General features: G+C 39.8%; 10 protein-coding genes across 12 annotated transcripts; 5 read left to right on the top strand and 5 right to left on the bottom strand.

Annotated features, from left to right (window-relative positions):
• Positions 1-6,457: 6,457 nt before the first annotated feature.
• On the top strand, positions 6,458-18,228 carry LOC308140054 (protein FAM222A-like; the record flags this gene model as incomplete). Its single annotated transcript, XM_080509713.1, has 2 exons — positions 6,458-6,587; positions 16,766-18,228. 2 exons carry the CDS (start codon positions 6,458-6,460, stop codon positions 18,226-18,228), a joined length of 1,593 nt encoding a protein of 530 aa, XP_080365839.1.
• A 2,691-nt stretch (positions 18,229-20,919) lies between these two features.
• Positions 20,920-23,303, bottom strand: LOC308140400 (glycolipid transfer protein-like). Its single transcript, XM_080510168.1, has 5 exons — positions 23,175-23,303; positions 22,668-22,726; positions 22,407-22,540; positions 22,165-22,315; positions 20,920-21,510 (listed from the first exon to the last, which is right to left on the bottom strand). The coding sequence occupies exons 1-5, from the start codon at positions 23,275-23,277 to the stop codon at positions 21,328-21,330; spliced, it is 630 nt and encodes a 209-aa protein (XP_080366294.1). The 5' UTR covers positions 23,278-23,303; the 3' UTR covers positions 20,920-21,327.
• A 262-nt stretch (positions 23,304-23,565) lies between these two features.
• On the bottom strand, positions 23,566-41,594 carry git2b (G protein-coupled receptor kinase interacting ArfGAP 2b). Of its 3 annotated transcripts, none has more exons than XM_080509663.1 (20): positions 41,426-41,594; positions 40,936-41,069; positions 39,793-39,905; positions 38,464-38,569; positions 37,625-37,711; positions 37,402-37,532; positions 36,337-36,431; positions 36,191-36,236; positions 35,903-35,951; positions 35,738-35,810; positions 35,545-35,642; positions 35,324-35,435; positions 34,620-34,771; positions 34,359-34,511; positions 31,472-31,681; positions 31,232-31,321; positions 30,543-30,625; positions 29,579-29,734; positions 26,738-26,801; positions 23,566-26,452 (listed from the first exon to the last, which is right to left on the bottom strand). In XM_080509663.1, exons 1-20 carry the CDS (start codon positions 41,475-41,477, stop codon positions 26,243-26,245), a joined length of 2,214 nt encoding a protein of 737 aa, XP_080365789.1. In that variant the 5' UTR covers positions 41,478-41,594; the 3' UTR covers positions 23,566-26,242. The 3 variants fall into 3 exon arrangements, with proteins under 3 accessions (XP_080365789.1, XP_080365788.1, XP_080365790.1); XM_080509662.1 differs by having other exon boundaries at positions 35,903-35,954; XM_080509664.1 differs by lacking the exon at positions 31,232-31,321 and having other exon boundaries at positions 35,903-35,954.
• Positions 41,595-44,029: 2,435 nt separating this feature from the next.
• On the top strand, positions 44,030-58,376 carry sgsm1b (small G protein signaling modulator 1b; the record flags this gene model as incomplete). Its single annotated transcript, XM_080510553.1, has 24 exons — positions 44,030-44,092; positions 47,983-48,058; positions 49,451-49,613; positions 49,773-49,925; positions 50,398-50,465; positions 50,548-50,690; positions 50,762-50,893; positions 51,071-51,195; positions 51,274-51,341; positions 51,450-51,613; positions 52,052-52,181; positions 52,537-52,663; positions 52,746-52,810; positions 52,925-53,070; positions 53,524-53,652; positions 53,747-53,920; positions 54,077-54,145; positions 54,905-56,179; positions 56,260-56,384; positions 56,482-56,564; positions 56,656-56,765; positions 57,770-57,866; positions 57,971-58,138; positions 58,288-58,376. 24 exons carry the CDS (start codon positions 44,030-44,032, stop codon positions 58,374-58,376), a joined length of 3,942 nt encoding a protein of 1,313 aa, XP_080366679.1.
• Positions 58,377-61,765: 3,389 nt separating this feature from the next.
• Positions 61,766-66,638, bottom strand: srsf9 (serine and arginine rich splicing factor 9). The gene is made up of 5 exons (XM_080509679.1): positions 66,521-66,638; positions 64,925-65,315; positions 64,564-64,745; positions 62,686-62,858; positions 61,766-62,597 (listed from the first exon to the last, which is right to left on the bottom strand). The coding sequence occupies exons 2-5, from the start codon at positions 65,080-65,082 to the stop codon at positions 62,376-62,378; spliced, it is 735 nt and encodes a 244-aa protein (XP_080365805.1). The 5' UTR covers positions 65,083-65,315; positions 66,521-66,638; the 3' UTR covers positions 61,766-62,375.
• A 1,073-nt stretch (positions 66,639-67,711) lies between these two features.
• On the top strand, positions 67,712-76,408 carry prodha (proline dehydrogenase (oxidase) 1a). The gene is made up of 14 exons (XM_080509589.1): positions 67,712-68,127; positions 68,229-68,437; positions 69,943-69,977; positions 70,580-70,729; positions 70,848-70,912; positions 71,250-71,366; positions 71,495-71,574; positions 71,679-71,760; positions 72,086-72,178; positions 72,493-72,639; positions 72,808-72,983; positions 73,069-73,167; positions 73,535-73,623; positions 74,625-76,408. Exons 1-14 carry the CDS (start codon positions 67,789-67,791, stop codon positions 74,813-74,815), a joined length of 1,872 nt encoding a protein of 623 aa, XP_080365715.1. The 5' UTR covers positions 67,712-67,788; the 3' UTR covers positions 74,816-76,408.
• Positions 76,409-79,489: 3,081 nt separating this feature from the next.
• Positions 79,490-81,639, top strand: gal3st1b (galactose-3-O-sulfotransferase 1b; the record flags this gene model as incomplete). The annotated part of the gene is made up of 2 exons (XM_080510329.1): positions 79,490-79,611; positions 80,487-81,639. The coding sequence occupies 2 exons, from the start codon at positions 79,490-79,492 to the stop codon at positions 81,637-81,639; spliced, it is 1,275 nt and encodes a 424-aa protein (XP_080366455.1).
• Positions 81,640-83,551: 1,912 nt separating this feature from the next.
• On the bottom strand, positions 83,552-84,231 carry uqcr10 (ubiquinol-cytochrome c reductase, complex III subunit X). The gene is made up of 2 exons (XM_080510488.1): positions 84,067-84,231; positions 83,552-83,881 (listed from the first exon to the last, which is right to left on the bottom strand). Exons 1-2 carry the CDS (start codon positions 84,205-84,207, stop codon positions 83,831-83,833), a joined length of 192 nt encoding a protein of 63 aa, XP_080366614.1. The 5' UTR covers positions 84,208-84,231; the 3' UTR covers positions 83,552-83,830.
• Positions 84,232-84,286: 55 nt separating this feature from the next.
• Positions 84,287-88,154, top strand: zmat5 (zinc finger, matrin-type 5). The gene is made up of 6 exons (XM_080510652.1): positions 84,287-84,332; positions 85,843-86,015; positions 86,262-86,324; positions 86,416-86,496; positions 86,923-87,031; positions 87,138-88,154. Exons 2-6 carry the CDS (start codon positions 85,889-85,891, stop codon positions 87,283-87,285), a joined length of 528 nt encoding a protein of 175 aa, XP_080366778.1. The 5' UTR covers positions 84,287-84,332; positions 85,843-85,888; the 3' UTR covers positions 87,286-88,154.
• Positions 88,155-91,818: 3,664 nt separating this feature from the next.
• On the bottom strand, positions 91,819-108,696 carry cabp7b (calcium binding protein 7b; the record flags this gene model as incomplete). Its single annotated transcript, XM_080510452.1, has 5 exons — positions 91,819-91,946; positions 92,061-92,208; positions 92,555-92,667; positions 92,896-93,039; positions 108,588-108,696. 5 exons carry the CDS (start codon positions 108,694-108,696, stop codon positions 91,819-91,821), a joined length of 642 nt encoding a protein of 213 aa, XP_080366578.1.
• Between the last annotated feature and the right edge of the window lie 35,483 nt (positions 108,697-144,179).

Below are 144,179 nucleotides of genomic sequence, written 5' to 3' on the forward strand. Positions count from 1 at the left end.
GTGAGACAAGGGTTAAGGGTGAAAGGTTAAGGACCGGGCCCCCGAGGTTATTACGAAGGGGGCATGCCTGCTAAGGTCATTGTTATTATTTTGTCTGCAAGCTGCTGCTCAGTAATTACTTCAAATTAATGATTAATTTATTGCTTAATTACCATCTATGCGTCACCATTCGCTCTGAAAAGAAAATTTGAGATGATGACATCATGAGTTGGTCCACAGATCAAAGAAATGACTTTTTTTTTTCCTCATAATTTTTTTTTTTTTAATGTTTTCATGGTAGAGAGCTTCTCATTAAGTTGTCTCCCACATAAGAGCCATAGGCGGCATTTTTTATCTTTGGTTTTTAATGAGTCGTATGTTTGCTTCAACAATTTAATGGTATGAAGGAATCAGTGACCCTTAACAATGTAGCAAACTAAGCAGCCAGAGGACAAGGGTCCGCAAGGAGTTTATGTTTGTCTGACATGAACTCAACTTTATCGTCATTGTGGGATTTAATGAAAAACCAGACTCCCCCCCCCCCCCCCCCCCCCAGGCCTGAGTCGGCTGACAGATGTCATAGTTTGCGCCTTTATGAAAAACAAGTTATCTTTCTTCATAAACCTCCAGCTCACTCTTCCACGATCTGTTTATCTTTGAAGTCAAGGTTTTCCAAAAGGCTGGCCGGCATACCCGTGTGTCTCAGTGTGCATACGAGGATAAGGATAAGATAAGGCTCTGTTTACCCTCTAATGCTACCTTGGCATTGACCAGACTTTACCCCATGTGGTGTGTTTCTTTTACCTTGGCACCATCCATGTCCAAGGGTAGATTTGGGTCAGTCCAAGGCTTTCTATGCCCAACCAAGGCTGCTCTCAAAGATAACACTTAATTGTGCAGTTTTGGTGCCATGTCCAAATTTATAAACATGCTTAAAAAGTCAGAAATATACAGTTTTGCTTGGAGACTGCTTCCTTCCACATAGCCCTGTTATTCAAATAGCGGAATACGAGTAAGAGTGAGTACACAGAAGGGCGAGATGTTTTAATTCAGACATAGATTTTGGGCTATAATATATATATACACACTTCATACTGATTTTCCTCTGAGCTGCCTTATTACCTGGGAGGTAAATAATTCATTGGTTGTCAAAACTGTAGCCCACATAAAGAAATATTTCATGCTGGCAGTGATTGTACAAATTATTGGTGTAAGTTGATTTTATACTATATATATATATATATATATATATATATATATATATATATATATGGTTGCAAACAACACTAAATCTTATGTTGGGATTTGAAGTTCGTACATGTCACCACTGCTTGTTAGTCACTTTAAATTCCAAATAATACTAACTGAATCCAGTTCAAATGGAAATCAGAAAGGAAGTTCTTGCCATTGGAAGTGGAAGGCAACTCCATGCAGATTAAACTAAATCAAGATAGTACATTAGAGGACAATTTGGTTAATTGATTAGAGATGTGTAATTGCTTATTTCATAGTTTTGACAAGCTTTTAATGAATGTTGATGTTTTGTTTTAGTGGAAGACAAATGTATACTGCGGCAGAGCAGTGGAGTATATCAACATGTTTGATTTATATCTATTCATTAGCTTTTGCCCTGTTATGAGATTTCAGGGTTGAGCTAGTTGAAAGACTATTAAAGATTGTCATTTTTTTTTTCCAGTGGACTATTTCCTATTTGCATTTTTCAGAGTGATGTGCTTCATTGTACCATAACAGTGTCTCTGATAAAAATTTTGCATTAGAGAAACTGTATTGTTAATGTTTTTCCCTCAGTCACCAAGCCATTAATGCCGCCTGATTTACATCCAGCCGAACGCTCCGGACATATGTCTGAATGTTGCCCAGCGATGAATTACATAAATTTTTGTGTTTGCGTAAAAAATTTATAGGAAATGCTTTCTAACACGGTTGTAATACCTTTTATAGGAGTTAATCTCAATGGTAATGAGGCTCATTGTTATCAGCCTCAGGCCTGGAGTGTTCTTGCAACGTAGGGCAGAGTGACTTGGGGCTGTTTGGTTATCCTGTATGTGAACCTCAGTGTCCCGTTTTTACTTCTTCTACAGAAAATGAGAAAAGAGAAATCTAGGTCTCGCTTTATATGCCATTCTGATACCAATTATGTAAACTATTATAGAATTTAACCAGGCCAGCTCTTATCGGCTAATCCAGAAGTAATAGATTCTATTAAAAATGTATAAGGGGATTGGGGGGTGGGGGGTCCGTGTGTGTGTGTGTGTGTGTGTGTGTGTGTGTGTGTGTGTGTGTGTGTGTGTGTGTGTGTGTGTGTGTGTGTGTGTGTGTGTGTGTGTGTGTGTGTGTGCGCGTGTGTGCGTGCGTGCGTGCGCAGATGGGTGTATAGAGATGAATAGAGATGAATTCAGCAGCTGCAGCACCACTGGTGTCTAATTCAGTCTATATTGAAAGCTGTTTGTCTGGTCTCCATTACTTATACAGGTTCCTGCAGTGAGACCGTATAAAAGCCATACATAATATACAATTAATTATACAGTAAGTGGATTGTTATTCATTGACCACATCATTTTCATTCAGAGAGAGAGACCCAGCGTTTTCTTTTCCGTAATACCCCATTGCTCTTTGTTAATCATTTATTTATTCCTAAATTAACCTTCTTTTTCAGCTTTTGTGTTCTTTCCCTTCCTCTCATCTGCAGTTTCTCTGTGGAGAGAAGAGAAAACATTAGCATAGCACTCATGGTAATCCACTCCAAGAGTGAAAAGGGTGCCTGTCTTAAACCTTTTTCATTATCATCTAATTATTAACTGAGCATCCTGAGAACTGTGAGCAGGAGATGAGATAGTTGGGGGGGGGAGAAGGAGTGGGTGTGTGAATGTGGCAGGGTGAGGTTGTGTGTGTGTGTGTGATACTGTGTACAGGCAGTTTGCATCTTTTATCTATGCATTTTATATTTGTCGAGATTCTTTCTGCAATTTGCTCCTATCTTAGCTCTGACCCTTGATTCTGTGCGAAGTCATAAAAGACTCCAGAAGGTCAGACAGCTGCTCTCGTCTGAGTGCCTGTATAATTTAGGGCTGTTTCCCGCTTTGATGAATATTCTTGTGCTCCTGCTTCATAGAGCCAAACAGGTAAAAGCCAGTCATTAATCATTTTAGGGTTGTTTTTTTTCCCCAACATGGTAATATGTTTTGTTGGTAATTATACATATGTAGCTTTTTCATCTAAGTAAATGTGATTATGATAGAGATAATTGTCTTAATGAACAGCGTTCTTGTCTGTGTGCATCAGCAGGTTTTTTTTAAATGTTTTTTTGAATTACAGCTGTAATCTGCTTGTTTAACTAACCATCTTAAATTCTCCCTCGCCTCCCTTTTGGCTCTTTACCTGACCAAAATACCTCTGCCCGATCCCAGCACAGGCGTGTCATTAGAAAATAAACCAATTCACATTCTGTCAATGACAGGGGGAGGGGAAAAAAAAAAAAAAAAGCTTGATAAAATAACATTGTGTGCCAAAAACATCCTTATCGCGGCACCATGAGGGACAGTTAGTGGACTGCAAACGCACGAGGTCTTTATCTCCGTGGCAGGCTCCCAGTGGACCACGTCACGCTGCTTATCAGCTCCATAGATGCTGTCTGAGGGCGGTGGGAATTAAACATTCTGGCAGCTTAAACTTCGTGCCCTCTTTCCGGTTATGCGTGTTCGAGAAGTCCTTGAATGCATGAACGGGTAAGACACTAGAGAATGCCAGACTACGGACTGGATTGTAACCTCCACCATAATGTGTCCCACAAAGGCCCATTAGCTACAGATTGGAGAGTTGATGAAAACTGGCTTTGATGGCGAGTAATCCTGATCATTACGTTAATGACAAAGTCCCCAACCTCATTTGCGAAGGTTGATTTGACGTATGGTAATAATTGCCACTTTGAGAATCGTTTTTCTTTTCTTTTTTTTTTTTTACAAATACTTAATTTTTCGTATAGCTTCCGATGCTCACATTTCTGGAATATCTTGATATGATATAAGAAAGTGAAACCAAAAAAAATAAAAGCCTCTCACTGAGGAAAACAGATGGCTGTAGAACTGAAATTGCTTGAGAGTGTAGCCTTCATAATATTATGCATTCTGGGATCACTTTGATCTCATATCTCTCTTCCCTTTTTAGGTTAACTGTACTGAAGAGTGAGACGGCAATTTAAGCTTAAGTTTTCATAAAATCTCTTTAAATTTTGAATGTAGATAGCAGCATGAAAGAAGGCATCATTACTTGCTCTTCATGCATCATTTCTGGCTCCTTTTCCTGCTTTCAGTAAAACTTTTTTTTTTTTTTTTTCGTTAAGCCAGTGCCGGCCTCTCTTTGAATTATAATGCCCTCCTTGATGTATTTTCTTCCAGTTGCAAATTATGGCAGTAATGGAAGGTATTCCAATTCATGTCTCATTTTCTTCTCGTGAAGGCATTTCCCTGGAGATGCCTTTTCTCTCTTGTGTTCCTTCTGCCTTTTCAGTATCTCCCTCTTGACAAATGTGTGGTAATGGCAGGGTTGTTGTGAAATTGCTCTTATTTTCAAAATGGAATCCGACCATACTGAGCCTTTTAGCTCTTCAGATGTGTGTGTTCAGATGAGACAGGTTGCACTGAGCAGTTTGAAGTAAGCTTGTCACCATGGGACAGATGTTGAGCAGAGGAGGGGAGTGGGTAAGGTAAAGGAAGAGTGAAGAAGGAGGAGGGGATTTTTTTCTTCGTCCTGCACCTGACTAAAATAAAAGCCATTCTGTCCTGTCTTTCTTTTTGAGCCCAAGGTAATCATGTTTCTGCAGCCCATCACTGCAGTTTCTGTTCTGTAGTTCACTCGCTTCGGCTGCCCCCCGGACCTTGAAGAAGAAATGAAAACAAAAATCCAGAAGGACTTTAAAACGGAGCCAGAAAAAGGCGGTCTGACAGCTGTATGCTGCAGGCTTATATAAGCTTCATTGGTGACTGTTGAGTTATCCGTGAAATACTGTGTTTCCATATTTTGGGATTGATCAACTATTAATATGACACACAATAGTGATTATTTTTGCATTGGCAGCAACTTCTACAAGACACCTGATCCGCACACATCAGTGAGTGTTTCACGGTAGCCTGAGGTTGTTTTTTGGGGGGGTTGTTTTTTTTTTTTCCAGTTTTGCAGTGCTTGCACTCAGACCTGCTGACTCTTCCAGGTAATCAGAAAGAATGTCAATTGTGATTATCACTGAAATATTCCCCCCCCCACCCCTTGCCTGGTTTTCTACTCAGAATGATTGCTTCAATCAGCACAGCTGTGGAGAGTTGCAGGCTTGTTCAGACACCGGCTCTCATTTCCTCTGACATTACTTTTCTCCGCAAACAGTGCAGCCTATTTTAGGGAGCGAGCTGCTTTTGGCTCTCCCCACTGATCAATACAGCCATAAATTTATAGAACAAGAAACCAAGGTCTCAGGGCTGCATAGAAATGGAAACGCACTGCCCGCGGCAAAAGGGGGGGGGGGGGGGGGGGTTGTAAATTATCTGTGTGATCATAACCGACAGTACAAGGCTGATGACAGGAAAGAGCTATCACAACAATTGAGCAGAAGAATCAGATGGAGTCATCATTAAGTGATATTACTTTCTTAAATGTACAATCTCTGCAGTTCAAAGAGACACTCTTGAATTTTAATGTGGTAAAAAGGCCCAAGTGGTTTTTTTTTTGTCTTAGTTTCACTCATGGAAACTACTGAAGTAAGGTGGAAGAGAACAACCCTGGTCCGAAGTGAACTCACTCAACAATTATAGAACAGATTGCTGTGGAACTTTGTGTAAACATCCATGATCGCTAGAGGATGACACCTTCTGCTTTTGTTTACCTCGAGTACCACCAGGAGGCTATCATGTGCCTCTTATATTCTTCATGACTATTCGGTAAATTGCCATTAAATTTGGGAATGACAGCAATGGAGCCCAAAGGGGGAATCCTAATGACTTTGATAATCCCCCGATTTCTCCTTGGATGCCTCAAGCAGGTCACAGCTTTAAATGAGCCATTATGCATGTATTGAATGAATTGTACTCCACATTAGTGTTTCCAGATAATTAATTTTTATCGACTTCGATGATCCTTTGACTTTTCCCCTGGTGTGACCAAAAGGATGAAATCTGTGGTGAAATCAGAGAAGCTTAAACAACCGCCAGATGGATCGCCAGCGAATCTTGGCTGAAACGTTCATGCTGAAAGTTTTATTTGTCATGTGATGACGAGTTACCTGCAAAGTAAACGACATTCCTGTCGAGATCAGCTGTGCTCTGTCTCCATCTGAGTTTGTGCCGGGCTTAAGTCTTGTTTAAATGGTATTTGATGTGGCATTAAAAGTGTTGACTGTAGAGTAAAAAGTTTCTATTTCTCTTGGTTCCAGCAGGTTTACCCAGGCTGTGCGCAGCCCTCGTGAACTATCATGCTGGCCTGCATCCAGAGACGACAGAACCTGTCATCGCAGCGTTTGGCCTGCACACACAAAAGCGTCGATGTTCCACCTCCTCCGTTGCTACTGCCACTACCGCCGCTGCAGACATGCCCGCGCAAAGGTGAGGATGTCACACACCTCACCGACAACCACACAATATAGTTTTTCTGTTGATTTTAAAAGTTCCTTCCACACAAATATCAGCAGGGAAAAGTCATGTTTTTGTGTTTGCCTCTATCGCCTCAAAGTGTAAAAACCATGTGCATTGTACTTTGGTGCTCTGAGATTTCAGCTAATGTCAACCTTTTTGAATTCAAATCATTGACCTCTTGAAGATGATGCCTGTTAATTGGAGCCAGTAATCAGTGCACTCCTGCAGTGCAAATGCATGCAGGTCAAAGTGGACTCCGAAATCACAGAGTTAATCAGCTCTCCCATACAGAGTTACGAACAACGCTCGCATTTGTGCCAGAAAGTGCTCCATGTCAGCGTTGTTTGACCTTCAACTTGACTGATTATGCTGCATTTGTAGAAAGGTTGAGTGGGTATCCTAGGGAATGGGATTTGTGATTAGATTTGTTTCAATTAACTGATTAAATACGGTGTATCTGCAGATCCAGGACTTTGTTTGATGCGGCTTTTTTTTTTTTGTATGTGGCTCGATCAGGTCTGTGTTATTTGTGCAGTGGTTCAAATTACACAGTCCAAGTCTTCCTGGACAGTCTAGCATCCCCACCTAATGAGATCACAGTGCCCACAAATGAATTTGCTCTTCTGGGGCTTTCTTTTCCTAATAGCTTCTGGGTTAAAGCTGCTCTAAGATAGAGATCTGCTTAAAATATAATTGTTTAATTCAGTCTGTAGTGTTACTCTGTTATAAATATTGGCCATGAAACATTACTGAGTTTGTTGATTTTTAGATGTATTTATTTATTTATATTTTTTGTGCATATTATGTTATATGTGCATTATACAGAATCATTGTGTACATTCAGATACTTTTTGTCATGAAAAGTCAGAATAATCTTTATTTTTGAGGGTTTGTTATATCTCAAGAAAAAAAAAACTACCAAATTTGCCAAATTATGTTTCAGAATAATGAAAGAATAGTTCTTTCTGCTATGAAATGGCCATTATCAATCTTTTGTTTTCATTGTGGGTACAAATCCCGGTGTCTGGGTCTTCCTTGAGATGTGGCAAAATTCACTAGTGCAAATAGTGACACATCCAAAACTAAATTAGAAAATTATAAGAAATACTTTGGAAACTCTTGGAAGTGCAGTTTTTTTTTTGAAAGGCTCCTTTGCTTATATGTTGGTGAGAATGTAATGTCTTCACAATCAGAGGTCAAACGGGGTTAAACTTTCTTTGAGACAATCTGATATGAAACCACAGCTCTCATCAGTGAAGTGGGTGAGGTAGTTCGCCATTGACCGGGAGAATAAACTAGATCCAGTCAAACAGTCTCACAAGAAAATGCTGAAAAATGGTTTTAGTGAAGCAATGTCAGAATTCTTTTTTTTTCTCACAATCATTTCTCCAAACTTCTACAGGGACTTTCGTCTTCCACTTTGCATATTTTCCTAATTATACGCTTTGTAAGAATTGGAAATATAGCAGGTACATCATTATTTTCAAGTTTATTGACCTTGTGAACAGACTTCAGTGACAACTGCACATTAATGTGGGTGTTTTCATTTCCTCAGGATAATTAGACTGCTTTCATGCCGAAATTGAGTGGAACTCGGTGGAAGTCTGCTGTAAACTGTGTCGTTTAAAGAATTATGAAAAAAAGAAGTGCTAATTGAACAGGTGCAGCCAGACTAACAGAGTAGTCAGAGATATGTCACCAACATGCTTCATGTAGGAACCCACACGATATGGCACATCCTAATCAGCTCCGATAAGTGAAAACACAGCGGTGGGAAAAACAGATTGCTTAGTTAATTATTATGTCGCTTTTATTTACCTGAAGCCAAGCAGTTGTGCATCAGACCGGAGTCAAATGTGAAAATGTGAGAACTTGTTCTCTTTTTAGCTCCGTCTCCTCAACTCTTGATATCCGCGGGTGAAAAACCTCTTTGTCCTTTTTGTTATTAAATATTAATTGGGAATCAGTGGAGCACTTGTCTGCTAAATGTTGGAACAGAAGGGCCTAGTTTGCCTCAGGCAGAACCAGGGATGCATTTAACATCCTGTTTACCTGCAGGGCTTCGTAAACCCCCACCCCCACACCCCCACCCACCCATGAGTTTTATGTAGTGCGACTGTGCAGCATAGTGCAGCACCCTTCAGCTCTGAGCCTGACATTTCAAGCTCAGCCGCAGGGAATAAACTGCTGATGGGAGCTCAGTCTGTGTGGTCCGGGCTTCTTCATTAAATGAGTCGTGGCTGGATCAAGTTAAATGGGGACGGTCTTTAGCCACTGCTGCGCTTTTGAAATCCATTTCCATTTTCAGCTATCGATAAATGGAAGGCACACAGGCCATGAGAGCTCTCAGCCACACAAACCCATGTGAAAGATTTCCGAGAAACGAGTGTTTGGAATTATGTGATGAGAGTGAATGAGAGCTGTGCTCCTCTCTGCTATCTCGGCTTGAAAGCCCGGACTGGAAGTGTTTTTTTTTTTTTCTTTTTTTCCCACGCTGCTGGCCTGTGCTTGGGCTGGCTTTGAGAGAGGGAAACTTTGCCCAAGCTGGGCCAAGCGGCACAGAAACAAATGTGGAATGACATTGGTGCAAGGAAGTGTTCGGTAGAGCCTGCTCGAGCACACATAGCTAAGTGTTCAACCCTGAGGTTACTCTGTTTTGTGAGAGCCCTTCATGTAGAGATTACCGACTAGGAAGGAGAGAGGCATGTGAAAAAATGGGGTGAATGAGCATCTGTGTTTTCATATTTGTCTGTTTACAGAAGAAGGTGGTGAACAGAGAAGTTAGTGTGAGATGAGAAGTAGGAGCACTTACTGTGGTGTTGGCATGCCCTGTGTGTTACTGCCGTGCTAAAATCTGAATATATAGGATATAGGATGCTTGTAATTTTAGGGACCTCTAAAACCCTAAGGTACTACTTAAAATTTCAAACTATATTCAAACTTCTAGCTCTGCATTTGTCGAGGTGCCTCTAAGGATGCAGGTTTGAACCTCACTGTGTCAAACTGTCCATATGTTCACATAGATTTTTGTAAGTACCCCAAATTCTTCCAATGGATGGCTTGAGCTGCCATCTCCATTTGGGGAATGTGATTACCGGTACAAAGTCCTTTGGGAGCAGCTAAAGCAGCTGAAAAACACTACACAAGTCAAATCCATGACTTTAACAAATGTACTTTTTACTTGTAATGACTGCAATCGAGACAAGGTAACAATAGTTGTATTTGAGTATAAACTTCTGTACGCTTTACTTCTTTATATAAACACAATAAACACTGGTTTGCCTGACAAATCCTGTTGGTCTATTGGGTTCTGATAACTTGTATAGTTTATGATGCATACACTTTTTGTTTAGCAGGGTCATTTCAACATGTGAGCATATTTATAGATTTTTTTTCCAACATAAATTGCTTCCAGTAAGTGTAAACTCCATAATTCGCTTATTTATTTGTTGTTGTTTTAGGGGTTTATTATAAGAGTCAGAAATGCAACATAAATCTACACATAATAGTTTTCATAAATACATTAAGACTGTGGAAGTACTTTAGTCCATATTTAGTGCAAGACACATTTTACGTACCGGTAATGTAATTTTTCTATGGGGACAATTTATTGTATCCTAGTGGTTAGTTTAATTTCTTGGGGTGTAATCTTGTATCATCTCATACCATGTCATGCTGCACTGTCACATATAATGTCTTCCAGGGCTATAGAAACTATAGGTTGGTATATGCCGGGTGAAAAAAATGCTAATTTGAAATACTTCAACTTATATCTGTGTTACTCTAATAAACCATCAAACAACACTGTTGTTAAGAAGCCTTCAGTAATACCAATCCAAACAGTGGGCAATTTCTTTCCTTATCTTTTTTCTGTAGGTAAATCCTGTGGAATCAGATATTTATACTCAGTTCTTTTTAAAAAGAAAACTGTCAAAGTTTTATGTTCAAACCTAAAAGTCAGTCAGATTAAATTATGAGTTGAAACTACAAATGCAGCTTGTAGCTTCAGAACTTTAGGGCATCTTAAATAACCTCCATCCTTCTGACATCTATTTAACAGCTTCATCAACTTGTCTCTCTTGCTAATTTTGAATCTATTTATCTTTTCTCATGACCATAAATCAATCACTGCAGCTTTAAACTATGCTGAGTGTTTGAGTCTGTTCCAAGTGTTTGTACAGGCTGATGATTTAATACATATTGAAAAAAACAATAAACTGAATCAATTTGTGAATTTCAGTTTACCGTAGTTCTCCCTCGTGGTCTGTACTGAGAGGCAGCTGGTAGTTAACTGTTAACTATGTCTAACCGGCAGATAGTCGATCGCCGAAGCTCATCTCAAAACAGATGAATGAAGGCAGGGCCAATTAATTACATGGTACAATTAATGACTGGGCTTATCGGGCCAACTGGGTGCATAGAGGAGGTTGTCATGGTAACAGAGAAATTGGTTTTAAATGGGGAATGTGCTGAGCTTAGTCCCTGGTTATTAAGGTAGGCCAGAGTGTTTTAAATATCAGGATTATTGGTGTGGTAAACAAGTATTTATGCCTGCTGAGAAGAGATGTACTGTAATTAACTGCCAGTTCTCAGTGCCATGTTCCCGCTGAGGATTTGACACTCGTAAACATGTTATCTCACAAAAGTGCTCAAGATAACACTTTCGCCCAACATCAAAGACCTGTGGGATTTTTTTTTTTTTTTTTGCCTAGAAGTCCTGCCAACATATGTATGCATATTAACGGGGAATACATTGTGAAATTTGAGCTTTATCTCATATGGGAATCGTATCTCGCAGTCAATGTAATTGTTCCCTTATGTTCCCCCTCTGGGTATGAAATGGCTGGAAGCCGTGGTTTTGGAAACGCAATGAGCTTGTCCTGTTTCAGCCCTGCCTCTGGGGCTTGTTTTGCCCATAAATTAGTGATTAACTCAAACTGCTCCAAAACAATGAGGTCTCTGCTCTAATCTTGGGGGGGGGGGGGGGGGGGGGGGGGCTTCAAGTGTGACCACGGGAAAAAGATTAGCCTGTTTAAAGTGGCAGAAAGCACTGAGTGGGATTGGATGTGGGTGGAATAAGGGTTGTAAAAGAGCATGCACATTTATATATGCTCCATAGTGTGATTTAAAATAAACAACAATATTTCATTGCTTCAGATAATTTTCATGCTAATATTTATAAAAACACAAACAAGCGTCGACACAGCAGCACGCACACGTGAATTAGGTCTCGTGGTGATTGAGAGTTTATGATTGGGCCCCCGCCTCCTAACTCTTTCTTCCCATGCATGTCCCTTGCATGAAAGGAGGAAATCAGGATTAGGTGTTTCCTGTGAAAGTGTGCCAGTTTCATTTGGTGCCTTAACAGTGGAGCAGCATGTTTAATGTGTAGAGCCCCTATGAAGAGAGAAAACATTCTGAAGTCGGGTTTTGCATGAGCAGCAAATCTGGCAGACCCCTATGGTGCATCAGACTTCACTGTCATTTTGCCTCTTTATTTTTTTGAGAAAAATAAAAATACAAACTAGCCTTTCAGCCTTTCGCATTTCCCTTCAATCTGTAATGTGTGAATGTAAGTAGGGGAAATGCTAAAAGGTCAAAGAATGTTTGAGCGCTGCGTGACGGCTTTGGCCGAGGCTGCATGTGAAAAGAGGCTGATGTTATTTTCTGAGCTTTCTATTTTTTATTTTTTTTTGTCTGCCTCTGCTCTCTATCCGGGCTGAGGGGAGAAGCAAAGTGCATTCTGCAGGTTCAGGGTGATTAAGTGCTTAAGGTCAGGCTGCTAATTATCTCCCTGCCATTCCTTACCTCACAACACAGCTGCCATTTCCCTGTTGTCATGTGAACAGCCTCATATTTGTTTTCATTTCCTATCTTTAGTTCTGGATCCTGTTGTGTGATGACCGTCCCACTCAGCACAGAAACATGGAAAACCCAGTCGCCAGAGAATGCAGCTTTGTCAGTCCATTGAGATTAGTTGTATCAATTTGCAAAGGATTACCTGTTAATGTCCGTCTTACAATTTGAATTCAAGTTTCAACAAACAACCCATCATTTTACAGCCTCTTTTGCTTTGTAATTCTTCACGGTCAAGCACCACCTGTGATCCCTCATCGCGTGTTGCAAATGTAAATGAGGTGTGACCACTTCAAGCAACGACCTCAGACTGTTCAACATCAGTTGTTAGATCTTTAAAGAGATTCTGTTTTAAATCTCATGACCACTTTGAATTCAGGTCTCTGCTCACCAAGGAATCCAAAACCCCAAATTGGAGCCGCAGAGATAAGCAGTAATGGGATGCTTTTGAATTTCTTTTACTTTGCTGTATTTCACAACAAGTTAAGAAACTGCTTTGACATATAAATTGTCAACGGGCTGAAAATTAAAGGAGACTTATTTTGCTCTACGTGAGCAGCCGAACATGACTCACAGTTGAGATAAGTCCTTCCTTCTGTCTGAAACAAGCTGTTGAGCTTGTTTAAAATGACTTCCTTCTGGTTACCCAACTTCCAGGAAACTTCTCTTTTAGCAGGTCCTGACACGCATGACGAAGAGCTTGTAATTTGACACCAGCATCGCATTTGCTTTGTCTGGATACGGACTACAACTCAAAGAAATCTGGTCTGAAGTCCTCTAAAAGGGGTGTCTTCTTCTCAAAGCAGTTATGTAAACATGTTTTTAACTAGAATATAAACAATTTGGGGATGTTTATATGAACACCCAACACTTTTGTGATGTATGTCACAGATAATAACGCACCAAGCACGAGAGCTCGGCTTTTTGCCTCCATTAATTCAGTGTACTACATCATTCGTCTGATCTGTTTAAGGCAGCAAAAATGGATTCAAATATTATTTTAGTACGTAGCACTTTTCCAATTCAGGCACTTCTAAAAGTGACTAATTTACTAGCCGGTATGTTTTGTTCTGCAGTTCAAATGCTTAAAATTTAGGAGCCAAATAGCTCTGAGTATTGTGGTCAGGTTAAGGGGGATGTTGGCTTCGTTCTGTTTTCAGTATAAAAGGTAAACTAACCTGGAACTGACTAATGCAAAGTAGGTTTACGCTCGGTGGGAAACACCATAGCTCCAGATTGTAATCAATAAATGTCACATTTTGTGGCACTATTAGTCTTTGCTGAGCTTGTAGAGTTGGGAAGTGGGATAATGTGTATTATGAAGAATGACTTCAAGATATGCTTTATTTACTGCAACCACATGCTTTTTGAAAGCCACTGCTGGTTGGTAAACATGACATGTGGTGCTCAATTTACCACCGTGTGATGCTCGCTTTACTGCTATTTCAGACAGCTGACTGGTAATAAACTCCCTCAAGAGTGAAACAATTACCTGTTGTGGTAATTTTAAACTATTTTATTGCTGACCATGCTGTTTTTGGTGCCAATTTAAACTTCATGTTTTCCAGCAGTTTCTGTCAGAATTATCCAGCCTTATCCATTTTTTATGCATATGTCACCCAGCAGTGGCCCTCGGATGATAAATATATGAATACAGAGTTCCTGTTTGCTAATGAGGTTTCCTTTTGTGCCACATTAAGACAGCCGCAGTGGGAAGTGCAGCTGTGTTGTGTCTCCGTAGCTCTGACAGGGCTGTAATCTCTGGACTAACAATATCAGACACCCTGTGAAGACATGTTAGCATTCAAAGTGTTTGAAGTGTTTGTGGAACAGCAAGCCAATCGCAGCATGCAGGGATCAGCGATGACATTTTACTCACCAAGAAACGGCTAAAATCCCCGAATTTGATTTGTTTTTTTTCCCCCATATCATCTCGTCTTTGTCATTTAACTGCAGAAACGGGGGAAGAAAGCTGTTGCGGTATCAATCCTGTTGTGTGGTAGTGTAAGGAGTTATTAGATTTTTTTAAATGTGTCATTGCTCTTAATCATCTAAGCTCCTTTCAGGTGGATATGATCCTCCTCTTCTTATCTTTTTCCAGGCATGAATATTCCATTTGAAGCCAAAAGCCAGAAATTGTTATTGCAGCTGGTGTTCCCTGTTACATCTTTCTTCATGAGCGGTATTATGGGAAACTGGAGAAGAGAGAGCTCACATTTTGATGTTGTATACAGTGCAAACACCTCTCCAACATCCCAGATGTCATTGTTTTCTATAGCAGCACTACACTGTGATACATAATAAGCAGTGTTTTGCTTTGTTGTATTTCTCTGCTGAATTCATTCATGCTCTTGGCACCATGGTGCTGTTCCTTCTGCTCCGCTGGGAGATTGCTGGATGGATTGAACACTCCACCTTACCTCTTTCCTCCATTTTAAACACCCAATTTATTTCTTTCATGAGATGGATCTTGTAGATTGACTCATTTTCACAGTCGGGAGGCTCACTGTAGGCCTGAAATGAAATGAACTCCCAAATCAATTTCAAATGGGAACAACGAGCGAGCTCTCCCCTGCATCGCTGGAATTGGTTTTGTTATTGAAAATGAAATGAAGTGTTTTGTTTTTATTTTTTTGCCCTTTATAGCAGATTACAGCCTTGTTCTTTTGCCTGCTGTGTTTTTCTCCAAATTACAGCGTGATCTAGGTTAATTTCAGCAGCTTTTCTTTTTATGTCAGATATTCCATAAAAGTGTCACTCTGAAAGGTGGCGGTAATTTCTACCAGGTGATTTATTGTTTTTAAATGGGACGCCTTTTCCACCTTTCCTTAGTCGCTGGGAGTTAAGCAGCCATGAAATTGCCTGAATAATAGTGTTTAAATCCAATCTTAGTTTGTCCCGTCAGCTTTCCCACACACAATTCAATCAGCGGCGCGATCAACGATTGCTCTTTTTCCATCTGCAACTTTTCCTTCACAGTTTAAGCTCCAGGCTTTTACAGTGCAATCGCTTCACGTTTATAAGAGCGTGAAGTGGAACAAAATTTCATAGGTAGAAGCTAATAAGTGAGTTCAATGTTTGAGACCTCACGGCAGAGTCCACGGAAGCCAGATATTGTCTGCATGTCACACATTTGTTTAAATAAAAAAAAATAAAAAAACAGAAACCAACAGCAAAACAACACATTTGAGAGAGAAAACCTTAAAAACAGTCCTAAAAAAATGATCAAAGAAACAGATGGCTTAGCTATCTGTATGCACAGTTCAATTCATCAAAATTGCAATGCAGGTGGTTTTCAGTCTGAATTGATTAAGGATCAAAGTCTATTTGAAAGCCACAAGAGTCCTGCATAGACTTTAATAATCTACCATACATCCAGTTGGTTATTAGTTGAGGTTCCGAGAATTTACACTGAGATGTTATTGTTCACAGTGTTTTCAGACACCAGTGACCACATCATGTTTACTATGTCGTCCTAAAGTTACAGCAGATCGAGGAGCGCTCGCTGCACGACAAAACAGCCTGCACTCCCTCTATCGTAAAGGAGCCTTAAGGGTCTCTGCTCAATCTTCATTTTTATTTTGTTGTGTGGTCTCACGAAGTGAAACACTTTGTTTCACTTGAAGGAACAAGGGAGTAGTGTAAAATAAATTACGGTATGAGATCGATGGATATTTGTTGACAAAATTGCAGATTTTCAACACGTTTATTTTCATTTAGTACATTAGTACAGGTTTTTTAACTACAATCTAATGCCATTTGATTTGAATGATTACTCTTCTTGTACATTTTGATGGGGTTTTTTTTTTCCAGTCTTGTCTTGTATTAACTGTTTTCTTGATAGTTTTTTTTTTTTTTTATCTCTGAATCACTTTGAAATAATAATCCAATGTATGTAATGCATGAAAACTGATACTTAAACATACATAGTTTGATTAATATATCAGAATCACCCTTCTATTTAAGTCTTTTGTTTTTATTGCAAAGTCTCTCATTGGACAAATTGCGGTTGAATTAGCTCTGTTCTCTTCTCCCATTAGCATTTTGATTTCCCAGACTAAACTGATTCTGGGTTAGACTAAGTCTGGATTAATTTCATTAGGCAGTAATCAAACAGTGCTGGAGGCTTCCTTCCTTAAAATTGGTTTATAGCACCGGTTGATGGCCGCCATTATTTTCTGAAACAGGTTAGAGAAGGTCGGGTTTGAACATCTATAGAAGACAAATGATACAGGATTTTCTTCTTAGTACTTGGTGTACTTACAATTATTTTGTGTCTCCTTTCTCTGCAGGTGAGCCGGGCGCAGTGATATCTCGGTACCCGTCTCCCGCAGAGTTGGACGCTTTTGCCCAGAAAACTGCAAACACCCCACTGTCAATCAAAATCTTTCCCACTGATGTCCGCGTGCCACAACACAAACAACTCAACAAAACCGTCAATGGCTTGGATACCACGGGTCAACGATACAGTCCCTACTCCCACCCATACTCGGGAGGCCACCAGGGTTTACTGGCCACGGTCAAAGCTTCTGTCGTGGTCAAAGGTGTGGTGAAAACCTCTGAAGGTAGAAGGACTAAAAATGGAAACACACAGACTTCTGTGGGCCCATATAATAATCCTCTGAATAATGGCTACACAGTCAGACATGGGCATAAGGCCTATCGTACAAGCTCGGGTAAGCCCCCCGATGTACCCATTGAGACACTTTGTTCTAGCGCTGGGGGAGCCTCCGGAGACCAGAGCCTGGCCCCCCAGTCTGAGCTGGCAGAAGTTCAAAGCCTGATGAGGCAGATGAGCAGAGTTCCCCACAGCCAGGCCCTGCAGCTGGGGGGAGAGGCCCGCGCCAGCCCCTCGCTGCAGGCTGTGGCCGCGGTGGCACATTCAGACTCAGACTTCATCTTGGGATTGCCGCCCCAGAGCAGTCTGGCCTTCGTGGGGGCAGTGCTACCTACACAGAGTGCAGACATAGCCAAAGCTGGGTACTTGGAGAAAGGGGACTACGCGGTGTGGCAGCAGAAAGCTCACATCCAGCAGCAGCAGCAGCAGCAGCAGCAGCAGCAGCAGCAGCAGCAGCAGCAGCAGTCCTATCAGCAGAGTGCAGTGAGGATGTACAGTGTGAGCAGCAGCGCTCAGGGGCACAGAGCAGCACAGACCGGAGTTGGCCATTCTCCTGAAACCTGCCTCCCTTTGGCATGCTCATCTCAGCTGTCATACAGGCCACATCCCGGCAGTGTGGGCACCAGACAGGAGCAGCGCAGCAGCTCCTCTCTTAACTGCACGGCACAAAGCGAGCTGTCCGTCGGCCAGTACTTTGCTCCTCTTTGGGATGGCCTGGTGGCTACCCCGAACAGCGACTGTTACACGTCTCAGGTGTTGGCAACGGGTACATGTGCAGCCAGGCCTAGAGACTTTGGACTCTCTCATCCCCATCTCCACCAACATCTCCACCACCACCAACTACAGCACCAACAACCACAGCACCATCAACCACAGCTCCACTCTCATCTTCCTCCTCCTCCCAATACTCAAGTCTACAGCACAGACCAAAACCTCTGTTGTGGGCTGTCTACTTCGGGCCTGTGCCACACTGCGGTGCTTAGCAGCAGCCTGCAGTCTCTGGAGTGCCTCATCAGTGAGATCCACCCTCCCTGCATCAAAGAGCGCATGCTGGGCCGCGGGTACGAAGCCATGGGGATGCCTCAGCTGCTGGAGCACCAGCAGCAAACCCACATCCAGCTCCCTGTCTACAGATAAGACGCGGCGCTGCCACACAATGGGACACAGAGGCGACAGAAAACCTTTTATAGACAATAGAAGTGTCGGCTTAAACATCTTTGACAGAGACATGCCTTTTTAGTTTGTGCATGTATTGTATTTGTAGGAGGCTTTGTGCTGTAAGCCTGAAAACAGTAAATGATAATCAAGACTTAAGATACAGGTTTATCCTCTGAACTTCTCCACGTTTTATTTTTATATCTCCAATGGCCATCACACATAACTGCTGGTGTACATTTCATACTGACGCTGAGCAACCAATCACAATGACCATTCAACAGAAGTGTATATTTTGCAGGTTATCCCTCTTTACGCCTTTACAAAAAAAAACAACTAAAGGAATCATTGGTGAAGACATTTACTTGAATCTTGAAAGGATTTCTGGCAACAGGTTTTGTGAATTATATATTGGGGTTTTTTTTGGTTTTGGTTTTTTTAGGAGGAAACATTCCTTTATAACTTTCCACACTTTTAGTTGTTGGCTACTTTGTTGTATTTTTTTTTTCTCCACACTCTTAATGGATATGTGTATATATGTATATATATATATATATATATATATACATACACACACACACACACACACACCTCAATCGATTTATTCTAGTCAATGCTCAGCTCAGTGTATTAGTTGCATATCCAAATCAACACTGTGGCATTCAGGCCAAAACAAGATGTGCTCTTCAGTTGTGTTTTAATATTTTTTTCAAGATAGTATGAGGTTATGTGAACATGTTCTTTTAATGAACATGAGGTTTCTCTCTGGAAGGTTGTGACACCGCTTCACAGCACCATGTGTATAGTGGAGTGCCATGTTGAAGAGCAGGTCACCGGAATCATTTCCAGTCTCTTTGTAGGGCTATATTATTATCACTGATGAGTTGAGACGTATGACTGAGTCGCTCTCGTGTGTATGCACTGGTTCTGTAATATTATTTATTTATGTTGGCCTGGTGAGTTATTGGAAAATGTCTCTATAATTATAAAGTGCAATTATTATATATGAACATGTGAGCGCTCTCCATGAATTATGTTGATGGAATAACATTTTGCAATGTATGACCCTAATCCCTCACCCCTTTTTTGCCTCTTCTTAATAAGGATTGTCAAGTAAATTAAATTTTCTAAACCCAGCCGATACTGTGTTATTATATATTAATAGTTAATATATGCCAGCCATGTGCCGTCTATTATGTTTATGGATGATAAACTAGTTGTGGAAAGCTGAGACATTTTTCTGCTGTTATTGCAAAGGGAATTAAGGCTTAACCACCAGGCAAGTCTGTCTCTCTTTCCACCCATTTTATTACGATACATCCTTTCATTAAAGAATTTCTGCTTTATTATTATATGATGTAAGTCAATCCTTAGCTGAAATACATCGACTGGTGTCTTTATAAATGATGCAAGCTATTTTTTGTTCATCTATGTGAATTATGCTCCAGATGAATGTCTGGTGCTTGAGGCACAAATCATTGGATACTTAAAAATACATACATGTAAATGAAAATATGCAGGCCACCTCCTGAAGGTATTACATTTTGAGATGAAAAATAAATGCATTCAAGAAGATAGATTCACTTTAATATTGTGCTCGCATTGTTTAGAAAGAGGTTGGCTGTCACCCAGCTATTGAATTGCTAATCTTAGATGATGAGGCTGCCTGCCCTTCGTATTTTGCTTCATTTGTTCTCCTAAATTGGATGCTATAGCAGTGATGCAGTTTAAATCACGGCGGACATCAAATGTGCACCTTCTGGGAGTAGACTATTATAAAACAAATAACCAAGATGGTGGGAATAATGGCATTGGATGAACCATTGGGAGTAAGACTGCGGTGTTCAATTGATGACCTCATTGCAACTAACAAATATGTCAGAGTTAAAGGTCAGTGGCTTTGTCATTGAGGCATTGTTCTAAATGATTTCTGCTCTTTAGCTTGCTGTGTCCCGGCTTTGCTTGGAGCTTTTCCATCCTATCAGCCCGTGCTGCTGATAAACCTACAGGATTATGGGCATGCTCCTCTTGCTCTTGCTCAGAGACGATTAGCTCAGGCTGGGCTCCTCTGGGAGAGGAACCAGAGCTACAGCAGCCTCTGGGACACACTTCAGATAAGTCAGGCTGGGCAGAGGAAACGGATGGTTTATTTGGAGGATTAGGCTACATGGAGAAGACAGATTTCCCTCTGATTCACTGCATTTTGGGGAGGGGGGGTGGGGTGGTGGACCATATTAATAATATTGTAAGCAATCTGTCTCAACAATACTGCTGCTGCAGGAAATTCAAACCCACTAAAATCTGTTGTGAACTAAAAGTCTTCAACAGAACTGAATTGTTAGAAATCTCAGCAATTAAATACCACATCTATTTTTTTATGCAGTCAGGTTGTTATCGGACGCAATAATTTCACAGATTCCATGCTGGAGCAGCCCTTTGGACAAGATTAGCAGACAAAAACTGGTAAATATCACCACCTAGTGGAAGACTTTTGAACAGGAGTGATTTTATCAAGCGAACTCTCATATTGCACAGACTAAGCTCCTTATTTGGAAAATTACAGGTTAAATGAATAAACTCACTGGCTTTTTCATTAAAATATTGTGCATTTATTCAACAAGAAGGCACTCTGTGGAATCCAGACAATACAATACACTTCAACTGTAATGAGTTGTTAAAAAAATAAAAAAATAAGCAAGTTGAGCCACTGATCCCAGGTTAACAGTGGAAATAACACCAGGTCTCTGGAGACAGGGTGTACAGATGTGGGAAAACAAACCAGAATGTTCAACAGGTAGAATTCCCCTGATATAATAAAGCAGCGCAGAATAACAATACCCTAACACAGAGTGAGAGAAGCACAGTACTGCTGTAGCAAAATCCTGAAATAGTTTGAAGATAAAAAGAACTGAACGCCTTCATTGTTCAGTATAGCTTAAATTGAGGCATCTGCATATTTTTCAGAATAGCGTAATAGCACATAAGGCATAATCAAGGTCATAAATATCACACTGAAATGAGAAACGGCTTGTGTGAGAGGAGGTGCTGGACAGTCCTCCATGCCACAAGTGTCTCAGGACATCAAGCGGTGTAGTCCAACTCCGCATTCAGATTCGTGTACATCTCATAGATGGCATCTACAGTCGGGGTGTAATTGACCAGGAAGTGACGGATGTTTGCCAGACAGTCTTCCTCCTTCACCTCCTCTCCTTTCGACAGAGCTTTGAAGAAGTTTGACCTGTAGGGAGCTGCAACTAACGCGGCCTGCGGCGGAACGGGAAACAAAAGATTGGAATTCAAACTATTAATGCTTGAGTGCATCTAAACATAAATGGAATACAATGGAAAGCAGCTGATTAAAAAACAAAAAAACAAACTTGAAGACAGTGAAGCTTCCTTGTAGCTCAGATTCCAAGCAGTCCCCTTATCCATTAACACAGGGACAGGCAAGTTATTTTACCATCACTGCAGAGACTTAAGTCAACTTGATAAGAAAATGATCTTGATAGAAAGCAGTTTGTGTCACTTTCCCAGTCTGGTAATCATGATTCAATCTTTCTACATTTCAACTTCAGTGATCACATTGATAAAAAAAATTATACTTTGTGATTCACCTTTTTTATCCCCCACTGTGAATGCAAAGTCACAATTTTTACTTTGCCAGTCAAGGTGTCAGGAACCATATCGCAACCGTAAATGTATTAATGTTGAATAGTATTAGAAATGAGAAAATGTAATAAAAATCAATAATAGCTTGCAAAAATGTCATGCATCATGCGCACTAATTCGTTCGATTTACAATTTCCCAGTGACACCCAAAGGGTCAAGCAAAAAAGAACGTGTAGCTCCTGGTGCCTTATGATACCACACATAACAACAGATGACAGCTTACTGATAATGTAGTTGTTTGTTTCTTACATTGAAAATCTTTTGCACGAGCCAGCCGTGGTATCTCTTCAGAGCATGCTCGTAGGCTTTGGTGACATTAACCTTCATGAGGTTGGGATTGTTCTCATCTTTTTCTCCATCTGCCAAACTCTGCAGCAGAACCTGTATGAAACGGAGGCCCCTGGTGGAGGAAGGAGGTATCGCGTGCTTCGTGTCACAGGTTCAAAGAACAGCAGGACAACAAGAAGGGAGTTCAGGAGGAATGTGCTCACCTCTTAAGCCACATCAGAGCCAATGTTGCACCGACTTTAGGCCATTCCGTGGCAGAGTCCTGCCTCTCTGCCTCCAGGATGTCCTGCAGGGTCACGTACTTTGCAGGATCCCTCATGTAGACTGCTTTAATTTTCTGAAAATGCACATTATAAGTTGAGTTTTCACCCCCCCATGTTGGGCCTTCAGCAGCAAGCCCTGGCTCATGTTTCGACTCCTGACAGACACAACCCTCACACAGAACAGACAGATCCGTATCTCACCGTTATGTTGCCATTAATGTCCGATTTGATGACCGAAAACACTTTTGATCCCAAGCAGTCTGGAAGAGAAGCAGACATCCGAGTAATACAATGTGAATGGCTCGGAGGGGAGAATAAACAGAATTCAGCATTTTATTTGTATTTTTTTTTACAAATAGAGGCGGGGGGGGGGGGGTAGTCTCTCGGTTAACTCACAATGAGATCAATGTGTGCTCTGTTAACAGAGTAAACAAAGAGTTTCTCTATCGGGGGGGTGAAAAAAACAAAAAAAAAACAGGCGCAGCTGATTCACGTCAACGCAACAGCTCCATGTCTGTGCGCTATGTGGACTAAATAACACAGTATGAGGAGGACTTCGGGATCCTCCTCATACAGGTGACAAGTCGTTGGTATCGACATGTGATGAGGAACAAGTCAGCAGACTGCGAGCCGCCGTGACAGCCGCACAGTGCGGTCACACCGTACGCGCGTCTCCCCCCCAGGTGGATCCGGGCGGCGGACACTCACCGAAGAAGGCAGGGAGGTGAGACACGGCGTCCAGGAAGAGCTTGGTGTCCACAGACTTATCCGGGGGCAGCTCTTTGAATTGGTTATCCAGTAAGAGAGCCATAGTGCCGCCTTCGTAGTGACGCCGTAATAACGCAGAAGGGCAGCGGTGGCGGCGCGCAACTCTGCGCAGGAAACAACCCGGAACTGAGTTCCTGTCAAGAGGGGAGGGGAGAGCACAGCACAGCAGCCCCGATCACCACTGCCACACTCCTCCAACAGGTGGGGAACGAACCGGCCGCAGACACCGATCACTGCCGCCATCCTCCCAACACACGGCCGCGATGGAAATCAGCCACACAAATAAAGACACCGACACACGCAGTTATGAATGATACTTTATTATACCCAAGGCAGGCATTGTTTTCAACCACAGAGGCTTGAAATTACAGGATGTCACGTCTGCAACCAGGGAGGGAAGGAGGAAACTGAATACATGCACTTTGTTTATTTTATCAATCACGTGAACTAATTACTTTGCCCACAGCTGCAATGATAATGACAGGGAATAAACTGTGCCAACACACTGGACGAGAAGACCATTTTAATCTGCCAGTGTTTGCCATCATAATTAAAGATGAGTGACACCTGGTAGTGAGTACTTTTTAAAGCTCGTTGCACTTCCTGATGTAACTGAGATTCAAACCTTGGTCTTTAACACTCAAGGCCAAGTATAGGGGTGGGGGGGTCAAAAGAGAAGAGCACTGATAAAACAAATGATCAATCAAATGACAAAGTATGAGGAAGATGTATTCATATGTGATCTGAATAAGCTTCTGGGAAGAGTGGTCCCAAACAGTAGGTTTGGGTGTCTGTTTAAAGGCCCTATGTAGATGTAATTTTTGCATTAGGTGGTTATGAGCATAAGGTAGCAAGTTTGTTTAGGGCTTTTATATTTGAAATGATCAAAAAACAGAAGCCTCCGTTGTCTTTACTACCCAATCTGGACTGACGAGATAAAGGATTAACAAACTTAAAACGGGTTTAGCTGGTTGACTTGTTAACTACAGCAACTCTACCATCAGTAAAAAAAACAAAAACAAAAACAAAACATACAAATCAAGTCAATAGCTTTACAATCATTTAATTTTATTCTATTAATTTTGTTAAAGATTTGAATTGAATACCTTAATTTCGAACTGCCTTAAATAAATGGATTAAAAGTAACATGACTTAAGATGTAATTCATTCTCTTAAAAGTTTTATTGGTTTTCTAGAATTAAGGAGATTGGAGAGTCTGTTAATCATTACAAAGATTTTTCCTGGTCAAACATTGGTCAAAGAACAAAATCTGACTTGTTAATAATTACTGAAACTTCACTTGGTTATATAACCTGATCAGGAACCAGTCACTCCGGTGAGGACAAATGTCAGTTTTTTTTCTTGGTATTCCCTTATTAAAAACACATTTTTATTTTTATTCACTGCAAGAATAGTACATTTCCCAATTCCTTGTGAGGATGTTAAAGGGTTACATGAACAAGTCATGCTTGGGACATTTTAAATCACTCACAGCTATTCAAGGTGAAGATACCTGCTTCATTTTGAAATGATCACTGAGCTGTCTGGACCAGGTTGAAGCTTTACACATGCTCATACTGAAACGGTCGCAGCAGCTTTGGCACAGTCATGCTGATACTATGCAACCAAGGTCAGCAACTTATTTCTTCCCAAGAGGTACGGTTTGAATACATTCAAGGTAAATCTTCAACTTGAGTGAAATTAAACTCACTGCAGTCGCGCAGCGTATCCCGGCTCTCGTTCCTCCCCTGGTTCAAACACATCTGGCTCACAACTCGAAACTCTTGAGTACGCAGGTATTTTATCGTTTGGCTGTAAACCACGGCGGGACGCATTTGACCACAGAAGCATCGAAAACACTGGAGTTACAGCACCACGCCGAAGAAACGGAGATCACAAGTAGCCTGGAGTCGACGGCCGGCTGAGACGTCCCAAACCTCAGAACAACACGAGAGCCTGAGAGGAGCATTGTGTTAAAAGGAAAGCTTATGAAAATAAACACTGATATTTTCTTAGAGGTATGACATACAGTTTATAAATAGAATAGCATTTGGATTATTCTGATAAAGAATTACATGGATACATACATCTTACATATTTGCATAACGCTATTAAATTGATTTCAAATGGATTTCACACAGGCCTTGATGGCCCTCACGGCTCACTCATACACACACGCATACAGGGACACACACACACACACACATTGTTAGTATGGCTGTAACATCGGAACTCCAAAACCACTGATATCTTACTTCTAAGCACATCTTCACCCAGCGGTGGGATTGGACCGTGCAGCTGCAGGATAGATTGAAAGCTCGTACTCTCTCAGTGCTGCCGGCCTGAACACGGTGCTCGAAACACTGAAGCCGTTTTTCATCGTCACAGTTTGCTCACGAAAACAAACATCTGAAAGCTAAGCAAGCGGCATCACGAGGATTCAAAAATAAAATACTGTCATTGCCTCTTGAAATAACATTTAATATTGCAAAAAGAAAAAAACAAGAGAGCCAGTGCCACTGGAGTAGATTTAGGGTTCTGTTTTGATCTTTAACGTCAAAGACTATTCTAGCGTTTTGGTCCTCACCTGACAGTACACTTCTGTCAAACAGAAATAAATCAGACATCATCGAAACAAAAGAAAAAACCTGATGTCCACTTTAATACGATGAGGAAAGCGTAACGTCAAAATGTTTGTTCTAATTTCTAATTGTTTTGATACATACATGCGACAATGCACTTTTGGAAACTGAGTGGAATCAGTGAGGTAAAGAACGGTAACAGGTTGTTTTTTTTTTGTTAGGTATTAGTATAATACAAAGACAATAAAATAAATAAGCTTTTGATTGATCCATAATTTTGCACTGTATATTTTTTGGGGGAGTATATTCAAATGCATACACAGATTAATATGGACAAACCAAAAACCTAAACACTGATTAAGGATAGAAATTTGCAATGGACTTGACGGATAGTTTGCCCGATGCGTGTGAAAAGTCTTTGGGTTTTTAGTTATTGTTTTCTTTGGTTGTCACAGTAACGAGTTGCTTGGCAGCTTTGGCAATGTCATAGGCGCACTGGATGACCTGCTGAGTGACCAGCTGGATGTCCGCCGGGCAGGGGTTGTGCTCTGCGGCCTTCTGGCACTCTCCGTGGAGCCGGCTGGCGCTCGAAGTCAGCAGACAGAGAGATCCTCTCACCGTCTCGGAGGACGGTCTCTGCGAGGATGGAAGATGGAGATTTGACGATAAGCGACGGCCGTGACAGCGTCCATAAATAAATGCTCATTGCGGTCAGTTAAGGCACAGGCGCTGGATGTGTGCGAGAGTGCACATAAAACAGAGTAATCACATCGACAGCGCACATAAAAAGAAGTAATGCAATCAGCAGGGCCTACCCATACAGACAAGTCATTTTAGATTCCCTTTGGCTGTTTTCAAAACAAACGAGAAATCTCTTTTGACCCAGGATGGACACGAAGCTGCAGCTGGGTTTCGCCTTACCTTTGGAAACAGGGCGGCCATCTCTGTCACGGCCACGCAGATCTTTTCAGAGCACGGTAGAAAGCTGCAAAAGATCAAGACAAAAGGATGAATGGGTGAAAAACCGCTCCCTTTGGCGTTTTATAAAAAGAAAACCGCTGGCACAAAGCGACCATTGTGACATCTGTTATCCTAACAGTCGTGCCCCTTCATAATTAGGAATGAATCCCAGGATGAAAGAGGTCCCGGTGCCAGGTTCTTACATTAGTGGTCCTCTTAATCTTTTGACGTAATGTATTGGTATCCTCCGCTTTCTGTGAGCTCTTCCACCGACACACAGACGTGATGCACAGCATAAAGAAAAATCACAGCACACAGCGAAAAACTGACTCCTCCACAGCTGCTGCTGCTTTATACAATACAACACACGGACAGAAGAGAAGCCGTCTGTGTGTAATTAAACTTGTTACCATCTTACTATGAAAAAAAGGAGGAAGTCGCCAGGGCATACAGTGATGTTTGACTGCTTTGTGGCAGGGCTGAATTGCAATGAGGGGTTTGTGAATAATAGGTAGGAACAAATGTGTTATTATAAGTATTACTACTTCTTTTATTAAAAGTTGGTGAGCAATACTTTGTGGAGGACAGGATTAAATGTGTACAAACGTGAAAGAGTAAAAGTAATGTTTTAACATTGCAGCACTGAACATAAGCTTACGTGAAAGGAAAACAAAAAACATGAATCTAAATAAAACTTTAAAAAAAAAAATTGCTTTGTTTAGCCCAGGGGTCGGCAACCTTCGACACTCAAAGACCATTGTGACCCGTTTCCCACTGAACACAAGACACTGGGAGCCGCACCGAAGCCCCTCCCATTGTGGCTTTCAATGTCATTCAGGATTATTTAGCATTAAGTGAATAATTGCCCCTCTCTGTGGCTGTAAGCGTCGTTCTTCCACACGTCTGCTGACTGGTAGTGGCGATCGGCACTCTCAACAAGCCGGCAGTATTAAAATATCTCATCCGCCGTAAACATTCTCGTTATTGGTCACATATGTCGCTTTGCACACGCTGGTTATATTGTTGATTGGGTTTATTGAAACATCGGCACTCCACAGCACGGCAGTCTTTTCAGAGGCTCCTCTCAGTAACAGGTGAGGAGGAGATTCAGCAGGAAATAAGACAGGGGAGTCCGGATTGAGAAAGTTTTCTGCTGTGTCATAAAGAAAGGAAGCTCGCGGCTTCAGACGACTGCGGAACCGAGGAAGCAGCTGCCGTGAGTTGCAGCTGCAACTTCCACATTCTTCGCACAACTATTGTTGCGTAATGACGTTACATCCCTGCCTCGTTCACATCCCTGCCTCGTGCCTACATTTTATTGCACTCTCTGTAGGGGGACTGCACAACACAGTTGGGTCTGGGTGCGCTTTGCCTTACCGGCCCGCCGCGCTCAGGGATTAGCTGCAGTGGGACCGAGGCTCAAGGAGCTGCAGCAGACGGACGAAAGAGCTGAAAGTGGCTCCAGAGCTGCGAGTTGGCGACCCCTGGTTTAGCTCTTTTTATCTTTTCCTATTCAAATATGAAAAATGATCATCACTAGTCTGAATTACATGCTGAACCAGGAGGAGTATCATTCCATGTAGTAAAAAAAATTCCAGTTCTCCCCCGTCTTATCAGTACAATCTAAACACTTAACACAGCAGTCATATGAATTCTGCTACCATGGTCAAGATTTCCATGATATTTTTAATGGAGCACTTTTCATTCGATGTGGCATTTTCATTTGCAAGTGTTTAGCCGTCAGCCTCTGTCACTAATCTACTAAATAGGGCTACTACAGATTCATAGCTGTGGTCCAACCTGCCCCAAGAACTCTGAACTAATCAGCTTGAGTAAAGTTGCATCATGTTGTTATATAACACAGCTGTTGCAGCTTTCAAAGAAAATGGTCTTTATGGCCATTGAACTGGGAAAAAAGGAAAAAAAAATGTATCTACAGAATTTGAACTAAATCTGAAAGCGCACTTATCTGGACCCTAAAGAGCACAGATAAGCCGATGATAGCTCAGAGGTGGTATTCTTGCTAACTTACTCTTAATAAATAAATGGCTTTTTGTTTGGTTGTTGTTTTTTTTTAAAGTATTTTCCCCTTAAACAAAATACTTATAATCTCACTCCATAAATTTAAAAAGAATGAAAGCAGCGAGCAGTGTGAGGTTCAAGTTACACTGCAGTTGCTTTTCAGCAAATCCTGGGCCATTTCAAACGCACAGTTTTGATGCTACTCCAGCTTGCATAGAGCGTCTTCCAACTGTATTCCAACAAACAGGTCTCAAATAACATGTTGACCGTATAAACATTGGAAATTATATACAGGGAACTCGGAACTCACTGTGGATTTGGTCGACCACAGGGGAAAGTGCAATCACATGGTGTTTGTTTCCTGTCAGCTGCACTTACCAGACACAAAGCCGACCCCCAGCAGACACTCTTTGGTAAATATGGGAACACAACCAGTTTAATAAGACCAAAGTCAGAAAAGCCTCGTCTGTGAAACCTGACTGCGTTCTACATCAGGTCGGGTACTGCCTCCCTCTTGCTTCTCAGGTGAAAATCACTCCCTGGTTATCGCTCTAGGAGGAAAGTCCACAGCATCCTGACAACGGCTATTGCGAGGCACTGACCTTGAAGCAGCAGGGCTTTTTTTGGGTTCTTTAAAAAGCTATAAACCCACAGCAACGGGTGAAATATGTGACGTACATTGACGTTTCATAGCAGAAGAAGGGGTTTTTAACAATTCAAGTACTTGTTTATTATAAATAACTTCACTTTTATATATTTAGCCTGCTAAGTATTCTCTACCTTTCTTGTTTGGTCTCCTGGGCAGCTCTCAGAAGCTCCTGGATGTTTTTAGTGATCTGCTCTGTCTTACAGATGACATCCTCTGTACACGGCAGGGTGGCATCCTCCTCGCCCTCCTCTTCTGGTTCCCCTGCGTCGGAGGCCGGGAGAGGGCTGCTACAAAAGCAAAGGGAAAATGATGACTGCAGGCTGTGTAATTCAAGAATTCAGCTCCCAACTACTGAAGCCACAGTCAATGGTCCAAAGCAAACCAGCTGTCGGGTGAAACAATATTTTTCCCTAGAATGAAATAAAAGTCCCATTCAGAGAATTAATGGAAAACCACCTGTGGCGAAGCCATTTAAAAAGTTAGCGGTGCAATGCCGAGGTGTGGACGACACTACACTAAAAGTATGATTTTCTTTTTTTCCCAAGCATCTAAAAGTTGTGTGGTTACACCTCCAGTTGAAGTCAAGCAGCGTTCTCCACCAAAATATGTCAAACTTACTGAGAAAATATTGAAGCTATAATCTTTAGGGGAGCCACAATGTCAAAATATTGTTGTTTTTTGCTTTATCATTTAAATTCACTGTGAAGGCAAAGGATGCACACGTGCATCCTATCCTCCTTTAAAGTAAGTTTAATTCAATATTGCATCTGCTGGAGTTCCCAAATACTGTTTAAACCAACTTCAGCCTGTGTAAACCAATAAAGGACTGCCAGAACTTGTAGGAGTGAAGCCACTTTTTTCCCTTCATAATCACGTAACAAAAAGCTCCCAGATAAGGAAAGAATGCAACTAAATTGCCAAAGCTTAACTTCAAATATCTTGAATGGCCAAACCTATATTTAAAACAATAAAGTAAGTGCAGAGTTTTTACATCATTGTGAGAAAATTTTACATTCCGTTTTTAATTCATTACTCTCAAATTGTGACGAAAACACACAGGGTTTTTTAGGGTTAGGGTGAGAAAACCGTTCTTACACTGCCTCCTCCAGTTCTGAGTGGTTGGGCGTAGTGTCGTAGTCGTTCTCCAGCATGGTGCTCTGTCCTTCCAGACTGCAGCCCTACAGGGACAACCAGGAATTTATCATCATTGAATTACAGTACATGCAACCAAAACGAGTTATACACAACAGAGCGCAACTATCGACAGCACATAAGAATTAGAATCATGCATTGCTTATAAAAAGCTGGGGTATGATGACACATTTTCATTTTGAGCAGATGAAGAGAAAAAGACTGGAAATACACAATCAGGCCATTGTGGCATTAAAATCATACCATAGTGGATGCGATTAGTAGATGCGATGAAATACTGCTGTGAGCTGAGAACTCTTATATCAGCGGCTATCAATAAAAGCACATTATAACGAACCATTTCATGTTTTCATTCAATGTATTTTGTGAATACAAGTCTGCCGTCAAAACACTTTCTCTGTTGTACAATTCACTATCACTTGCGCTGTTTCCTGGAAAAAAAGCTGGGCTTGTTCAGATAAGTGAACTGTAGCAGAGGCACTGCGGTGCAGGCATGCAGACAGGCAATATCCGACAAAAAGCAGTTTGAAGACGCAGGTCAGGAGAGAAAAGACTGTGGGGTCAAGCATGAGGACAGTTTCAACCATCCCCTTGGGACTGCCTCTGAGCCAAGAGGACTTTCAGTACTTAACCCTTCGAGATCTCTCGTCCCACGACCAGGACAGGGAAGAGGGGAAGGTAGGGAGGGAGGAAGCGGCCGTCCCCAAAGGACCCCTACCAATCTAGAAAGGGGTCAAACCAAGTTGAGCATACTCTATTGAGATGCAATGAATGATTGAATGAATGCATGATTGAAAACCAACACCAGCCCCAAGCCAGGCATCATCACTGTAGATAATCGGGAAGTGAAATATTGGCGCCGCGGTGCTTACATTGGTTGGGAAGGGTTGTAAAACCACGCCGTCGTCATGACGAACTGTTTCAGCTCGGTGGGGGTACTGCCTCGGGGTGGAGCCGGTCTCATACATGGACATGGCGCGGCCTCCACGGGGCTGGTGTCGACCGAACGGCCCCTGGGGTTGTTGCTGTCCGCTGGGGGTTTGCCATCGCAGGCTTGTGTTTTCAGTCTGCAGGGAGTTCAGCTGGAGAAACAAAAGATCTTTCAAGCTTACTCTAGCTGGGGGCGGATCTCCCTCACAAAACCTGCGCCAAACATCAATAATAGAGTGGAATACAGCGAGGCCTACAGGTGAAAGGCAATTCCTCCAGCTTGATTTCATCGGTTTTTGTTTTCTCTTCAAGGTCTTTCTCACAACAATGAAATGCTGACACTGTACATTGATAGCATCTTTTGAAGTAAAACCCAGTGAGAAACTGCAACAAAGGCAGTTGCCCTATTTACATAACAGCACTAAGAGCCTGAAATAGAGAGTGGAAAACATGATGTACCGTATTTTCTGCCCTATAAGGCGCACCGGGTTATAAGGCGCACCTACATTGATTGACATAATTTACAATTTCATTCATATATAAGGCGCACCGCCCTATAAGGCGCATGGAATATACCAGTGGTCAGCAACATTTATAGCTCAAAGCCATTAAGTTACATTTTCCATTGCTTCTAGCACCCAGAGAGGTGCACACACTTTATTTTGATAGTCCTACCTGCAGCCTATGCCAGTACCACACTACACACAAAACCTTCTTCACTACTGGTTGACAACTTACAACTACCGGTAATAATAATAATAATAATAAACTAAACTACATGAACTAAGCAACAAAAACACAACACAACACAATTATTACCGACACCACAAACCAAATATAACCCCCAATAATTGCATTTAAAACACCACAAACAGCTGCAATGAATTATGGGAGTTTCTATCGGCTGCACTGAGGAGCTCAGGTTGAATTTGTCGCTGCAAGGCATGATGTCCCATCATGCCTTGCAGCGACAAATTCATGTTTTGTGTTGTTGGAGGTTATTGTGGCTCGTTGTTGGGCTTGGTGTTGATTGTGTTTAGGCTGTGTTTTTGTTCCCCAGTTTAGGGAGTAATGATTTCATCTAGTTTATTTTGGTTTGTTAGAACGTTGGTGTGCAACCATGAGTGCTTAAGGTGTTGTGCGGAGTCTCGTCCGCACTGAAGATCCGGTTGCAAAGTTAGAGTTGTCAAAATAAAAGCTTCTAGTTGTTCAGCTGTCAAATAGCAACTTGGAGTAGAACAATCGTCCATATATAAGGCGCACCGGGCTATAAGGCGCACTGGCAGCTTTTAAGAAAATTTGAGGTATTTAGGTGCGCCTTATAGGGCGGAAAATACGGTAGTTCAGACTGTTCACAGAATAAAGTAGCATCCACATTTTCATGTGAACTATTGACGTAACATAAACAAATAACTTTGGCTATTTGATATGCAAAGTGCAACATGTAAGAAGAGAGGCATCATCAAAAATACATCTGGGATTCTGATGCGTTTTAGAGAAGAAGTATGAAGGGCGGGGGGGGACCAGATCTACCCAGCAATTACACAAGCTGTGCCGTCAGCAGTTCTGCTTTGGTGCTTTGATTATAAGAAAGTAGAACACATTAACAAATTATAGAGGCAAGGCACTAATCTGTGAACTGAGAGGCTGTTTAAAACTGCTGAAAAATGCCATTAGTAGATATTGTTGTTTATCAGGCTAATGTCCGAGATATCAGTGTTCACTTTGTCAATAATGTGAAAGTGGTGAACAGTGGGTCTCTAAATGTTTACAACAGAGTGAAAAAAGCCAAAGTTAGTGTGACCTTGTCACTGACTGATCAGCATTTGCATTTCAAGTTGGTGCAGAATGCAGTAAGGCAGAGAAGAAAATCGGTAAAACATGAAATGTGCCACCAGGAGGAGACAGTGCATTGTGTTATTGCAAAGCACAGAGAAAGGGCACTGAATGGTGAAGGCACTAAATAAACAAACACAAAGACATAACAATGCTGCTTGTTTTAACATACTAGTTTGTTGCAGGATGAAGTTTACACACTGGAATTAACTGAACTGATTGACAAATTAAATCGGCTCACAAATTGACAGGAAGTGGACATTTTTTTTTTTTTATTTACATCTGGTCTTTCTGAACAGTTGTCAACGCAATTCCAGAAAAAGAAATAGACTCTTTAGAGTTGCGTGTGGACAGAAATCCAATCAGCAAGTAAAACTGGAGAAGTTTTGCACGTCTCAATACTGCTATGGAGTGAAACAGTACACCGCTAATGAAATCAAAGCTAAAATAATTGCAGTATTGCCAATATCTTTTACACGCCTTCTAGATATGCAAAGAATCTAATTCAGGAACAATTTTGTTAAGAAAAACTCTTCGGGTAATTTTCATATCGAAGAGGTTCTGACTGATGACTGCTGGACTGTAATGAAAATCATGAAAGTCCTCTGTGATAACCATTCATGAAGTGGTGCTGGGTTCTCTTGAAATCTGTATGAATGCTCTCTCAGTTTTAAGTTACAAAGACCTTCAACAAAAATATCCTTCTTTGTTTTGCCGTTTCAGTGCACTGTGGAGCTGAGCAAGTCTGCTGCCTGTTCATAATCGCCAGAGAGACTTTAATCCATCCTGAAACACTTCATCCATTTACTGATACAACTATGGATGGGATTTTCATTGATTTGACATTTTAAGATAATGTGTTAGAGTTAAGGAAAAGGCTCCATGCACTACATTTAATCTGGCATGATGCTGGTCCCGGAGGAAGCAAATAGGTGATTGCAAACCGCAATAAAATCCACAAGATGTATGTATGCTGAACGAACTGGAACTAACCTTGGTGTGCATCATCCGCAGTTCTTCACTGAGGTGACAGTTCACTTTGAGAAGCTGTTGTATTTTGGCCTCGGATGCATTGAGAGCAGTCTTCACCTCCATAAACTCCTGCACAGTGATTGGTCCATCGGACAGGTCAGAAGACTCAGAGCTCTGCAATGAAGCGCATGCACTCAGTGAATCATTTGTTGTAACGACTTGCTGAATAAATCAGCATATTGCCGCCAAAGGTACGAGCAGACAGAGCCTAATTATACCTACCTTGGTCCTTCCATCATTGTAGCTGTCCCCGCATGTGGCCTCTTGTACCGGATCTTCATCTGAGGCCACGCTGTCGTAATCTGGCTGGTCATTGTCCTGGCTCTCACTGTTATGGCGGCTGTCTATTCCCTGGAGGATCAGCTCCACGTTCTCTGAAGGCAGAGCCCAACATCAAAAGATTACAGATCAAACATCAGTGCTGGCTACAAGACAGTGGTTTCAATCAAAAGCCTAAGGACCACCTTTTTTTTTTTTGTCCTCATTTGCTGAATCCCTAAAAATCTCCTCACAATTTTCCCAGAGTATGCATGGGGATGGAAACCAGCTGTGATGTGGTTTGCTGTAAATTTCAAGATGCAGGACTTTGTCATTATTAAGTCCTTATTCCCATATGGGCCACATTCTGATTGTAACCCACATAACTGTGGTTACATGCTCCACATGTGAATTGCTTAAACTGACTTCTGCATCTCATTTGTGAAAACCAGCGTATTGTTTTCCATTGCCTGAATATAGTGTTATACACACACACACACATATATATATATATATATATATATATATATACATACATATATATACATATATACACACGTGTGTGTATATCAAATATAAACTTTACTGCATAAAATACTATGAAAATGAAAACTAATGTATGTGAAAAAAGTAAAAAAAAGTTCATTGCAAAACTAAAATTCACATACCTTTAGGACTATCACATGAATTTCCCCACTGCCGTCGCTTAGCATCCGTTAAAATATCAATGACCAGAGTGGCAAATTCATGAGCGCTAAATCTTGCCAACTTTTGACGACCCTGAGGCAGTAAATACATAAAGAACATGTAGCAGAGGAAATAATGATTACATGAATCACATGGAACAATTGCATTTAACTTTAGGAACAAAATGGGTGAAATGACTTGCCTGGTTTCTGGTGGACGAGTATTCGGGATTCACAGGAAGAAAAGGCACTACTGTTGTGTCTGTTACAAGTGTGCTGTGGTTCTGAGTGGCTAACCACACTTTAAGAAAAAACAAAGTGAGATGCGTGTGAGACAGGAATTCAAACCAATCCATGACAGCATGTCTATATTCTCTTCAATGCTCAGACTTCCACCTGCATCCGTTTCTCTTCGATCCACTTCATCATAAACATCCATGGCAAGTTCTTCAAACTGGTGGTTACTTAGCTACAACAAAATCAAGCAGGGCAACATGTTCAGCCTTGAAAGGATGCATTCCAAAGCTCAACGTAAACACGTTACATGGAAAATTGTCTCACCGACTGCAGCTTCTTCTTTGCAGCTTTTGCAAACTCTGACAAATCCAGACTGCTTTAGACAAAATATACACATTTCGTATTTATTTCACATAAAATAAACTTTGCTCACAGAAAAACAATTACAAGAGTGGCACACATACTTACTTATTTCTATCCATTCAACGCAGCACAAAGAAATAGAATTAAAAATAGAATTGCAATAATGTTACACTGGAAGTAAAGCATAAGAGGAGAGCAAGAGCTAACTTTTGAAAAGTAAACAACTACAGCTTGAAGCCCAGCCATTACCTGTCTGCCATCTGTGGGATGATGAAGTGTTGACCATTTCTGTGATCTGGAATACAAAGAGGTGTCAATACCATCGCGGACGTTACATAAACATGAGCTTTCCGATTCATTGCTGTGGATGTGCTTGGTGTAGCCACTGTACTGACCTGGCCTTCGACCACAAAGGTAAAAAGTGAACCGATCAGTGAGTTCATACTGAATCTCCACGAGCCTCTCCGCCAGCTCCTGGTGTCCAGCTTGCCTGCAAAGATCACAAAGGATCAAGTCTTTGTCTCAACATGTTTCGTGGAAGTTCATATAAACACAAGCTGCTTCTTCAATGTAGAAGGTTGTGTTTTCACATTTATTGTACAAGCAGCTGCTCTGATGACTGATAACCCAATGGAATGTCTTTAGTACAATGACTGATCCCATCAGGAGGCAAGAAGGATTCATACACAGCACAATGTACGAATCACACAGTATTATATGAGTATTTAGAAAATGATGTGCTATGATAAATGTGCAAAAGGGCCACATTAATTTCAGAAATGTATTTTCAAGTTATATCCTGGGCTCCTTGCTCACACTTTACGAGCTGCACTCGGTCAGCAAACATCCTGCACAATGGAACTTTTCCTTCCTCTCCCCCAACAATCACTCCCTGACTGAATTAGTCGGACAAATGTGACTGGTGTGTGAAAATAATGCTCATTGTAATGCAAAACATCTCAACTATTCAAGCCATTTCAGCAGGAGAAAGAAGTTTTCTTACACTAATTTTCCACCAATGACTGGTTTCTTTCTTCCCTCCAAAGTAATAAAAGCAGCATGTTGCAATTAACTCAATGTGTATCATATTCTTCATTGAGTTAGTGCACATGGTTACCGCTTCATAGGATGTGTATCATTTCCTGTGACAGCGACACTAGCCAGCTGTTAAAGCGATGCATGAAGCCACACTAAAGTTACACTTGAGAAGTGCAACTCCGGTGAAAACCGTTGGTAAACAATCGCACTCTCCAATAGCAGTGAAAACCACAGAGCGCCCCAGAAACCATTAAGGTCAGTCCCACTTCGTGAACACATTTGACACAAAAACAGGATGTGGTGTCTTTTAAATTATGTTTGGATGGTGGGAAACTTTTCCACCACTAATAGAAAAGAAAAAAACAATAGCAAGAGAAACAAAAAGACACGTTATGAAAATGGAAATGAGCGCCATGTCTTACCTTGCATAGTCAATGGGCGTCTTCCCACTGGAGTCCAGAGCTCCAGGATCAGCTCCATAAACTGCCAGCAGCTCTGCTTGTAGCATCTGACCTGCTTTTGCTGCTATGTGAAGTGGCGTGTTCCCCTTTTCCTATTGTGTCGATGTAACAATCATGAAAAACATTAGCATTTCTTTTTGTCAATATAAATACGATTTCGTGTTTCTTATACTGCTAAACTTACTGAATGAAAGAAGTTGGCCTGCGCTCCTAAAGATAAAAGTCTCAGGCAGGTCTCCAGATTCCCGGTCCGAACACTGGAATGGAGTTGCTGAAAGAAAATCAATAAGTACTTTCTTTTAACGCCCGAGTGTGAAGTGAATTCACGCTATGTTGGCTGCACCCCACGAACAGAATACATAGTCAGGCTGGAATTGTCTGTTGAATCAAAGGTTGTACTGTTAGTAAGGCAATCAGAGTTGTTCACTTTTTTCTTAAAAAATTAATCAGATTCGGGATAGATGATCAGTCAGAGTTATTGTAAACAATAATTACGAAAATTCTTGGCAAGTGTGAAATTGGGACAGCTTTTGCTGGAGTTGGGATCAGGAAGGCCACACAGGGCTTTTTAGTCATACTCCTTGTGTGACCAACACAAGAAAATATGAGAGGCAATGCGTAACAGTATCAGAAACTACAACCACTCTATAAATACGCCATGTTTGAAACCGACAAAGTGAGCACCATGGATTTCCCCAAAAAAAAAAAAAGGAAAAAAAGCTTCCTTGCCGACAGGCCCCGACAGTGTGGAGTTAGCATTTTTCCTTCCACGGGTAAAAGACATGGTTGTTAGCTGGTGAAACTGAGTCTCTGGGATGGATGTGAATACTGTTAAGGGTGTATTCTGGAGGCTTAGAGATAAGCTCCAGTTCCTTATCACCCTGCTCTCAACAAAGTGGGTAACACTATCGATGATCAGATTGAAAGTTTCAGAATATAGATTATTTTCAAGCATAATGTTGGTACCGAAGACAGATCGTTTAATTGAATAACGTGAAAACTGAGAGCTGGTCCATGGCTCACCTTGCTGAGGTCTTTGGCGGTGACACTGTCGTCCTCTCGACAAGGCATTCGATGCACATACGCCAACATCTGATATTTCGCCTTGATGAACTCGGTCTTGTTGGGGCTAGAAACCAAAACATGCTCACACGTAAAACTCTCGATCATTATTACCATTTCAATGTGTTAATGTTTAGGAGACGGCATCATTTTCAGGACTAATAGTGAAATTCTGGCTCTTTATGTAGTTAAGTTCAGAAAATGATCTTTTGTGGAAGCTTGGGCAACAAATACTGCTAATGTAATAAATAACCTTGAATTTGTTTTGTAACATTGCTCGGTTTGAAAGTGACAACATTCCTACTTGATCATTTCTCTCAATCATTGGACACAATGTAGCCGAGAAAGAGAACTGATACATGTGCAACTATTTTTGTCAGATAATTGTGCTCATTAGCGTAGGAAGTGATTACATGACTGTTTTTGGGAAGCTGCATTTAAAAACGGGAAAAAAAAATTCTATTTATTCCAATTTGTATTTTTCGTAAGTTCCTGTAATTTGACCAACAGAATGTCAAAAAAATCCATCATGATTTTTAATGTCATTTAACTCAATTACTCACAAAAAAGGCAGCAAGATCCTTGAGTGAATTGATCTTTACTTAATAAACTGAGAATGTGAGAACACTGAATTACAAATGCCAAAACAACATGTTCTTTGTATAAACCAGAATATATCTCATTATTATTTACAGGTTGGTTTACAGATGTATTGCAATCTATCAAACTTTGCTTTTGCTATAAACAGAACAAAATTTCCCCAAGCACTTGGGTACTTCCTCATTTTGAGGGTGAAGCTGCAGTAACGGTAAACCAGCTGCACGTCCTTGTTGACCAACAGTTATCAGTCAGATCAGCAAACGAACAACGTAACGTCTGGGAGTATCGTTGAGGAGCAAATTTTACTTCCATCAATTTAAATGTATGCTTTGTTCCTCGGTTCCTTAAAAGGATCATGGTTCCTGCTTTGTAAACTCATTGTAAAATATCATTCTTCTTTCAATTTGGACTGTATAACAGACGTCTGCGTGTCTCGGCTGTGCGGTGATTGAAAGCATCTGCACAGAGCGTGAGGATCGGTCCCAGCACTGTTTATGTGTAGCTGACTGTTTATCTTCACTCCACCAACCAGACACCAGAGTGACCCAGTGTTTACGCCAGGCGATGTCTTTGGATGGCGACATCACATCTCTCCAGCCCGCTGATTTTGATTTTGTTCTACAAATGTTGTCAATACAGATTCACATGAAAAGTGCATTCTAAAATGAACCGAATGAAGAAAACACTTACTGAACTCTGTCCTGGGGGTTGGCTTTGCGCTTTCCACTGACTGACGAAGAAGGATCCAGGAGGCTATGCTCCCATATGGAATTGGCTCCATTGCCATACAGCGTTTGGACCATCTAAAACAACGAAGCACGAGTTCAGCAGAACATAAGACGCAGTGCTCAGTGATAAATAAAGGCGAGGTCCGTTAACCACAAAACTATGATTATTTAATGATTTATTCAAGAAAAATATGACTTCAAGTAACAATTTTCTAAAGATAGCATAAGGAAACCTTTATGTCATAAATCAGTATTGCTCCCCAAAGACAAAAAAATGGCTCAATCTCTGCTCTGCAACTTCTCAATTATTTTCTGAATTGTTGCTTTCTTGGGGATTGCTAAAGAAAAATTATCACTTGTGCTATTCCATATATTCGTTGGTTTTGCAGTATTCTTCGCATCAGTATTCTATTGAAAAGTTCACTTATGGTTAATTTTCCTCAAAGCAAATTTAATCTCAACAATTAACTTAACATATGTTTGGATTGGATTACTCAAAGAAAACCCATGAAGGAATAGGGAGAACATGCAAGTTTGAGTGGGGAACCTTCTGGCTTTTGAGGCCACAGTGCTAACCACTGCATGACAGTGTCGGCTACAAATTATTCCTCCATCCCTGCGACAACATCCAATTTATGGTCGCTGGATCCAATGCCAGCTTACAATGAGTACAAGGCGGAATACACATTGAACAGATCACCAGCCCATCACAATGCCATCGCAGAGGACCCGTCAAACAAACGCACCTCTCGTTTTCAATTTAAACAAACCAATTCACCTAAAATCGGCACAGTTGGGAACATGCAAACTCCATCTACTCCTACCTGTACGTCCACTTAATTCTACTTTGGGTATGGGGCCCGACACAGCAAGAGACGAGTCACAATCACACGCACAAGCAATGTTTTGGTGGACAGATATTGGAGTACCAAGGCATGCACAGGGAGAACATGGAAGCCCTGCAGTGCTAAAGCATGACAGCACTGCGAACTACAACCACACAAGTTCCTAAATCAAAAGTGAATGACACTGCAGATGCATGAGCGATGAAGTAGCAAGTGAGTCCACATGTTAACCGTACAGGTGGTGTTGGATGTTCCCTCACCTGCAGCTGAGACGGAGGCCACGGGCAGTGAGTCAGATGTCGGACCTGAGAGCTGTGTCGCCCCAGACCTCGGTGGATGCTGCAGCACTCATCGCAGATCAACACACCCCTGTTCACAGAGGCCCAGCGAGGCTCTGCAACACACACATACACACACAAACACAAACATATACACATAGTGGTGTGTTATTAGTAACCTAATGTAGTCGTAGTTAATTCAACCCAATGTCAAGTGGAACTAACGTCAACCATAAACAAACACTTTAAACAATGAGACCCAAGTTAATGTCATTACAAAGACACGACTTAATATTTTCTCTCGCTGGTAGAAAATGCACCGTGACAATTAGCCCTGTAGTGATTCTTGGGACTAATTTAACAACGTTTCCAGCGTTAACCACGTCCGCTGACTGTACGAAGCGTTAACTTGGTGAGAGCTAGCTGGCTAGCCGCGATGCTAACGTGAAGGCTAGCTGGTTTGGCATCGTACCCGGAGCGCTGCAATCCGCGCAGACCTCTCTGCTTCGCACTCGCTTTGACATCCCTCAGTGGAAAATCCTCACACTCCGACAAGAAGCGATGGTTCTGGGACGCCCTGCAGCACAGCTACTCGGAGATAAAGACGGGACAGCCCGCCCCGGGAGATTGTATTCTGTAGTCTTGAGCAGGCAAAGCAACAGTGACCGTCCGCCGCCCTCCCCTCCTACTGTTGAACAAAGCAGTGTCCCGTTCCAACACTCTCACTGCCTCCTTCTGTGTCTCCTTCACTGGCTCCTTCACTGCCCCCTTCTCTGTTTCCTTCACTGCCTCCCTCTCCACCCCCTTCTTATCTGCCTCCACAATTGTCTCCTTCTTTGTTTCTTTCTCAGTTCCTTTCTCAGTCTCCTTCTCTAACTTATTCTGTGTTTTCTTTTGTGTTTCCTTCTCTGCCTCCTTCTTCTCTGCATCCTTCACCGTCTCCTTCTCTCTCTGTCTTCCTTCTAACTCCTTGTGTTTCCTTCTCTGTTTCATTCACTGTTTTCTTCTCTGTCTCATTCTCTGTTTCTTTCTCTGTTTTGAGAAGTGTGAAGCAGAAATGTTTAACCTCAGTATGTACTCTTGTGCCCATTACCGCTTCAATGTATGTCATATAAGTTTAGGGCTAAAATAATATAGATGGAATTTCCCATATGTTTACTTGCCCAAATGATTACGCTTTTTAATAACCTTAACAGAAGCAGTGAGCTGCTGCTTTTCAGCACCTGGGAACTTTTGGGTGGCCAAGAGCCTTGCTCAGGGGCCCACAGTCAAGTCTGCTGTTAGTTTCAAACTTCCAAGCCTCTGAACACAAGCAAACTTCAGACAAACGGGAAATTTTGAAAACACTGTAGTTTACATGCTCGATGTGTGTTTTAGTTGTGCAACTACAGGCACATTTGCACAGAAATCAGTACAATGTAAATATTTAAGTGTCTTTTACCTGCTCTTCAGTGTGAAGACAGTATAGGGATGTGGTGAAAGTACACTATGAAGCACTGTTAAATTCTAACAGCATTATCTGACCCTTCATTGTTACTGACCTGATTTGTATGCTGAAAAACTGAAATCCTGGACCAAATGTTTCTTGTTATTCTTTTATTCTTCTTTTCTTTATGTGTTTTTGACACTGTAACAGTAGTTTTGTGTTGTTTATGCTGTTTACATAAAACTGACATTTTTTTCAAATAAAAAAAAAACCTTGAAAAGGGAGTAATTATCCATTCATCTGTCTATCTTTATACTGCTTTTACTAAGTTCAGTCGACAATGGGAGACAGCAGGATCCATCCTGGATGTGTAACCAGTCTATCACAGGACAAACACACAGAGACAGACAACCACACACACCTCCATTCACACATAAAAGCAATTTGGAGTCTCTAATTTGTTTCAAATGCTTCTTTTTGGAATGTGGGCACCTGGGAGAACATGCAAACTCCAATCAAAACATCAATTTTAATACTGTTTGTGAGATGACAAGGCAGGCATATCTGACAGCACTGTACAAGGCAATTCAAAGTGCTTCACAAATGCAAAGTAATCCATACAATTAAATTAAGATCATAGAAATAAAAGTAAATATTAAGAAAACAAAAGCACATTTAAAACACAAAAGGAAATAAAACAGGACAATAAATAGTTAATATTGTAAAGCTAATAATAATGATGATAATGAATAATAATAATAATGAAGCTACTAATGACAGTGTAGAATGAGAAGATCATGAGAATGCTGCAGTGAACAATAAGATTATCAGCTTTGACTTGAATAAGCCGACAGTTTGAGCAGACCTCAGTGTTCGGGAAAGTTGCTCTTTTTGCTTTGAATATTTGTATTTGTGCTCTGATCAAAGCTATTTTTTTCAGGAAAAATTATTTGAATGCCTTCTAATGAGTTCGTAAGTAAAAAGTAATTATCACTTTAGTTCTTGATAACAGTACTTTGCACTTAAACGTAAGTTACAGCTTTTGAACCAATGTGGCAGCAGTAGTGCTTTATCACCATTATTATTATTATTATTATTATTATTATTATTATTATTATTATTATTACTATTATCATCATCATTGTTATCATCATTCTTCTTCTTCTTCTTCTTCTTCTTCTTCTTCTTCTTCTTCTTATTATTATTATTATTATTATTATTGTCTCAAGGTGTGTTGATGGTGATGAGAGAGAGAGAGAGAGAGAGAGAGAGAGAGAGAGAGAGAGAGAGAGAGATCGTGTGGGTGGGTGGTGGCGCGCGCGCCTTAATGTATAGGCTACTGTGACTTTAAAGGGGTGGTGGTTGACGGCGAGGTAGCAGTGATAGTCTACGTTAAAATTCGTCGCTCAGCATCTGCGCGCATCGTGCATCCTTTCCGCTGCTTTTCTTCCCCAAGTGTGGTCTCAGCCGCGTCCAGAGCAGACCTCCGCCCGGAAAGCTGTGCGTGTCAGCCGCTACACCCCGCTCGCAGCGATGGGAGGTACAGCCGCCGCAGTTATTTTCCTGTCGTGAGCACATCATCATCATCATCATCAGCATCAGCATCATCATCATTCATTTCCCAGAGAGCATCTGATCAGCATATTCATCATGTTTTCTCCCGTGGCAGAAGCCGAGACGCGCCAGAAACTGCTGCGCAATGTGAAAAAGGAGGTGCGTTGTGTTTTTTATGTTTATTCCTGCTCATCCCAGTTTATGTTTACCGGCGGGCGCCAGCCAGTGCGCCCGCTTGCGCCTGCACGCGCGTGCGTGTGTGCGTGTATATATGCTTGTGTGTGACCCATCGCTCATCGGATCTGACGACGCCACAGGCCTGTTTATCATACATCTGACGGTTTATTCTGCATAATAACAGTGGATGGTTTCAGGCAGGCAGTGATGTTGTATAAGGCACCGGTGTGTTTTTTGAGTGCCAGACTGGCGTAAAACCACGATGACGGAGGTGGTGATGATAATGATGACGATTGTACGGATGATGATGATTTTTTTTCTAATCGACACACACACACACACACACACACACACACACACACACACACACACACACACACACACACACACACACACACACACACACACACACACACACACACACACACCCTCCCTCTTCTCTTAACATGTTACTCTTCACACATTACCTTGTTGGAATAACTAAGAGGTGTTAGCTTGTGTCTGGTTCAATTTATTAGTTGCTACAGCAATCATTACATAAAGTGCAATTCAATTACTACATGTGAGAACCAATCCGTGGCTTCATGACAAATACAGGAGGATAAGAAGGCTGGGTACTTCCAGACTGATTGTGTCCAAGCTCCCGCTCACCTGTGACTCATTGCCTCTCAGAAATCCATTGCTCTGGTACCAGACCCTGCAGCAAGGAGGGGCTTGTGTGTCATATAGATTTTTAAACCATGTATACAAACAACAAATTGATATGAATGGAAATGATCACAACTGTAGGGAAAATCAATATAATTCCAGTAAACATACATTTATGGCAGAAAAACCTATTTCCTTTGATATGATTATTACATCCCTACAGTATTCTGTTATTATATGAAGACACAGCAGATACTATTATTTAACATACATCTTATGAATTAGATTGCTAAACATTATATTGCTTATTAACATGCATAGATGCTTTGTAAAATATGACCTAGTATTAAACATTTCCACAAAATCTCAACTTGTTTGTGAGCAAATTCATATTTGGTTCCCATTTTGATTTAAATAATTGCTGGTAAGCTTGTGTAAAAGTACACATAAAGAAGAGAAATGTAAAAATTAGGCAACTGATCTTTTCCTGTCCCGAGAACACAATGTTGTCTGAGGCTGCAGAGGAGCTTTGTCATGGCTGAAAACAAATATCCCCCAAAGATGTCAACAGGCTTTACTCGGGTATGGCTCAGAGATTCTGAATTTGTAGGAGGGAGTTTGTGTTATGACCATGGGATTGAATTGGGATTGTTAGATAGTGGGGCTGCACATTACTGAAGCGTATAATTGGAAAAACAGAATACATTTGAAAATACAAAAGACTGAAAGGTGGGACTCTTTCTCATAACTATGCTCCAAAATATGTTTCTTATGATGTTGTATACATAAAAAATAAAAATAAAAACAAGCAACACAATCCTGATCTGAATATTTCAGTCGAGTAAAAATGAAAAAAAAAATTTAATATAACATCTATTCAAAGTGTAATAGTAAAAATCTTTTTGGTAACAGCTGTATCAGCTGTAGCTGTTATGAAGGGGGATATTTGTGGACCTTGGATGAAGAATTTCCTGCTGCTCATCATCAATGATGGTTTGTTTACTTCAAGCCACGTAGCTACAAGCTCTGCCTGTCACAGATGTCACATTCAATACATGCCTGTTCTTTGTGCTCAGGTTCATGTTTGTTGTGCATGAGCTGCAGTGACGGCTACACACATTGTCTCTGAGGTGTTACTGTTGAATTCATTGTGGTCGTGAGGTATCGAGCATGGTGTCAAAACTGATCATTCTTCTTGAAAGTGAACTCGCTGTTGTCATTTTAAAAACACACACTTATCTACTGAAGTGCAAAAGGAACCATAATGGTTTATTTTTTTTGCAGGATCATAGCAGTTTAAACAATTTGTCACATTTACACATGTTCATTCACAGATGGTGACAGTGGCTGGACTCAGTCCAGTGTTTTGCCCGGCGCATATACACAGGGAGAGATAGAAATTGAAAAACCAACATGAAGATGGAAAACAGCTTTCTCCACCACCTGAGTGAGACTTTAAAAAAAAAAAACCCACTGAAATAATGCTACCTGGAAGCAAGCCCCCACCTCTGCTTGATTGTACCTTTCCTGTACAAAGCCACAATTAAGTTTACATCTTCAGTTACTTTATAGTTTTGAGTAAAACATTTGCTTTCGTGGCAGGTCAATCAGGAAATCGCACAATATAGGGATGCACATGTTTTACAGAACGGGTACAAGTACGAATACTAACCTTCGGCTCCTTGACAATGTCAAGTAGTGATACGAGTACCTAATAATTTCCTTCTGCATTGCATCTTCAATGTCAATTTTCAGAACAATAATGAAATCTATCTAGTGATATAAATGCCATAAAGCTTAATTGATACTCCATATGCAAATGATATGCGAAGGCTCTGCGTTGCCGCAACAGGAACCTCCGACAGCCTTGAAGGCTCCAGTATACTGCTGTGGACCACATCTACTGTCGCCACACACTCTGGCTCACAGTTAATGAGTGTGTCCGTCATACTTTAATCATGTCAACATGTAGTATCGCTGGTGTATGACCCCCAAAACTCTTCAGCATGTAGCATGGCTCGGATTTACGTGCTAAGCAGTTCAACTAATGAGCGACATTAGGCTAACACTGCTGGTCCAAATGTCTCTGGTAATTAAGTTGCTGGTGTGGTATGAACTTTCTCTTGATATTTCAGCATAACAAAATTTTAAGTCTGCTATTCTAGTTAATATTAAAAAAATCTCCAAACCGCGGATGTGGCTCATGCTCTCTCGTCTACTTGTGGGTAACATTGTTGTATATCTGGATATGTAACAAGTACAAGTAATCCGTGCAGTATTGGACCTGATGCTGGTACCAGTAAAAGATCTAAGTCATCACTTTCAGAAATCTTTATCGTAATGGCTCACAGAGTTTCACACACTCAGTTTCTGTTGTTATAGCCGAAGTATGGGCCTTTTGAATCTTGTGCGTTAAACCACTGATGGTTAAATGACGTTAAACTCAAGGTTACACGTTGCCTCAGCTATTCAGTCAACGCAGCTACTATTTCTCCACTTGTGTATGGATATGAAGGTGTTATTTCTTTGGTAGTGAACATAGCGTTCTATGTGTTTCACTCAGTATTCAGGGTGACACATTCAAAAGTAAAGCGCTATTGTAATGGCAAAATATTTGGCAGTATTAGGCTAGTATATTATTGCATTTATGAAAATGCTAATGCACCTACAGTTCTCAAACTTTTGACTGGGGAAAAAAATTAACAGTAACTTGGACAACACTTGAATATGCTGTGAACTAAGCCTGAAGAAGTTGTTGAATGAAACTAAACTGGTGCCTCATCATCACCTTTTGTTTTGACTTCATCACCTTATGTAACTGTTTCAGATTGACCAAGTCGTATCTCTCCACTTGTGTATGGATATGAAGGTGTTATTTCTTTGGTAGTGAACATAGCGTTCTATGTGTTTCACTCAGTATTCAGGGTGACACATTCAAAAGTAAAGCGCTATTGTAATGGCAAAATATTTGGCAGTATTAGGCTAGTATATTATTGCATTTATGAAAATGCTAATGCACCTACAGTTCTCAAACTTTTGACTGGGGAAAAAAATTAACAGTAACTTGGACAACACTTGAATATGCTGTGAACTAAGCCTGAAGAAGTTGTTGAATGAAACTAAACTGGTGCCTCATCATCACCTTTTGTTTTGACTTCATCACCTTATGTAACTGTTTCAGATTGACCAAGTCGTATCTCACTCTGTACTTCTCTCTCTTGTAGGTTAAACAAATTATGGAGGAGGCTGTAACCAGGAAATTTGTTCATGCTGACAGCAGCCACATTATATCCTTCTGTGGTAAATATTTTTTTTCTGCAATCTGTTGGTGTTGTGTACACTGAACCAACGTTCTCGCGAGTTAGGACAATACAAAATTATCCTGCTGTTAATATGTCATTTTTTTTGTTAGCTGTTTAATGTTTACTTAAAAATATCCTCACTCTTGCTGGATCACATTTATCGCTGATAAAACTATTCCTCAACTCATTATTATCAAAATCACACCACTGATAGTCCAAATATACGTCAATCTGCTAATTTTTCTATCTTGCTTGATCCCCAAGTAATAATTGTGGCGTTCAGTCACAGCATGAAATGCCCCTTTCAATCTTATTTAGTCCAAAGGTGTTCACAGATGGCATAATAAGCTCTGTAACACAGCAATGCCAAATTTCCCTTTGTTTTGTGCAAAGAAGCTAAATTATATTCTTAAAATTTTCACAAATAAATGCAAAATCACATCAAGAACAACCTGAATTTCACTCTGGAAACATTAGTTATGAAGCTGCATTGTGGTATTAGTTCTGGACCCGCTGGTGGGCTGGTTTTAACCAACAAGCCATAAGCTGCACATCAACTTTATAAAAAGCAATGGGCCTGAATTGGTTTATTTCCTTTTGAGACAATAATTAGTAATACGGCTGCCTGAGTCATCAGACAAGCCCTTTACTCTGTGCTTTTTTTTTTTAACTGGTGTCCTCTCATTTTCATAACTGTTGTAGCTTTTGTCACAGGTTACAACAAGGATGTAATTTAATTAAGTTGAGGAGATTGAGAATTTTACAGATTAATAGTTTCAAGCAAGTTAGAAAAATATATCGTAATTAATGAATAAAGGGTCTTTATAATGTCTATTAAGTCATAAATAACAGTATTTATCATGGAAACATTTATAGATACAGTGTAGAAATTTGTGTGAGGCCCCGTCGCATTGTTCAAGCTCATCCTCACAGTGTCAAATGGTCCAATTTCACCTGTTCGAACAATAAAGATCCTCATGATGTATTATCATTAGTCATGCATGTCTGTATTTATTTCAGTGGATGGATGAATAAAAGCAGCATGTCTTAAAGTAGACCAACACTCCTCAAAGGTGTGGATATTAACCAGGATTGAGGCGTATGTGATTCACATCTCGCATATCCTAGCAACAGTAGACAGTGTTGATTTCACTCTATTTCTACTTATGCCACCTTTGCTTGTCTTTCACATGCTTTTTTTAAAATGCAAATGTTAGGCCTTGAATGCTTTCACAATGAAGAAATTACACTTTGTTCACATGATAAAAACTGAACATTAAGGCAAATGAAAACATTCTCCCTCAAGGACGGAAAATAATTATTAAACTGCAATGAAATCAAGAAAAGGAACCCAAACATTGAGTAATACTCTGTGTGTTTGTGTGTGTAGCCGTGGTGGAGGCGTGTGTGCTTCATGGACTTAAGCGCCGTATTGCAGGCCTGCTGTGCAGTAATAAGGTTGCTGCACTTTTCATGAAAGTGGCAAAGAGCTTTTCGCCTGCTGAGGAGCTTTGCCACAAGGTCCAGGAGCTGGAGCAGCTCATTGAAAACAGGTGATGTGTTCATTTATGCCCACCCGGCATTATAATTATTATGTAGATTGTGGATTGGACATATTTTCTTCTTTTGCTCGATTGCGTGCTAATAATAAAATCCTCACCTTTCCCCAACAAAGACATCACATCTGTCTCATGTCTGTCTCGGTTCTTTAGCAAGCAGAACAATTCCTCACTGAGTAATGACCGCAGTCGACAATCCAAGTTGGGCAACCTCCCCCCGCAGGCACTGAGACATCTGTGGATCCGAACTGCCCTGATGGAAAAGCTCCTGGACAAGATTGTTCTGTACTTGGTAGAAAACAGCAGGTATTGCAGTGTAACTTCTTGTGCACATTGTGTTTCAGCCTTGACGGCATCACCCTCTTCTGTTCAATAACAAGATTTTGCATGAACACCTTAAGACTTAAGACCCCTCATGATCGTTTACATTTTTTGCTGCCTGTGTGACAAAATCCCAAAATTGTTTCCTCACAGGGCACATTTAAATCTCATCTGAAGTCTGAATTACGAGCATCTTATATAATATACATAGCCGCAAGTCTAAATGATGTGTTTAGCATTTTCACTAAAGCCACAAACATTTCATTGTATTTGTTGTTGGATGTTTGTGCATCCTGACCTATATATATATATATATATATATATATATATATATATATATATATATATATATATATATATATATATATATATATATATATATATATATATATATATATATGAACTGTAGTATGCAAAGATGAAAATGATTCACTGTATGTTTTCCTGTTCGCTTCAGTGCGTTCTATGAGAAAGAAGCGATGATGATGGATCCTGTGGATGGGCCAATTCTGGCATCCCTGCTGGGTATTTGTTTCCTTCGGTGCTTTCATTAATTTCATATGCTGTCGGCATAGATATTCACTTTATTACCTTCGTCATTGTACAGTTGGCCCCTGTGCTTTGGAGTACACTAAAGTAAAGACAGCAGACCATTTCTGGACAGATCCGTCTGCTGATGAGCTTGTCCAACGGCATCGCATCCACAGTGGCCACTGTCGACAGGATTCACCCTCCAGAAGACCTGCACTGGTTAGATGGTTAAATAAAAATTGCTAATGCCTTCCAAAGCAGGTTTGCAGTTTGACACGTCTTATGTCCAGATCCAGAAGAGACAATCTAGTGGGAGCATGGATGACCGTCCTCTCATGTGGGCGAGAGAGTACGTTGAATCGCTCCACCAAAACTCCAGGGCCACGCTTCTGTTTGGAAAGAACAACGTCCTGGTGCAGCCGGTTTGTGTTCTTCTTTCTGTTTTTAATATCCAGTCTCAGGAGCGAGAATATAGAGGAAGACGTGTTCACTGTTTCAGGGAAACTAGATGAATCTGCTCATTGATTTTTATGTCACTGATCTGAAAAGCACCGCAATAAGACAGGCTGAGATTTGACAGTTTCCTCTCATGTCCGCAGAGAGATGACATGGAGGCTATACCAGGCTACCTGTCGCTGCATCAAACTGCCGATGTCATGACACTGAAATGGACCCCGAATCAGCTGATGAACGGCAACGTTGGAGAGCTAGACTCTGAAAAAAGGTAAATACTAATAAATCCAGATTTGAGTTCGATCTTGTTTTTACGCATAAAACAAATACGCAATCATCTTTCTTATAGTGTTTACTGGGACTATGCAATGACAATTCGTTTGGAAGAGATAGTGTATCTCCACTGCCATCAACAAGGTAAAGACAATACCCTGTGTTTGTCTTCCTCAGTGTTCCCTTGTAGAAGCTGTTCATTTTTCCCCCTAATGTGCGCATGTGTTTGTTGCTCTTGTTTTTCTTTTTTAGTTAACAGTGGTGGGACAGTAGTTCTGGTGAGTCAGGACGGGATCCAGAGACCTCCGCTGCATTTCCCCAAAGGAGGTCACTTGCTCCAGTTCCTCACCTGCCTGGAGACCGGCCTGCTACCTCACGGACAGCTGGATCCTCCACTTTGGAATCAGAGAGGAAAGGTCAGCCTGATCATGAGGAACTGAAGAACCTATTTTATCTTGGAGTTTGAAACAGTCGAAGGTTTTTTATTGACTTTATATTTTTTCTTTTTTGTTTATTTTTTTAATACTTGCTTTTTTTTTTTTGCATGAACACAGGAAAATGCAGAACGTACAGAAACAAAAACAGTAGAACAGTATCACAGTATATCTCAATTGCCAGGCATTGTTTTTCACTAAATCTCCATGTAATGAACATTCATATGGAGTTTGTCAAAGTTGTTTTATTTTTGAACAGCAATTTTCAGTTTCATTATTATACACAGGTAATGTATGTATATGGAGAAGCATGGGGAAGGGTGTTTTAATACAATTAATAATGTTGATAAATTAATATTTAATAAATATGAATAATAATATTATTAATATGCTTTTTCTGTTTTAATACGATTGACACAGGGAAAGGTTTTCCCCAAACTGCGAAAGCGAAGTCCACATGGTTCCTGTGATTCTGTATCGGATAAGGAGGATGATGAAGCTACTGATTATGTGTTCAGGATTCTCTTTCCTGGCAATCAGATGGAGTTCAGTAAGTGTCTTTAATCTTCCTATTCTGCCTCCCTGAGACAATCCAGTAAGGGCTCAACAGAGATGACATCTTCATTTGCTTTGCTAATTCACTTGACATTCATCATTCCTTTCACTGGGGATCCATTCTATGTACGCCTTGGAAATTAATTCATGAATAATGAGAATCTGATACCTTCACATTGTTTCTCATGCTTGTTCAGAGGTTGTGTATTCATTTCACTTTATAGTTCTGTCAACAATATGGAGCCTTTCTATGGAAGCAATTTGTCACATCTGGATCATTTCATCTGGGTTTATTCACTAATAATGCTGAGAGTATCAACAGTAATGATGAGTGCTGTTATGTTGTGCAGTGGCTCTTGAGCTGATGGATCAGGGTGTTAATCTGTGGCAACCAACGCCCAGAAAGTCCTCCTGCTCTTCCTGCTCACAGAATGGCTCTTCTGATGGCTCTCTGCCTAATGGCTGTAATCAGGAAAGGTACGTATTTCCAAGGAACATGCTCACTTCAATGTTCACATTATTCCACTTGACTAAATTTGCCATTATCCGTCTTCACCAGAGCTCCATTAAAGCTTCTCTGTGACACCATGAAATACCAAATAATCTCTCGTGCGTTCTATGGATGTGAGTAAATACAGCCTCATTTCTCACTGTCTAGAAATGGTTGTGGGGGATGCTTATCATTCATTCATCACAGAGGTAAACATGAGAAGCCATTTCCTTTTTTTTTTTTTTCAGGGCTCGCGTACTGCCGTCATCTGTCCACAGTCCGTACCCACCTTTCAGCGCTGATCAATACCACTATAGTTGACCCTGATGCCCCCTGTGGTGCTCGTGGCGGCCTCTCAGTGGAGGTTTGGGACCGTTTCCTCAAAGACAGCTCGGTAAGATTAATTCATATATAGAAATTGCTCGTAAATCTACCACTTTATCTAGAATTATATGAACTTAATTTATATATTTCATGGATAATACAACGTAACTCCCAGTGATCTACACAGTAAAAACAAATACAGTAAACAAACCCCTCCATCCATGTATGCACGCACATACACAGACTAATTTTGAAAAAACAATATTTATTAAACATAAAAGTATGATACAAAAGTAAAGAAATAGGAATATAATGTTAGTGCTCTTGATTCATTACAAGAAGGCTGTGGGTTTTGCCAATGCTTATCCCACAATCCAAAGATCCAGAAGTTATTTAGTGCAAAACAATATGATTGTTAAAAAAATATAAAATATATTTCAATGAAATGAATAAGTGACAGGGTCTAAAGTTTGGTTTTAAACATGGGAACATTATTCCCTGTCCCCATCATTTGTTTATGCAGGCCTATGAGGAAAAGGAGATACACCGACTTGTGTATTTTGGTGGCGTGGCCCCTTCACTGAGAAAAGAAGTCTGGCCCTTCCTGTTGGGACATTACCAGTTCACAATGAGTGAAAAATGCCGGCTAGAGGTATTTCATATGTGGCTTTAATGTATACACATACACACGTTCAGCTTGGGATCATGTGAAGGTAAAATGTGCTCACATGTGGCCTATTTGTCAGCTTGATCAGCAGATGCGGAATATGTATGAGCAGACTATGAAGGACTGGCAGGGCTGTGAGGCCATCGTCCGTCAGAGGGAGAGGGAAAAACATGTTGAGGCCCTCGCCAGATGTTCCTCTGGAGCCAGCGTGGAAAGAAGACCCGTTCAGCGGGACTCCACCATCAGTACTGATGCAAGTTTGACCTTTCTGATTTAAAAGGAAACAAAAAAGAAACCCATGGCATATTATGTAACCTCTTACAACTGAAAAAAATGAAAGAAAAAAAAAAAACTTTCATGAAGAAATGACATTTCAGATTTTTTTTCTCTCTTGTGTGTTCCTCTTTAGTCGTCTTTAAGTAGCAACTCAGATCAGCAGAATACCCACTCACAGAGTGACTCCAGCAGCAATGCACAGGTAATTTCTCACAAGCACAAAATCACTATTATGATGTTCCTAACAGCACTTTACTCAACACTGTTGGTAAACGGTGACCAGGCATTTCACAAACTAAAATATATCAACAAAAATATATAGTTATTTCAGAATCAAATGTTTAACTGATTTCCAATCATTTCACATTTACTTAGTATTGTAATGTTGTACTACAAACCTTTCATCATGTGGATAGTAGAAGTTGTTCTTTTTATCATCTGATTTGTTTGGATGACTTATCACTTGCCAATAATTATTAAAACAACCGATAAGATGATTTTTACAAATCACTAAACACCAATTTATTCATTATTGCTTCAAAGATTAGCCATTTATCTCCACGACTACACTCACTTATATTTAAAAGTATATTAACTTTTAAACATATTTTCTATCTTTCAGTACCTTGCATGAGAACATAATGGACATTACACTATTTGTTTATTAAAAAGCAATATATGTTTTGATATGTAGACATGAAAAGTAAAATATTTGTCAAATAGATTTTGTGTCTTGTAATTTTGTTATTCCTGGGTTGTATTGCAATAATCATTTATTTATAAGAAACTCATAAAGCTGTCAGTTCCATCTTTATAAAAATGGTATTAACATCTAACTTATGGTAAGACAAATAGAAAAGATTTGCATTACTGTATGCTTTACTTTAAACCATTTCTCAATATTTAGCTCTCCTGCATCTGCCATATATTCAGTGTCTGATTCATTTTAATGTGTTTTAAGGTCTTTGAACTGGCTGAAGCAATGGACGAGGTTGATACAGAGTCCAGGACTGAGGAAGGAGAAGCACGGCACAGTATTCCTGTGAATGCCGTCTCAAATGAGACTCCAGCCAACACGCAGCTTCTCTCCTGCAGCAGCCCCTGCTCCTCGGGTCCATTAAATCAAGGTGCTGCAGGTTTAGACAACATCACTCCTGCCACTGAGGGGACTGCTGAATCTGAAACTTCTCAGCAGACTGTAAAATCAACAGATGTCTTCACTGAAGAAATTACAGCTGAATCACAGGCAGGAAAGAGTGAGCTCATGACGTGTGGATCCGGTGGGGAGGATGTAAAGGACCCAGTGATGAAAGATCAGTCAGTGATTCAAAAGACGGAGGTCGTTTCTGAAAGCAAAGAAGTTCAGGAAGCTGAAATCATTCAGTCGAAAGAGACACCTGAAGCTGAAAAAATCGAACTGGTAGAAGGAAAAGATATATCAACCGAGGAGCTGACGGGAGCAGTCGACACAAATATGAATTTAAAATCTGTTCCAGAGAGCACCAATGTTCTAAAGCTAGAAAGAGAGATTCATAACGAATATTTCCAAGCCCCTCCACTCGGACAGACTCTTCAAACACAAAAAGGCAAGGATGCGGAAAGTGAACCTTCTTGTCTAAATCCAGCAGAACAAAATGACGCAACATCGAGTGAGAAAACAACTGAGATTTCAACAAACCCGGAAACAACGTCTGAAAAAGTCCCGTCGCAAACAACGAAAGACCGCAACGCAGAGTCGGAAATGAAAGATGCTGAAGTAACTATTAGTGATTTTGCCGAAACCAAAAAACCTACGGACATTGAGAAACCAGGTTCAAATTCTCCAGTCAGGCAAGTGCTGAATGCTCTTCAGTCGGCGTCCAGGGGGAGCCTGTCACTGTCATCCCACTCTCGGCAGTCTCCAGACACAGCCGATTCAGATGACTCACCTTCTGCCTTGGAAATGGAGGACATTCCTGCAGGAATCACATGTGTCACCTCAGATGATATCAAAGCCAGGCCTCTGGTCGGCCTCGCCGCTCCCCCTCTCTCCCTGACACAGAGACAGAAGATGGCGGCCGAGGACCATGCAAGCGACCATCATCTGGACACGGCTTGTAACACCAGTCCGGAGGGCACCGACCTGGGGCTGTCGGAGGATGAGCCTGAGATGGAGAATGCGCTCACCGAGCCAGAGTGCGCAGAAGTGGGAGGAGACGCCAAATATGATGAATCTTCAGAGGAGCAAACCTACTCTGTAAGCATTACACAACACAAATAGTTTTACCCTTGATCATGAACACATGCCGACTGAGCAAACTGTGATTCTTTCTGCAGCAAGAAACCCTGGACATGTACCTGATCAACTTGCATCGTATTGACAAAGACGTCAGGCGCTGTGACAGGACATACTGGTACTTTACTCCCGAAAATCTGGACAAGCTACGAAACATCATGTGCAGGTAAATCCTTAAAGCTGAATAGTTTTTTTTGTTTATTTTCATGTTCTTTACTCCCATCAGTTCAAATTAACACCCTGACAAATGCTTTTCGTCGCAGTTACGTTTGGCAGCATCTGGATACAGGTTATGTTCAGGGCATGTGCGATCTGCTGGCCCCTCTGCTGGTCATTCTGGATGATGGTCAGTTGAGCCGCTTGGTTGCACATCAGCTTTGCAGGAACTGCACATAAATGGATTAATTAATGAGCTGTTAAAACATGTGTGTCGCCAGAGGTTATGGCCTTTAGCTGCTTCACTGAACTGATGAAGAGGATGAACCAGAACTTTCCTCATGGCGGTGCCATGGATTCCCATTTTGCAAATATGCGTTCTCTTATCCAGGTATGCACATATTTTGGTATGAGATAGCACAATTGTAGTGGATGAATATGTAAGTCATTTAAGACTGTTTTCTTTATTTTTTTGTTTGTATGTTTATTAATACCTGCTTCAATCAATGCGAACACAATCACACTTTACTTCTTTTTTTTTTTGCTGGAGCGCTTTAAAAATTGAATGAAACAATTAAGTTTGATCATCAGATCAAAATGTGACATGATGGGCTGAAAGTTCATTGCAATAATAATAAATAACGTCAAGCAAAATCTCATCGACATTTAAGTGCACTAATGGATTATGGGAAGAATCTGCCCCCAAGTCTGGATATTCTTGATTTCCTCATTTCAGCTAAATGAGATACATTTCATTACGTTTGGGGTATAAATATCCCTCTAGTTCTTTACATAGCATAAGGCATGTTTGATCCACTTCCGTCTGTCCATTATATTATTTCATTTCTTTACTATATTATAGTTTCTTTTCACAGACTGCAATCTAAATTCTTTATACATTGGTTTTCTGCTCCATTGTGCCATGATGGAGTTTCCACAGAAGTGGGCAAACATGCCAAAAGCACTTATATTTCCAGCATAAATCTGTTTTCCACAACGATTACTTGATTGTATTATCTTTTAAATTAGTTCACAGCTATATGACATGAATAGATCCACAGACTTTAACTGTGGCTGTCTGTATAAGGCAGACTTATACAAATCCACTTCCAAAAAGCTTGGGAGAATTTGTTACGATTCTTAACACCAGGATGTAATAATTTGCATGAATCCATGTTTAATCACAATAGAACGACCGACCTAAACTGAGATATAATGGGGCTGTTAAGTGTTGCATGCACGCAAACAAAAATAGACAAAAAATAAAAAGACACCAATGATGATCAAGAATCCATTCTTGATCCATTTGGGGGAGATTTAAAACTGAATGAAAAATTTAAAAAAATATGTATGCTGTAAAATGACTGATAGCCTGTTGTATTTGTTCAATAATAGATCCTGGACTGTGAGCTGTTTGAACTGATGCAGCAAAATGGAGACTACACCCACTTCTACTTCTGTTACCGCTGGTTTCTGCTTGACTTCAAACGAGGTGTGTGTAAAATATCCTACTAAATACTTGCTAGAATAACATGCGAAGTGCATTGATTCCTTCCTGTCGTACTCATGTGGTTTGTGGGGTCTTTTTCTGAACAGAAATGGTGTACGATGACGTGTTCTCCGTGTGGGAAACCATCTGGGCAGCCAAACACACCTCCTCCGAGCACTTTGTGCTCTTCATTGCTCTGGCACTGGTGGAGATGTACAGGGACATTATATTGGAAAATAACATGGACTTCACGGACATCATCAAGTTCTTTAATGGTGAGATCAAAGAAATGTAACAATATGATGGTAGATTACACATTTCTGGTGTCAGCTGAAGTAAAACATACATTTTCATTCACGTCATCTGCATAACGAGGTCTTTTTATGTCACGTGAGTCAAAGTGGTTTCTAAATTTCCCTTCCAGAAATGGCCGAGCGACACAACGTCCCGCAGGTCTTGATGATGGCCCGAGACTTGGTCCACAAAGTGCAGACTCTCATTGAAAACAAGTGATGCCGGCTGCTGCTGCTGCTGCTGCTGCTGCTGCTGCTGCTGCTGCTTGACCCCCCCTGGTTTTTGACTTCAAATATTTGGACACACCCACATTCTAGTCACATAATCAAGAAAAAAAGAGAATCTGTGTTAAAGAAAAGCATTGACTGGCAAGTGCTGAATAGATAACTGGTCATCGACACTGCTTGTTATTCATAAGCCAGTTGTAGAACAACTTTGTTGCTCCTCCCTATATTCAGGAGATGTTATTATTGCCAGTAAAAGTATTTTTAAAGTGTTATTGTTCACCTAGTGAATGTACCCTTGTTGAATCTGCTTCAGGATGTTGTTTGTTTTGCCTTAAAGATTTGCTATTTTTTCAGGGATACAGCAACCAAATTCTTCGCCGCGTTAATATTCTACAAAATTCATTTTTTGTTACGCTCTTAAGATACACCTGGTTGTGTTTGTAGTTTTCCTTGATATTAATAAGCTGAAAGTGTAGCTGCCACAGTCAAGACATTTTGTGGTAAACGTTTTTGTTTTTTCCCAGTCTGGCATCTTCAGATGATTTGGAAACATTGTTACAACAAGTTTTTGTCACTAGTTTATTTCTTGACATCAGAGGACCTCATGCTGGCCTCTTCCATACATTTTCCTCTAATGGATCCAAGTTTGAAAGAGACAAAGATTTTATTCATTCACTATTTCACATACAATGCATATACAGCGATCATTCATTTCATTTTTTTCTTCAAAGTAGCAAAGTGTTCACAATTATTTTAATCCAACCTCCTTTCTGCAACCATTGGTAAAACTTTGATTTGACCTGTTTTGGTCTATCATCTTACTTCTCCAGTAGTTTCTTCTTTGAATCGGTCTACTCACACACAGTATCTCTTAATGCAGACATTGAGTTTATTCCTTCCCCTTACACGTTTTGCTCTTTTGCAGGTTTGCAACAGTTGTAATCTTGGTTAATTTTTAACTGACAGCAAAGTTTGCAGTGGTAAGTGTGTTTTCTTCACACTCTTTCAGTTTCAACTTAAGGACAGGGTACTAGATTTGTCCCAGTATTTGGCCGAGTAAAGTTAGAGATATTGGCTTTATGTTATAATGAAGTGGATATATTGAGTTCCATGTTTTTATCCAATTGGACTTGTCTTCTCCCAGTTATAGCCCTCAATTGTATACCGATTTTTTTTTTTTTTCTTTCAACAGCCAACGTGTGCTCAGTGTTATCTGGTGCCCTGATTGTATTGCTGCAGTAACTTTATTAACCTGGAAAGCCAAACTAGTCGACTCTTCCACAAGTTCTTCACAGACAGTCAAAAGCAATGGATCTGCTTTTCACAGTTCAGAGAGTTTCCGTGATAGCTTGTCAGTGATTTTCTTAGTGCAAGTTTTAAGAGATGCGTCATTTATTTTCTTGCTGCACATCTAGGACAATGAGTGGGGATGAGATTTAATTGGGATTTTTGATGTATTTTCAGCAACACAATTCCTGGACACTTTGATCTTGATATGTGAAGATGATTATTCATTATAAGAAATTGAAGGATTGTGACCTGTCTCTGAGGCCAGTCAAGAGATGATATCTCAAAACCCGAGAAGACTGAAACAAAGTGGTCGTCACACAGAGACACCTACAAAAGCTGAGTCAGAAGAAATGTTTCAATAGGTGTTACTTACAGTTACAAAATAGCCAAAACACACCCATGTTCACTTCACTGTGGCTTAAATTCCAGTGTTTCGATATCACTGCTGATGTGTCTCCATATGATCTTCTAAAACATGCCTGAGTGTCACCGTTTGTGTATTGCTGTGTGTTGTCAGAAGATTTACAGTATAACAATGTGCTGAAAAGAAATCAATTTATTGTACAAAAAAAAAGACGAGATAGTATCTATTTATTAAATGCAATACGATGTATGTATATGGCTTAGTCTGATTATGTTGAAGAGAAAGATACAAGTATGTACGGCATTGAAAATAAATCTATTTTTTATTTTTTTTTTGTGTCTTCTAAAATGGTCCCCGAGTATAATTAATTTATTGTGTATTAAAAATCTTATATTTTGCATCCCATGTGCTTTATGTGTATTCTTTTTAACACTGAACGGTGAAATAAGTGATATGCGTGCAAAAGATTCTTGTTGAGACTTTCTGTGAATCCTCCCATGGTCCAAAAACACCAATTTGAGGCTACGTGGTGACTCCAAATTGCTCTTATATACGATCATGAATGCACCTGTGTCTCTCTGTGAATACGATTGAATATACATGTATGAGTGCTCATGTCAAGCATTGGAACACTTCCCAGCTGTATCACACCACCTAAATTATTTGAAACGTCATTGATGACAACCATAACAAGTAATTCTATGAAGTGACAAACACTCCACTTATGATAGGGTTTTTTTGGTTGGACCTTCAAATAGGTATTCACAAATAAATACATGACTCAGAGGAACAGAACACATTGGGAATGTAGATAAGACAAAATTAGGTGGCAAGTGAATAAATGATTCTATGCGCTCTCGAATAGAATACTGAATACAGAACAGCAGCACTTACCACCAAATTACAGCCTTGCTGATATTCAGTAAACTCCCTCTCATGTGGTATTGCTTGAAAAAAGAACGTTTAAATAGAAACTATGGATTTCAAAGCCAAATGGACTGGTTAAACTGTGTAATTGTATAAATGTGATACTGTCTCAGACAATCAATTGAGGATCTAACCATGGAAGCTAAAATCCTCGGAACCAAATGATGCTTCACATATCTGCAGGTTTTACTGGATATCTACAGTGGGGAACATTTCATAACATACTATCAGATTTCACAAAATAATTATGGGCACTTTAAAAAAAAAGAATGTTGGCTGTTTTGTTAAAAAGCAGTTGTATGGAAGTATTTGATGTGTGGGGTTAATGGGTCTAAGGTTAAATACCAAACTTTCACTTTGTATTCGATATGTTAACAAAAACATGCACAAGTTTTCTCATGTTGACATACTTGGAACTGGACATTAGTGAATCCTTTTTCATAGTTTGTAACTGATATAACTCTTCCACATATAGCTTTGCGGATTTCATGGTTTAACACGAGTCCCCATGAGGATTATATATTTAACACAAAAGTTTTGGTATTTTCTCAGAATTACAAATGAAATGTGAAAAAAGAATCCCCATGTCCCTACTTTTGTTTTCCTGCTGATGCTCTCTGCCCTCTTAATGCTCTCTGGGAAAATCCCAGGAACAGGCCACCCCACTCTGAAAATCACAAGTAGTCATTACTTGCTGAACTGCTTGAATAACATTACATTAAATAATAGAAATGTGGACCCTGACAGATATGATTCTAGTGTAAGAAAAAAAGCTGCCACATTAAAGGTTTGTTGTTTATTGGTAAAGAAAACAAAAACAAAAACAGATCAAAATCACAATTCACCAACAGGCCACCTTGGTAAACTATTCACATGGGGGGAAAAAATACTATAACAGGTGAAGCTCACAGTTGACATACACTTTAAATGGCTCACCAGCTTTGCAAGACTAATTCACAGATTTTCAGTTTGGCAAAAAAAACTTCATACTTAATAAAAGCTAGAAAAAAAGACAAGCTATGAAATGTGACTAAAAGCATAAATCTGTATTATAAAGCGAGGATAATAGCCTTTTGCCTAAAAGGTCGTTTGTCATTTGATTCTGACAGTATAACAATCGTGCATACTGGTTCCGAACCTAATTTGTCATCTCAACCCAAGAGTTCTTTATAAAAGAAAACAAATATCGCTATATGATGTTTAGATACGTCAAAATTAAGAAAAAAAAAAACATTTCCAGATAACACAAGGGGGTGGGTTCTTGACAATGGAATGTTAAATTCAAGACAACGTGTCCTAAGAGGAGGCCTGGGCTTAATTAAAAAAAATAAAAGGGGGAAAAAAAGGAAAAAAAAGAGGGCGATCTAGAAAAAGCATCTCTTCAGATTCCTTGATAAATGACAGGCCTCTCTACCGATAATGACGTGGAGGAGGGCTGTGGTGCGGTCCAGGATGCCTCCTGGGGGGAGGGCTATGGCGTGACATCGCGTGGCGCGGGGGAGACTGGTAGCGAGACGGGGGCGATCCTCTGTAGGGAGGGGAGTAGCGGCCTCTGGATCGGGAACGAGAACGGGACCGACTCCAGTTGGGAGTGCCTCTCTCGTCATACACCCGGATGTAAGAAGTTTCGCCCTTGGAAAAAAAAAAAAAAAAGATTACTTTTATCTTCTCCCCCCATTTATAAGTGCGGAACATCGAGTCTTGTTGTATTGTCACTTACCTGATGTGAACGAAACTCGGTGCGATCCAGCCGGCGCATGGCGTACTCCATGTCCTCTCTGCGGAGGAACTCCACCACCCCTTCTCCGTCTCGCTGCACATCCGCAAAACAAACATCTCCTGCTTCGCGCATGTGATCCTTCAGATCCTGCCAGCTCCCCGACGGCGGTAAGCCTGGGGGGGGGGGATCACCATGAAGACTAAAAACAAGCACATGTGCTTTTATCCTGAATGCCAGTAAAATTTGTACTAAATGTAAGTAGAGGGTCAGTCAGCACACATCGTGGGGTCATAAACAGGTTACATAACCATCAGACTGGACTGAACCTTAAATGTTTCCAGTTACCACTCCCGCAAAGATGTTTCATTCATACATATTTCTTTTGATAGTTACAATAGGCTTTTTGAAGCAATGTGATTTAAGGTCATTTAACACCTCCCCTTAGCTTCCCTGTAACATACTGTTCCAGTGTACTCTATCTTTAATCATTGACAATGTCCCGACAGAGCAGATACGGCTCGGTGAACATGTGGCAAAATCAAAAATCTAGCTTTTAAAATGCCAAATGAGTCACTGTGCATTTAATCAGAAAAGAATATGAATTTCACTGTCATACAACTACAGAGATGTATAACTTGATCCACAGGCATCCTGTCTCAAAATACTAACGTCTGTGGTTTAAAAAAAATAATAAAATCAGTTTTGCCAATAAAAAGATGGTAATAGAAGATAAAATTAATTATGTCAAACTTTAGTTTCAGGAATACATCATGAGTTTAACACTCTACTTTATCACCCAACTATATGAAGCCAAAGGCCTAAACAAGCAGTTGCATGTATTATAAGCAGGATCTAAATGCAACACACCACAAATTGTTAATGACATACAGTATAAAATGACACCTACCATTCACAATGGTCCGGTGTTTCAGATAACTGAGCCGACACGAGCTGTTTAGCTTTCCCCGTTTTGTTTCTTGACTTTAGGACTCGACCTCATCCATTTAGTGTCTTTCACTGTCAATCCGCCATAAGAGTGAGAGAAATGAATCTGCCTATCCCTTGTGATGACTTCCTATTTGTTCCCTGGTGCTCCAGTCCACCACGAGAGAAAGACACAAATCTGCCTACGACTTGTGATGCTCATATACTTGTTTCCTTGTCCTCCAGTCCGCCACAAGAGTGAGAAGAATACATCTGCCTATGAATCCTGACATCTCTTCCCTTGTCCTCAAGTCCGCCATCAGAGTGAGAGAAATGCATCTGCCTACGACTCATGGCATCCTACTTGTTCCCTTGTCCTTCAGTCCGCCACAAGCAGGGGGGAAAATACGTTTGCCTACAACTTGTGGTTTTCTAAATGTTTCCTTGTCCTCCAGTCCGCCATTAGTGAGAAGAGTGAATCTGCCTGAGCACTGACATATTTTCTACTTGTTCCCTTGTCTTCCAGTCCGCCATGAGAGTGAGAGAGAAACATATCTGCCTAACACTCATGACCTGCTTCCTTGTTCCCTTGTCCTTCAGTCCGCCATAAACGTGAGAAAGCACATCTGCCTACGACTCATGACGTCCAGCCAGTTGTCCCTTGTCCTCCAGTCAGCCACAAGAGTGAGAGCAACATATTTTCCTAAGACTTCTATCAGATCCCTTGTCCTCCAGTCCGCCATGAGAGTGAGAAAGAAACATATCTGTCTAAGAGTCATGACCTGCGTTTACTTGTTCCCTTGTCCTCGCGTCCGCCATGAGAGGGAGTGAATCATATGTGCCTATGATTCCTATGTCCACTTTCCTATCAGTTCCCTTGACTTGGGAGGGGGGGGAGGTCCCAACGAAAGAGAGAGAACTATTTATTCACCCTGACGCATGGCGTCCACCTACCAGTGACTATGACCCGGAATTCAGATCTTCGAGTTGGTGGGCCAAACCTCCCTCTCTGTGCTCCTCCACCACCGCCTCCCATTGGACTGGATTTAGCACCGGTGGATCGGGGATATTCCACACGCAGCTTGGAATCCCCATATTCATATCCATTCCTTCCATAGACTGCATCATCTGCATCCCTAAGAGGAGAGAGCAAATACCGCCTTACCAAAGCAGGCCTAGCCGACATGTGCTGGACATGCTGCTTCCATCCATTCCTTGCTTGCAGAAAGTGGAGATTATAGACTACAAAAAAAAAAATTGGATGTCCAACAAGGAGTATGTGATTCGACTTGGCAAAGACCTTCCCGAAACTCACCGTGGATCCTCAAATCGAACAAAGGCAAAAGGGATAGTGCCCCTATTGTTCTTCAATTCAATATCACGAATTTTTCCATATTTGTAGAAGAGATCCTCAATGTCCCTCTCCTGGACGTCCATGGGAAGATTCCCCACATAGATCCGGCCGTCAGACATGGTGGTTTAGTTGGTGGCACTGCTGACACAAAAGGGGGGCACTTGGAGACTTTAAGATCACCTCTTTTGCATGTAGCTCTGGAGGTGGTCCTACTGACAATCCAAAACTTAGTCCATCCAAATCCGTTGTTTTTTTAATTCTAGCCCAACGTAATCGCTAAACCTGGGATGCAGCCAAGAGAGTAGTAAACGTTCGAGAAAACTGGCAGAGGACCTTGGATCCAAGTCTGAAACTTAAAAATACAGTGTAATGAATGTCCAACAACATCAAAAGTTACCATATTATGTTGTTGACAATGAAATCAGGTCAAATATAAAGTGATTGATTAAAAACAATACATGACTACTCTATGACAACAGAGCAAACTTTGGCAGACACCAATCCTAAAGCCAACTCACATAAAACATTCAGCATTGGGAAAAAAACGTACATTTGTCTCAATTAATAAAACTAAATGACATTACTTCAGCCACTGATGATAACATACTGCAGACTTTAAATATGCACTTTTTAAATATGGCAGATATGGTATACTGAATTTATATCTAAGCATTGAGATAAAGACATTGGTCAACAATTTCTGATATACGAGCATAATACGAGAGATTTACAGAGGAACTGAATTATTTTTCTTTGACAGTAGAAACATTTTAATAGTTTAATCAAGAAAATCCCCCATCTTCAAAAGTGTAGAGTTTTTCAAGTCTTATATATTTAAATAAACCTTCTACAAACGTTTAAACAATGTACTTGAGTCCTTTTGCACTATAACGACATAATCAGACGAATTCTCATCTCGTATCTGTTACAATGCTTTCTTTTCACAGGTTTGGTTCACTGAGGATGAAACTGAAGTGTATGTGACCCCCAGTCTACAGCTACATGACAATAATACAGAGATGCGAGTCACAGTTGTTAAACCTTCATCCGATGAGGATACGAGATGATTTGGGGGCCTTCAAAGCCTGGACTCCATTTGTTAAATCGACCAAACCTGGATTACTAACTAACAAGTGATCGTTTAAATAAGGTGAACAATCTTTGCAGCGTCAATAAGACGCGATAGATCACATAATAAACAAAAAAAAGCGGACGCAGCTTGTTGTTGAACTTTCACCTTTCTCTGCGCTTGCACGGGTGACCGATGCTGCTAGCGTCGGCTCCACGAGGACACGTTCACGTAAACGCTCATTTAAAGCAGGGTCCATTTTACGAGGCAGTGCAAAACACCAATAGTGTCACGAAACAGTACAACTTATCGACGGCTGCTTGAAGATTAACAGCGTTTCATTATGATAGCGGCGACGCACGATAGCAGAGGAATTCCTTTGTTGATAGCATAAGATCAGCTAGTCGGCTAATTGGCACCACTACGCCCACTCGTGTGATAAGAGTGTGCATTCATTAAAGCTCGAATTGATAAACACGTTTTGTTACCTTTCAAAGCGAGTAAAGTCTTGTATTGTGGATTTGTTTTCGGCAATTAGCACACAGTTGTGCTTCCGTAGCTTGTAACTGTGAGGCAACAGCAGCGACTGGCTTCTGCTTCTTCGTCTCATTCCGTACGTTTGGCTTCTGTCGCATCAGTGCTCTTGCGCCCCCTGCAGCTCGGAGTATGGACCAGGCAAATAATCAAATACTGTACTTCTCGTATTTTCAAATTTAGAAACACGAGCACAATGTATCTATGTATGTATTTTACCAACTTTTTGGAGAAACTAGTAACATGAAAAACATGAAATCTTCAGGGAGCATCCTTCAAGGAACAACTGATTACATTAGCGGATGGGAGAGGGACCTCACAGAAGAGATGAAAAGTTTGATTAATTTGTTGTTTCATTCATTTTTACTACTACTACTACAACAACTACTACTACTACTACTACTACTACTACTACTACTACTACTACTAATGATAATAATACTACTACTACTACTAATAATAATACTAATAATAATGCAATTAATTCGTAATGCATTTTAGATTGTAAATAGAAAGTCTTAGTCTTTAGCCCTTCTCTAAAGTTCAAAAAAGGGCTAAATTATAACCATACAATTATACTGTAGATGAAATCAATTTCCTTTTACAGTATATTCCAGCTCCGATTGTTTTAGTAAATGATCAATGAAAGTCAACAATCCGTCAAATCTATCATATAATGGCAATTAAATCAATGGATCAATCACTGAAAATATTACCAACCAAAATCGATTACTCTATGAAGCGTTTTACTTTTTGTTTTTACTCATTTTATTCGAGTTGTAATAATTCATCCTGGTATCCCGGTGAAGTCATTTTGGGAGTCTATCTCCTCACATCTCCCCAATAACATGGTTATACTTGGTCATCACAAGTGTCTTTTTTTTTTTTTTTTTTTTACACTTGGGCACATTGCCTCCCCAAAAGACAATGTGCCCTTTTGATTTATTTATTTATTTATTCACATCAATGTGAGTGGTGGAAAAGTGAAACATAACACAATCTTTTTCCAAATCTCCGAGAGGGAGAGACATGAAAGCATGGGGTGGACGCGTGCTGGAGTGTGACGTAAACAAAGCACCGCCCCCAGACACTGGATTATAATCCCACCGTGGCTCCGTATATATGCGCTCGTACCAGAACTTCACGGCATCGGCGCAGTGCGGACAGATCGGCTGCTGTTTGTTTTCTGAAAGCTGCTGTGCTAAGAAAGAAGAAAAACACAATGTCGTACACTAAACTGGTGGCCAACTTGGTGAAGGCAAACCGGGTCCACATGAGGAGCATTCGCGTTTCTCCTGCAAGATGTCGATCCACGGTTGCATCCACCAAGACGCAGGACCCGAAGGAGCAGCCGATGGACGAGTGCGCCGTGATGGAGACGCTACCGGTGGACCTCATCAGCCCGAGCAGAACCGCGTCCGAGGCGCCGCTCCGCAAGATTGACATTGACTTTGACAACACGCAAGAAGCCTACAAAAGTAAAGGGAACATGGAGCTGCTGCGAAGTCTGCTGGTCTTCAAACTGTGCACGATCGACGTCCTCGTTGATAAGAACAAAGAGGTGAGTTTGCATTTGCGCTCCTGGTTCCTTGATTGTAAGGGAAAAAAAACAAACAAACAAAATATAATGTATTTAAAAAAACAAAATCTGTTTGTTTTCAGTTGATGGACCTGAGTAAGAAGCTGTTTGGTCAGTGGATGTTCGAGAAAATGATGAAGATGACCTTCTATGGTCAATTCGTAGCAGGTGAAGATCACAACTCCATCAAGCCTTTGATTCAGAAGAACCAGGCCTTCGGAGTGGGGGCAGTTTTGGACTACAGTGTGGAAGAAGACTTGACACAAGAGGAAGCTGAAAAGAAAGAAATGGAGTAAATCATTGGATTACTTTTGAGCGACTTGCAGTCAATGTGCAGCAACATAAACAACAGCTCTGTCGATTTGTTACTGTAACGTTTCTTTGTAATTGGTATTTTCACCATACTATATAATATTAGATTTTTAGATTATGTTCGTGGCAATATGAACAGTTCCAGCCTTCAGGAGCCCAAACCACAAAGTTAGCACACAGTTTCGGGATTAACTGGGTGATCCAACTTTGTTTCTGTAAAATTCCAGTGTCATGGTGTAGTCTGTATATCATAAATGGACAATATGTTCTAGAGGAGGAGTCTTCTACCACGAAGTTGCATAACATGCTTTATATACATAACCAAGCAAGTTTTGTTGTTTGTTCGGCCCAGTATCACATGAGGAGTCTTAAACAGGTGTTGCTAACCTCACAACACTATATGTTCCTGACTAAGCACATGTTTTTGGGGGGGTTTTTTGTACTAGATGATGATCTTATTTAGCAAACTCCAGGAAAATCTGAGGAATTTAGAAGAGGGTATTTAGAGGGGGCCCCTTTCCTTTCCCCTCCCCATGCATACATGTAACTGGAGCTACACTGGAGAATTACAGCCCAATTTAAATGTCATTGGACTCTTTCCTCTCTTCTAGAAAACTTTATAGGGTGACCGCACTGCCCATTTCCAAGAGGGCTGTCAAAGCAAGTTAAACCGGCTCTAATATCCTTCTGTCATACATATTCCTGAAGGAACTTATTGTTGTAAAATGTATTTCTAAAAGTGTCATGTTTACACATTTTAGTATATTGTGATGCATTATGCACTATTACCTTCAATATCTCCAATTTCTTTACTTTTAGAAACTTGGGCGTGACTTTTTCTAGTGACCTATACTTTGATATCAGTCTGCTCTTATCTTATCAATTCAGTTATTGCTTCTGTTCTGCTTCTTATCCAAGTGAGTCACTCCATTCACAGTACACTTCCTTTCCAAACAAGTAATCAAACACGAAGGTGTTTTATTTATTCTGGGAGAAACAAAACAGTGCTCATTCTCCATTGGTCTGGCAGGACTTGCCTCCCTTCACTGATTGGCGGAGCAGGAAGGGTTGGCGCGTGTGAAACACCCTCCCAGGGCTTCATGTGCCCTGCGCCCTCCTGAAGCACATGCACACACAGATGAGGAAATGTTATGTAATGTCCTGTGGTGCAGAATGACGATTCTCCCTTTCACAACAACACTATTCAGCACAAAATAAACGGACGAGGATGCTGTTGTCCTTTATCAAGTCTCTCTTTGAATAGATGTAAAAAAAAAAAAAAGTTCCCCTCAGAGCACAGTATTTCTGTTTATTCCCAGATACCTGGCACATGTTGAGACAACATAGTTGTGACTGAACTGAAAGACGTTGGTCTTTCTTAAGCATGCCAAGTCATGTCTGTAATTTTATTAATTTGAAACAATGAAAAGTTAAATAGCATGGGTACTTTTCTGATACTGAATCCATTTTTGTTTTTTTTTGCAGTTCGTGTGTTTCTGAAGCTGAGAAAGAAAGTCCAGGTATGTATAATGCTTGGGAAAAAAAACAAAAAACAACAACAACTTTGAGCTATTAATTGCTGTAAGGTGATCCCAACCTCATGGTGAAAGTGCTGCAGTGCAGTTCAGCAGGTATGGCTGCGTGTGAAGTCCAGCTCCTGAAGCTCAGCCTGAACGCAACCCAACTCTCTGCTAGCTTGCGTGCAGAGAGTGACGCAGTCCGCTGGTTCCAACCAGATAGTAAAGGTCATATCTGGCTCAAGTATGGTCTAAAATGTCCAGTTAAGCACGCACAGTGAGATGGAGCTGGCTTTTTTTTTTTCTTTCTTTTTCTTTCAAATTTCTCTTTTAGTTGACAATGAACACTATCTCTTAAATATGTATGAATTAATGAAATAATGTGCCTCATCCCAGTGATGAAACTACAGTGGGGAATTTAATTCAGCAGTAACTTGTACTGAAGCTATATTAGGTCATTTTAGCTACAGTTGCTTAAAATTCATATCTTTGCTTATTATAATAAAAACTTTTTTTTTTACCAGAATTTATTAGTAAAGTAATTTTGAGTTAAATTCACTATTTTGTGGTTTCGTACATTACAAATGAGTGTCCTCCTCCCTCAGGCACCGATCATCGTGAGAAGAAGTACAAAGCCCATCGTCAGTTTGGGGACCGACGCGGGGGAGTCATCAGTGCTCGCACCTACTTCTACGCGGACGAAGCCAAATGTGACAATCAGATGGAGACATTTATAAACTGCATTAAAGCTTCCGGTGAGTACAGGTGTCTCTCCTCCTACGAGCCGTACTTCACGTTCTACCTATTTATGTTTTTCTCTTTGTCCACTACAATTTTCCCATACAGTAACGTGAAATTTGTGGTCCCATTCAGGTGGAGCTTCCACAGATGGGTTTTCTGCCATAAAAATGACAGCGCTGGGGCGGCCACAGTTTCTTGTAAGATAAATGTCATTTCTCCATTATTAGCTCAAAGTTAAAGTAACAGCACTTGGACAAAGTCCAACACAGAAATTCTAACTCACTTTATGTTTTTTTTTTTTTTATGTTTAATGGCTTTGGGTCAGAGCCGATCACTCCACACCCCTTATTAAGGGGAAGATGCATTGAGATTTTAGTTGTCATTGTGATCATGATGGATGTTTATATCCGATTTAGTAATTCATGCTGAAAATATATCTTCTATATTATGTAAGAAAAGTCTCAATGAACCCCATTACAGTCATTATTGGATGGCAATAGTGATTATTGATGTGCTGTTTTTTTGTTTGAACAGCTCCAGTTTTCAGAGGTCCTGGTTCAATGGAGACGCTTCTTTAACTTCCTCGCAGCTCAGCAGGGAAAATCCAACATGACAGTTTTAGAGCAAAAGCTGGAGCTGGAACAACTTAAGGTGTGTCTTAACCGTCAACATTGTATCTACACCGCTGTCCTTCTTTATAGAATGTGTTTTTTTTTGTTTTTTTTAAACCCTTTTGATTCTACTTATCATTTCTGGAAATGTTTGAATATTGTCTTTAGGAGAGTTTGACTCAGCTGGGCGTTGGAAACAAAGATGACATTGAGAACTGGTTTACTGGAGAGCAGTTGGGTTTGTCAGGGTAAAATTGGCTCATATTTTTTTCTAGATCCGCAAATTGTAAAAGAAGAAGAATTTCACATGCTGTATTTGTTCAATCATCTTCTCTCTTCTTTTTTTTAATAGAACGATAGATCTGCTGGACTGGAACAGCCTAATAAATGACACCACAAAGATTTCCAACCTACTTATGGTGCCAAACCTCGCGGTAAGTCATCATCACATAAATGTTTATTGGCATAATCAGACTTTGAATCTGTAATTTGATTGGTTAAAAGTTGTTTGGGTTAAATATTAAATGAATTACCTCATTACCTTATGCTTTCACTGTTTGTTATGCAGTGTGCAATAAAGAAACACAAACACCAAGCAGCCATTTTATGGTCTGTAGTCATGGAAAAATCCACTAAACAAGACAATTAGATCTTGAAATGTCACTAATTAATTAGGTTTTCCAGGGCTCTGAAGATATATGTAATAGAATGAAAGTCCGTGTCAAACAAGTCAATTATTTTCTTGTCTTGCTTGTGTAGACGGGCCAGCTGGAGCCGCTGCTGAGCAAGTTCACAGCTGAGGAGGAGAGTCAGATGAAAAGGATGCTGCAGAGAGTGGATGTTCTGGCTAAGGTGAGGTTCCAAAACAAACACACTCTGGTTTATGGATCCCACCTTTTGTACAACGCGATTCATATTCAGTACATAAATTACATAGAATGTATTGTATTAAATATTAAATCAATTGGTAAGGAATAAAGAAAAGAAAAAAATATTAATTTTGTTTATATAATAACCGCGATAAAGATGATGTTTTAGATTTAACTTTTTTGGGGGGACGGGCTTCCATGTTTATTTATATTAAATACAGAAATTCCATAGAAAGGGCAGATTAGAACCATTGAATTGAAGGGAAGGGATGTTGAGTAATTGTTTTTGCACTGCAGCATGCCCTGGAGAATGGGGTCAGGCTGATGGTGGACGCAGAGCAGACCTACTTCCAACCAGCTATCAGTCGACTGACCCTGGAAATGCAGAGAATATTCAACAGAGAAAAGCCAGTGATTTTCAACACATACCAGTGTTACCTTAAGGTGAGTTCATTCCTTATAGCTGATTATTACATTGTTGATAGTTGTATCTGCATCACTTTTAAACAGAAACAATCTCATTTTTCTTGTGTGTAGATTGCTCAAAAGAACACAGGAATTAGATATAGTGTTCAAGATAATTAACCTTTATTCACCATCGATTCTCTGTAGGAAGCCTATGACAATGTGACTGTGGATGTTGAGCTGTCCAGACGGGAGGGCTGGTACTTCGGGGCCAAGCTTGTTCGTGGTGCCTACATGTACCAAGAGAGGGCCAGAGCTGAGGAGATTGGCTATGAAGATCCAATAAACCCAAACTATGAAGCCACTAACATGATGTATCACAAGTAAGTCTTATCCAGAACCTTTGTTAGCGAGCAAGAAAAAGTGTCAATCCCAACCATCTGCCCAACCGCTGTGTCATCTGTACAGGTGTTTGGATTATGTGCTGGAGGAGATCGACCACAGCAGGAAAGCAAACGTCATGGTCGCAACACACAACGAAGAGACGATTAAATTCACTCTGGAAAAGTAAGTAAACTTCTTGTGCTGTATTTGTCCAACTCCATGTTATCACTCATCTTTCCATCCAATCTCTAATTGGTGGATCCAAGCAGTAACGCGTGCAATCACATTATTGTTAAGAAGGCATACAAATTATGCAATTTCGGGCTTCTTACTTTGGAATTCGTTAGTCAGGCTTTTGGAGTGCACATTGTGATTGAACATACACATTCATGAAGGAATAATCCCAGTAGCTTTAACTAATACTGATGACGCTGCTTTGAGGAAAACGTAATGTTTGAGGTTCAGTTACATCATCGGTGGCTAAGCTCTAAACTCCAGCTTGCTTTGTCTAAACCCATTAAATGTGTGTCTTTTTTCTTTCTTTCCCCAGGATGAATGAAATGCACCTTTCACCCACTGAGAATAAAGTTTACTTTGGACAGCTGCTCGGCATGTGTGACCAGATCAGCTTCCCGCTAGGTATGTTCTGTGCAGCTAAAAGTAAACACTCAATTATGGAATCACGAAGACTTACATCACGCAGTCATGAGCCTATAGGGGCTCCTCTGAAACATTGACCCGACAGATGTCAGCGCTCCTATGCAGCTGCGGTCCATGACCCAACATCCAATCTGGGGATGTGTCGAGACGAGACATTTCAGATTAGCCTCAATAGGCTGTTACCAAATAGTTCACAAGTATTATCTTTAAAAAATACAGTCATTCCCACCTGTCTCACAGGTGTGCACTCTGCTCTGTACACTGTTCAGTTAATGAATGCTAGCGAGAGCATCGCGTAAGAGTCTGATCTTGATTTGCAACATGTTGCCACATTCTTCTTGGATAAGGTTGGGAACTTCGGGAGTTGTGATTTACAGTGAACCGAGGCATTATCCTGACTTTATGGCAGATATTTTCTAAACTCTGCAGAAAAATCCTGCAAGCTGATAATGGCATTATTCTTGCCCAACCAAATACTAAACATTACAAGATTAGAAAATATATACACACGACCACACTGTTCAGACACTTCATTTGAGATCCATATCAAAATATCTGGACAATAAAAAGCAGTTTTATTCCACTATACATGTCTTTAAAACTTGCTTTTGCACACTTGCAAAAATTTGTAAATACTTTCAAACAAGCTAAAACAAAATGCTGTTATATAAAAGTACTCGATATCAAACTAATTAAAAAAAATACTTGAGTGACAATGAGCACCAAAAGAGAAAGCAGTGGAACCCCATATCAAAATACCAGAAACCTACAAAATAAACGCTGAAGGTTCTTGCTTTATTTTTCATTTCTTAAACATGTTGTTTATGTAGTATGGGCAGCTTTTCTTTTCATGAATGTACGTGAAATGTCTTCTAATAAAAAGTCAGCATCTTTTGAGGGTTTTTTTTAGTCAATTAATGTCGATGCACAAACCATGAACGTGAACTTAAAAACTTTTCATTCTTTCATACTGACAACAGGTCAAGCAGGTTTTCCAGTCTACAAGTATGTTCCATACGGGCCCGTCAACGAGGTGATCCCCTATCTGTCCCGTCGTGCTCAAGAGAACCGCGGCTTCATGAAGGGATCGCAGAGAGAGCGCAGCCTCCTATGGAAGGAGCTGAGGCGCAGGCTGCTGGGGGGTCAGATTATCTACAGGCCAGCCTATTGAGCCACCAGACCATATTACATTTGGTCTGTAAGCATTCCACTGAACCCATCACGTCAACTGTCTTATAGCTGCTCTCATTCGTGAAAGACAGCGTTGCCTTGGATTACTGAGCTGCACAGCGGACAAGAAAGTTCTGCTGCTGAAGTTTAGATTTACTCTTAGAAGTTGGAAGACTGTTATTATTATTATTATTGTTATAAACTCCAGATGCTTCATCGTGAAGTGAAAATAGATCATGTACTCTAAATCAACAACAGGTTATTTAACTTCTGTCTCCAAACCTACAATATTTATTACACTGAAAGCTGATTGCTTCGGAAACACAGCCGAGCGAAGGAAGGTTTATGGTTGAAAACCAATGGTGGCCGAGTTGTACATAAAAGCCGTGATGTGCCTTTGAAAAGAAAATTTCTGAAAGTGCCTTATAATTGTTTTAATGAGAATAAGTGCGACCAGTTTCTGGAGTACTTATTTTAGTTTTTCTGTGAAGGAGATTAAATAGTGTTCTGTTGGTGCACCTATGTGTTATTTTAGAAAGGATGGCGCAGATTTATCAAAATCTATATTTATAAGCTTGGTTTGAGGATTGTATGATTGAGAGCGTGAATACTGCATGGCAGCATAGATGATCCTCGGTTAATGTCACTAAACAAAGAGTAGCTAAAGGGTGAGCTTGGCTCGGGGTGTGTTTAATCAAGCCGAACTGCCCGTGACTGTTTGTGGAAGCCACATTTCATTTTGTCCCCGACAGTGACTCCGTGTGCTCCATTTGCGGGGTTATTCATGCTTCGATTGCTTTAATTGTTGACATGAGGCAAATGGTCCTGACGTTATATTTTTGTGGTTATCAAACACCAGCAGCAGGTGTTCAGAGCAGAAAAACAGGACCCATTATGACCTGTGGTCCAAAACGTTCCCAAAACATGCCCTGACTGCTTCTGCAGTCATTTATAAGGATACTCCCCTCCCTGGAGACACAGGCACTGTTGCATAAGATGTTTGGGAGGTGAAACTACCCGTGGCTTTTTGTTATACGAGAGGACATTTTACAAAGACTGGAATAAATGATCCTTTATTGTGTGAAAGTTGTAGAAAATGGTTTTATTATGAGATGATGTACTTTTGTGAACAGAAAATGAAGTAAAGTCTCTAAAAAGGTAACATTTTCATAAACGTTTGATGTGTAGATGTTTGAATTTAAAGCCCTGTCACACTCGTATTTCCTTTTGCTTGAATTTTACACTGTGGTACTGTGACGTGGTAAAATGACTTCTTAAACCATGGTTTACTTAATGTTTTGAGCTCAGTGTTTCATCATAAGGCAATGCCAACAGAAATGATCTGATTCAGTAGATTGGAAATAGACCATAATAATATTACCAGTAATGGTTCTGTTTTAATATTGACTGATAAAATTTAATGTTGGTTGTCTTGGAATGGATTTTTAGAGGCTCTGAGAAATGTGATTTTATTTTTTGCACTTGCTTCACGGTCCTTTTCTTTATTTGTTTGTTTTTGTTTTACTTATTCATCACTGATTTATCAATGTTATTTTGTACCCTTGTAAAATATACGACTATTGATTACTACAATAAAAATAAAAAACAAAAACACCTGAATTGTTTTCACTGTAGTTGAGTCTGTAAAAATCCCTTTTACTTTGCGCCTCAAGACTTTAAATAAGATGCTCATGCTGTCACCACTCAGTGACAATATGCCCCGGTTTGAGTCCAGTGAAGCAGAGTTTAAATGTTTTATCTCTATATGTTTTGTGTTCATAAATAGTGAGTGTCTCTCTCTCTTTGTGTTTGACTGGAAACACATCCAGAAAAAGTGATAAAAAGTAAATCACTTATTTAGCCCACCTCTTCCTCTTTGCTGAAAAATGAATATACATTTTAATTATTGTCATAATTGTTCTGATTAACCCGTCACATACAGAGGTACAACAAGTACAGAAAATGTGTACTCCAGTACAACTTCTGTTGTAATCACATAAAAAGCCTTCCCAGAATAGCTGTTATATCAGCAAATGGTGGACCAACATCATATTGAATCCCATAGGTTAACATACAAATGAAAGTGATGTTATGGATAAAATATAAATAAATGTTATAAATACTAACTCAACCATAATTCATCTATATGCGGTATTTGATTAATTTTACCTGAATAAAAAAAAATCTACTTTCAAAGCAAATTTTTCACACGATGTATATTATTTTCACACTATGGTAAAGGAATGTATAGAAACAAAAACAAAAGCTATTTCTGTTCAGAGAATAAACTCAGTCACAGCTACTCCAAACTAGCTAAATAGATTACATGGTGCAGATTTTAACTGTGTAAAATTATACACCTGAACACAGTATTTGTGTTTTGTGTTGTCTTATTTTTATTTTAGTATTCTCCTCATGTACAGCAGTTTTTCTGAGAAAACTCACCAATCTGTAATTCATTTTTTGCAATCTTATCCAAGGAGGTTGCACAGATGCTGTGGGATTTTAGTATGACTATTTTTTTTTTTTGCCTTGACATAAACCCCAACGTAGATCACTGTGTCTGCAGGCAACTCTCAGCATGACACAACCACAGACTGGTTTGACACAACTCTGCTCTTATCTTCAAAGTTAAACAGATAACTCAAATATTTTCTGACGTATTCCAATGCAGTGACATCAGGCTTGTTGCAAGACCGGACTAAGGTCTGTGAGTCAAAGCGATATGACCCAAAGGGGAGGCTTCAACCATAAACAGCAGCTGATGTATCTGGAAAATTAAAAGAAACAGCAGGACTCTGCTCCCGAACACAAACTGAGGTTGAATTATACACACAGTATTCAATGTTGTGTGTATAATATGTGAGCTCCTGTAGCAGTATGCTGGTGAATTAAGCCAGTGGATCACAACTACTTTCTCTTCCATTCCACAAAGATTGTCCTTTAAAAATCAAAGACTGTGAATCTACGCTCATTAATTTGCCCAAAAGCTGCAGTGAAGGTAAACAGCAGTGGAAACACCCATTCTCATTAAAAGACAAAACATAGTTTGATTCCCTGGCCTGTTCAATCATTTTTGTTTTCTAACCTCACAGCAGGCAACTTTTCTGTCTTCCTACGATCTCTGGCGCCCCCTCAGGAGGGATTCCAGCACTCCATTTGGGGAACTGCTTCAGATTAAACATTCATTTAAAAAAAAGTAGTGTGTGTTTTGTGAATAACCTTAAATGTAAATTTAAGATTGTACATTTTTAAGCCACATAGGACCTGTTGACCAGTCCCCACTTAGAGTTGCTACAACATTAAAATATAACTCTGAATTAAACTGACAGAAAGAATAGAGACAGTCTGGACCAACAATATGCTTCTTTGTATGAAGATGTTAGTATGTAAAAACACTGGGTGAAGATTTGACAAATGAGAATATACTCATATTACATTCATATTTGAGAAGATTTAATACTAATCTAAATATGTAAAGCTGCATTTCAAATAAACATCCTGAGGAGATACTGTTGAAGGTACTTTCTTAACCAGACTTCTATGGTATTGAGGTGTGGCTTCATATGTATAGTAGGACACTGTGCAAACCATCTTAGCTTCTGTGGGAGGAGAGTTTATATCTGACTTCTTGAGACCTCAGTGAGATCCCACGTCTGTCTGTGCATACAGCACACTGATCAATGGAAGGGTTTTGTTTTTTCAAATAACTTATGATCAGCCTGAAACTACTAAATCCACCATCTTCAGGTAAGTCAAAATACCGGTACTTTATTCTAAATCATCCACAAGCAGTTTTTTTCTCTCTTCAATTTATCATCAGATTCATTGTGTCATTGGTGATTAATCTTTATGATAATCATGACAGAAAGCATTCTGTGTGTCGGTCACAATTCATATACATTTATTTTATTACCTTCTGCCATTTTTACCACTTGTTGAAGAGTATTTTTCATGTGCCGTGACAAAGGGTCCGTACAGATGACTATCAGAGGCAAAGATAAGCCAGAGCAGAAAGCAGCAGCTCCAAACCTGTTCACAGGACAATGCTTAGTGTTGAGATGATATGTCATCTTTTCAGCTTGCTTGCAATGCCAACAGTAGTTTATATATTTATCTTTTTTTTCTTCATTTTAAATAGTTATTTTTTTTCCCCACAAAGAAAGCACCATGGACATATAAAATGTCTTGTTGAATAAATAGAGGCTCTGTGTTCTCCCCCTTTGTGCTGCAAAAGGAAATTTGTGAACCGTAAACAGAAAGATGTTTAAAGTATCAACACAACAACCATGCGTTTTACAAGGCAGAATGAATGATACAGCACTTTTCCACTTTATATCTATTGTCTGCCCTTATCTTCCTTCTTCTCAGGCCGTAGTTAGCAATGTAGATCTCGTTTCACCGATCCCTTTTCAGCAGTTAAAACACCATTAATTGAACTTACCTTAAAAAGACCAGGCTTGATATGTCTGTTCACAGCAGTCACACTACTGCTTTGACTTAATGATGTAACAAGGTCAATATTTCACATGAAACCTGCAAGCTGGTTCAGAAAGAAAACAATATAATCCACAGGGGTGGTGGGTGGGTGGGGGTGATCCAGGAAGTTGTCTTTGTTTTCTATGTAACCATGCAATTCTCGAATTGTATTTTCAGGTAATCTGAGCCCTGAAAAATGTCCGGCATCAAAGGAAAACAGTGCACTGCTGTAATGCGAGGACTACTCCCCTGGTTTTTACTGACCAACATCATGCTGTTGCTGTACTGCCTGACAAACCCGAGTCAGGTGAAGCTCAGGTAATATCACAAAGGAAGGTATTTCAAGAAAATACTTTAAAGTGTCAAGTATAGAGTGTTGTTGAGTGATATTTTGTGACTGGAAGACATTAATAGGTGGAGTTTTGGATTATAATTGGGGACGGAGGATTAAATACACTCAGAGTCAGATGATATTCCCCATCTTACTCCTGCTCACATTGATATAAACGTATTTCAGCTGCAGATCAGACAAAACAACAACATAAGTATAGATATATTTTAGAATTCAAGTAAAGCTGCATTGTGAACTTTAATGCATCACATTTTGGACTTTACTAAACTCTACATGATCTATCACAGTCACACCATATACATTACATTCAGATTCACTCAAGTGAATTTTACTAGCCTAAGTAAAATGAAACAAAGCATGCTGAGTGAGTTTCTGAGTAAATCTCAATATATACTTAATATATTTTTCTGTGACTATGATGCTGCTACGAGATTTGCTGCCAAACAACATTTCATTATATTTTTATATAATGACAATAAAGCTTCTTACTCACTTAAATTTCAAGTAATTTGGAAAAACTGATCAAAATCTTGCATAAACTGCATGTTTGTCCTATTGCCTAAATGAAACGAATATTATTAGTACTATAAAAGGCTAAGTGTGCTTTATATGTATATACTTCTTGGCAAAAGTCCTTCACGTGTTCATAATTTGACAATTTAAAGAAACACTTTAAAAACCAACACAAATATCAATATTTAACAAAAATATTGAATATTTTTGTCACCATCAGCAATGTTGAAATTTTGAAGAACCAGGAATTGTCCAAATATGGCTACTTGCCAAATGAAAGTCGAGGATTCAACTACAGCATATTGAACTAATACAACTTTCTTTGCAGGAACCTCCAAGACGACACGTGTCCTCTCATCATGGCTAAAGCATCAAAGGAAAGTCTGAAAGTTCCCTCGCAAAGCGTGAAATCCCAGTCAGGAGAGTGCTCCCCCAAAGTCAACATCATGTTCATGAAGACCCATAAAACGGCCAGCAGCACCATCCTCAACATCCTCTTCAGGTTCGGGGAAAAGCACAAGTTGAAGTTCGCCTTCCCCGATGGGCGCAATGACTTCTTCTACCCCTCGCCGTTCCTGTGCTCGCAGGTGAAGGACTACACGCCTGGAGAATGTTTCAATATAGTCTGTAACCACATGCGCTTTGACCGTCAAGAAATAGCCAAGCTGCTGCCTCGAGATGCGGTGTACATCACCATCCTGAGGGATCCGGTGGACCTCTTTGAATCGTCCTTCCATTATTACCACAGGGCGGTCCCTCTGACCTGGAGGATCACTGGAGAGGACAAACTGTCGGAGTTTCTGAAGAATCCTCAGGCCTTCTACAGTCCAGAGGCGTACAACTCGTTCTATCTTAAAAACCTGCTATTTTTTGACTTTGGTTTTGATAACAACCTCGAAACAGACGACCCTCGTGTAATGACAGACATTCATAACTTATCTCAGTACTTTCATTTGGTCCTCATAGCAGAGTATTTTGAGGAGTCACTGATTCTACTGAAGGATCTACTCTGTTGGACCATGGAGGACATTCTGTACTTTAAGCTTAACGTTCGCAGAAGCTCGTCCGTGTCTCGGTTAACTCCCGAGATGAGAGCCAAAGCTTTGCAGTGGAACGGAGCTGACTGGAAACTCTATCAGCACTTTAATTCCACCTTCTGGGCCCGAGTAGAGGCTTATGGGACAGAGAGAATGAAACAAGAGGTAACTCAGCTTACGAAAAAAAAGGCGGAGATGGAAGTCATTTGCATTGATGGTGGAGGTGCAGTTGACGCCAAGAAGATTCAGGACAGACATTTCTCTCCCTGGCAGCCAGTCGGAGAAGCTTCTATCATGGGATACAACTTGAACAAAGACATTGATCCTAAATTTAGGACAATATGTGAAAAAATGCTCACACCTGAATTACAATACTTATCTGACTTAGGTGTGAATCTGTGGCTTACCAGGCTTTGGGGCTGGCTGAAGGATACTTTTTACTGACTTTGTTTTCAAGGTTTTTTTTTGTTTTTTTTATATTATTATAATTTTTTTTAATAGTTGTCAAATTTTATATGGACTTGCATATACAAAATAACAATCACTTGTGATGCATATTTAAAGTATATACCGTATATATATATATATATATATATATATATATATATATATATATATATATATATATATATCTATATATATATTTTTTTTAAATAAATGATCAATATAAAACATTGACCTTACTGACTTGTCAAAGATGGAGCTATGCAGCTTTTTTTTTTTTTTTTTTTTTACCTTATATTGTCTGAAATAGACTCATGCAACCTGACTCTTCTCATTCTGGATGTACTTGGTGGGCAACAGGACAAATGTCATGGTGAACTTCCATAAAATATAAAACGTTCTGAAAATGGAAGACTAAAGGAAGGCTCATCACAAAGAAATGCTGTGGAATTCCAATATTGTGTTTACACTTTTAAAATACAAAAACACAAATACATTTTGAAAATGTGTTTTTGATATTAATGTTACTTTTTGTTACAAGATATTACACCTTTGATTGATTGATATGTACACAAATACATCCAGAGTCCATGGTTGGCAGCTCTAAAGCTTTTGATCACCAACATGAAGTTTCAGTCTCCCTTACTAAATTAGATAAGCTCTAATTGTTTGTAACTACAGTCAGGGTAATGAAAGTTTGACCAAATTCAACCAGGAATTTATTCTGTGCTGTTGGTCATCTCAGTTCTTCCTTCCAATGTCAACAAAGCTCACCTCAGAGATAACTTCAGTAATTTAAGCAGGTGCACTGTCACAGTCAAGGTTTCCAGGTGAAATAATTTGCTTCAGCGGCTGTCTCCATGGTCAACTTTAATCCTAATCACTGCTGTCAATACATTTGTATTTCCTGTCAGTTTGTGTCTCTTGGGCGAAGATATTTGTCCACTCACCTGCAGATGCACAGTTCCCATATTAATCCTCCACAGTGAAAGTTGGCAACAGCAATTAAATGAGTACAGCATGATGGTTTTACCATGTCCTGGTATGACTGATCCCATTTCAGTCAAACTGGGTGAGGTGTCATGGACAGCTATGACTGTTGGTATGCTGCTGGAGGTGCATGTGTGGTGAAGTAAAACAGGAAGGTTGTGTTCCCCCCCTAGAGGTTTGAATGACAAGGGCACATAACACATTTGAATATCAGTGGCCTTGCCTGACCCTGCCTCAGCTGTTTACAAAAGAAGTTACCACCACTGGCACTGAGCATTTGAAAAGACTATGTAATTGTATATTTTGTTGATTCATATCAACAAAATATATGTTGATATATTTGCACGTTCCTTCTCCCTATTCCTTTTCAAACAGCAAAATATACAACATTAATATTTGTGTGCCATTATTGTATTTAAAAAAAAATTCTATTCACCTATTAGCATTGTCAGTTTTTCTTTATATTCAAAATAAAGGTCTACCGGAATGAGTGGTTAAAAAATAAATCGCTGTACCTGCTAAGCATCACCTCAATGCTTTATTTGGAGCCTTCACTGTGGTTAATATTTTGTTGTTGCTGAAATGAGTGAATTCCACTAACCTCATCTGTAATACCTTGGGAAAATCCCACACAAATAAAATTGTGTAACACCTGCATGCCATTTGATATTTACTCTGAGAAATTGCTATTTGCACTGAAATTTTCAGCCAGATGCACAAGAAAACTCAACAGAAGCTGCACCACAATGCAATCCGAATAAATTTACATGTTTTGGACATTTCTGTTACAGTAACTATAGAAAAATTACTAAAGATGTATGTAGGCATCTGGTAGAAAACTCGATATAATTAAGTAATCAAAACAATGGTGGCATGCCTTGCATGCTCAATGTGAGAACTCAAAACACGGCATAGTCTGAACGACGTTTACATATGTTTAATTTAACAATTTACAATCTGTGAGGAACATGAAGGCAAAACAATCACAAGGGAGGGGGACGATGCGAACAGGGGTCCATTAGTCCATCTTCACGGTGGTCTGGACCATCGGGCAGCTCTCACAGGTGCTCAGCTGGACAGGGATTTCAGCTTAATGTCCATGATGACTGCAGACAGATTCAGATGAGGAGTCCAGGAAGAATGGATAGTGGAAGTGTGACACCCAGTTGCACTTTAGCCTCGTACAACCCCGGGCCGCATCTTATTCCTCCTCATTGTTCTCGTAGTTATGTTTGATGTGTTTCCATAGTTTCTGCGAATAAGGTCAAATGTTTGATTATGGACAATATATGTATAAAAACAGACAAAACCACACGTGTTACTTAAGGACGAGACAGTGAGTGTCACTGTTAGGGGGAAGAGCTAAGCTAACATTAGCGCCGCTTCGCCCTCTGTTTACAAGGTCAGATGCATTAAAACGCAACAGGACGCACTTACCCCGCGGTTCATCTGCTCAAATATGGTATCACCGGCTTGATCAAATATCCGCTCAAAGAAAACTGCTCCAACCATGATGGTTACAGCGAAAGTTGACGTTCTCCTGAAGAGGAGGTTGTAGACGGACTTTGCCAGCGCCATGTCGGTGAGGACGTCAGTGCGCAGGAGCGGATGATGACGTGAATATCGTCGTCTTCAAAAGCGGAAGTAAAAATAAGCACGACTCAACTCTGCAGGTCGGATATCACGGAGCAGGATTTTTTCTGGTAATTTATGTTCTTTCTCGCTTCATTTTTTACGCAGACTGGGAAATATTGGTGGGCGTATTTCTTCAATGTATGGGAAAGTTAATTGTAGACAGTGAAGTGATTTGGTGAGGACTTATCACGCTCAAATAATCTTTACAACTGGCCGAGATAATGGGAGTAAGAACTAAAACGAAATCTAAATCAATCAAAAAACCTCCGCGTTTTGTAAAATCTAAATTAAAACAATACGGGATATTTTATAACATTACCAAAAAGTATTCTTAACAGACAATGAACAAGGTCTATTTGAATTAGATGTACGCCAAATATTACCAGTGTTTACACCCAAACACGTCAATTCAAATTGTTAACCAGTCAGTACCAATATTGAATAACAAAAGTAATTTCAACAATCTGCAACATTATCATTTTTCAAGTTTTTCCAGACAAAAACATTTACATTTTAAAAACTATTACTGAAGCATGTAATTATTCATGCATTTATACATTGTTGTTTTGTATATATATTTGTATTATTATTGTTGTTGTTGTTGTTATTTAGAATTTAAAAGATCACCTCAACATACCTTCTGCACTGCTTCTACCCTACTTTATCCTGATCAGGGTTACAGGACAGCTCGCTATGGGTTATGGCAACATACACCCTGGACACCAGCCCATCACACAGAGACAAACAACCACACACACATTCACACCGAGGGTCACTTTGGATCACCAAGTAACCTCACATGCATGTTTTTGGACTGTGGGAGGAAGCTGCAGTACCCAGAGTAAATCCATGCACACACACGGAGAAGATGCGAATGCCACACAGAAAGGCCCAACTGGTATTTGACCCCATGACATTCTTGCAGTTAGGTGAGAGCACTAACCACTGCACCACAGTGCTTCCCAAGATATACTTGAATAATTAAAAAACGAATATAGATCCAACTTTTGTAAAAACAAAATTTCAATTAACAAAACTTGTTCTCACCATGCAAAAATTAAAACCAAATGACTACATAGACAAACGTGCTAAAAAAAAAATCTATACTCATACCCTCATATTTCCAAACTTTAGGGAGCACTTTGTAAACCAGCAGATGGCAACAAAAGACAGGTGGAAACTCATGGCTGTCCACATGTTCTTGGTGTTCCCCATGTTAATAGGCTGCCAGCTTGTGTTTTCAGTTCTTAATCAAAACAATATAATCTGTCATGTGTGACTTAAGAACACAGAACCAAATAATGTAAACAAACACATTAAATCCACATGAAATGAGAATTGATGTTCAACTACACAGTCAAAATGTGCCCAAGCTCTTCTAAAGTGTGAATGCATTATATAAACTTACCGACATGCTTAGAGTATGTACATGTTATTATATTTGTCCTTTTATATGTTCAGGATTTTGGTTTGTCAACAAGTCATGTGGTGTCCCACATGACACTGTTCACCTTTTCAATCCCCCTTAGTCTTTTTCAACGTTTTCTTTTTTGCTGTTTGTTTGTTTTGTTCTTTTAGGTGTATTAAAAGGAGCATCTTGCTTGTCTGAATATAGGCCTGCACCATGGGGAAGAGGTACTACTGTGATTACTGTGACTGGTCCTTTCAGGATATCATGCACAACAGGAAAAAGCATCTGAATGGTGTTCAACATCACAGGGCGAAAAAAGCCTGGTTTGATCTTTTCCGAGGTGAGACCTGGAGTGTTTGCAGCAATTCTGGTCAAATGATACGTTTCAAAACCAGGCAGTGATACCGTACCCAGAAATTTTGTGTTCACAGTAAAGAAAGAAGTCCTGAGCCTGTGTGTTTAAGGTCATGATTCAACAAAAACATGTTTTCCATTTCATATTCGCATATTCCCTATCCAACTGTCTGTTTATGTTCGAAGATAATATAAACCATCTTCACGGATGCATAAATATTGTTTTCCCTAGACTCTGGAGCTATTCTGTATGATGAGCAGGCAAAGAAACCCTGCAGAAAGTTTCTCCAAAAAGGTAACAGAACAGTTGAACCAACCCTTTTACTAAAAAAAAAAAGAAAGCTCATATCATTGTTTTTCTAATCCTTTTCAATTATTTCATGTAGGATTTTGCGATTTTGGTCCATACTGCAGGTTTTCTCACATGTCAGAAGAGGAGCTGTATAACTTGACAAGGCTGGTGGAAGGTAAGCTGTAACAAGTCGTTGGTGTTGTCAACAGGCAAATAATAATCAAATAACATTCTAGCGGCTGTGGATTTATGTCTTATAACTAACGCCAACACAAGATCTTTGCTTATTCAAACTGTGGCAAAGTGTGGAAAAGTCCAGAAAAGCAATAATCATAATTTTTTTTTTTTTTACTGAAAGAAAAACCACTATATTATAGCAATAGTCTGTGTTGCCATTTATAATAATTTCTCCCATGTAAAGCCCCTTTTAAAAGAAATCTTGTTATGCATAGCAGCAATATGAATTCAGTGGTTTTCAGATTTCATCATGACTTTGATGACACCAACGTGATTGTTTCAACCTTTTTGGATCTCGGGTTGTCCAAGGACTAGTTGCTGTGAGTGCCGGATAATAAAGAGTGGTGTTTTTCTGTTCACCCAGACGAGAGACGGCACAAAGAGGACTCTGAGGACACATTCATGCCTGAGCGCAGTATAGAGGAATGGCTGGCGAGAAGGGAAAAGAAGCAATTGGCTCTCACGAGCAAAGGGTACGCATGGTCTTTTTGTTTCAGCACATAGCTCGACATGGTTAGCCTGACTAATGATCATTCCAGCTGATTTCTAATTCAACCGTTAAAATATTTATCACTGCAGAGATCTAAAAACTGAGGAAGACAGTGAAGAGGGTCAAACACAAAGTGACGTCCTTCAACAGCTCCTCTCCATCCCTGACCTTCCACCCTCACTTCTGCCTCCTCCACCAGGCGGATGGAAAGTCAAAGTGGACTCTGAGTGGGGTTAAGAGACGCTCACTGAGAAGCACGTGCGAAGGGAGATTTCAGAAAAGCTTAATTCAGAGAAGAAGGGTTTCCAAATGGAAAGCGATTTCAGCTTCCACCAAGAAGCTGTTGCAGTAGATGACACTGGGATGCTGCAAGTCTGTACGTTATCTGCTATACTTTCATTGTTTGGTATTTAACATAGCATCCGACAATAAAATGCTCATTATAATAAAGTATTTGCATCGATTTCAAAAGAAACTCCACACATCGTTTGCATAAACTGACATTTTAACAACATCAGGGTGACAAAGGGTTTAGTGCTGCAACAGTCAGCTGCCGAGTGGCCTTAAAGTGAAACTCCTTTGAGGAGTTGCATTTGATGTCATACCATCCCACAAGGAGTCAGTGATTACTGAGCTGATGGAAATGCTTTTTTGTTTTATTTTCTCTTTGTCTTGTATTGCCAGAGGAGTTTACCGATCTACTCTCTTCTTTTTATTCCCCAACCCAGCCAATAGACGCTTCTCTTTTACCTCGTAAATAGGAGAGGGCAAACTGATCACGTACATGGTGAAACTTTATTAAAAAAAAACGTCATTGCCATAAGCTTTTCATTCGTTATCAGTGAGCACCATCCACTAATCAGGCTGCTGAGAAAGGTCTTGATATAGATTTACACCAACAAACTTTAATTTGTGCAGCGTATTATATGAAGCTAAGTAAAGCTGTGGTTCTTTTTTTTTTTTTATTTGTTGATAAAAAATTTTTAGTAAATATTATAATAAATAGATTGGCATGAACATTGAAGTTTTGTTCTTTGCATTTTTTGGGGTATAAAAGTAAACCATGCTGAACAGACAAGGCTGGCGTCATGGCATGCGATGGCAGGACCAGGAAGCAAAAGCAATTCATTCAACAAAGGCGGTGAGAAAGAGGACAAATGAATACACAAGCAAACCTTCTGATCTGAAATGACTAAAGAATTACAACATTTCTTGTGAACTCAAATCTGTTTTCTTTTTCTTTAATGCTCTTTCAGAGCTTGGCAGTAATGCGAAAGACCACATCCAAGTGTGCATTTTAATTTGGTTGATATTGCTTTATTTTTTTTATTCATACACAAGCACAGAAAACTGCTCTTGTCTTTATTGCACTTTTTTATTGGACTACATGCATCTAGACACCACATACATTAGTGTATAACTGATGCAGTAACCTCTACATGTGCAGTAACAATTACAGAAACAAAACAGTGCAAGATATTATCATTGAATTAGCTGATCGTGTCACACAGTTGGAAAGTACAATCAATTATTTGTGTAAGTTTAAGGGACTTCTAAAAATAAAAAGGGGAAAAATATAGTGTACTTTTTATACTTAAGTTACTGATAGCTTGTTTGAATAATAAAGAGATTTTGTAACACATTCATTAAATTTTCCATTTTTTTAAGTCTTTGAAGTTACCTCAACAGTACAAGAGTGCTTTTTTAAACTTTCAAATGACAAAGGCACAAAACAGAAGACATCCACAGTCCAAATAAAATCAACAATTAAGACAATTTAACAACAAAGTCAACAAAAACTCTTCTCATTAAAACATTGTAACATAGAGAATAGGACAATATTTGCTTATATACTTAGGATTTGGCACAATGACTATCGTTTACATTCACACAAAACCTTATCTTACATGATATGTTCACATGAAGAGGTAATGTGATGTCATATAAATAGATTTTACACAAACAGCTACTATATTCATATTTAAACGAGACAAAATACAATTTTTATTGCCAGAATGATTCTCAGTGTTTTATACTTTCTCTCTTGCCGTATAGCTTTGATAACCTTTAAGATAAAAAGAGCAAGAAAAAATATATAGCATTTTGTAAAACTTGTCAGATCTGACAAATATTTGTTCAAGAAAACATTCAGAAAAATGAATCTTAACAAATCAGAAAAAGTTAATGTGAGTGCATGATATTAATACACACAAGAACTCGTATCTGAATGTCCAGTCAATCTGGAAATTATATATCAGAAAACTGATTTTTTTTTTTTTTTTTTTTTTTATGTTTTTCCTGTTTGTTTTTTTACAAAACATTATGCTTGCATTGATAATAAAATCACAGATATAATGTTTTACTTATCGAGGTAAGAAAATATAATCATGTTGTACTTTAAACAATATATTGTTTTGGTGGTCCATGTAAAAGCCAGAAAACAACATTTCTCATGATATGTTAAATTATTGTTCACAGCGTACTGCAAAATATTAAGTATTTAGATATTGTCTGCACATCCACAGAAGATAAATAAATCGACATTTACAAGAAAATGTCAAATACTGAGATTGTTTTTTTCTTTTTTCTGTCTTTTTTTGCAACAATCGCTTTACAAATTGCATAATTATTTGAACACATACATCAGATTTCAAAAAGTTGATCTCACGCACATAAAACACACAATTATTTCTAATTCATTTTACATGCAAGTGTGCCATGTGAATTATTTCATATTCATTTGCTATAAATGTTACAGTTACTACGAAGGTTTATCTAAACTCTAAAACTTCTTGAATTAACTTGTAGCTGCTAAATCAGTTCTGACAGCTGCTCTCTTGTCCTCCGCTGTCGCTCATTAAATCTCATTTTGATGCCTTGAAATGCACAGATTTGAATTATGCAGCAACACTATGCATGCACGGTAGGCAGACTGTGACTATAAAACATGTTCATCAGTTGTATGGTGATCAAGACATCATTATTCTTGGGAGTCTGGACATTTCACATAAAAACATCTTCCCCTTTGCTAATCCTTTTTCTTTTTTCCAAGGGGGTTTTATGATTACCTTCTGTGTAATGTCTTCAGTTCTGGAAGTTTAATGAACTTTGGGTGTGATTCTTAAATCAACAGCTGCTCACATTTCAGTTCACAAAACATCTGTTTGAATTATAAAGTGATCCCAAGCAGCTCAGCCAGAAATACTAATAAGAGAATTAATGAACTCATGAATCCTAAGAAAACTGTCACGTCTTAAGTAAACAAACTGGGTTTTTATTGACCAGCAGAAATGCTTAATTTCAGTGGGGAAAAAGGAACACGCTTTAGGTGATGAAATATTTAACGCCACTGAATGCGCTGCAGTTTCACTTGTGAAACAAACATATTGTTATCCATGTGTCTCTATTGGTGTGTTTCGAATCAAATGCTGAAGGCTCATAAGAGATTTAAGAAAATGAGACATGTCAAAAATCATGCTACGACTGTCCCGATCTCCCCTACCTGACTGCAGTCTCGATGTCTCTTGATGTCTCCTCCCTTGTCAGCAGTAGGTAGTTTGACGCGTCCTCGACTTTCTTTCTCGAGGGCTCTTTACACGTTACACTGAAGAAAGTTTGGCCAAATGGCTTTCAATTCTACTCACGTTCGTTCTCGTGTGGCCTTCAAATCAGTTGGAGCTAAGCTGGGATTTGTCAGATGATAATAACACGAGGCTACATAATATGATATGGATGATTAATGCTTGTAAGTAACAAATTAGCGCACCTGACAGACTCTTCCCCCCCCCCGTGTGCTCACGTAAAGCTGTTTGCCGCAGCACACACACACAAAAAAAGATGATTTTGCAGCCATGCCTAATCTCATCAGGGTTGAAATTTTGGAAAATCGTGCTTTGAGTTATCTGCTAATTTGAGAAATATGCTCCCAGTGGCAGTGATGACAGTAGCGATAACCTGATGCTCTACATAACATGAGCTTTCCCAAGAAAAATATCAATCTCAAGGTGGTCTCAGAGGCAAAATCAGGGTGACACCAAACATCATCAGCACTCGGAGGACAATGAATGTCTATAAAATTTCATGGTAAAACATCAATCCTTTGGTGACACATCTGCAGTCCTGTGTTTTCTACCAGTTTCAATAAGTTTCCTCCGTCAGCCAAGTTTATTAAACTAAAGTAGGCTGTATTTCTATATCACTGCAATAAACAGACACATAAACAACATGAGTCTCTGTGGTCTAAAGTTTTTTTTTTAAGCTAGTTATTTAAAATGACATGTTTTGTAGCCCATTTTTTTTTTTTTTTTATATTGCTGTAATTATTTGTGGCTGTCTAAAGGCCAGGCGTTTCAAGAACATCACATTTCCTCACACCACATAGACACTTTCAAAGCATGAAACTCACTCTGACACATTGGAACGTTGAAGCTGTCGTCAGTTTTCGTGCCATCATTTCTTGTAATATATCGGAAATCTGAGCCGGTGTGACCCTAAAGGATGCTAATCAGCCCTTGAAATGCCTTTCATTTGCTCTCGCCTTTCAGCGTGATATGCTATGAAGTAGTGGCCCAACAGAGCCACAGTATGACATCATTTCATCCTTCACAGAGAGAAGCACCACCATGAGTGTCATGAGTAAATAGGACAACAAAAAAAAAAACAGTGGAGAGGAAAAAAAAAAAGAAGAAGAAAAAATGTTTTGGTTAGAAATTGCTTTCTGTTTCCAGTGTCCCTCCTCAAATCCATTTGCAACCAGCTGGCACCGTATGTTCACTTCATCCCTCTGCGGAGCATTTGATTTGCTGCGATGAGCATGACGCTGATGATAAATGCAATAGCGAAGGCACAAATCAGGCTTTTCCGCACACACGTGTGCTTTTCCTGTTGTGTTGGACTTGCTGTGGAAAGATTGAGAAAAAAAAGGAAGAAAAATAGCACATTTGAGTAGCAGCTGAGGAAACCAACAGATCAAATAATGTCTGGAAATGAAATGGCATTGTGTTGAGGCGTACTGTCAATGTCCACGTGGGACTCTGGACTGTTCAGGTGGTTTTCCTCAGTCATGATGATGTTCTCGATGTCTTTCATAGTGAGGTGGTCGCGGAAAGTATCGTAAAGCAGTCTCTTAAGCTCATCCACAGTCAGTTTCTGCATGTCGCACTGGGAACACAGAAAACACACAGGAGACGGCCTAATTAGTGGAGGAAGAACCTTCGCCTCCATGCCCCTCAGTGATGCGCAGAAGTTGCAGGTCAGCAATAAATAGAAGCGCTTACATTTTCATTAAAATCAGAGATTAGAATAGTTTATTTGATTCTGTAATTCGATGCGAGGAGTGAAGCTGCTGTACAAACAAAATGCAATTATCAGAGCACTGTGGTTTGTCAAGGTTGCTTGAACATAAAGCAACAATCCAATCGATGATGACGCTCAGTGCAATTATATTTAAGCGGTTACATTTGACTTAATCTCGATTTGATTGAACTGGATTGATGACAGCGGATACCTTCCAAAACACAGAGTCAAAGTCTGCTCCGTGAAACTTATCAGGCATCCCCGCCGCAGACAGTTTAGGCCCGAGCAACGTGACAAACTCTTCAAAGCCCACCTGGCCATCACCTGAGGAAACACAGACACGCCACATGCATGACCCACAGTAGGCGTCAGACAGATCAAGAGAAAGAACGTGTGTGTGTGTGTGTGTGTGTGTGTGTGTGTGTGTGTGTGTGTGTGTGTGTGTGTGTGTGTGTGTGTGTGTGTGTGTGTGTGTGTGTGTGTGTGTGTGTGTGTGTGTGTGTGTGTGTGTGTGTGTGTGTGTGAAACAGAGATACCGCACGTCAGACGCACCGTCCATATCAAGTCTTTGGATGATAACCTCCAGCTCCACTTCATTAGGCATGTAGCCCAGCGAACGCATGGCCATTCCCAACTCCTGCTTTGAGATAAAGCCATTCCCATCTCGGTCAAATACTTTGAAAGCTTCACGAATCTCTGCGGAGAAGGAGTATACAGAGAACAAGTATGTTATCACCTGCCACACTGTGAGATGCTGGCACGGTTCACGATGTTGGTTTGAAATATGTGAATACAGAAGGAAGTAAAGTAGCTTAAAGCAGTTTAAAAATGTGTTTCTGGAAACCTTTGAACTGTAACCGGGTCATATCTTGAAAAGTATAATCCCACTTTCTCAGATGTTTATATTTGTGATTAAAAAAAACATTAATTTGAACATTCAGTGTTTGAATAGTGGAAGCATTTTTATTCTTTTTTTTCTTGTTCAATAAGCTATACTCCTTCGCTACAATCAAAACTGGTCCTTCTTAGACTGTCCTGCTGCTGTAAACAGTCACTACTGAACTACATGTCCTGCTCACTATAGTGGCCCATGCATTAAAGTAACATCAGCCATGATAGTCTTTGAGGTTTACCAAGATTTTTTACAAATAAGTAAAGTGACATGGTAGGGACAAAGGGAACTATTAAAAAAATATATATTTTGGCTTTGTTTACTTCATATTACTAATTGACAAATACAAACACACATTGGATAAGAAAAGCCTTAAAACAGGCCAACTGTTATAACTCAAATGTAATCCTATTTCTAAATCCAATCCTATGAGTTTAGTGGTGAAATTGTCTGTAATCATGCAACTGTACTGACAATCTTCAGCTGCCTTTTATAAAAACAGAACAACATTTAAAACCTTGGCCTGTAAAAACAGTTTGGTTGTTTTGTAGATTAAAACACCACATTTTACCCTCAGGATAACAGAAACAATTGAAAACAATATAAAAAAAAACAACATTCATATTCTGGTAGTATATATGTTGGGTTTCTCAATACCATGGCATCTGTTGTGGTATACAACGACAGAGAAAATATCAGGTTTGAAAAATGTATCCTCAGTTTAAATACCATTGTTTGACACAATCCTGGTAAGATCAAGTTGAGCTAAAAACTGCACCTTCATTCAGAATAATTGATTGTTTTGGCACAATGGATACTGCGAGAAGCACCATATTTAATCTATTTACAACGATACAGTGATGGCAATGTTTCTACTATTGCTATTTATGTCTTTCTTTGAACTCTTGTTTTAGTCTGTACAGTATAATAGTTTACAGTCACCTGGCCATTGTGAACAATGTGTGCAAACAACGAAAATATAGTTTTTAATCGTTTTATTTGTGTAGATTTAGCCAAATCTATAAGTTATCACTGTCACAACATGACCAAAGGTTTGCAAGTATGTACGCGTGTTTATAATTACCAGCAACTTTTGGTAAATAATCCATCAACATTGCCATTTGGCTCCTGTCCTCGGCCTGCATCTGTATTCTGTTTGAAGTGGTGAAAAAGAGCAGTGGCACATCAAAGAATCTCAACCTCGCCGGCTCTTTTTGATGTGGATCCTCAAATATACAACATTACTCAATGGAAGCTCAGCAGTCACGTGATCTGATGAAGCATGGAATAAAATGTATCAAAAATACAATACATTGAGATAAAATGGAAGGTTTTACATGAATTCATTAATTCTGGAAAAGTGTATGCAGAGAAAAGCAAAGTGTATGAAAATGAGCTAAATCAATCTCAAACATCCACGTTTTTCTTCGTTTTCTGCTCGAGTTTTAGTCGTCTTACAACTGCTGCTGAAATTCATAAGCTGGAGGATTTTTAAACTTGTTTACGTTCTGTATTGTTAATGAAGAAAATTAATTTGTATGCATGTATGTTACTTGGCAAACACAATTTGCATGCAAGTCCACCAGTGGCTGAGCGCTGGTCATCCATCTTGTGCACACGACTGACTGCAGTTTATTAGCGGTAGCATGCAAACTGGCTCAACTAGCGGCAGTCTATTAGCGGTGAGTCGGAATAAAGGGAAGTGTTTCCAGAGGAAATGGCCGGGGCTCGTAAACTAAAATCCTCCTGGACAGCTGACACCGCCTGTACCGTACCTTGACATATAAGACACAAAACATTTGTCTAAATTACAACCGGCAGAGCCAGTTGAGGTTTGTTATCTACCTTCAGCAACATCCTGGATTCAATGTCGTGACCTCCAGTGTCAGTGACAAATAATGAATTCACTGAGCTAGCTGAGCAGTGGCCGGACTACTGATCGTTACATACCTAGAAGATTAAATATTTATAAAAATACATCTGCAGATGCCTCTACAAGAACATAAATATATGTTACACCAATGAGAAGTAAAACTGATTTACAATATGAACATGCAATTATAAGACTTGCTTTTGTGGTTTTTAGACTAATCTATTGCAGTATATTCTCAATCCGGCATGAAGTTTCTCCCATCCAATTATTTATTTTTAGAAATGTCAATGTTTAAGATTAAATATAATATAAAGCCCACTTTTTAAATTTACATATCTAAGAAAAAGCATTCTAAATCAAACATTTCTCAGTTTGACATGTTTTTTTTTTCTTTTTAAAGAAAGGCAGAAGGATAAACTAAAAATCCCACTTTTTGCTTGTCACATTCACATATATAAAGTACAAAATCATAAAACTGCACTCTGGTAGTTTTCCATCTTTTACTCAAAAGTGCTGAAAATGTTAGAAAGACTGGGCTTTTGTTCTACTGGGAGTCCTCGATCAGATAATCTAAGTAACCTTGCAGCACTGTGAGGGTGCAACTGCTCAATTATCTAAAGCCAAGGCTTTCTGCTGCAACAGCAAGTCATCAAGGTCCAGGAGCAAACATTTCTTTTTTTTTTTTGCATTGAGCCTGTTTTTGCAGGTAAGAAGAGAACAATGTCAGTGCAATGCTATCAGGTTATTTGACATCATTGTGGGGGCTGGAGCTCCGTGGGGCGGCTCTATTGGTTAAGTGGATTGTCTTCCAACCACAGGGTTGGTGATTCAATCCCCCATCTCGCCCTCACCAGCATTGAAGACACTGAATCCAGGTCGCTCCTAATGTTGTGCGAGCACCTTGTGTGTGTAATCATGTAAAGTGCAGAGATTGCACAAGTGGCGATATGTGCCCACCAACCAGTACAATCCAGTTACCTTTATACATATTTCTGTGGATGGAGAGAGGAGCCTTCATCTTTCCACTCACTCTCTCAAACGTCTTATTGCTGAAGTCAATTGAAATAAAACGGCTGTAAAAATGCTATAAAATATCACCACTGGCACGACACAATAGTGGCACAATGGTTATTAAAAATGTGCCTTTGAGTAATGGATATCACAATAAAAAGTGAATCAAACAGAATATATCATCAGATTAGAATAATGTGAAATGTAAACAACTGTCAGGAGGTTGATTGCAAAGATGAACACAGCAAAACAGATTATAAAACAATTAAAATGTGGATAATTATCATAGACAAGGCACTGATTGAAATATTTATCACAGTTCATCCATCCATCCATCCATCCATCCATCCATCCATCCATCCATCCATCACCACTGTGCAGCCCATGAAAACACATACATTGTAAAAGCATAAGAAAATTGTCAACCGAGACAATAAACTGTTATTTGGCTGAAGTGAACAGAACTTCCTATTAAATATTTACCTAATTTCAAGAGTAATGTTCGTTTTTTTTTTGGTCAGTATAATAATCAAAATGACTAAACACATAAATGCACAAAGGTTGAATCTATAGTGCAATAAGAAATGTACTTTTTGCTCCTGATATCAGGAGGTGGTTCTACCAGAAACCAAGATCAGAGACTCACTTGCAGAGATCAGACTTTCCAGTATCCAAAAAGTTCAAACGTATTTATTTGAATCAGGGGTCATGCACAAAAATCCACAAGAAAAATTCCAAAACCAAAGGGCAAGTTAAAATCACAGAACCAAGCATTTATGAGGTTAAAAAAAAAGCTGGAATTACTTCAAACTGAAAAAAAAGACAATCTGGCAAACAATAGGTGAGTGAGTGCATACGTAGACTGAGACATGTGCAAAGTGTTTGGCTCCCAAATAAAGCAGTAAGTGTGAACAAAGCAGGTAAATGTCACAGCATTGCTTGACAAAGTAGCGCCAAAGCATCTTTTATGTTAGTCAGCAGGCATGAGGGGAGCATTTTTTACAAGTTTAAATGTGACTGATTGTATATCAGTTGGGAACGTTATTGATCAGATTGTTTTTTTATGAATACTACAAATTTCCATGACAAAGTTTGAAATTTCCTTTTTCACTCTAACTCCAACTCATCGCTGATCAATTGCTGCAGTCAGGGACAAATCTGATGCTGACAGCATTGTTTATTGAATCCAGGTTTATGGATGGTTCAAATAAATGTGTTCTGGCATTGTAGACACCTTTAACAAATGAATAAGGTACTTCTGTTTCTGGCAGTTCACACGCTTCATATCCTTTTGCTGTTCACAGGGAGATAACTTCCTGGGAAAATATGTCGTTTTTGATCTTTGTTCCTTCTTGCTGCTTTGTTGTTTTTGTTTGTTTGAACACACTCGTGCCCTTCACTCCATCCTGTGTTGCAAAAGTTTACAAACTCGGTCTCTTGAGCCAAAAGAGGGGACAAAAAATATTCCGTCTAATTGCATTAACTCTGGAACAAGACCTTTACTGGAACAAGCAATATGAACAGTTTATTAAATTGTTTCAGGCAAAAGCGAAATTAAATATTGACCAATAATTTCACAGCAAGTTAGACCAATATCTGCCAACACAGCATTGATGCCGATTGTTTCCTGGATAACAAACATTTATCTGTTCTTCAATGTGAGCTGTTTGTTTGAGGTTATTTGTTTTTGTCATGGTTCAACCACTAAATGTCTTTTATCCATTCAACACACATCCTCCTCTGCCTTTCTCTGCTCAATCCTAAATTTCTCCTCTGTTCCTGGAAAAAAATAAATAAAGGAAATGCTCGTCATAGGAATATAAACGATTTCTTTCAAACATAAAAAAAAAAACAATCCTGTGAGATATAAACTCAGGGATTTAAAAGTTCGCTGACCTTCCAAATGAGCTCAAACTGAACATGAGGGCCAGGAGATCGTGTTGACCTTTCTGACTGACTGATACAGGGACTCGAGCTGGCTGCAGCTGAAAACATCCATGAAAATGGTTCATGATGACAGTTGATGCCAAGATGCCCACAGCTGCCTGTTGGCAGAGCGGTCAGTGCTGCTGGCCTGGACAATAAAAACAATAAAGCCTTTTCATCTAAACCAATGAGGAACCGTTAAAAAATGGAATTTACACCACACGATGAGTTTAACATGGTACTACGGTGACCTTTTTAGAGGGATGACACTGTATAACGTCTCTTTATAATAAATTTTGCATTTTTACCACTTCAGCTGACTCACAGTACTTTACATAATCAGTCTCATGCACTCACGCACACTAAGGTGATGTCTGGTAGGCAAGGTGCTTCCTTAATATCTTGCTCAAGGACACTTTGATGCAGAAACAGGTGGAAATTGGAATTACACTGCCACCCTTGAGTCTTGATGATGAGACGCTCAAGTTCCAGAGGGATTTCCTCCCTAAAACCTGAAGTGACCTGACCTCGATTTAGCAACAGAATAAAATTCACTGTCATTATGTCTCACATTAATTTTTAAAACATGTCAGCAGTTTGTTTTGATTTAATGAGTTTGATCAATGCAGACTGCACAAATTAAAACTCAACTAACAAATCTGGTGAAACCACATTCAATCTTATAAAGTATTCATTCAAAGAATTTTTTTTGCCCTACATTCCAAACGCATATTTTCAGTATTCTTTCCACCTCTGACACCCGCATGCAAGCATATATAATCAGTTAAAGCAGAAATCTACTATAATATCCTAACATATGAAGTAAAGTTTTATTACAGTTTTAGGGGAGGCAGACTCAGCCAACTAAACATTAAAATAAAAATACAAAAAAATACAAAAATGATCCTTGAAGAAAAGCATCCACCAGCTCAACTGTGACTGTCCCATTCACCACAAAATACCCTCTTAACCTTCAGTCACGATCACGACACAGAACGATACCATAATGGAGTTACGACAGCAGGAGGTAGATGAAGAAGTCTCTTTACACCACAGGAAGTAAAGTGAGGAGAACAACGGGCAGTCCTCAGTGTCCAAAGTTACCAAGCGAACACAACTTAACTCTTCTTCCAACATCCTTTGCAGTTACCACCCAAGTTGCCACTTTATTAAAGTTCATATATCAAGCCAAAGTCAGGAAGGTGGCCTCATATCAGATGTCAAATTTAGGTGGACATAAATCAGATGAGCTCTCTATTCATGTAACCAATCACATGTACAACCTGATTGTCAATTGAGAATCAAACAATGACTCAGGCATTCCAGTTAATTGCATTCAGGATCAAACGGGATCATTTGTGTCGGTCTAAGATGCAGCCTGGAGTTTGGATGTTTATCATGGAAATGGTAAATTAACTTCACTTATATAGAACATTTCCACCTTGACCTGATCTCAAGCCCATTCACACACACGCACACACACACACACACACACACACACACACACACACACACACACACACACACACACACACACACACACACACACACACACACACACACACACACACACACACACACACACACACACACACACACACACACACATTATTTATCTTGTTCTCTATGTCGTCCATTAGAGCTGCTGAGCAGTTTCTTGTGTTTTCAATTGATAAATGATCAACTCTAAGCTCATTAAATGATCCTGAAATGTTTTCAAGAAAATACAGTGTCTTGTATGATACAGACCTGGTGAGTCAGTGATAAAAGTACATATTAAAAATAAATAACCTTGGTTATCTTGTGAAAAGGTTACTCCCTGAAAATTGGTTGGAGGATAAAGGCATTCAGTGGGAGATGAGTCAGAGTCTTTTCATTAACCAAGAGCCCCTCCCAGGTGGGTGCATCAATAATGCTATGATGACACCCATGACATCCCACTGTCTGATAATGGAAGCAAAAATGCATGCTAACCAGCTCTATTGGTGCTCTTTCAGCAGATATGAAGGACAATAACATCAAAACGATGTCAATTTACCCAGAATTGACTATGAAAACATCCCCAACTTCTTCCAACCAGTGAGTACAACTCTATTAGTCTCAGCCGAGGAAACAAGTGATTCTCTGGGTGAGTGAACATTACCATCAGTGTAACTCGGGATTTATTAGTGTGTTGCAAGAAAGACTTTTAATTTAGTAACAAATCAACAACGAATTAATCTGATTGGAGTCTCTCGACTCTTCTTCGTTGTCCAACATGAGTAAGAGCTTTTCATTCTCTATTCAGAGCTTCATTATGAGGGCGACATCAAATGATGGTGCACAAATGAACACAAAAAAAGTGTGATTATTCAGTGCATATGCATAAAGGATATGTCAAAGGACACACTCTTTACACACAAAGTTGTCCAAGTAGGGTTTTTTTTTTTTTGTTCCTCCTGTGAACTGAAGGTGTCAGAAATACATCATGACGCAGCAGCGTTCACTATCCTTCATTACCTGCCTGGGGAGACGAACAACAGAGTCTGCACTCGTTAGAAAATATAAATCAGTCCATCATCTCGCAGTTTCACTTCACACCTCCCCTTGTATGTTATGTTTCGACAGATAATACACACAGTCCCAAGACAGGGTGAGGATGTGCTGTGAAAGCCCTGCGGCTAAAACAACTCCCGCAGTCAAAATGCTCTTGAAATCCCAACCTGCGGCTCTCTAAAGGCCCAGGTAAAGTCATGTGACTGGTTCTTTTGTGGAGAGATTATTAACATCAAGGTGGAGTACCAGTTGTCGTTTTGAAGGATCAACTCTGATTACTCATAATTCATTACAAGCAGTACAGATTTAATCTCACTGATCTCTTCTTTGACTGCATGTTTTTTCCCCCTGCTTTTGGCCGTTAATTGGGTTTTTGTCAAATATCAGTCTGCTGTGGTCTTATTTTTATGTTGAGCTATTTTTATACATTAACCATTTAATCCAAGCTTTTTTTTTTTTGGCTTATGCTCAAAATGATAGAAAACATTATAGATCCGCAAGTGTAAAGTCTATAGGAAAAACTTTGGTGTCAAAATAAAGGGAACACTTCTGAGATTTGCATGAAATCTGGCAAGTGGGTTGATGAATTGATGCTGCATGGATTTTGATATTTGGTCAAGTTTTTCGTGGATTCAGCTGTTTCGCTCTTTCGGCTTGACTTCTCGTGTTCTTGTTCATTGCTTTAGACATATCAAACACACCGAGTTAACTAGCAATGTTTAATAAAATGCTATCTAGTCCTCAGATCGACATTTCTTTGTGTTTATCAGTGGTTCACTTATTGAGCTCTGGGGTTTGAAACTTGACATCAGCCACCTACAGTGAAAGTCAGAGCTAAAGTGATCGCATCAAATGAACTAATTCAGAAAAAACGCCATACCGTAAGTAACATATGAGCAGCTTTTATATGTATTTTCTTTGCTTTTCTTCAGGCGAGTTCGACTTCGTCCAGTTGCAAAGTGACATCTGTTTTTTCTGATTGGCCACCAATTGTGATTGTTTCTAAATGATGTTCATCACTGTGTAAATCTGCCATCTGTCATTACATTATACAAAGTAAATAAAACTCAAAGCTGAAAGTAATTAAAACAGGAAGTTTAGGTCAAGACTTATTATGTCTTCAACCTCCTACATGAGGATAAAGCAAAAACCTAAATAAACTTTCACACTACCTGATAGTTGACAATACTAAGATAGTATTGTTCTTGTTTTGAACCACTTAACCTGATTAGGATTGTGTAGATTATTTCCATAAGGGAGCTGAAGATGCTGAAGAGAACAATGTCACCAAGGGGACACATCCTGCCTGATTGTAAATTTCAATGTCGAAAATGAAATGCATTATTTACACAGAGAGATAAAAACCCTGAGCAACAAAAGCAAGATGATGAAATTTGTTGTGAATACCCTAATTTAAAAGCAAAATGATTAGTTCAAATAAAAAGTCTAAATACTTTTGGTTGAACTTCTGGCACCTCTATGCCTCGATAAAAGCAATCCTGCTTATTTGAATAGTGAAAATCTTGGCAATTAAAACAAGAGAAAGGAAGAAAGCTACATAATTTGGTTGAAGCCACACAGAGCCACTACAGGAGGGCTAAAAAGCTCCATCCATCTCCGGAGTATCAGGCTGCAGATAAAAAAATATGTACTTACACGTGTCTTTCAGTAATTTGACCTGCAGTGATGCAGTGATATTAGATTAACTTCAAGCTTCAGTTTACATTCTGTAGCAATACAGGTTGAGCTTAATGGGCAACTTGAAAAGCAGCTCTTCTGGCATTAAGTTAACATTAAACGTAAAAATTACTTTTCCCCCCCTTAAATCCAGAAACTGGATATGTTTTCATCACTTAACATTAAGTTTTTGCCAACTCAGTCCAATGATGAAAATGAAATATGAGCGTTGTGGACGAGCGGACAAGGGGAGAGTAAGGACAGTGTCTCATAATTAACATTTGGTACCAGTGTTGTTGTTTGAAGCTGAATCTCTCGGGGCAGCTCTTCGGTAACGACCAGACATTTGTCTTACAACTCGAGCAAGAGATGGTACCACGTGTCCCGTCGGAAGTCAGAAACAAAACGAACACAGAAAAGGCAACAAATTTGTCCTCACTAGCTCTGAAAGCTGTAATTACGGGTCTAAATCTCTGACAGCTGTAATTCAGTAAAAGAGATACACTGTGCCCATATTCTCTGCATCCAATATTAGTCAAATAGGCACTCCATTTGTAAGCACAAAAGAAGGCAGCTTTGCATACAAAGTGGGAAATAGTCCACACTTGACTACAAAGCTCAGTGTCTTGGGGATTCTCCTGCAGGCTGCGATCTATAAATATTGTTCACATCCTCTGTCAGTGAAGCACTAAGGAGCCCTCCAAGCTTGCGGAGACCTCCAACAGTGTCACTGCTGGGAAGTCACGACTGCTCAGCCATGAAACAAGAGTCTTATCTATGTCAGCACGTGTGCGGTTAAAGTGTCGGCCAGTTTACTGTAAAAAAAAAAAAGTTAGAGACGGTGTTTTAGAAAATGAAGCACAGACATGGTTAAATCTGTTTTCAATACAATAAAGTTTATAGTGTTCTGAAGATTTTATTTAGTTCTGATAATTCAGTGGCGGAGATACTGACTACACTGGTGCAGTGGTTAGCACCCTGGCCTCACACCGAGGTGACCCGGTTTGATTCCCAACGTGGAGCTTTTTTTGTGTGGACTCATCATGTTTTCCTTCTGGGCTTTTGTCTTCTGCTCCATTCTACTATCCAATGACACGTTTGCCAAGTGGCAATAAATCACCCATACCAATAAACGTGTGTGTGTGTTTATCTGTCTCTCTTTTAGTCAGGAGATAAGAGTCGTGGCCTGTTCCTGGTGCATGCCACACTTCACTCAGGACTAGCAGTGAAAAGATCCAGCCCCTCATTTATAGAGGAGAAAAAAAATATGAATAGTACAATTAAACATCTTAAATGTTTTTTTTCAAAATGATTGAAGGCACACACTCCTTTTTAAAGTATAATGTGTCACTGCGACTGATAAATATAAACACGTGGTGGCCCATTTGTCCTGTATATACAGGTATTCCCTGTCAGTCATGCAAAACAGGACGAACTTAGCTCTGGATCTGAGTTTTAACAACGCTCAATAAAGTGCAAGACTCTGCATAATGTGCACACAGGCATTTACCAAATGGTGTTAATATGTTTAATGGGTGTGTTGAGGAACAACAATGTTACGACTGCTGTTTCTGCATAAACCACATTAAAGGTTTAAGTAGCAGGCGTCGTGCAATTTGTGCCGAATAAATGCTACAGAGGGAGGTAATCATAACAGGGAGTGAAATACTCAAGGTTAAGATTCAGGTTTAAGATAGGGAGTATGTGAAAGTCAAACATATCAGCAGGTGCGCCGGTTCACAGGAGTCAGAGGTACAGTCGCTTTTACAGTCGTAGTGATTTGAATACAGATCAGAGTTTATGACAGGCGCGTGACACAAGGGCAAAGCAATGGGCAGGCAGCCTTGCCACTGACCCTGCCCACCTCGGCAACCATCTGCTCCAAAAACACTCCCTGGAAAGCACGACTCTATTAAGACCTGTGAGCACTTCATCAGCTGCGCGGAAACCCAGTCAGCACAGACGACGTCCTTTTCATTCACTGCAGTGCAGGTGTCTGTAATCCTCTCTATTGTCACTGACAATGATGTGCTTGGTATTGAGGGTTTGGAAAATACTGGAGACAAAATCAAATTCTGTGACCGTCAGTGTGACATACAGACAACTTGAAATACAATTAAACATCATTTAATAAGCCAGAGGCTTTCAAACAGCAGGATTATGAAGATTTATTCATAATCTCTGCAGAGGGTCGGGAAAATGTCTGGAATATTCATTAATGTTAAAATTATTATTTCCAACTTAATTGAAGTACTAAAAGATGCAAAACAAAAGTCCCTTTTTTATACAAGCAATGTACCACATCTGTGAAACTAAGGTGCAGACAGGGGATCGTCATCTGTACAGGGCAGTATGGGGTGGAAAAATAGTGCATATGTATGCTGGACACAACAAACCCAACAACACACTACAAGGGTGTACATGGAGACATGCACACAGCTCAAAGCACTGGAATCAGGTCTCAGATGAAGCTGTTATTGGTTGAACTCTGATGATGATGTTGCTTTGATGCATGTATGTTGTACGCTATATAAACGTGGCTGGAATATCTTACATATACTAAATCAGGCTGCCTACCATTGTTAACCCTTTATAATCAATTTGCTGTGTCACTCATCAATTGAATATTGTAACCTTGATGGTGGACTTGAGGGACATTCGAAGATTAAAAACAAATAAAATATCCCATTGTCTTATTTTTTATTTTTGTTATCAATGCAAATGCTAACAAATGAATAAAGTTGCCAAATACAGTCCTTTGTCTGAAAAGGTTGACGATCGACATTCTGCATTGGAATGTCCAGATGTTTTCTTCCCTCTCCTCCACTTTTGAACACTTTGTCCATGATTTACGATCATCCTGCATAAAGCAAGCTGTAACGCACGCTCATGCGAGTAGATTGTATTTTTGGTTTCATTGCGCTCGGCAAGTGAAGAACTAACACTGTGAGTGACATCTCATGCAATGAGGAGTATTCAGTTTAAAGTTTTGGGTTTTAGAATCCCTCAACATGAGAATGAGTTCACTGCTGTCACCTTCATGTTTGTTCCCATACACCCACAAATTCATATGATTGGATGGAACCCTACGGATGGAGCCCAAACAAGCAATTAATATAATTCTTTTATATATAAAAGAATTATATAAAAAAATGTTTGAGAGATGATTTCAATTCAAAATCTGAGGAACAACTCAGAAAAGATCCTACAATAAAGTTTGCAAATAAATGTGATGGAGAGCCTGCTGCATCTCAGCCAAAGAATGAACAATAACAACATTCTCAGATGTAGTAAATCCCACTGAGTGTTGTCCATTAAGCAATTAGCTTATGCACCTATCAGTATTTTTGGACACATGTCCAGTATTCCATGGTCATAAAGGCGAACGTCTTAAATTGATAGTGTGCGCCTGTCAGACTTTATCCTCCGTGTGCCCTATTAGTAGATCAGGCTCCACATTTTGCACATGCGAACCTTTATTAGATCAGTTGAAGATAAATTCCAATTAGTCATGAAGTGATTAACAATCTCTCAGCATGGACAGCCCCAAACCTTTTTGAAGTTTGAATGTGGGTTTCCTCCAGGGACCCTAGTTTCTTCTCACCATCCAAAGACATGCATTTGAGGTTAATTGTTTTTTTTTTTTAATTTCCAGGAGGCGTGAATTTGAATCTGTCTCTCTCCCTGTTCGAGACCTGTGATGGACTGACAACCTGCCTTCACTCCTCGTCAGTTAGGATCCATCCCCCATGACTCTAAGGGGGATAAAGTGGAAGAAAAGATGGTTGGATGGATTGATAGATATAAAAATGTGGCTGTAGCACCCTTCTACTGTATAATAAAGTGCCTTGTATGAATTTGATTTCCCAGACTGAACCTAGTACAGGCATTCAAAAGTGAGGCTTGCCAGGTAAATGCGTTGTACATGTCTCATGTTGTTGTGACGCCTTCTGCTGACTCTCTTGTAAAAGTCACGATTGCCATTGACTTTTCCAGGGGAAGCTGAAGCTAAGCTGTTGAATTTGTTTATCTGAGGCACTTTGTTTGATCGACTGTCCATTGTGCAGTGCATCTCATTGCAAGGTCCTTCTGTCCTTGCATTGTGTTTGTCCGTGATCATTCCAGCATGTCTCTGCAACAGTGTCACCATGAAAACTAAACGATTAATCTCACATCTGATGTTAAATTTATTCTTCCATTGCTAAGCATTATGAGTTTTTGTGTAATCAAGTGGTGATTAAGAGTATGGATGTCAGGCTGACTTTGGAGTGTTCAGATAACCAGCAAATCACACATTATGTAAAAAGATCCAGCATGAGATAAAAGTTATTGGCTGGATGGCATTGTGAGTGACTGAATGATATCATCCCAAGTATCCCTTTATTTCTAGGATGTAGCTTTTTTTTTTTTTTTACTTTTCTAGCTGGGACATGTAGTCTAATGAAATCATATCTTATTCCACACATGTCCGAGTACACTGGGAATATACATACACACCTTGCATGGAAAAAGCTATTATCATAAATATGATGAGAGGGAGTAATTACACCAGTTGAGCAGTCAGGGAACGTCTGCCCCGCAGTAATTAAAGATTTGGTGGATGAAACATTATTTATAGGCAGTTTTTTTTTCCAGGCTCTTGTGAAAAGAAAAGCCGTTCTGATTCAAAAACACATAGACTTCATCACAGTTCACAGAGCAGTCACATTCATCTGCAAAACGCTGCAGCTTCCATGTTCTGTAAGGCGCTGCAGCTATACTGTAAAGTAAAAGGCTGCTTATTCAAACCGCCAGACCAGATGATGATGATCTGCGAATGGAAAAAGGTTAATCTGAGGCTCTCTTGGCTCCCTCTACAACTACAAGCAAAGTGCTATTTAACGCACTCTACCTGCCAGTGGGGCTCAGTGACAAAAGAAAGCACACTGTTTACTATGAGCACCACTGAGGTGGGAGGCCATGTAAATGCAGCTTTGCATTACATGCTCAGTGAATCTACCGGGGGTCAATAACTTTCTGGTTGAGTGGTTTGACTCGCTATCTTCTGAATGTTTAATGACTGTCAATTAGGAAACTACATTGAAAAGACTTTTCATTATCTGGGAAGCTGTATCATCAGTGGAAACACAGCCTCCTCTGAAACACACAACACTTTGCACCATTCTACTGTTTATACAAATTTGGACTTTTCCATAGCCAACCTTTCAATTGAATCTATGTCGTCATGGCAGACAGTGGATTTTCAATGTCAAACAAGTGGCTCAAAGCAAGGGCAGGCAGCCACTTGTGGGCCTGGACGACCTACAGATGGAAAGAAAGGGGAAATGGAAGTCTCTTTGCATAAAAGACTTGGCGTTATCAAATCTGATCAGACTTATCTCTTTATTGTAGTCTGCATGGCTTTGTTCACATCCGTTGCCTGCTGTGCTTTCTCATTGTGAGTCCCATTTGTCCAAAAACAAACAAATATCACACTCTGAACAAGGAGATGCTGGAGTTACAATAAGCACCAATTAATCTTTCAGGTGCCTCATATGGAAAGTGTGTGGTCATTTAAAGTGATTGCAATATGATATAGAAGAAGATCAAGGATTCAATTGTCAAATCATTATTAAATATTTATTGGGGTTTTATTTCACCTTCAGAAGTTGACAGTTATTAATTTGCTGGTCATCACAGCTTATTTGATCAGTTTATTCATCTCGGGCTCTCCTATGTTGGAGAATATTTTGCAAGAGTCCTCTGGCTGTTTAATCTTTGATCTTGGTTAAAATACAAATGACTCTCAGGTCTGTTTAATTCTATTTGTTTCATGGTAAAATCATGCTCTTGACTGACATTGTTATATGAATGTGGTATAAGATTAGAAATGCATTGTGAATTGCACTCCAGTGCAACTGTAAGGTTTTTGATTAGTGTCTTTAGAAATGGCAACAAAATCTGTATAAATCCATACCCCCCCCCCAAAAAAATCAATAAATAATAATAATAAAATGAAATTAAGCAGAAAACAGGCAAAAAGATTAAACCACAGAGGTGATAACAGAGCACACTGTCCCAGAACATTTGAACTCTAAACATGAAGCAAAAATATCTGCATTACAAGGGTAAATCTTCTATCCACAGAGAGCCAATTGCTCAGGGTGATTTGTGTGAAAAGAAAACGAAAAGAAGGGCAGCTGCACTGGAGCTGTCCATGGTTCTGACCTGATCTCCCAGCCGGGCACCGCGTTCAGGCGTAAAAATACAACAGTACATTTTCAAAGAAAATGTTAAAATAAAAATAAAAAATCCACACACAATCTAGTCAAGAAGATGAACAGGTCTCACCTTCCACCTCATCCTCAGGCAGGCTAACAGGGGTCCGGTAGGTGAGGACATCTGGAATAGTGCAAAGTCCCTTGTACATGAACCTGGTGGTCACAGCACGCACTGGCATTTCTGCGAGGGAAAAGCAACAACTGTGTCGCGATCTTCATATAGCCCGGCTCTTCGGAGTTTTCACAGACCCTTCTGCTACTGTCCTTGGTATGTTCTGGGCAAGAGCTCAAGCAAATGAAACGCGAAAAATCCCCTTCTGCAAAGTTGAACCCTGCGTCGTGTTTTGGGGGGATTTTCCCCCGCTGATTAGTAAAAACGTGCGTAAAATCGCATGGCACGAAGCGCACGCGTTCCACCAAGAGCGCGGACTATAAATCGCCTTTCGATTCAATGCATAACGTGTTGCAGCCTAGTGCACGCGAGATATGGAGCAAATAGGTAATGCCATTTAATTTAAATGGCGTATGAAACTTTTACTTCCTAGCCTGTTGAGCAAATGTTTCAATTAGGTCACCAACGATAAATGTAACCTCATCTTATAACTGAGATCCGATCAAAAAGATAGACGTACTTGTTTCTCATAGGTGCTGCTTTTCAGCAATGAAGTGACAATAAAAGAGAAAAAAAGACAAAGAAAAAACAAAAGATGTATACATATAACGTCGCTTCCTATTTCTACAAAGCGTCTTGTTCCTTCAAAGAGTCAATTCCCGGTATAGTCTCACTTTTCGTCCCAGTTTTGGCATCTTCTTAAAATACAAATAGAAAAAAAAATCGATGATACAAGACAGGAAAGCGGCTTTGTTGAGCTGATCCTATCCAGTGGACGAGGTAGGAGCCGAATCTTCAAACATTTTTTTTTTCCTGGAGAGCAGCTTCAAGGGAATCCTGGGTGACCCCCCTCTCATCTGATACAGACACGCTGTATGAGGCAGATCCTCTCTCTCTCTCGCTCTCTCTCGCTCTCTCTCTCTTGCTTTCCAGCTGTCTGCTCCAGCCTCATTTACAGCCTTACAAAGCTAAACACACACACACACACACATCATCATCATACTGCCGCCGCCTCCCGGTACACTGGCGCCTGTGACCAAACTGCCCGTCTCTAATGCGATTATCTCTCAGTCTTTTCCTTTCTTTCTGCATCTCTGCTTGGCGCTGCATAATAAATCTTAAGGCAACACGAGGGTCTGCATGTTCGACACATCACAAACAAGTGCAACAAGTGAGGCTTCAGAGATCCGTCACTAATTTATTCCTGAATTTATTTGTGTTTGTTTCAAGTCATGCAGGGCACAGGCTTAATGGAAGATGAGAGACTACCACTGTGAGAGTGAGATAACCTCAGGATACTTGGTGCGAAAGACCAACCTCATAATAGTTTCAGAAAACAGTGAATAATGAAACACGGATTGAGTGAATTGCAGAATAATAAGATACACCAAAGCAGTAATGCTGAAATAATTATTTTCTCTGAGGCAAAGTGTGGGAGGGTGAATGTGCTTAAATATTGTGCCTCTCCTGCCCCCTCATTTCCCATGCTTTATCTCACACCAAGGAGTATTTTTCAGTACAATGTCTGCTATTCTAATGTTTTTTTTCCACCTTCACATTAGAAGATGAGACCAACAGACATAAGAGACATGCAAGTCATTTTATAGTTTTGAGTAAAGCTTATTTCATGATTTCACTTTTTCTTTCACACTCACAATATCTTCTGCTCCATAAATCAGTGTTTTATTAAATCAGGTAACAGTATTATCTTCCAACTTCCTTCTCAAAAAATTGAATACTGGGAAAAGCCCTCCTCCGACCTCTAGATTTCACTTGCTGCTGTGTCCCACACAAAGCTCCCTGATGCTCCCTGCAGAGGCATGCCGTGCCCCATACTTTGGATACCCGTGCTTTAATACAAATATACTGATTTGCCTTCTTGCTGGATGTCAGATGAGAAGACCGATACAGCTATAATAAATACAAAGCTGTCAGAGAGAGTGAATAATCAGCCTGGCTCTGTCACAAATTCCTCTCACCACCTTCAAAGTTCGCTTCTTCCTCCTTGAGACTCTGCTGTGTGTGTTGCAAAGACTCGCTGCTGCAGACCAAGGACGATTTCTGCACGTGAGCATACTTTCACCAGAAGAGACGATTTGGCAAGGTCTTCACAGACACACACAATCAGCTCGGCTGCTCATCCAACTCACAAAGATCTTTCTTGAAAATGAAAACCTGTATCTCAACAAGAATACCTGTATTAATAAAAAAAACTTGTTGATGAGGGGGATTGCCTTGGTCCAGCATTTTTTTTTTTGTTTAAACTGAGAAACTATAACAAGAAGATATAAGTAGAGAGCAAAACTGCCACGCACTTTATGAAAACTATTGCAACAAAATGTATTGTAAGTTTAATGAAAATGAATGAACATGAATGAAATGAGCTCCAATGCAAAATCATAGCAGTTAAACAATTCATAGATGTAAAAGATATGCTCCAATTAAAAGCATACAACCAGCATGGGAACAGTATTTTTTTCTTTTTTCCTCAATGGATTGAAACAGCTGTGCATATAATGTAAAAAAAAAATCATTACGAAGTCAAACTTTGAAACAAAAGCTTCTTCTCAGCACGAGGCAAAATATGTGCATATGCATGACCCACATTGTTCCCCGCCAATCACCCTGAGAGGGGATTCGGCCTCCAAGGCTTTGAAAAGCACTGGTTTAGATAAAATATGATCGTAAATGAGCTTCACAGAGACTAGTATTTGAATTTGATTGCCTTTTTGTTCTTCAATGGCTTCTTATGAGTTTGTCTTTTCACTTTGAATTGAAGTTAGGTTTTTTTGTTGGTTTTTTTTTTTTTTATGTAAATGTATTACTAAAATAGCAGCAGAGGCTTCATTCCATACAGATTTCATCCAGGTTCACCATTGATCATCCAGCTTTTCATTTTTGCCAGCACCTCGAGCCAGACACACCACAGTTATACTAATAAAGCACCAAATCGCAGTGTTAGAATAAGCGGAAGGCAGCCGGAGTAATGAAATAATATGAATTCCAATGGATGCTTGTGAAATGGACAACAGCAAAGATAAACAGTATGTAAACAAATAAACACATCACAAGTAAATCAAAATGCAAAAACAATGTTTCTGTGCAAAAACTGACAATTGCATGCAACAAAATCACTTTACTCGAGAACAGGTGTTAATGCAGAAATGCTTAATACTGCCTGAACAAATATTGGGATATTTCCCATGAGTATTGCCAGAGGAAATGATTTATGGAAGATATTACTTTTACGCCTTGTTACGAATGCTGTCAGTGGGACTGAGCGAAAATCTGCTTCCCGCATGTTCGAAGAACCTCTTCCTGTAAATCAGCAAAACTACACAGAGGGCAACAACGAGTATCAATTGTTGGGTTTTTACCCGAAACAAAAGCACACACTCAGAATTTTTGTTCACAAGCATCAGTATGAAACACTGAAAAATTATGAGTGTGCAGTGTGGTAGATCCAAATCAATAACCGACCCCCGAAGAAATACAAACAAACATTTTCCAGTCAGAACGCCTGCATCGAATATGATGATGCCCCGCATTAGTATCTTTCCACCCTGGTTCACAGCAGATAAGTGTCTCTGTGTGTGTGTGTGTGTGTGTGTGTGTGTGTGTGTGTGTGTGTGTGTGTGTGTGTGTGTGTGTGTGTGTGTGTGTGTGTGTGTGTGTGTGTGTGTGTGTGTGTGTACGTGTGTGCGTGTGTGTGTGTACGTGTGTGTGCTGAAATAGCTGCTGCATGTGGTTCCACTGGTTGGTTCTTCAAGGGTTTACAGGGCTGACAGGTCTATTCCCCCCTGAATGTCGGGGGATTGTCTCTCTCTGCTGCACCTGAGCCTCCCCTTGGCTTTGTAGTCAGACAAGCAAAGTAAAAAAAAACAAAAAAAAACACAACAACAAAACAAAAATATATATTAAAAAAAAAAAGACATTGCTTGAATGTACAATGTGATGGATCAGATTATGAGACTGTAACTATTTCTCATCCATAGAATAAAGCAAAGTAAATGATTAAATATCTCGGTATGAATGATGTCATCTGGGTATTCTTCAGAACATGTAACATTAAAGTCTCTAAAACAAACACAAAAAGAAAGATAATGCCCTTTCCTCCGGCAATATTTGTAATTTCTGGAAATCTGTGCGTTGCTTCAATTCAGCATTGCCCATGTAAACCTGATCATATTTTGTGAGATTGCTTTCTGAGAGTCCTTTGCGCATTGCAGTGGATGACCATTCTGTTGCAACAACGAGAAGGCAAACATGTGCCTTTGAGGGTGAAAAGAGAGCTATGTTGCTCATCTAATCGGGATCACGGAGGAGATCATCGCAGCCTGGGGCTTCCTCCGATAGAAAGCTCCTCACCTGACATCTATCCTATCATCATCACATTAAGTGTCTGCCATGAGCTATGAGGTTTCCCGCAAAGGCAACAGACCCAAAAGCACGAGGTGAGAGACATTAAAACCTCAGCTGCTGACATCCAGTGAATCAAGATGGAAATATTCGAGGCTGGTTGGAGGAAAATTTTATATCCAGACAAACAGCCTTAACAGTTCGTATCGTCTGCCACGGGACAAGTTGTACAATATATTACAACAGAGTCCCTCCACAAAGCCACTTTACACACTATTGTCCAACACAAATATCACCTTTCCTACTTTTTTCACTTTCTTCAGCCAGGTCGGACAGAATGTAAAACAATAAATTTAACTTAGAGTGTCTGTTACCAGTACTATAAAATAGATATATATTTCTGAGACTTGCTCTCGTAAAAGTTCCTTGAAAGTTGGTAGTAGCGGTAAGAACCTGAGCCTGAACATTAAAGATGACCTTTTGGCTTGGAGTTTTCAAGAAGGTTGCAGGTTTTACCTGTTTCCCTCCCTGTACATGTTTATTTCCTTCCATTGCCCAAAAGCAAGCAATCATGCAGAAGCACATAATGATGTTTCCTGCCTTCACCCATAGTCAGCTGAGATCATAAACAATTCCCTATGACCTTGAATTGGTTAAAGCCACATCGACCATGACTGAACAATCTGTACAAGAACTCAAGGTTTTCATCCAGGTCAGATTAGCTGCTTAAAGTTGACTGCAGTGGTGATTCTCTCTCTTTTTGTTGTGATCAACAGTTGACCTGCTTTTGGCTTATTATCAGCTAATAAATAACTTTTTCTCGGGGTGTAAAAGCTATACAGATAACACCAAGACTCACTCTGACATTCTTTATGGTTCATGATTTTCTATGATTTGGAAACAATAAAGGCAAAGGTTCATCTTTAGTCTCCATCTGCCTGGACTATCCTGTGTTTGACAGCTCACTTATAAGAAGCTCTGAGTCCTGCAGGTGAGCCATTTCACTCAATAAATCACATTGACATGTTGTTGGAAAAAAAAGAAAAAGAAAAAAGGACAGTCTATAGATTCTGCTACAGTGTAATTGAGGTTAATTTAATTTATAGCCAAAGTTTCAGCTGTTAAAAAGGTTTGGTAATTCATGGTCACAGGGTGAGCCATGGTTAGATTTGTGACCGTTGGTCTCTTGAGTAATGATCATGGTTGTAAAACATGCAACAGCCAATAAGCTCCGCTCACTCGCTGCGTGAGCGAGGATGAGCAGCAAGTTCCCCTCGCTGCCCTCCTTCACTTTTCAGGCATGCCTATTTGATATTCCAACACTGCACTGCATCTTCGTAATATTGTGCATTTCTGATAAATGTTGGAAAGTTGTCTACCTGGCCACTTGTAATGAGATTCATAACTATTAAAAAAAAAACAACCCAGGTCATTTTTACAATAAATAAACTGGAACAGTGTTTTCCAAACATGCGGAATGCAATCCATAAAACTAACAGTGCAGAAAGAATTAAGAAAAAAAAAAATCTCATCAGTGACACCTACATCAAAACAACTCACTGTCAAACATCCATTTGGGATTATTGATTGCTTTTATAATTGACCAAAGATTATTTTGGTTTCTGAGCCAATGAGTTTGCACTGCAGAGAATGTGACTAGAATATTTAAAACTTCTCTGGCAATTATTTATTCCTCTATTTTTTGAGGGAGGCAAGCTGTATTGTCTATCTATAATGACACATCCAATCAAGATTCTAAAATCATAATGTGGGACAGAAAGGGGAGTTTGTCTTCAATGATCAACAACAAATAAATGTCAAACAGGGGCGACACAGAAAACAAGAAAGCAGCAGTATGGGGATATTGACAGAATAGTGAGTCTCTGAGTCTCGGATCAGGGTTTTCTATGAGTAGGAGTACAAGTCCTCCTCACAGAGCTTGAATCACGTCGCACCCACACTCTCACACTGCACATTTGTCTCATGCCAAGCTTGCCATAATTGGTTGAATGACAGACTTCCTAATGTTATTCACATCCTAAGATCTGATTGTTAATGACATACATGACATGCGATAAAAAAAAAAAAAAAATTTGTATGTAAAACACCCTCCACTCATTTGTTTGTTTTATAAATCATGCTTAATGTCTAAAATTTAATTGTAAAAAAAAAGGGTCTGGGAAAAAGACTTCACTTGCTCCTACACCAGTGAATTTTCTTTTAGTATTTCATTGTAAAGGAGACATCGTCTGACAGCAAAAGATGTGTGTTGTTCTTGTTAGGCCGCCATAAAGCAGGCTCTAAAGATGTCAGTACAGAGGACACGCCTCTTAATCTTCCCTGTCTGTGCTTCATCTCGATGGACATACTACTTCCCCCTTTAATTTCTTACATTCTTTCTGATTTTTACAACAACAGAGTTTCAAGAAAACGTTCCCTTTGGAATGTTTTCAAAAATATATAATTTCATTAGATGAGTGGTTTCAGGTAATGTCGTAAAACGTTCCTTTTGTAAATATTCTATTACTTACAATCTTATTTCCATCACGCTCTGTGAGCTGCAGGTATAATTGGCAATTAGACACTGGCACATAACGTGAACTGGGATGCGCAGTGACTCATGAATATTTGATGGTAAAAGGCATTATCACGATTCACATTCACCATAAGCTCTGGCTCGTCCAACTTCCCTGACGCTAATTTGCCCTTGGTCCGGTCGGTCTGTACCAAGCTCCGGTTTATATGTGAAGCAAAGGTCTAATGCTGCTTGAGAAGGATCCTAATGTCTTACCGTTGGAAACTATGTTCAATTAAAGTGTGCTGAAAGCACAAAGTCCTTGAATATTTTAATATTCCCCCCACTCTGATGTGCTCAAAGACATTAAAGCAGACTGCAACAGACTGAGCACCTCAACTCAACTCACAGCTGGTTTTCAGGAAGCAGACCGCCGCGACATTTGGGTGTTGGCCGCAGCCTGTTTGCATTGAATCGCTCTCCGTTCACACCTGTGACAACCGATTATGATGGATTCCTTGAATTACCTGTTGCTGTGGCAGATGGCACACTTAATCATCAACAGCAATTGTTGGAATTCTCTGGCATCCTGATGAAATATTCATCACGCATCTTCGTGACCAATAGCAGTGTAATTCATTTCTTCTCACACCCTGTGAGGCCTAAATGACGACCAGAGGAGTACCTAACACTGCTTATTGAATTTTTACATCATCACGTATTCAAGTGATGTATTAAAAAATAATGAGGACATCAATTGCGGTACCCTTCTGAATATCTCTGACTGCTGGGGGCATGTCTGGACTGTCTGAGTGTGTCAGTCCAGGTCTGTGATTGGCTGGCTGTCATCTTTATGCCCTCCAACAGTCGCAAAGAAAAGACCAAATTTGTGACTGACCAAAGCAGCGAGAAGTTAAATCTTGCTCCAGTCAGAATTGCATAGAGACAAAAAATTGTGACGCTTTAAGATTTGTTTTTCATTGATACACAGAGAGATCTATGAACATGTTAACCGTAGACACGTATGCGTTAATTTAGAAGAAATGTATGAAACAATGATCAACTTGGCTCCGACAAGAAAAATAATAAAAACAATGATAATTACTGCAAATGATCGAAATCACACAAGTCTTGTACACTTTATAAATACACAGCCGTATTACAATCTCAAATTTGAGTTATTTTCGGTCACTTGTAGGCAACGTAAACACCCAGAAATGTTTTTGAAGTGATATAATGAAGTGTGATTTCTTGTTTTTAATGCTATGAGCCCAAATGATCAAATTATAGTACATTAACAATTTATAATTTAATTACTCATGAATTGTTTTTTTGTTGTTTGTTTGGGTTTTTTCCCCAACTGAAATTAGGATTGCAAAAAAAAAAATACTTCAGGTTTAATGAGTTATCATTTATCTATTAGATGTGTTTTCAGAAAGATAGCTTAATGTCAAATATACTTATGGTTTTAGATTTCCTGATTTCCTGCAGTTACCTCTCACAGTCTAATGACTTATTGGGTTAACTGGTGTCACTAAAATGTTTGGAGATGTATATATGTGTGTGTGTGTGTGTTTGTCTCTGTGTGTGTTTGCCCCTATGAAGCTGGGATTGCCTCCAGCCCGACGTTATTCAACCTCCAAGTTGGATAAAGTGACTATAGTAGATGGATGTCGGGATGTTTTTATGCTCTCACTAATCAACATGTTGCCACCAGGTACGCCTAAATAAATTGGCAATTAAATTGAGCCTGAGAATATACGTCAAGCAACGAAGCTGTCATATTGTCTCCTGGAAGACAGACTGTCAATGCTATCTCTCCTCCGCTGCCTTTAGCCCATCCATTTAATCCCACAATCAGTATAACATGATCACCTCTGCCCCAGCAGACATAAAAACAGTCTGGCAGGTGGAAAACCGCTCAGTGAGAACCTTCATGTTCAAGCCTCTTGAGAATCAACTGTAGGGAATTTATGGGCAAAAAAAAAAAAAAAAAGCTCTTTTCCACAATTTATTGTTTTGTTTTATCCTTTATTTAATCAAAGATACAATTGGTATACCACAGGAGGAGCGTTAGGATTATTAGTTGGCTCCAATATCCACAGTCGGGATGTTATGAAACTACTTATTTTACATATGATGTCAAGATATGATTTGACTAAACCCCCCGGAATGTGTTTCGTTTGGTTTTTAATTCCAGAAGCAGCATAGAGTTTCCTCTCTGTATTCCTTCTGCAGATACAGGATTTACCCAGTGGGTATTCGATCTTGTCGCTCATTTTACAGATGACAGAAGACAGATTTCTGTGTTTTCTGCTGAAACAACCCTCAGAGTCCTCTCATTTCAGGGTGTAACAATCAGAAGGAAACATTACTTTTGCATGAACACCAATGCCTTCATAATGTCGAGCCCCGGCTCCACCTCGCAGCAACAGATTACTCCGTCAATAAACATTTAAACACAAGGACAACTTATTGGACCTGAGTGACTGCAGTTGAGGTCCATCTTCATAACCTGCTGCATCTAACAATAAAATGATGACAGCAGTTAAGAATCCTCCCTGAGAATGAACAGAAAAAGCACATTCATTGTATATTCCAAATACCTATGAAATCTTGGTGGATTTCTATCCAAATAAACAAATGAATAAATACATAAATCTTGCTGTAGAGATGTATTGCAGCGGTCTAATCCCAGGATAAAATGCCACGATACACCTCTGTCTGAGGAAAAAGGAAAAAAATTTTTTTTGCTCAGACTGTTGTCACAAAGTGTATATAATCCCTCTTTTCACAGTTAGATGCCATGGATAATAGGAGTAAACTATGCACACCAACATAAATACCATCACCGGAATGTGCCACGAATACCAATAATCATATTAGGTTGTTCACCCATTTGTTTGCATGAACCAATGTGCCTGCTCTGAGCGTCTGTATATGTGTGTTTGAAATGCATCGGTTATAATTGTTGATGCACAAACATGCAGCTAAACTTTTGCTCTTTGTTCAGTCACGGAAGCCTTGGAGCGGGTCATTAACTACAGATAGTGACACGCCGGTTGGATGGCTCGCTGTTCTCTATACACCAGGGGGTGCCCATCAATCAGGGTAAGAGGCACGGCCGAGTGACAGATGCGTGATGGGTGATGACACTAAATATGCTGTCATTTGGCCGGTGACTAAAGCCAGACTCAGTCAGTGGGCCTCGTTAAATGACAGGAGTGGCTCCCGCCGCTACATTTCCTGATGGAATAATTGTATTGCAGGAAGATGTGTGGTTTGTGTTCTCAATTTCACTGTTTATATAGACAAAAGTCTCTCCAGTGCTATGCGAAGAGTGATTCAATTTTTTTTTGGGGGGGGGGAAATTATAACATTTGGAAAAAGATGAAGCTTTCGAGTTGCTGTAGGAGACTGCGGTTTTATTAAACAGCAGTCACTGTTGCCGCAAGATATATGGAGAGCTGTAAACAAGGTTAAGCATAATAGATTTTTTTTGTTGTTGTTGTTGCTGTACTTGTGTCTTATAGTCCACCTATACATTTTCTTTACAGTGCTTTTGTCAAAAACTGTGACCTTGAGGCTAAACTATTGGCCCTTTGGGACCTTGTCCTCCACTAAAGTTAATTATGTTGCGGTAATGCATTATGTTAGGTCGCGTTCGCCAGACAATCAGTCATTGTCTGCACAAGCTGGTTGTACTGGCTCGTCTTCCTCATCTCCCATTCCATTACACTGCAGACCAGGTGGGGATCTGTGTAAGGACCGTTCCTGCTTCAGACAAGGTCACCCTGCACTGTGAAGGGGCAGTCCCATGTATATTTACAATTGCATAGCTCCAGCTCTATTATGGAAAGTTTTCATCTTTGTGGATGGATCTTTTTTTCACTGATTGGTAAAAGGATCTTGTCAAGGTTTCCGCTGTTTGAATAAACCATCTACAAAGACATGTTTTATTCACATCCAGAATTTGAAAATTACTTTCACTTTAGCTTTCATTAGCAGACTAATGAAACCGCTTCTATTCAGCAATAGCTACTGTTTCATGCATGATATAATGATGTCACATGTAGCTGGCAGGGTGGGGGTAAAGATAGGGCAGATGGGGGACATTTACAAGGAGCATTATGAGTCTAGTCACAACAGCGCTTTCAAAAGTCAGATCAATACCATTTCTGTGACCAATTTTACAGTTCTCTGGGTCGGTTGCCTCTGGAGTAATAAAGCTGTTTTCTCCACACATCTTTCTGTCTTTGCTGTACTGGTGGCAATATTATGGCAATATGTTTGATAATCCCGCAGGCACGTCAACGTTTCCTGGTTGGCTGTTGATCAACTTGGTCACAATGACTACTGTGGGACAAAATGCACAGAAGAGTCAACACATATAAATGAACTGCAAGTCCATTCTGGAGACAGATGTTATGATTTTAACAAATTGTTTTTACTGCAGCTTTTATGAAATGAATTCATACATGTCACAGGTGCAGCGATGAGATAATCTGATTTGTCCACTTGTGCTGCTTCTGCTCTCCTGTTTTTCTTGATGAATCAGCTCCTTGTATTAAAGCAAAGATTTTGGAACAGATGGCAGGTTTTTGCAGGATTGGACCTCAGGTGCCCTCATGTCATGCCGTTTTTGTATAGTGTCAGCTGACAGCCAATCACCATCAAAAGAGAGCAGCCAAGATGGGACGGTTTGTCCTTGAGAAAAACACCGAAGGAGAACTGGACTGTGATGTGAGCCTGGACACATATAAGTGTCAATTTCATGGAATTAAACCATGAAGGCTGTCACAATGTAAAACAACAATAATAACAGTAATTTATGATCATACCCTTGTTTTCATATGTATGATGGTACATATATTTACATGCAAATTGGAAACATCAAGCAAAGAAAAAAACAAAAACACATGATGCGAACAGAGATGAACAGTCGGCGATGTGTTTGCAAATGTATGAAAATGCTCTCAGTGTCTTTGTCGGATCATCAGGATAGACACAAAATGTTAAGAAATGTAAACAAAGACAGCTTTGTTTACAATTAAGACTCGACAGGGTACCATTCAGTTTGATTCTTCTTCGTTTTCATGAGAAGGAAGATCCTCTGGCTGGATTTCATAATGACACAGCAGATGCTCTAAACTAATTTGAAGTGTTGAGAGAATCCAGGAACCCATGATAATTGCTCTCGTGCTGTCAGGATTTCCAATATAAAGCACACAAATCAGTAATTCCTGCAGATAACGAGTTTAACATGATGGGTTTTTAGAATGCGTTTGACAACGTTACTATGATTTGTTCTGAGGTTCAGGTATCAATCACACATGGATGAGACGGTGCCAACATGAAAACTATGAGAAGATTGGGACCAGTTTAGAATAAGTTGTCATTTATTTACCAAAACATATGAGATATGAAATATATACAGTGATTTCTTATAATAGACATATATAAGAACTTCCCCCTGGGTTTAATGAGATATTTTGATTCATTTTTATAGGAGCTCTTTGATTTTCTGAATAAAATTTGGATTCGATTTAATTTGTAGCTTTTCGACTAAAATGAGAAATTTCTCAATATATAAATTACAAATATAAATTATACAATGAAACATTCTCCTTTTGATTAGGAAACATACGCCTGTGGGAACCACATGGTTTGTGGCTGGGGTAGTTGGGTACCAAGACGGAATGGGCGAACAATTGCAGCATTCATGGAACCCCAATGGGCAAATTGAGGAAGCCCCATATAGTTCCACTTCTTTGGGCTTCCTTTACGGGTCCTAGGTAGGTCAGTAAAGGAAGTGTTTACACACTGGGCAACCGATGATGGTACCACACGGGTAACACATAAATAAACACAGCATAGAGCCGACATGGGCATTTGGCATGGGGCTATCATGGAAGCTGAGGACAAACCCACAACGCGCCAATATTTCAGCCCATTTACTACCCACGCACCAACATTTATCTGAGGTGTTCATGTCTTCCGGTTTTTGATAGGCACATTAGTTGGTTTTCAACCGTTTTTCCATTAATATTCTTCCTCTGCTGTTGTGGGATTCCTCCGGGTACTCCGGTTTCCTCTCACAGTCCAAAAACATGATTTTGAGGTTAATTGTGTGAAAATTCTCTGTCAGCTGCAATCGGGTCCAGCGCAATGCAAAACTAAATTGGGTCAAATGGAAGATGGATGGATGGTTATTTTAATAGGCCAAAAAAATGGAAAGCTACAGAGATCTTGCAGTGAATCTGTTTGCCAGGCAAGAGCACAAATCCTTAGCAGCCAGCTCCCTCCTGGACAAGGGTTTCACTCGGTATTGTACGAAGATTCCAGCTTGGTGGCACAGTTCCTACTGGATCTTTCTGCGTTTGTTCTGTTAACAACTGGCAAGGTGTCCAGGGTGAACGCTCCCCTCACCCATAGTGAGCTGCGATTGGCTCCAGCGCTCCGTTACTCTGCACAGGATGAAGCGATAAAGAAGATGGATGGAATGATTGTTATGAGCAGTCATATGTTACAATCACATCAACATCTGAGGATTGGTGTTTCTCCTTGAAACGGTATGAGAGATTGTCACAGAGCAGGAAAGCAGTGGTCAATGATCCAGTCATGTTGGACCGAAGTATGGCAGGTTAGTAAGACCTAAAACAACCAGGTTGATGCACCTTGACCCCCCCCCCCTCTGTACCACACAAAAAATAGTTCACCCTTTGCAAACTTTATTTGATGACGCAGAATAACCCTCAACACTGTGACTCTTTCTAGTAAATAGAGAGCAGAAAATCTGTGAGCCTGTAATTGAATTTTTTTGGGGATGTAAGCATTTTTAAGAAACTTCCTTCCTGAAGCAAATTCCCACTGTCAGTACGGTTTGATTATGTCATTTTTTTTTCGACATAGACAGTTGTGCAATGTTTTTTGTTCATGTTCCTCTTCTTGAATTTTCCCTATGATGGACAAAAACACAGGCTGATGAGTTTCTCAAGAGTTGCAACCCAAAACTGTGCAGTATGAAGGACCCTTGCTATCTATGTTTATTTAATCTGGTAATGGTTTTTTTTAATGAATGTTGTCCAGTAAAATTCAATGAGTGCGTATTAGTATTGGCATTCCCCCTCAATGTTCAACAAAAAACCCTAAACATTATTGAAGAAGCTCCATAACTTTCCATGTACCTGTATTGGAGTTCAAAGAGGAAAAACAATGTCTGTCTTGCTTGTTGTCGATGTGTTCCTGCTGGAGCACACTTAATTCTAATGAATAGCTTGTTATCAGGCTCCAGCAGAACTTGTTGACACACTGTTCATTTGAATTAGGTGATTGAGCGCTGGAAACATCACAAAAACATGCAGGGTGGTGGTCTCCCAGGACCAGCGTGGAGAGACTCTGCTCCAGGGAGGTCAGTGCTACCGAGCCGACTTCGCCGAGCTCATTTCAAACCGCTGTGAACTGAGCTGGAACCAAGCTGCTGGAAGGTGACTGAATTCATGGTTAAAGGATTACTGTTGGATGAGCTGTGGGGATGTGAGGACAATTGTGACTAGTAAATTCTATTTTAAGCACAATGCTGCTGCCAAATTGAAAAAAAAAAAAAATCTTGTAATGTCCCAGTTATGCAGTAATATATGCTGCACACACATTGTCTTGTTATTGCTTTCTATACCTGATTTCTACCCGTTTAATCCACATTAGCTTTGCAGTAGAAATCCTTACACACTCTCACACCTGAGGGTAATTTAAAATCATCAGTTCCCAAAAGTACCATGGCTTTCTCTGGTTGGAGCGCCCAGAGAAAATCTGCAAGGACACATGAAGAACATGGCAATTCTTCACAGAGCGGTCATGACCCAGAATCAAACCATGGTCTTTTCACTGTGAGGGTAGAGTGCTCACCACTGTTCAGGCTGAGGAGACAAACTGTTTGGAGACACATAATTGGAGGAGTGTGAGAGGCCTTCATGTTGAAAATGGAAGTGAGGTGAGCTGTTACACTAATGACTGCTCACTATAGTTTGTGGTTTCTTCTTTATGTGCATGCTACTAATACTTGCACCATGAGATATCAATCACCACTAAGTTTTTACAAATCATAAATATTTTCCTCCAAAGTTGCTTTTTGGACTTTTGAAGATTTCATTAAACTGTTTCACTACCACCCAATTTGTTTTTTGTTTTTCTGAGAGGCAAAAAGTTTTTTTTTTTATTGCCCAACAATGCACTCAAAATAAAGTGTTTTTAATATTCATCCAGACTGTCTGGATCCTATTTTACATAAGTCCACAACTAAGGACGGAGCCGAATCCTAACTGGAAAGCATGGCTGCCAATATAATAAAGCATGGCTCAGTTCCAATAAGTGTCTAAATGAAATATCTGGATCTCCCACAGTGGAATCATTATAGGTTTTATTATATACACCTGCTACAATACATCAAAATGTAGAGTAGTTTTATTGTTAAAGTCCCTGCACATCTCACAACATGTGCAAAGGCACTTTTCCATATTTTGTGGATTGCACTGGGTACGATGACCATAAAATAAATTAGATAAAAAGAGGGTGTTGTAGTCGTTGGGATCACCTCCAGATCCAGGGGAATAAATCTATATGGAACGTGGATGGACCGACAAATTAAAAGAGTTACATTGAGTCAGCTTTTGATGTTGAAAACAGTGGTTATAACAGGAACCAGTTTTTTTTTCCTCTCAGTTTTATGTCATTGGATTGATTTCTTTTATGTCATCTATATGTGTGTTACAACATTTCCTATGAGGAAATCTTGCGTGCACGGAGGCGTTGTGAAGCATAAGTTGGAAAACCGCAACTCGTGCCTTTCATGGAATTTTTGGATAAACCACAGCAGTGGGGCAAAATGGCAGAGAAGCTGCACCGTCGCACTTCAACCATCCAAGCTATTTTATTTAGCCAGAGGTCAACATGGTTTTTGAAAATGACGAGTGAGGAAAGATGTCCAAACATTTTCTAGACATTAAATCTCGGTAAAAGCCTTTTTTTTTTTAAACAACTACAATAAGGACAAAAACAAAGACAGCTGAAGGATAAGTTCCATCAAATAGCTATTAAATGTTCTTTGAATTATTGATTGTCTTCGCAGACAAATGACTTGTAAAACATCAAGCTGCCTTTTGCATTTCAACAGTGCCTCTGGTTGTTACCAAAGTTTGCTGTTTGGCCAGACAAGGACATTCCCCATATCTAATTTTGTCTCTCTTATCATAGTCAGTCATCATGTCTCCCCCTGATGCAGAGCTCATCAAAGACAAAAGATCAAATACTTCTTTTCAGAATGACACTGACTCAACAGTTTTTTTTTTTTGGGGGGGGGGGGGGGGGGGGGTGTAAAAGACACCATTAAAGAAACTGGTATGTGAAACTCAATATATGCACTATCTGTGTAACAATGACTCTCATTACTACATAAACTCATAACACATAATCTCAAACCCTATTCATTAAACTTAACATTCAGTTTTACCGACACTGTATTTGTATTTCTTTAAAGACGACGGTCTTTTGACCGTGAGAATTTAACTAAATCTCTAAACTGTCGGGGGACTCTGCCTTTTTATATTTTTTCTTAAACCTACAACAGAGGGTAGGAGAACAACAGTGACTCCGCTGCCCTCAGGAAAGATTTTGATGGTTTCTCATGAAGTATATCCAGAGAGAGAGTGAAAAGTGAATCTCACTGTAATAAAAATGCTCTATTATGAATTTGGTTTTGGAGCAGCTGATGACCTTTCAAATTAGTTTTCATTCATTTTCTTAACAGTATAATTGCACACTTTGGGTTTTCTTTTTTTAATCTTGCAAGGCTGTCTTTGTTTCTTCATCCCTCGTCTTTGTCAGAGAGATTTAATTAGGAAATCAAATGGGACATTGTTTGTATTCCCCACAAAGACGTTATTGTGCTACCATTCGATTAACCTCCACTTTCTATTTGAGTGGGACTCATTCTCCTTCAGCCCAGGCCGTTTTCAATCTTTCTCCAGCATCTTGTGCTCTCTCTCGCCCTTCAAGCACAGCCAATTCATAATTCCATCTTGTTAACTTCACCGTCATCGTTCTCTTTATCAGTGCTGTCTGTCCCTTCGGTCTGGCACTCAACATCTTTAGCGATTTCTTTCTTTTTGTTCAGCTGCAACCTCTGACCTCACCACACTGACAGAGTTGAAAGCCAAGTCCTCCAAAATAACAACCGAACTCAGTCAAGGAGAAGTTCAGCACTTTATTAACACTCATTTTTGCTTCCTTTTGGACTGTTTGGGCAGATTGATGCCATTCTTGAGTAAGAAGCTGGAGAAAGCAGATGTCTTGCTTTGCACAGGGGTTCTAAAACCAAGAGGTGCTCCCCCCCAGGCTTCAAAAGTGAAATAATGTGGTTTTGCAGTTGCACCACTGGTGCTGCTCCCGCAGCTCATGGAGACAATTAAGGCACATGATTCGCCTCCGTGCCAAATTACTACAATTTGCATCATGCAACTTGAATTCAAAGCTTCCGCTTGACTTCACTTCTCCAAATGTATTACTTCCAGTTCTCATCTCAACCAGGAACCCATGGACTGAATAGAATGAATGAATGAATGAATGAATGAATGAATGAATGAATGAATGAATGAATGAATGAATGAATGAATGAATGAACAGTGAGACAAAACAAAATAGAACTTAATTTGCTACTTGTAAAACAATATGGGGATCTGCCTCTCCCAATAGGGGCGATAAAAATGACAAATATCCTGATGTAGCGATAAGTGTGGGGAAAAAGCAATATTCAAATGTGCACATTGGATCTTCTCTCTTTATAATTTGGCACAAGATTCAAAATAAAGAGTTGTTTTATCTTAAAGTCAGTTACGAATATGTCTACTTGCTGCCAACCATCCACTATCATTATATTCAACATGCAGGGAATAATCCGTCAAAGAAGTGGTGACACAGCAAAACTCATTGGATAAAAGTGTGCAACATTGCTCTTTTGATTATAGTATCTAGTTACAGGTTGGATTGATTTTTATGGTGAAATTTTGCATACTTTATTGACCCCTCTTGGGGAAACTATTTCTCTGTATTTTGTGGGGAGTACTGAGCTGAGTTTGCAGAGTTCGCTGAGCAAAGACCCTTGACCCCCATCAGCTGGATCGCCATAATGTCACCTTTGCACCCTCGAAAACAGATAAGTCAGTGCCAAAAAGAAATTTCCCCAAGGGGATTAATAAAATATGATTTATTAGTGTAGTTAACTCATCTTGTTTTGGGGGTCAGTGGGCTGCCATGACCACGGAGCTGGTGGGGGTCAAATGCATTGCGCTGCGCCCAACAGACCACTGTGGGATTCGGACCTGTGAACCTCTGATTCCAACTCTGCTTCTCGAGTATCAAGGTCGTTGGACAAACATTTGCTTTATGATTAAAGAATATTTAGTTAAAACAATGGCCTCCAGTGGCTGTGACAGAGCCAGAGAAGTCGCAGAGGAGTTCATGGTGGATTTATGGGCTGATGACTTCCCAACGCATTACAAAGGTCACGTTCTGGTTTTGGTTTGTTACTCAGGTGTCGCTGTCTTTAACTGCTTTTCAACTGATCTCCTCATGTTAATCTCATTCAACTTGAACCTCAGTCCATCCAAAAGTAAAACACAGTCTGGTATGGTACCTGGCTCAGTGCTTCATATTATTCCGAAATCTACTTGCTTGGGTTCCATGAGAAGCAACAGAAAAAAGAAAAAAAAAAGAATTCACTTCCAAAGAGCAAGGCTTCAGTAAGAAAGGAGTTCAGTTTCTTTGGCTAAAAAAGATAGATGTAATTTTCTTTGACGGCTCCGATCAAAACAAAAGTTAAATGATGGTTGCAGACTGTCATCAAGAGAGACAAGAGCTTCATTCAAATCCAAATCAGAGTTGAAAGAACTATTTATAAGAGACAAGACACCGGGGCAAACTAAATTTGTGACCACTTTGAGCAATTTTGTGGCGTCGCTGTCTCTAGGACAGAAATGTCAAATGTAGTTTAATAAGGAAATGTATGCGTATCAGCCTCTGGGATATAGATATTGAAGACAGTTTCCATGCAGACTTGGTGATCCTTAGAGCCGTCGATTTTTTTTCCTGTTAAAATTGAAGCAAAGTGTCTTTATGTGCAGGGAAAATAGATGGCCTATGAAAGAAGTCTAGTCTATCCATTTCCGGTTCACAAAGTGTCTTATAGTTCATCTCCTCAGCAGGACGGATCCAACCAGTGACGCGTTGTCCTACATTTGTGGTTCTGTCATGTAAGCACTCAGCTGTGTATCAGAGAAATTAGGTCACAAAATACTTGTGTCTCACTTTGGAAAACATCAGAGGATGATCCATCACTGCGGAAAGGGTAATGTTATGTAATCTTGATTCTCATCACAGGGTAGCAGAAAAAGGCAACATTGTCAAATTTCAACTCTGAGCAACTTACTGGGTACATTCAATAAACCATTAGCGATACAGAAATGTACAAAGGGGATATCATTTACTTAAAAGTATTATTTTTCCCCAAATTTGACCTCATAAAAGACTTCAGATGTGCACCAAAAGGACCCCGACTTTGTTGTTACACGAAGACAACACACAAGATCAATGTGTTTAAACATTAATTCGCCTGATAATCCATCGGTTATGAAGATTTGCGGAGTAGTCTTGTTTAATGATACATGAAAAACACATGAGAAGGGTTTAACACATCAGTAATCTGCACGGTTATTTCCCACGTTGTGAGTTCCTCTGAGTCAGAGTCCTATTGGACTGATTCCCGTATCCCATGCATCCAAGTCACCCTCTAATAGACACCCAATTTCATGGAAATTAAAAGGATTGCTTCCTTTTGAAATGTAAATTGGGTATGCAGATTTGGGATGAATCAAAATCTCCCTCCCTAGTTGACACAGAGTGAAATAAGCTTTTCATGACCGACTACGTCTGAGCCAGTTGCCAACTCCAGACTCATTAAAGATTGGCCACAACTCCAGGACAGTTTTCTCGGAGCGGAAGCATCATCTGAAGTATTTCTTACCAAAACAAATAACAGGCTTCAAGTGTTAGTCTTTGGTCACAGTTGACAGCTTCTGTCTAAAAAAAACAAAAAAAAAAGGACTCACACATCTGTGTGCCAAACAAAGGTACCGGTATGTCCTCATTTTTTTTTTCCTTATTAGAAAAGGATACAGGAGCAGCAATTATTAATGAGAAAATACATGTTGTATGCATCATCTTCTGCACACAGACCACCTTTTTAATGTTGTCAGTCTGTCTTAGATTCAACAAATTTTCTCATAATGAATTATGTGTCTCAGTCGGTCTCCAAAGTATTGAAACCTGCAAGGAGAATAATTCTGTATTAATGTAGACAAACAACAGATCCATTTCACAGGTAATTTGGGAATTCTGTGACAGATACAAAGCGAAAATAAAATAACAAATAATTTATTTATTATTTTTGGGTTGAGAAAATCTCTTTTTGGGTGGTCTTTAAAATAAAACACACTGAAGCGGAATTCTAAGACCAGGATAGTCTCAATATGGAGCCAATGCAGCGTGGCGCCACTAGTTGAGGTGGGTGTCTGATTAAAGTGCCCCGGGTCATCGCCCATTCGAGGTCTACCTGGAAAGTCCTACTTTGCTTGGACAAGCGCCTGAAATTGGTGAAATCAGTCTCGGAATTGGGGAATTGTGTTAGTCTGAGAACAGCGTGTGGTCCCATACCATGTGTCACTGTTAAAACAATTTTCATCTATACTGTTGTACAGTTTAGATTGCATTACCTTTATTTGTTTGAAACTGTATTGTCATACTTTCCTTCAAACTTTTCTCAATTCTCTGGATGACTTCACATAATGCTGTACATCTTACAGGAAAAAAACAAACAAAAAAACAACTTTGCTGTCTGTGACACTTGATATTCTGTTCATGCCCGACTGCTTCCAGTGAGCGGTCTGTCCAGTAAAAGCGATTTCCAAACAAGACAATTCCACATGCCCATCTGCATCAATTTATCAGCAGGGGCGATTTCAGAAAATCTACAGCTGTCACTCTCAGCTTGAGTGGAACGCCGAACCTCTGACTGTATCCTCCTGGTGTTCCTAGGAAGCACACACACACACACACACACACACACACACACACACACACACACACACACACACACACACACACACACACACACACACACACACACACACACACACACACACACACACACACACACTTCATGAATTAATCATTTTTTTTTGCATTAGAGAAGAGTTTTTGGGATTCTTTGGGTGAAAAGCTCCCTTACAAAATTGACAATGTTTAAAGAGGAGGAGCTTTTAAGACGGATCATCAGATTTACTGACCTTGACTTCACAAACCCTACGGACTCAAGGTCTGGATATTGCCTGGAGACATTCCCAAGGGATCAACGTGCTGCAGCAATAAATTAAACACTCTTCCTCTTTATGTCAAAGCAGGAGTTGGGCTGTCAGAAATTTACTCCATAGCACTCGGGGTATTCTGAAAATAGGTCAGGTAAAAATCTCTCTCGTTGCTAATGAAGTCCCCGTGCACGGCGCCTCACACCTGCACAGTTTCAATTACCACAGTGAAACAAGATGGGAAGTCTCGACAGCGCCACTCCAGCCAGAAGACTCACAGGTGAGGCAGATGTAGCAGTGCAATGCCGTTACTCTACATTAGCAGCCCGATTGATATGAATCAGCTTTGAATGAGCTCAGTTTTTTTCCAGTCCAATACATTCATATGAAGATTGCTTCAGGGAGCTTGATTTCATTTACTGAGAAACAATGATTTTCCATTTTTGCATTCATGCATGGATAGTTTTCTCTGCTCATTTCTAAGCCATCTATTCATTTATTTTATTTTTTTTGCTGTTTTTGCATATAAATCATATTTGTGTAACAGTGAGGGGCATGGAGGGATTGACATTCAGTTCTTGTACTTTTTAAGTTTTTTGCTGGTATTGTGAGTAAACATGCATCCCCCCTGCTGTGCTAGTTTGCGGGTTTAACTACGGAGTAAACAGCATTTTGTTGGTCTGTCACAAGTCTTTCTGAGCCAAGAGAGTCTGCTACAGGACATCTTTGTTCATTTAATCTCATGCTCTTGGGAGAAAAGATCAAAGCAGTTTTGGTTTTTTTTGCAGAGGCCCAAGTGTGCAGTACTTTGCACAGTGGAGCAGCATTAACAACCACTTTGAGCAGAAATACACACGTGTGCATGAACATATTTGACAAAAACCCCAACTCATTTAGTAACTATGCAGTTCATAATAAATCATTGATTTTATTTATTTTCAGTCGAGTTGTCAACGTTTCTGTATTTGGTAATAAGCTCGACGCCGAGCCTGTCAAACAAACTCAATAGTATTGAGCTCCTCGCAGACCGCTCATCTGCTTATTGTCCCTGTTCGACTGTGGGTCTGTTATCTCCGGAACATGCCTCTGGGTGAGGAGTGTGTCTGATAGGAGAGATGGCTCAGCGGTACCCGCAGGAGGGGATCAGATGCTTTAGCCAGAGCCCGTGGTCAGTGAAGATTATCTGTTTCTATTTGAGCTTGATAGACTTAGAGTAACTCTCTGGGTTGACTGCCACACTGATCCGTCCCATCAAAAGAAGCAAGATCACGTTTGATTGAAGGCCAGATTCATTTCTGAGGAGACACTTCAGTGGTTTGAGGCATGAGTGCAGAAATGAGCTCCGCTGGGCCAACAGTGTCTCTTTATTGATAGAGTTTATGTACTTTCAATCAGACACTGTCTGGTTAATATTTTTGATGGTTTTTGTGCTTTTATAGAAAAATTAAGATTCTGCACTGTTTGTAAAAACTCAACCCAGGTCTAACAGGACATGTAATCAATAGAAGTTATATTGAGTTAATCATTAGTTAATATGACGCAAAGGATTATTGATATTATAGAAAATCACTGTGTTCATGTATAAAACCAAAAACCTTATTCCAAAATAGCAGCAAGCACACCGGTAAAACAATGAGGCTCATATGAAAAGTACAAACCGCAGCATATGCAAATTTTGCTATGAAGTGTTTTTTTGGGGGGGCATTATATTACCTTCTCACTTTTTTAGAAGAAAAAAAAAAATAAAGACGCATTTAATCTTGTACCGCCGGGCTCTTGCCAGGCTTTTTTTTTCTTCTAATCAGACCCGATCTCATTGCCCCGTCATTGATTTAAGTGGCAATTTCAGGCCACGAACATGTTATGTGGGTGAGAAACCTCTCCTAATCCAAGCATGCAATTCTATGAATAACAATGGTTGAAACTCCTTACTGGATAAAACCTTACATCTGTCTCTCTGAGTCCAATCTTTTCTGCATTTTCTTTCCTGTTTTTCCACACATTCTCTCACAACGGTTGTCCTCGCTCCTGTACATTTTCCTCCCTCATCTTCATGTTGATAATACATCTAACTTAAAAATGTAAATCCCCAAAGAGTTCAGCCAGGCACACAGCTCGTTCACCTCTGAGGAATGCAAACAATGCGTGGTGTTTATCATTCAACCTGCAGGTGATTATATCCTCCCCGTACCACCGTGCCAATTAAGACGTGGCATTGTTCTGTCGAAGTAGGAAGATTTATGTGCAGACAGCAGCTGTCTGATTTAGATATATCAGGGCTATTAAACCACTTCTCACAAAATGCATTGTCTTTCAATGCTATAGCCATATTAATCTCACCTATGCACATGAGGCATCACACAGAGAGATTAGGGTTTCACCAGTGGCTGCTGCTTTAATCTAGAAGATTGTGTATTGCAATCATATAGATTGACTGTGTTGTTTTCTTTATTAAGGGAATCCACATATGGCCATGTCATTTTACTTTTTTCATTTCAAAGAGTAATGTGAGGCAAAGATGCAGAATATTCAACAGTCTTCCTTGGGGGAAATAAATAAATAAAAAGGGTCAGTGTGGTGGAGAACACTTTCAGAGCCCAGATGTTTTGCCCAAAGTCAAAAGCTTCAGACTGGTGAATGATAGCACCGTACAGAGAGATATGGCAAATCAGTCGAAACCAAATATAACCATTTAAAAAAAAAAAAAAGATTTTCTTTGAGGCTGGTCTCAATTGTTTCAAAAAAGAGGAAATTGTATTTTTTAGATAGAACCACCAGACTTTCAGAAGAAGAACTCACATATAGTTGCAGTTAAACACAACCAATTGTTTGAGAGTAATGAAAGCATTATCCACTGAGTAGTGATTATTGCTACCTCGCCAGCAGTTGAAAACAAATGCCCTTTTAAAATCCAAGTAAAGCAGTGCAGCTAATTCCCTTTTATCAGGAATGACGCTCAAGCTGTTGAATATAAAGTGACACACTCATGGTGCATACTCTTTATGTCATGCCTATCAGTAGTCTTTGGTGCAATTACAAGCTATTATATTATTTTCAATTCTTTATGATTATTTTCTTCATAATGATATTATATCAGTCTCAATTAACTTGTGTTAGGACTCGAATGGACCGTGGAGCAATATGGTGATTTGCTCTAGATTAAATAGCCACTGGATAAAGCCATTATAATAAGAAATGTGAAGAAAAGTATTTATTCCCAAGCAATGATGTTTGGAAGCGTGGCGCGTTAAATCAATGATATTGACTTCTTCTCACTCCTTGTGGAATGTATTTTTCTACTCATGTGCATATGTAAATGAAAGGACATAGTTATAGATTTGTTATACTTAGTAATTCTGTCGTATTCGTCAATACATTGAAATGTATTTGCACACTTATTGAATTACCGTATGCTGTTGGTTTTTTTAAAAAAACTTTTTTTTTTGTGTGAAAACATTCATTCTTTATAGTTTTTCCTCCTGTCAGACTCTGTCTCGGGTGTGAGATCCAGCGATGCTCTGGGAATATTCAGTCTCTGTGTTTTTTTTTCTTTCTTTATATGAAGCTCTACACTGCCTGGTGATTCAATCCGAACCCGTCGGTCAAAATCTCAGTTTTCTTCGGGAGCACTGTGGGGGGGGGGGGTCACTGCCTCTCCTCAATATCCATTTGTCACGTGTGCAGGTAGGCCTGATTTGCTGCTGCCACGATTTCTGGAAAAAGCCTTCGGTGACAGGTTTACAATTATCCTGCAGTTATTATGGTTCCAAACTGTAGCAATCTATTATCTTTTGAAAAGTAGGTTAAATCACTTGAAATCTCAATGGTGGCCCCTTTTGAGTCAGTATGTAAAATAACAATGAGTAGAATGCAGAGAGACTGTATTTATCAATGTCCATATTTCTGTGCAGTTACTGAACCCTTTAGTATTTTCAGTAGTTTCTGTATGTGCAAAGAAATCAGAATGTGGTTCATCATGAATCACACTTTTTAGAAAATGATTTGGTGCATGCATTTTTTGGGGGGGTGACGGGGTTCTTTCTGCAACAATCATATTTTGAGTGGCCACTTTTTGCAGAATGGCATTGAGGCAAGGTTTTTCAAGATCTTTTTGCGTTTGGGTAAATGGCTTCTTAAAATGGGACTCGGCCTGAAAAGTCAAGAGCATTCTCAGCAGCGGCTTGTGCAGGCCAACATTTAGAAACTAACGGATCCACAACCACAGACTGCATGTAGTTTAGTGTTTTTATGGCTATCACCACATTAATGGATAAAATTACAAATTGAAGGTTGTGATAATCATTGCATGTAGTCTGTTGCTTCTCTTTTTACTCAAGCCACATGTTGTTAGATTGGGGAAAAAAAGGAAACATAATTAAGTGAATTTATGCTCCATTCATGCAGTTAGGAACTGGGATAGTTACCAATTGGGAAGGCTTCATGTCCCAGTTTACACAAGGCAATAAACAAACAAGCAACATGGCTGCCTCCAGCAGTGTTGCTTTATTGCAGCTGTCAGAGTCCAGAAATAAGCTTGTGAAAACATACATCAAGAAAGATGAGGGGATGAAATGAAACACAGCAGGCACTATTCATTTGTACACTACATTTATGCACATTTCATGGGAAGACATTATTCGTTCTTATGTTACCACTGTTTATACAAAGTTTTATATTCACAGATGGACAGTGCGTTTTGGGATTATTGTAATTTATACCGAGAAAAAACCTCAGGCATAAAATGTCATCCCAAATCACAAAACAATCCCAAATTATGTTCTTTAATAAAGAAAAGAACAAAAATTTTGAAAAACTGAATTTGTAAGCATCGTTGATAGAAATAGCAAATGTGCTTCAGTATCTCACTGTACATTTAAATGCAGGAGGCACACAGAGAGATGCCCTGAACCTTTGCTTTATTCAGCCTCCTGGTGAGTTGACTGCATGAAATTGTATCCTTCTCAGTGATTTCACTTTACTCGCAGGAAAGCCTACGCTGTATTAAGTAAATTACTTTGGCCCAAGCAGCAATTCTAATTATGATGACAAAAAGGTTTTGTATTTTTCTCCCTCTGTGCATTTGTGACTCTACCTTTATCAAAAAGCAATCCTTCACCTGCTGAAAAATGACAAGCTATTCATTAGCTAGTCCACATGAAAAGAAAAAGAAAGAAAAAAATCTTTATTCAGCAGCAAGGTAATCCAGATTGAAACCTTATGTATGGATCAACCTGTGACTCTTCCTACACACACAGTGGATCTTCTCTTTGCATATTTGAGGCTGGGGTTGCTCTTGCAGCTTTACTCGGGGAAATCGAAAAGCAGGGGCAGAATGACGCAGTTCTGAAAACACGCCGGTCACCGTGCAGCAAAACCCTCTCTGTCACTGGTTTGAATGAGCAGGGAATACAGCAGAACAATTCCTCCGATCAATAACTTGCCAGCCGTGACTTCTTCTCATTTGTGTCACTTTGAGGTGACAAACTTTCCAGCTTCCGTCCACTGATAAGAGACATTACGTCATGAGGTGGAATGTGAAGAGAAGTGTCTTTCTGCTGCGGAGTGTCATAAAGTTTGTGTTACGAAAACAGAAAACTCCAACCTCGTTTATTCAACACAAAAATCTCTGATGATGAACAAATGTCCCACCATAGTCGATCAGAGATGTCTTCAGTGTCAACATCTAAAAATGTTCAAAACAAATCGACGTATACTGTTCTGATCCTTCTCCTTATCTGGTAATGATGTTTATTCTCTTTGAATAATAGATAAGTCTTTGTTCAAGTAAGCTGATCGCACACTGCTTTATCGCTTACATGTCGGCCATTGTAGGTTGTATAATCCTTCTCACGAAACATTTGGGCATCACAACAAAACAGTGAATGGGACCCGTGATAAATTGTGAGTGATTTTCAGAGTCTGGCCATTTTTGTGCGACGTTCGTGCTTGTGTGCTCTTTTAGTTGGGATGTTAATCTGTTCACATTGTCACATTATTGGTATAATGGCTCATTTCCAGGAAAAAGAAATTCACTTACACCATTAAACGTAATAAGAACCACGGCTGTCTGGACCCATTGCCTTGACATTTCCTTATTTGTACTCACACACTAACTTATATCAATATCACATTTTCCTTTTTTTTTTTTTTTTTTCTTTTAAAAAGCAGTGGCATAGTGGCTACATTCTCGCTGAACTACTGATGATATTGTTATTTGTTACGATGTTGCTTTGAATATAACTAAATAATTCAAAGCAACATCAAGGGGCTTGACTATTACTCTCTTCATTTGCAACAAGGCAAATAACTTCGGTGTTCCCCACAGATTTAATGAAAAAAATGTTTTTTCTATAATAACTTGGTCTCAGTCCTGTGCAGAGTTGCCTGGAAAATAGAACAAGCAAGTGGCCAAAGGTGTGGACACATGAAATTGTTCAACTCACTAAAGAAATAGATTTATGAGTGTTTGCATAATTATATGTTGATGAGTATCTTAAACACACACATAAATACTCACATACTGTCTATAAACAAACCAGGTTTGGACTGTAGCATTTAACATTGCGTAATACGTGTAAAAAAAAAAAAAAAAAAAAATAGTTGCATTGCTATCCAAGAACTAAAATCTTATATGTTGGCACAAATGTTAAAATAATGAAAAACAGAAAAGAACACTTTTAATCCTTGATTTCCAAATGTTGTATGTATCTTCAGGTTATTTTGGTTTGTGTGTACCTGACCAGTAGCGTTGTGCGAATCACTGCAAATTCGTGTGTGATTACAGTTACGAGTTACTTCTTTACATAGTGTTGGATTCAAAGAAGGAAATGTGAAGACTTGCAAAAGCAGGTAAGGGATCAGTTTCGGAGGAAGAGGGCAGACTGAGGGTCTCCTCTGTTTGAAGCGGGAGGGATTCATTTACACTGTTCATGGATTTCATGTAACAAATGGGAGCGTAAAAAAAACTAAATGTTGTCCTGCGTGATCCTCCTCATTCCAACATCACTCTTTACACCTTCATTCTTGTTCACCCGAGTTTTAGAGGTCCAGCATGATTTTTCTCCATCAAGTTTCTCAGTCAAGATTAAAATCTAGTATTGTCAACTGCAAGCACCCTCGTGAGGGGGATGCAATTTTCAGCACTCACACAGAACTGGGCATAACACCAGTTCTTGAAGGAAACAGACCTCTGATCGATCGGCAATAAGAGGAAAGAGAAATATACAAATGGTAGCAGACGTGCCATATAGAAGGAAATAAAGTTTTGGGGCAGTGAATAATCACAAGTACCATGAAAAGCAAAAGCTTAATTGGCAGGACAAAGAGAGACAGCAGCTGATTCCACACATGATAGAACAAACACATATTGAGAACACAGAAAATTCATTAACTGACTTTTTTTTTAAAGTTTCACCAGTTTGTGGTATTCAAGTAATGCACCAATGGCCTGTATGCAAACGTCCCACCATTGATGACGAGCGTATAGAGAAAGAACTATGGAGACAGAGGCCAAAGAATACTCCCTCTTCCTGAAACATATATGGCGAGGCTTCAAAGCAGCTGCAGCGAGCTTTCTATGTGGCTTTTGCATATTGAATCTGAGATGTCACGAGTCAAGTGATGTCACATGACACAGTGTGATTGATTACCCCAAGGCCACCCTGTTATGGATCTGCTTCCAACCTCACAGACTGTGACAGATTAATAACTGACAAACAATTAAAATCTGTATTTGCAGCAGGAGCACAACAAATGTCATTGGAGACAGTAAAGGTCACCTTATACCTTATGGTTCCATCAACAAACTTGAAACTGCCACGTTTGACTTTGTCTTTCTTCTAATTTCATCATTCACAGTCTTTCATGGGAAATTAAAGTTTGAATGGACACGCTCGCTCAACCAGATGTTGTAAACAATGTAACCTTGTGTTTACCTTAGATTTTCCCCCCATAAAAAAACAGGTTCCTCCAGTTTATATGGTGAACCACAACAAGGGCAGTCACTCCTGCCAAGAGGGTTTATGGGAGCTTATCATCACTGTAGCAACGCAGGCTTCCTGTCAAATGTGATTGATGGATGCTTGGTGGATGGTCATTCTGCAGGAGACTCACTTTAAGCCATCTTAAAGCTAAACCCCCACTGTCAGCAGTTTGAAAGGTGCCACTTCAAAAACTGATCTCTGTCTAAAATAAACATTCATCACCCCTTCACCTTACAGACCTCACCTGATGCTCATGAATTGGGCTCCAGCCACCCTAATCCAGTGACTCTGACTGCAATGCAGCAGGTAAACATCACAGCTGTTCACCTCAGTGCCAGAGCACAGCGTGGCACGAGCCGGTATCTCAACACCGCAGGTCTTTTTAGAGTGCGAAGCAGGCACCCAGAGAGAGATCGAGCCTCAGATAACATAATACAGCTAGAGAGCCCATCTTTCCTGCCGAAGCGCTGAATGTCAAGTTCCTCACCGCGCAGGAAATTGCATAAAAGAAACAAAAAGTAGATGCTGGTCACAAATAAAAGAGCAGTGAAGCAGGAGGACGGCAGCGCTCTGCAGGAGGGATGAGGGGATTCTCCCCAGATTTCAAATGAAAGCCAGCATCTTTCAGGTGAACCAATTCCCAGACTGAAACCAGCTCAAGAATTTCATCAAGGTGAGCCTGCGAAAAAACCATCCATCCTGTTCAGTTACACTACATGAGGATAAATCTTGGGGTGGCTCCTGTATTCTATGAGATAGCAAGCACGAGACCCGCTACTCGTAAAGCATACCAACTATACTTCCACAGGTATGTTACATGTATAATATATAAACTCATGTCTCCTATTAAAATACTCTTCTCATTAACTAGTGTCCCTACGAACAACAAAGCTGCCCTCTCCGTGGAACACCTCATGTCCCCTGTGGAACACAAACACAGAAAAAGACCCCAATCCAAAACAGAGCAACAGGAAGACGAGGATGAAACCAGCTGCAACTCCCCTGATGGCCAAAACACTTTTGAAGCTCCGCGGCTGCCTTGAGGACGTCTCAGAAACTGGAAGTGTGCAGGATGCAGACAAACAATATCATCTGGGTCACATCCGTTTTAACCAACAATGAATACATAACACTGAGGATTCATGATCAACATGTTCCCACTGCTTTTTACCTCCTTGATCACATTATTTTAACCCCAGATTTGGAAACTTTCTTTAAAAAAACAAATAACCCCCCCCCCCCCCACACACACACACTTTAATTAAGTTAACTTTTCGGTGGTGCAATCTTTTTTCACCACCAAATTAAATAGCACTGGTACGTTAAAGCAAAAGCAAAAGCAAAATCACTCTTGCATCCCTGCATATAAATAGTACATACTGTATAAACAAGTTGCCAAGGTTTACTTACAGAGTTGATTTTAGTGCAGATGCATTTTGAATTTCAATTTACATGATTTAATTAAAAAAAATGAACTTGAAATAAACAGGTGTTGTTGTAAATATCAGGATCTCTTAACATATTAAGTCACTTGAGTCAGAAAGTTGAAAAGCAATCAAAAGAAGGGATGATAATGAGGGTGGTGTAATCACTCATTTTCACTATGAAAAATGTCCCGGTCAAGGCAAAGTTGGGCCGGGGTGGAGTTTGCATGTTCTCCCTATGCGTACTCCAGGTATTGTGGTTTCACCTCACAATCCAAAAACATGCATTTGAATCTACCAGACTCCAAAATGCCCTAAATTGTTGCCTATTTCCATGTGTTTCCCCTGTGAAAGAAACTTGTCCAGATTGCATAATCAGCATGGATGGATGGACGGATGGATGGCAATGACTATTTTCTATATTATCCACTTCACCACTCCCAGTCTGTTACAGTTGATTTATTTTAAAATTGTTGTTTTAGTCAAACATGGTAGCGTGTGTGTCGTCATGGTGTATCATCTGTCCGTGCCAACCCAAGTGTCTCAGCAGAGGTTCCAGCAACTTGGACAGTTGCACTGAACAGACGTACTGGACAGACACTGGACAAAAAGCAAAAAGGCCACAAGAACTGTGGCCTTTGTGGCTTCTCGGTGCTCAAGAACACTGGCAATAGAAAGCTGTTTGGAGGAGCTGTCTCCTGCCTGCAGGGCTGAGAGGAGCAGAGGCACTGTGCTTTCAGGAGGTTTTGTTTGTATAACGAGGGAGTCTGCCAGAGGGAACCGTACGTCTGATAAATGCAGTAATACTCTATGTTTTAAAAGTTTTTTTTTGTCGTATATTTTTGATAAAGTCCTATCCCTGCCAATAACATGGACACTTTACAAGGTAAAAACACATTTAATTCTTTTTTTTTTTTTACACGGCAATACCGAGAAGATTGATACGGCATCTGCAACAATTCAATAAAAAGAAGCTGCAACCATTCATAACCTGTTTATGCAATCGTCCAAAAATAATAAATAAAAAAAAAGGTGCACAAATGCATATTCATCAATCTTGGCTCAGGATACTGTCAAAGTCACCCGTTTTTCAATATTGATGTCACTATTTCAGTCCAATTTATTTTCTGTTTCCATTTTTCCGGAGTCCGTCTTCAGTGTTTTGCATTTAATGACAAAATGGTTCCTGGAGTCTTTCAGAATCTGTGGTGAGCAACCTGCCTCCTACCCAGTGTTGTGACCGTTAATAATTGATTACAGTTACAAGTTCATTTAAAACACATTTGAGACAATCAAATAGGTACTGATTAAAAACTTAGTACTGTATAGTAATGTTGCTTTTGTATTCATTTTCTTTGCCTCGCTCAGTTAGGCCTAACATGTTTTTGTATGCTCAACTCTGTATTTGTAGTGTTGCAGCTTCTAACATCTGAAATAAACAACATCGTCTACATATGCTGGTGTTGTACAGATAAACTAATATTCATTTAGGACCATTCGTACATCAAAGTTACTATGGATACAGGATGATAATTATGTTCTAATTGATAAAGCTTAATCACCAAGTTTAAAATCTCATGATCAACAACATGGCAAAGGTCTGACTACAGACAAAACAACAAACATGTTTTCAGGTTTTGATCCCAATCTTGCAGAACACCAGTTTGTTTCCCCCCCTAATTAATGGCGCTGGCTCAGGCCTGGGTTTTGCCTTGGGTAAAATCTGAATAATGCAGGAAGGAGTTGACACTTGTGTTTGTGCTAATTAATCTGTGATCCCAGAGCATGTTTTAAGTCCACGTGTTCTGATGATAAGCCTCAAGTCAGAGCTCAGATCCTCAAGGACAAATCCAGGTCGAGGTCTGAGTCTTTACAAGCGGCTTGACTTTCTTTCTTCTTTCAACTTGATGAAAGTCAAAAAGACACTATTTGAACTAAATCAACATAATTGCGAAAAATATGGAGCATCGCATGTGTTCGGGTGGCAAGTTTAAGGGTTTACAGCTTTAAACTGCATTCTTTGTAGTTCAAGGATACGGATCTGTATATGGATGTAATGATTAAGTGTCTTAATTTCCATGTTTATAATTACACGACTATAATCTCAGATTCATATATTCAACTCATACTTCATTTGTTGCATCTGTATTCTGACATTTATTTATTTCTTGATGAAGAAAGTAGCGCCGAAACACAGATGGAGCAATTTTATGGATACAATTAGAACTTTTGGAGTGACAAAGAAAAAAAGAGATTACTTGGGAAAATTATGCAGCTGATGATATCCCAATAAGTATGGAAATTTGTCATCGTAGTTCAAAAAGAAGCCCTCCTGACTCTTACCCTGCTTCTTATCAAAGTACAACAGAAATTACTCTGCTGTGTCGCATTCTTATTATTACAATGTTCACAAAGTTACCTGTTGGAGGTGAGCAGCGGTCGCAACTCATTTAAAAGTGACAAATTGATTAACCGGTTACTCTGCCTGTACATCACTTCTGAATTATGCAACTACTGGATGAGTTGAGTTGTGTCCAGAGACTGAAAATGATCAGAGTTGGTTTGAACTTGACGAGGACAGAAATAATTAAGTTCAGACCTATTGACTGTAAACAACAAATTCATTGGTTCATGAGTTTAGAAATCAGACCCCACTCACAACAGCAGCATCATGGCAGATGAAAAGAATCCGCCGGAGTCTCGGTGCTGGTGGAGGTGGAATATAGTGGTGGTGGATGGCTTGAGGTAAGACATCGCAGATTCTCTGACGCGTTGGGCTGTTGAGGAGGAGGTGTGCTGCACACCAGAGGACAGAATGAAAGGATATGTGTTGAATGCTAAAGGACACGGCAAAATTGATAGGCTTTGGATATGTACAGAGAAAGCGTTTAGATGAGGAGAGGTGACAATGAAACTGAGAGTCCAGTGATTTCCACTGCAGAAGTCACTTGGAGGATAAAGCAGTAGTAAAACACATAACCTTAAGGAGACTGCCAGAGCAGCATATTCACTTACAAACCGCCTTTATTAGACTGAAGCTTTAAGATTCATTATTTCTTAGAATTTGCACACTGTGATAGATGTGAGGTCGGGACACAGAGCCACAGCAGACGCGCGATGATAGATTCCGAGGTACATCGTGACGTCCCGTAAAACTTTGGGACACCTCTCCAAAACTTTCATGGTGTCCCTAAGTTTTGTTTTCATATATAATTTCAAACTTGGAGAAAACTTACTGACGCAGTAAACAACAAAGTCAGGCTACGGTGGGCAGAACAGAACACAGTGCAGATGGCTTGACTTCAATTCATAATCACAGGTTCCTGCAGTCCATCCAATCATCTCAGATTGATTCTGCGGTAAACAGTCCATCTATCGCTTCGTGGCCGTCCCACATCTACTCAGTATTCTCTCTCTTAAGGTTAGGCCAGCTGTCCTTGCTTTCGATATCAAAATATATGCATATCACACACTCTACATATTGCGAGAAAAAATGAAAAGGCAGAATGCCAATTTTGTTTTCAACCATAGCATTAATTTAAATGTCACCAGTTTTAGTCTCCTCTGATTCTCTACACCTGTTTCGGATTAAAAAAAATTTTTTAAACAGACTTCTACAAAATGCGTAGTTGGTATTCCGTACAATAATCACATAAGGGTTTTGGACAGTTAAAGCATGAGTTAGTCCTTAATAACTATAAACCACTCAGACCCTGCAGGTCATAAACAGTTCTGTTACAGACTTAAATTGCATGCAAATATCACAGCAAGGAAGCCAAATCTCTGAAACTTGAGGTTCATAATGAAACAATATGCAGACTATCATGATTGTGCCCATGTGACCTTTCCATACTATTACCATTAATTCAACACAAATGCACTTCGAACTGCGCATATTTTGTGCCGCTTACTGAACATTATACAGGCATAAATAATCTTTCTCTGCAAGTGGTATTTAATTATGCAGACAAATCAAACTGTCCTGTATCCAGGATGCAGCTGTGGGCAAAACTTCTACACTGTGGCTATGAGGTGGCTGCTTAACAACAAGGCCAACATGCCCTTCACCAACAAACACTCTGAAAGAGAGATAGCGGCCGAGCAGGTGATCCATCTTCAGGGCGGACTGTACACACAATGGCATCAGCAGCCAGGACACTCCTTTTTCTCGCCCCGAAAGAATAGAAACTAAACATTTTACACAGCTAATAGTCGATTAAGTAGGTATTTTCTGTTAACATTGTTTTTGTTGTTGTGCTATTCTGACGACATCTTCAGGGAAACTATAACTGTCCACTGAACACGGATTTCTAACTTTAAGGGGAGTATCTATGAGCCTTTATTGAGAGCAATAGATCAACATTCGAAAATAGAAAAACATTGTGTCCAAAGCTGCAGTTAATCAGAGCTTGTGAGGCACCAGGGCAAAACACGCAAAGCCACACCTTGTATGGGAATTGAACTCCTGCCTTAAGCGAGCCCATCCATCAACAGTTGGCTCCCTTAACAACTGCCAATCGCAGCTGCCCTGTAAAAAGTTTGACAGCAGATCCAAATAGATCTTTCCAATTTCTTCACGGTATCTGTGTAAAGTAGGAAACCCGGGATGTGGATGTGAATCCTCTGCAGCAGAGTCTGTTGAATTAACATCAGTCTTGCAAGCAGGTGTTTTTTTTTTTTTTCTTCCCTCATTTCCTCAAAGTACATAAAGTGGACTTGAGAAAGTTCAAATCAAACACTTTTTTTCACGATAAATATCTGAATCCAATTTAAGGTTTCCGCATTTGTGCACAAAAAATAAATAAAGCCAGTCTTTGAGGGATTGAATCCGGTTCTCCATTAACTCCCTTGAGTAATAG

The sequence above is a fragment of the Blennius ocellaris genome, assembly GCF_963422515.1.
Source record: "Blennius ocellaris genome assembly, chromosome: 15".
Taxonomy (NCBI): Eukaryota; Metazoa; Chordata; class Actinopteri; order Blenniiformes; family Blenniidae; genus Blennius; species Blennius ocellaris.

Excerpts from the sequence above, each read along its gene's own strand:
- LOC308140400 (XM_080510168.1), bottom strand. The coding sequence starts at position 23,277 with ATGGCTCTCTTACTGGATAACCAATTCAAAGAGCTGCCCCCGGATAAG. Across the intron at positions 22,727-23,174 it reads TCACCTCCCTGCCTTCTTCG|ACTGCTTGGGATCAAAAGTG; the intron begins GTGAGTGTCCGC and ends CTTCTCTTCCAG. Across the intron at positions 22,316-22,406 it reads GCTCTGATGTGGCTTAAGAG|GGGCCTCCGTTTCATACAGG; the intron begins GTGAGCACATTC and ends TTCCTCCACCAG.
- git2b (XM_080509662.1), bottom strand. The coding sequence starts at position 41,477 with ATGTCAAAGCGAGTGCGAAGCAGAGAGGTCTGCGCGGATTGCAGCGCT. Across the intron at positions 38,570-39,792 it reads AACCCCCAGGACAGAGTTCA|CCCCAACAAGACCGAGTTCA; the intron begins GTAAGTGTTTTC and ends TTTGGTTTCTAG. Across the intron at positions 26,453-26,737 it reads TGGCCGCCCTGTTTCCAAAG|AGACCGTCCTCCGAGACGGT; the intron begins GTAAGGCGAAAC and ends CCATCCTCGCAG.
- srsf9 (XM_080509679.1), bottom strand. The coding sequence starts at position 65,082 with ATGTCTGACGGCCGGATCTATGTGGGGAATCTTCCCATGGACGTCCAG. Across the intron at positions 64,746-64,924 it reads GTTCGATTTGAGGATCCACG|GGATGCAGATGATGCAGTCT; the intron begins GTGAGTTTCGGG and ends CTCTCCTCTTAG. Across the intron at positions 62,598-62,685 it reads CCGAGTTTCGTTCACATCAG|GGCGAAACTTCTTACATCCG; the intron begins GTAAGTGACAAT and ends TTTTTTTCCAAG.
- prodha (XM_080509589.1), top strand. The coding sequence starts at position 67,789 with ATGTCGTACACTAAACTGGTGGCCAACTTGGTGAAGGCAAACCGGGTC. Across the intron at positions 71,367-71,494 it reads TGGAGCTGGAACAACTTAAG|GAGAGTTTGACTCAGCTGGG; the intron begins GTGTGTCTTAAC and ends TATTGTCTTTAG. Across the intron at positions 73,624-74,624 it reads CCAGATCAGCTTCCCGCTAG|GTCAAGCAGGTTTTCCAGTC; the intron begins GTATGTTCTGTG and ends TACTGACAACAG.
- uqcr10 (XM_080510488.1), bottom strand. The coding sequence starts at position 84,207 with ATGGCGCTGGCAAAGTCCGTCTACAACCTCCTCTTCAGGAGAACGTCA. Across the intron at positions 83,882-84,066 it reads TTGAGCAGATGAACCGCGGG|AAACTATGGAAACACATCAA; the intron begins GTAAGTGCGTCC and ends CCTTATTCGCAG.
- zmat5 (XM_080510652.1), top strand. The coding sequence starts at position 85,889 with ATGGGGAAGAGGTACTACTGTGATTACTGTGACTGGTCCTTTCAGGAT. Across the intron at positions 86,016-86,261 it reads CTGGTTTGATCTTTTCCGAG|ACTCTGGAGCTATTCTGTAT; the intron begins GTGAGACCTGGA and ends TGTTTTCCCTAG. Across the intron at positions 86,325-86,415 it reads CAGAAAGTTTCTCCAAAAAG|GATTTTGCGATTTTGGTCCA; the intron begins GTAACAGAACAG and ends TATTTCATGTAG.